At 39.6% G+C, this 144,179-nt stretch overlaps 6 protein-coding genes across 21 annotated transcripts in view; 3 read left to right on the top strand and 3 right to left on the bottom strand.

Moving 5' to 3' along the window:
- Positions 1–6,843, bottom strand: part of tmem174 (transmembrane protein 174) — a 16,852-nt gene extending 10,009 nt beyond the window's left edge. The window contains exons 1-2 of one of the 2 annotated variants that reach the window (XM_067574858.1): positions 4,631–6,339; positions 1,902–3,238 (exon numbers count right to left, since the gene is read on the bottom strand). In XM_067574858.1, the coding sequence (XP_067430959.1) occupies positions 3,124–3,238; positions 4,631–5,274 (759 nt within the window). In that variant the 5' untranslated portion in view covers positions 5,275–6,339 and the 3' untranslated portion in view covers positions 1,902–3,123. Of the gene's footprint in view, positions 1–1,901; positions 3,239–4,630 lie in introns of those variants that run through there. The other variant, XM_067574857.1, reaches the window with a different exon arrangement.
- Positions 6,844–13,926: 7,083 nt separating this feature from the next.
- On the bottom strand, positions 13,927–60,716 carry fcho2 (FCH and mu domain containing endocytic adaptor 2). Of its 9 annotated transcripts, none has more exons than XM_067575389.1 (31): positions 60,495–60,716; positions 49,950–50,041; positions 43,871–43,945; positions 43,614–43,755; positions 41,075–41,227; positions 39,810–39,914; positions 38,582–38,680; positions 34,885–34,981; positions 31,392–31,436; positions 31,130–31,199; positions 31,005–31,029; positions 30,687–30,743; positions 29,706–29,763; positions 29,310–29,485; positions 26,598–26,622; positions 25,945–25,989; positions 25,112–25,151; positions 24,803–24,888; positions 23,655–23,738; positions 22,495–23,004; positions 21,944–22,059; positions 21,722–21,851; positions 21,463–21,546; positions 21,083–21,142; positions 20,429–20,540; positions 19,286–19,441; positions 18,366–18,498; positions 17,276–17,475; positions 17,105–17,169; positions 16,842–17,006; positions 13,927–16,749 (listed from the first exon to the last, which is right to left on the bottom strand). In XM_067575389.1, exons 1-31 carry the CDS (start codon positions 60,525–60,527, stop codon positions 16,727–16,729), a joined length of 3,261 nt encoding a protein of 1,086 aa, XP_067431490.1. In that variant the 5' UTR covers positions 60,528–60,716; the 3' UTR covers positions 13,927–16,726. The 9 variants fall into 9 exon arrangements, with proteins under 9 accessions (XP_067431490.1, XP_067431488.1, XP_067431492.1 ...); XM_067575387.1 differs by lacking the exon at positions 60,495–60,716 and adding an exon at positions 50,136–50,247; XM_067575391.1 differs by lacking the exons at positions 21,463–21,546; positions 60,495–60,716 and adding an exon at positions 50,136–50,247.
- Positions 60,717–64,201: 3,485 nt separating this feature from the next.
- tnpo1 (transportin 1) lies at positions 64,202–86,223 on the bottom strand. Of its 5 annotated transcripts, none has more exons than XM_067574716.1 (25): positions 86,068–86,222; positions 85,830–85,949; positions 84,163–84,238; positions 83,352–83,501; positions 82,318–82,424; positions 77,623–77,756; positions 76,863–76,944; positions 76,224–76,346; positions 75,894–76,012; positions 75,506–75,566; positions 74,455–74,623; positions 74,061–74,213; positions 73,717–73,942; positions 73,399–73,570; positions 73,022–73,108; positions 72,791–72,898; positions 71,873–72,031; positions 71,697–71,784; positions 71,511–71,609; positions 71,288–71,383; positions 69,286–69,361; positions 68,212–68,311; positions 68,045–68,119; positions 67,610–67,749; positions 64,202–67,474 (listed from the first exon to the last, which is right to left on the bottom strand). In XM_067574716.1, exons 2-24 carry the CDS (start codon positions 85,932–85,934, stop codon positions 67,642–67,644), a joined length of 2,673 nt encoding a protein of 890 aa, XP_067430817.1. In that variant the 5' UTR covers positions 85,935–85,949; positions 86,068–86,222; the 3' UTR covers positions 64,202–67,474; positions 67,610–67,641. The 5 variants fall into 5 exon arrangements, 4 of the variants coding, with proteins under 4 accessions (XP_067430817.1, XP_067430815.1, XP_067430816.1 ...); XM_067574714.1 differs by having other exon boundaries at positions 85,830–85,956; positions 86,069–86,222; XM_067574715.1 differs by having other exon boundaries at positions 85,830–85,952; positions 86,068–86,221.
- On the top strand, positions 84,180–98,465 carry LOC137171007 (MOB kinase activator 1B). 2 transcript variants are annotated; one of them, XM_067574720.1, is made up of 6 exons: positions 84,180–84,296; positions 91,024–91,190; positions 92,994–93,087; positions 93,596–93,729; positions 96,045–96,208; positions 96,305–98,465. In XM_067574720.1, the coding sequence occupies exons 1-6, from the start codon at positions 84,286–84,288 to the stop codon at positions 96,380–96,382; spliced, it is 648 nt and encodes a 215-aa protein (XP_067430821.1). In that variant the 5' UTR covers positions 84,180–84,285; the 3' UTR covers positions 96,383–98,465. The 2 variants fall into 2 exon arrangements, with proteins under 2 accessions (XP_067430821.1, XP_067430820.1); XM_067574719.1 differs by lacking the exon at positions 84,180–84,296 and adding an exon at positions 88,683–88,984.
- Positions 98,466–99,002: 537 nt separating this feature from the next.
- On the top strand, positions 99,003–106,271 carry dck (deoxycytidine kinase). The gene is made up of 7 exons (XM_067574718.1): positions 99,003–99,274; positions 99,606–99,721; positions 103,101–103,294; positions 103,455–103,602; positions 103,787–103,902; positions 104,293–104,392; positions 106,007–106,271. The coding sequence occupies exons 1-7, from the start codon at positions 99,178–99,180 to the stop codon at positions 106,031–106,033; spliced, it is 798 nt and encodes a 265-aa protein (XP_067430819.1). The 5' UTR covers positions 99,003–99,177; the 3' UTR covers positions 106,034–106,271.
- A 666-nt stretch (positions 106,272–106,937) lies between these two features.
- Positions 106,938–139,571, top strand: LOC137170584 (electrogenic sodium bicarbonate cotransporter 1-like). 2 transcript variants are annotated; one of them, XM_067574054.1, is made up of 26 exons: positions 106,938–107,394; positions 111,991–112,064; positions 113,122–113,298; positions 118,937–119,069; positions 120,550–120,710; positions 120,807–120,986; positions 121,221–121,316; positions 121,896–121,972; positions 122,854–123,011; positions 123,119–123,206; positions 124,891–125,045; positions 125,965–126,081; positions 126,510–126,684; positions 128,504–128,637; positions 129,691–129,953; positions 130,452–130,504; positions 130,664–130,849; positions 131,688–131,801; positions 132,512–132,673; positions 133,354–133,532; positions 134,127–134,199; positions 134,916–134,984; positions 135,875–136,048; positions 136,136–136,300; positions 136,908–136,981; positions 137,125–139,571. In XM_067574054.1, the coding sequence occupies exons 1-26, from the start codon at positions 107,375–107,377 to the stop codon at positions 137,216–137,218; spliced, it is 3,351 nt and encodes a 1,116-aa protein (XP_067430155.1). In that variant the 5' UTR covers positions 106,938–107,374; the 3' UTR covers positions 137,219–139,571. The 2 variants fall into 2 exon arrangements, with proteins under 2 accessions (XP_067430155.1, XP_067430154.1); XM_067574053.1 differs by lacking the exon at positions 121,221–121,316 and adding an exon at positions 136,461–136,554 and having other exon boundaries at positions 106,948–107,394; positions 137,116–139,571.
- The last annotated feature ends 4,608 nt before the right edge of the window (positions 139,572–144,179 follow it).

Here is a 144,179-nt window from a genome sequence, read left to right as displayed (position 1 = left end):
AAACTCATATCAGGACTCACGTCCTCGTGGGATTTTATGGGCGATTATTTCCACTTTTCCTCTCCCCCCCTCTCTTTCATTTCGGAGTTGTTATCGTTCAGCATGTTCCGTAATACTTTCATAAATCGTCTCCAATGCTCCGAAATGGTGAAATAATGGGCCTTGTCGGCCACCCGCATTTAGCTGAGCTGTAAAAATAATGAAAGTCATATTGCGCTGCGGTTTGAAATCTGCACATGCAAACGGCGCAAAGATTGGAGGAGGTCTAGAGATGTTTGCTGAATAATTATGAATTTTTCAGTTTTCGTTTTTGGAAAGTTTCTTATAGTGTGTGTGCGCGCGCGTGCGTGTGTGAGCGTGCTTTTGTGTGTGTGTGTGTGTGTGTGTGTGTGTGTGTGTTTCTTTTTGGAGCAAAGCCGACAGTAAATTTAAGGGGATTTGAGCGAGTGTTGGAAAAACAAAAAGATATTTTTAGTTATCGAGTCAATATTTCTACTGAGCTGAATGCAGCGACATGTAACCTCAATTCAACATAGAAAGTAAATCAGTTCAGTAAAAAAAAAAAAAAAAAAAATCTGCAGTTTTTAATCTGCGTTTATCAATTTGGGAGAAGATTTTTTTTTTTAAGAGGACGATTTCACGAGACAAAGTTTAAAATAGGATAAATAAGTAAACAAAGTTCAAATAAGTCTTTCTCCAACAAATTCTATTCCAAATATATTAGACTAATAAAATAATGCCATTCAATAAAAATGTTTATTTTTTTTCCAATAAAAGTGCTATAAATAATGAATGTGTTGACTTTGGCGACATGATCCAGCATACAGATGCAACACATCCTATTCGTCTATAACGAAACATTATTATTTTTTTCTTCTTGTTTTTATTTGCGTGTCCAATTAAGATCGCCACCCACAGAGTGAAAAATATAACGAAGACCGTAATTATTGTTTAATTAGTGTATAACAGCTTATAACAAGTACATTCAAAATGCTGCACATAACACATAAAAAAAGACATTTAAAAAAAGACACAATTAATAAATATATATATATACATATGATCTCAAGAGAATAAACTAAAATAGAAGATTCAAATAAGCTAAAGTTGAAAATGACAGGAGAATAAAGGTTACGGTTATAGTGCGGCAGCTATGATGGATTAATAATCCTAAATGTACTTTTATTTAATAAAAGGAAGTAGCAGAAAGTTTCAATCCTCGATTTTAACAGAATAAAGATTGTTTTACTGCCAGCAACAAATCTTTTGTCTTTTGTCCTTGCAAAAAAAAATGCAGCCTAATTAAATCTATTAATGTATTTTAATAATTATTTAATTTAATTATTATTTATTACTTTATGATTATGATTATTGTTATTTATATCATTATTATTATACTGTGAAAGAGCCTAATTGCCAGTGTAATCGCGGTGAAACCACCTGACCTGACCCTGTGACTGAAGGTGTATTGATTTCCTCAGTGTTTCTGCCCCCGTGTGGTGCAGTGACACTTGTGTTTATCCTGCAAACACAACTGACAATAAACTACCTCAGTAAAACTATTACATTTAGTTGACTGATCAAACAGGAAAGAAGGAAATAAATGTGACACTTGAGCTTCATCTGAGTGGATTCTACTGGTCTAAGGTGTGATATTATTATTATTACAGTAGTAGTGGTAGTAGTAGTAGCAGTAGTAGGAGTAGTAGTAGTAGTACTAGCAGTAGTTGTAGTAGTCGTATGTTGAGTGCCTTTTCCAAACTGACATTTTGACACAGATCTGTTCATACTGAAGTGATCATTGTTTAACTTTCATTGTCTCACCGCACGTGATTATGAATAACGCTGGCAATATGTGAACAATTATGACCATTATGACTTTTTTCCTCTTTTGATGTTCATTTTATCCCAGCATAGAACATTTAAACACTTCTTTTTTTTTTTTTTTTTTTTTTTAAGTATCTTTGGTAAATTGTCTCCATGTTTGTTTCAGGCTGTAGTGACCGCCTGCATTTCCCCTGCCAACATTTAATGGGCATGTACAGTGGTTTGTGCAGCTATTGAGAGACAACAAGCGCTGGATAAATGTGTGTTTATTGAAGCTGAATATAAATACCTCTAAGTTTTCCGAAACCTTAGAGCCCTCAGATAGAGCGGTGTTCGTCCATAAATCTCCTCATCTTAGTGGATTTTATGACTTCATACATAATTATTATGGTTGCTGTACATGATAACAGCTGTGAGAGGAAAGTGAAAGCTCAGTTAAAGGACGGGTTCACAGTTTTTCCAAGTCTGTCTTAAAACAATAGTCAGGTGTCCTAAATGAACACTGATACAGGTTTTACTTGCTGTAATCGTTCCTCTTGATCATACTGACCATTACAAGATCCCTTTAAATGTACTTTCAATGTGAGTGATAGGAGACAAAATCCACAGCAAAACTTTATTTAAAAGTTAGTTACTTAGTGACAACAAAAAGAGGGAATCTGGCACTAAATAGACAGAAACTTTGAAAGAAATTGACTTTATTGGACTAACTTTAGCTAACGGCTAAAGCCATTTTTTGCATTGAAGGAGGACTGGATTTTGTCCCCCATCACTTACACTGGAAGTGCATTTTGAAGGGATCTTATTGGTCAGTATGAGCAGGAGGAATGATTACACCAATAAAAACATATGTTGTTTGGACACCTGACTATTGCTTTAGGACAGACTTGAAAAATTTCTGAACTCGTCCTTTAACTTGAGCTTATAGGTTTCAGTTTCCTCTCACAGCTGTTATCATGTACAGTAACCATAATAACTATGTATGAAGTCATAAAATCCACTCAGATGAGGCCCCCTGGAAGAAAACCTCATTAAAATGGAGATTTATGGATGAACACCGCTGTATCTGCAGGCTGTAACGCTTTGGAAACTCACTGACATATTTGAAAACTTGGATGTATTCAAAAAAAATTGTGAACCCATCTTTTAATCTTGTGTTGTTCTGGAGTGAAATATCAGGGGCATTTAAGTTTAGCAATGCAGTGAATCTTGTAAAAATCCCTTTTGACATCCAGTATCATCCATTGGAAGACTGTAAAGCCACACATGAAACTCCTAACAACTCTCAGGATGCGTTTATGTCACATCAGGCTGGTTAAAGGACGGGAATATGTCTTCGTACGCAGGTGGACGTGCACAGGGGGATCCGCTCTCATCACCGCGTCCTCTTTCATCGTCTGTCCTCTCAATCCTATACAGGAAATTAAACAAAATATCTCAAGGAGGCTGGATACAAGAGATAAGAGCTGGCTAATATCCAAATGTTTACAGGCCCAATTGGTTATGCTTAAAGCGCGCGTTAGGAAGCCAACTGATCTTTAAAGGAAAACACTGACGTTGAGCAATTTCTCCCTTGATCATTCCTCTATTTGGCATTAACCGCTGGAAACACAGCGAAACAGGTCAGAAGTTGTGACAGCATAAGTGAGAGCTGGTGAGCTGAGCATGTGTTCATATGATCAGGGCAGCAGTTTACAGTTATCCTAGGTTAACTGTATTATTCCTGCTGTCTGCTTTTATTAAAGTGAATTACTTTCCTGGAAACCTGCTGGGAGTAATCGTCTAAAAACAATAAGTGAAAACTTGTAACTTTCCGCTAATGGAATGCAGCTTTGTGTTCACCACCACGTCTGTCCAAGGTTATTTGATTGGATTTTAAATAAATGGGATCCTGCAATTAGTGGAAAGGAAAAGGAAAGCAGCTTTTTTTTTTTTTTTTTTTTGGTAAAAATGACAGCATGTAACGTTATGTTTCCTGCTGCAATGATCCACTTAGTTTAGGAGCTAGTTACTGTTTTCTTTATCTTGTGAGTTCTATGTTATTAATACTGTAGCACTTTGAGTTTCACTATGAATTAATAGTGCAGTATAAATTAAGGAAAAGGTGATTATATGAGAGTATGGGGATCTATTTTGGTATTAATCGTCCCCATTTCATTGACACAAGACTCATTTGGACTATGAAGCAAAAATTAATTATTAATTTTCCCGTTTGCTAAAATAAATCATTTTCCTCCTTTTTAGAGCGACAGTAACTAGAGCTCACGTGACTCATATTGCTCACAGCACACTAGTGATTTACGTGAATCCTTCCAAGTGTGTTGACTATTACGGAGAGATTCATTGCACCATAATTGGCTGAGAGAGTATTGACGGCCAAAAACGCTTTGGGCCTAAGTGTGATCTTGTGGCTAATAAGAAACGAACTCTGGCACACTTTGACTGTTTTAATGAGCACTGTGAGAAGCTGAGAGTCTTTAACGCACTCAAATCTGATTTAAGATTAAGTCTCTGCCTCTGCTGGTTTTATCTGCTCTAGTGTCAACATGTTGCATGCTGGGTAAGGACCAAACTCAGCCTCGCGGGGATCCGTTGCCTGTGGATGACAGCTGGTTTTTTTATCTTTCAAAAAAAAAAAAAAAAAATGATGCATGTACCTGTCCTCTGTTCTCTAAAACCACACGCTCATCATAACAGCATGTTTAAGTAATGGGGGACCCCAGCAGGACTAAAACACTGCTTCTCATATTTATGTGTTCTCAAAAGTTGGAGCAATGTCAGTCATGTAAGCACTGTTCCCTACCTGCTTCCTCTAACGTCTGAGCTGTCTGCTTCTTCTGCTGTGAAAGCTGCATTATCCGCACAGCACGCAGCGTCAAGTGGAGGAAGGGCTGCACTCACAGAGCTGCCAGGCTGGAACTCATTGGCCTGGCTTACTTCCTGGGTTATAAAGTTATACGGAGGTGGAATACACAGCATTGTTGTGCCACCACGTAACATGATTGGTTGATTTGTGCCTCTTAAGGTAAAAGAAGTTTGCTCCATGACAGGCATCACCAGCACTTCTTCATCCCACTGTCTGCAGCGACAGCAGGAGACGATCCCAAACTTGCAGACGCTGGTAAACACGAAAGTGCCTCCGACTGATATCAGGATGGGGCCCAGCAGTTGGGGCCACTCAAAGCTTAGGTTGACTTGGTATTGTTGCCATCCCATGGTGGTGAAGATGACACCCATCAGGGCCAGGAAAACTCCAGAGAACAGCAGGGTGGCTCCGGTCTTCTCGCCATCCAGCAAACTGTCTGACTGACGAGGGTGTGGAGCAGGTGGCAGGTAATCGGGTGGCCCACTGAGGACTACTGTAGGATTTCTAGCACAGTTAGTGTCCACTACAGGCCATTGTCCCAACATGTGAGTCCAGACACCTTGTGGTCCTTGTTGGTCCATGAGTTCATATGTGTGTAGACACTGAAACTGAGCCTCTCACAGTGAAATCAAACTGACTGAACACTGAGTAACTCTGAAGATACTTATCAGCTAAAAGGGGCCAGTTATAAGTTAACCTGCACTTGCTGGGCACTGTGTTCAAATGGCAACTCCTCTATTTCAGCATGTGTGAATCAACTCATGTGGACAACAAGATTACTATTATAGTCTAGAGTAGTGCTGGGTGCAGATTATAGCAGAAAAGTCTGTTTGGGCAAATTACAGAACAATTTTGATGTGATAAACATGCTGTTACATAAGAAAATTTAACAATGCAGTCAAATGATGAAATTATATTTACAATGAATCCTTAATAGTTAATGTTTTGGATATCAGGCTTGTCACCAACCCTGTGTGATGTATTATAATCAAGAGAGAAGATTTGGTGTGTTTCGGGTCAGTCTAAAGAGACAAAGAAATGAGAGGAAAGTGAGATTCCTGCACGCACAGAGCATGATGCGAAATCCACCTCGTCACATGTCATTTCACACGGACACCTCTCCCAACTACGCTGTTATGCATAACTTATCAGCGACAGCTCATGCTGCAATAGTTGAACAATCAGTCTAGCATGTTAAGTGGAAGAGCTTAAAAACACATCACGCTATACGTGTTGCAGTCAAAGGCTAAATGAGCTGCACACAGAGTGAAGCCCACATGTAACACGCAGGCGTCCCGTTGAAAGAGCCTCAACACTCGAACCAGGGTGTGAGTGAAGTCTGCTGAAGCCAACTGTTCCCTCAATGAAATCCTGTAAGGTGTGGGTTTTTATGCATGGATAGGTTCCAAAATTTTTCATGTCTGTCATAAAACAACAGTCAGGTGTCCATATGAACACTGAAACAGGTTTTGCTTGCTGTAATCGTTCCATCCTGTTCATACCGACCATTAGGAGATCCGCTTCAAATGTGCTTACAATGTAAGTGATGGGGGACAAAATCCAAACAAAAATATTTAAAAGTTTATCAGAAGATAATGTCCAGCTTCAGCCATCTGAGTTAGTCAATTGATGTGGATATCCTCCACTGTTACAGTCATTTTAGTAAAAAAAACCTCCCTCTCTAACCCTCTTTGTGTCTCCACAGACAGTGTTTTCCTGTTCAGCCATAGTGGAAGGATCGTAACAAAAAGAGGGAATCTGGCCCTAAAAAGACTGTAACTTTGAAATATATAACTTGATTTGACTAATTTGGATGGCTGAAGCCTCATATTATCTTCAAGTAAACTTTTTAATACCTTTTGCACAAAGAGAAGCTTGTTGACTTTGTGCCCCATCACTTACATTGGAAGCACATTAGGAATGGATATTTTAATGGTCAGTATAAACAGGAGGAATGGTTACAGCAAGAAAAACATGCGTCAAGGTTCATTTGGGCACCTGATTATTGTTTTAGGACAGACTTGAAAAATTGTGAACCATTCCTTTAAGGTTGACTTCTCACCTGTCAAAGTGTATTTAATTGAATTCTTTTCATATGAGAAACTACCAAGGTAAATTGTGTTAGTATCTACAGTGTGTATGGCATACCTTACGCTCTAAATGTCTGTATTTTTAGTTTAATTCCCTCCTCATTGTTGTGAGACAAAGAAAAATTTCTTTTGTCAGTGTGTGTCCTCCACAGGCTGCAGCAGAGCAGCCTGCAAAAACAGCTAGACATGTTGTACGTGTGTGTGTATGCTACAGTGAAAAACACCTATGTTCATGAATTTTTCATCCTGAATGCAAACACAGTGACATGCAAACATGTTTTTCAGTAGAATTTTATAGCAGCCTGCTCTTCTCCTGACAGACAGCTTGCATTTGCCTACATAAGAAACGCATCCGCACTGCATTGCGTGTGACAAGCTCGCCAATCGGAAAGAAAGATCATGCGCCACTTATGGCAAAGCAAAACAAAAGGTCTTCAGAGGGGAAACAACTAACTATCAAACACACACACTGCTGCCCCGGTTGCCAGTGGCTGATCAAACCTATAACTTGTGTGTATGTGTGTGTGTCAGTGGTCTGTCATAGGCTACTTTTGGGGACAAATTTCAGACTTGGACCACTTCATTGGGGACGGCTTATCCAATTGGGGACAACAAGTCGTGTCCCCGATTGGGAAGAAGACGATTTTTGGGTGAGTGGTTAAGGTTAGATTATGTTAAAGGTTAGGGTTAGGTGGTAAGTAGTAGCTATGGTTAGGGTTAGGGTAAGTCTCCAGGAAATGAATGTAAGTCTATGTAATGTCCCCAAAAGTGACTATGAGCTGATATGTGTGTCCTTGCATGTGTGCATCTGTCTGTCTTTATGTTTACCATAGCCTCAGCCTCATTTCACTTGGCACTAATGAACAAAGGGACAGATAACTATACAAAGAATCCATATGAGTGCAGTGTTTAAAGAACCCCCCAGAATTGAAGCTGCACATATTCTTTCAATTAGAAAACTCCAAATATTTATGGACTGAACATTTCCTCTCTGGAAGGAAGGAGAGCTCTGTGTGTGTGTGTGTGTGTGTGTGTGTGTGTGTGTGTGTGTGTGTGTGTGTGTGTGTGTCTCCGGTTGACTCACACTGGGGTGTATTGATCCCCTGGGCTTATGCTTCATTTCACTTCAGCTCTGCCACTATACTGTAAAAGTACATCTGTCCAACATCTATACAGTATACTGTCTTTTTTAACATCAGCAACCTGCAGGAGAAGAAGTTATAAAATTACTCCTTTAAACAATGATGCCTCTTCACAGATGACGCCATTTAATATCTTTTAAATGCTAACAGATTTGGAGAAGTAAAACTCCTGTGTCATCACCTTGGCTTTTAGGAAACCGTGACAGACATTTTTCACTGTTTTCTGGCATTTCATAGACCAAACAATTAATTGATTAATCGAGAAAGCAACCTGCAGATTAATTGATAATAAAAATAATCATTACTTGCACACCAAAGCATCAAAGCTGCACACTGTGCTCCCAGATTTATCCCTCTTTTTACCTGGTGGAGACTGGAGCATGCAGAGGATGATTTTTTGTTTCTCCAATTATCTTTACAGTCTGTTTGTTCAAATTCATAAGAAATGCACCAGTATCATATTCCCCAAGAGGAGTAATTTTAAAGGCAGATTCTGACAGGGCAATAAAGAAGGACCAAAAGGACCATCATAAGAATTAAGATGTGACTATTTCTCAGTCATCCCCTCCCCCAAACACACACTCACACACACTCACACACACATACACACACATGCTTACCATGACAAATAGCCTGTGACGTGCCTCTGTGAACATGGCACGGAAGGGTCCACTCCCTCTCCCCAGGGCAGATAAGGCGGTGGAGTCTGAGTATGTCTTCACTGGATCTTTTTTCCGGTGAATCATTTCTAGCAGCGGTCAGGAAAAAATCTACTGTGCAGTCACAACAGTAGTTTTTCTGTGTCTGTCTGTTTGCAGATTCAAGGTACCAGCAATAAAATTCTTGCCGTTCGTCATCTCTCCCTGACCCCAGGCTTAACATATCACCTGACTTAGTGTCTTGAATGTCCAAAAGGAGCGGAGGGGTGCAGGGTGGGACCGATGTAAATCAGGATGCATGATTTAATTACTCCAAGCTACAATTTAAGTCCAAGAAATGATTTAAAAAATCGGGTTGTGTTAGAAGACAGGAAGAAGACAGAAAGACCCTCTATTTAAATGACAGCCTCCCTATGGAGAGCAGGCTTGGTGTGTGAACATTTCATTGCAAAGGTCAGGTTGTTTCTCTCTCCAGGGGACATTAGAAGATTAAATACTTCCTTTTTTTAACAAACAGGCTACATTACTGCAATGTTTCAATTCTGTTGTATCAAGAAGACTTGACATTTTGGGAAATACACTTATTTTTGTTGAGAGTTACATGAAAAGATCAACACCATTCACACGCTTTTACTCTGAATATGTAGCTGTGTCAGCAGCCGATTAGCTTAGTTTAGCATGAAGACTGAAAAGATGGCAAAACAGCTAGCCTGGCTCTGTCAAAAGGTAAGAAAATCTACTAGCACCTCCATGGCTTACCTGGAGTCTGCTGGTTGGGTTAGCGCAACCTTACAGTGACGATAAGAGTCGAGGAAGTCACTGCTCCTGGCCAAGAGGTAGCCTTGCACATAAAACCACAACTTCTTGTTTTTAGCCTTTGGTTTTTGTACAGATTAAACACATATAGGCCTATAACATGTTGGTAAACTTTTTTCCAGTCTTTATGGCAAGGTAAGCTAACGAAGGTTACGCCATTGTAACCCTAGTTCTGTTAGCACAGGCAGAGCCTTCCACTGGACTCCATGGGTAATACTCTCCTCCAATCACACGCATGTATTTGCCCACTGAAATTTGCATAAACGTAGCTGGCCAATCAGAACATGCCTACCTGAATACGTGTGGAGCCTACACAGTATATAAGGCAGAGTCACCGCTGTCATCCTTTCTTCTTCAGTGATTGGTGAGTTTGCCCGCTGAACAGCTTTCTCCAGGGATGGAGACGCTGCTTCAAGAAGCTCGCTTCTGCCTGTCATGTCCCAGCCTTAATGCTGGCACTGACCTCTAAGAGTTATGCTTTTAGTGCCTCGGCTGAGACCACATGGAGAGAGGTGTCCAGCAGCCTGCACAGACTGGTGAAAAGGGTGTGTGTGTGTCAGCTGTGTTTCACCTGACTGGACATGATACACCTGTGTTTTTCCCGTGAATGAGGTGTACAGATGGTCTGTTGCTTGGGGACCCCTGCAAAGTTAGACCATGGTCTTACCCAGTTCGGTTATATGCTGTCTGGGTTGGCTGGGGCCTCCTACTTCGCCGCCGAGGGGGCCTAGGCTATAAGAAGTAGGTGGCCTGTGGTGACTAACCTTTAGCTGGTCAGGATTAAATGAATAACAATTCATTTAAAATGCTGCCGAGAGTTTTACCAGGGACCAGATAGAAATAATCAGCCCCATTTTACTATCTCTCAATTGTCTTTTTTTTTAGCATTAATATCAAGATCTAGATTTGTTTCTACATTTATTCAAAGAATGGCACCTGAGATATGTTTAGGAAACATTTCAAATACAAGGATGGGTACAAGGCAGACAACTCAAGGCCTCTTATGTCTTACTTACTATATACTCCAAAAGCCAAAAACAAAAACCTACAGTGAGGCAACCAATAGCTCCTCTAGTCTCTGGCTCTTTAATCAAGCTCCAAGAGGACCTCAGGTAAGGTGTTTGGATGTTTTAACAGTACAGTTTCAGTTTGAAACTATTGTGTTTGCTGTCCCAAAGTGCTTGCAAAATACTCACATGTTCTACATTACAAAACATGTACCACTTTGTTCATTAAACAGTTATGACGTGAGCTGTGGGCAACTTAGGAAGTCGGATTGCTTTTAGAATACCAGTAGGTATGAAATATGTCCTCTATCATCATTTCTTATCAATAAAAAGCAGTAAACAGCAGAGTTGCCACATTTTGGCGGTTAGAAATCTGCTTTGTTTTTGAGAAAAGAAACCAAGCTATTACTGTGTTTGCATGATCATGTCCAATTAAAATGACCAATTTTTTACCATGGGGCTTGTGGATTGCCGAAAACTTTAAAAACATTTTAAATATATCTAGCCTGACTTTAATAGATATTCCCAAAATTCTATCCTCTCTTGTCGTTGTTTACTCTTATATTTATTCTCATAAATTCTCTGTTTCAACAATGTTTGTTTTATAATTTTGTTGTTCTTGTCTGCATTAATGTAATTTATTAGATTTTTCTAATAATTCTAATAGTTATTGTAAACCACATTGGATTGCTTTGATTAAATTGATTTATTGATTAATGGATGGATGGATGGATGGATTGATGGATTGATGGATTAATTGAAGCTGGTGATCTGCCGATGTCAGGCAGATAAAGCCATACAGTCTCAGTCCTTATATAGTGATAAAATCCCTGTCAGTTTTGTTAACAGTGAATTGTGTTCATATTTTATTGCCGGGGGGAAAAGTTGACAGAGTTCTGCTTGCTGAGTGGAAAATGTGACAGATGCCGCTGGATGTGAGTCTGACATGTTCAGGGTTTGAGTTATTCTAAAGAGGTCTTCTGGGTTTTGGAGCGAGCAAGAGAAGCAGAGGAGAGGAATCCATATTAATGCAATAAACTTACACCATCCTTGTTTATTCAGATGGTTTTCCTCGTGGTGAAGAGCGAGATCAAATGGGCACATCAATTATAAATTGTCCATAAATGTTACTGATGTGGGGTTCGCTCTCTGGATTGTAGAATAACTCAACTCTATGGCTCCAGTGGGCCTTTGAACAAACATGACTATGATGGTGGACAACACAGACTAAATGCTCCCTCTGCTCTGACTGTTTCACGGAGCTGATTCTTGACGTCCAGGATCTCTCAATCGATACCAGGCACAGATGGCTCAACCATCCTAGAACCCAGAATTTCCTCAATATGCAAGAAATAATTTGACATTTTGGGAAATACACTTAATCTTACTGTCTCGCTCATTAATTAACACAACAGTTAAAACTCTTTTGTTGAATTGACAAAAAAAAACTACGACTACACTGGATTATGTGCAGGACTGAGTACAGTGAATCTCAGCTGGTTGCCTGTCACAGTGACAACAAAACTCCAGGAATTCACTGCTCCCGGCCAAGAAACATACCTGCACATAACTCTCAGTAAAATCACGACTTGCAGTTTTTACACTTATGTTTTTGTACGGATTAAACAAACAAGATTGAACATGTTAATTAATGAGCTTTAAAGCTGCTGGTAGGCAGGTTTTGTTACCTTTGGACCAGATCACGCTAGCTGTTTCCCTGTTTCCAGTCTTTAAGCTAAGCTAAGCTAACCAGCAGCTGACTGTAGCTTCATACTAAGCATTCAAAACATGAGAGTGGTATCAATCTTCTCACTTCATTTCTGAGAGTGAAAAAGTGTATTTCCCAAAATGTTGAACTCTCTAAAACTCAGGAAATGCTGGGCTCTGAGTTTTACAGGGTGTTATGTGAAGGACCGCCGGGAGCAGAGACTTCTTGGAGTTTTGTCATTACTGCGAGAAGTCCAGCCAATGAGAAGAGTTTCATTGAGCCAAGAAATATACATAAGAAAGATACAGAAAAATCACAACTTTGCACTTTGTTTTTTGTACGGATTAAACAAGCGAGATAAAACGTGTAAATAAGTTGTTGGTAGGTCTTTATGCTAAGCTACGCTAATTTGCTGCTGGCTAGTGCTTCATATTTACTTTACAGACAGTATATCTTCTCATCTGGGCAAAAAGCTTACCAAAATATCTATTCCTTCAGGCTCTCTCAATCATATCTCATACTTGTACAGCTCTCACACTCAAACTCCCAAATCCTCTCAAGTTGTGTAAAGTGCTTGGCCGTACACAAGAGTCTTCATATGAATCAACACAGTTTCTGGATATGACTTCAGCTCACATATCTTACTTTGGTTTTGCAGAGAATAACATCACACACAAGAGACCCTAAGATCTCCTCCTCTTCATCTGAGTGAGGCGGACAGGGAAAAGTAGAGTCAACACTGATGGCTCACACATGTGGCTGTGAACAGGCAGCTCAGACGGTGTATTTCAAACAGCGTGGAGGAGGTCTTCAGGCAGAGGGACACAAGGCATGACTGAGTGTGTAAATATGCACAAGGTGTTGATGTAGTGCTGAACGCGTACGCACAGTCATGCATACATCCTCCTAGGCAAAGCACTGCATGAGCTTCGCGCAGTGCAAACAGTACATTAGTAACACATGTGTGATGGTGTCTTCAAGCTGTTTTCATGCTCTATCATTCTGCATGTCAGTAGAAAGTTTAATGCAAACCTTTTGATGTGGATCATAGTCTTTTTTTTTAAAATGTAAAACTGACAATAGATAGATAGTACAGTGAAAAATGTTATTTTCATCTTGCAGTGTTGCAAGTTTTGACCTCTCAGCCTACATTTTGTCCATGAAGAATATTGGGGGGAATTCAAGGCTTTAAAACCCCTAATAACTTGGTTTAAAATCTAAAAAAGTATGTCTCTATATCCATAAAGAATCATGACTAAATAAGCAACAATCAAAATTAAAATTTTAATTGACAGTGACCTGGAAACATAAGCAAACAGCCCACTAACTGTCATCAGATTTTGATTAAAAAAAAATCCTGATTAATGCACAAAAGTAACCATAACTGCTCTAACTTTGGAGGAAATTCTTGTTGTATCTTGTCTGCCTAGTATGAAGCTGGGAGAGAAAATGTTTTCAGGGCCTTTAAATGGCCAGTTCACCCTGAAACTTGCCTTTTGCTACCCCTAAATCTATCTAACAATCCACATAATTCCAGGTTGATTCAAAATGCTTGAACCATAACACTAATTTCTACAAAAACACACACAACTGTCCGTCTCTACACAAAAGGGATAAAAATGTTCCCATAAAGATTGCTGAACACAGGGCCGCGGCTGCAAATAATGATTGTTTTCTGTCTCAGTTAATCTGCCGATTAGCTATTATCCGCTTTGTCTCTGGAAATGCCAGATAACAGAAAAAAACGTCTGTCACAGTTTCCTAAAAGTGAATGTGATGCTCTAGACACAAAGAAATCACACAGAACACACTTAAAGTAGTCACTTTCATATATTTGTATATATTCATATATTACACATTTAATACAGGCACAATGAGAAATCATAAAGTAGAGACAAAAAGTGGCTGATACTGGTAAAAATGTACAATTTATGAGAATCATTTACACAATTTTGCTCTTTTTAAACTCTGTTTAATACAACAAATAAGAAAAGAAAGAATGTGAAAGTGACCAAACAAGGAGCCTTGTAAATTCATTTTGAAAGGTTTCTTTTTTTTTTTTTTAAGGGAAAGCAAGAACCAGCTTGCTAATACTGAATACAATTACAGAATCTGCTTGTATTTTTATTTTTTTTAATGCTTTCGGCTCATCTTACCATAACCACTGGTATAATTAATGAAGAGAAAACACTAAGCAATGTGTTGATTTCTCACTGTACAAATGTCTGGTGCTACAATTTTAGGATTTTATGTAAACTCAACATTTGGCTGATTAAAGTTCAGTGTGATATACAAAATTTAAGTCCATTTAAGACACAACTCAAATGAACTTTTCCATCATTCATTTAAGGTAAGTGTCTCTAAATTATTATTAAAGGCGTTAGTCTTAAACCAGCTACAGATGTCCACTTAAAGAGTCATATAAAACATTTAAGGTATTTTAAAAACTGATGATTACATATAATTACCCTGGCTGGACTTGATGGCTGAAATCAAATAAATCATCAGTTTCCAACAGTTTCCAAGTGAGACATCAAATGAATCAAGTCGTCACCTGTTCACCACCTGTTATCCAATCATTTAAAACCTCCAATGAGTTGTTTTTTTTGTAGTAAAAAATTAGCCTGATGCGAAAATTACTTCCTAAAATCTTATCAGAGAGGTCAGTTGGCCGAGTGATGCACAGTGTATGAAACTCCAGTCGTAAAAAAAAAAGTTTCATCAGTTTTCAATCACAGCTTCCAAGCAATTAATCACATCATTGAATGATCATTGCAAGGACGTGGTCAATGGAAAAAAAAAAAAAAAAAAAAGGTCCTACACAACATAACATACTCCATCAAGAAGTACAACAGCCTCTACAGCAGCAGCCCTCCATTAGTAAAGAGACAAAAATGGAAACACCAAGAGTCAAACGTGGCAATTTTCCAACCATCCATCCATTTTCCATTCACCCACTTGTGCTGTCAATAGTTTCGAGGGGCTAAGGCCTTTCCCAGCATGCAATGGGTGTGAGAGGCAGGACAGTTTCACCAGTCTATCACAGGGCAATGGCAGTACTCTGTCACAATATCTAACCACAGTCAACAACACTGGATTACTCAGTGTCGAGTAGTTGCGATAAGGCATTTCAATCATTAATTTGGCCTTATTGTGCTACTTCTCACTAACATCGTCTACTGCGCGGCGAGCGAACGAGAGGTTAAGATCGACTGACGAGTATCGAATAGAAAAAAAAAGTTATAAAAGAGTTCAATGATCAAACCCAAATCACAGAAGGAAAAACAAAGAGTTTATCATTTCTGGAAGACAGTTGGGTTGTAAAAAGAGGAAGTCTTTTCCCTTCAATATCCAAATAAAGGAGTAAAAAAACACAACTGGCACAATGTTGGTGCTATTTTCATTAATTGTGCTGTAGTATACAAAAAAAAAAAAAAAAAAAAGAGTAGAGAAAAGTTAGATTCAGGCACATTTCTCCATTAATAGGGCACAAAAGTTTGATTAAAAAATACTTTTAAGTTTTAAAAAAAGGTTGCAAGTTAGGTTTGGGGTAATGTCCCTTGATTTTTTTTTTTTTTTAAAGCATTTGACACAATGTTTTACAGTCAAGATCACTGTTTTTTTTTTTAATAAAGATTTTAAAAAATGAAGGGCTTAAAAATGTAAAAAATACAAGCCTTGACTGAAAGGGGGATTTACAAGGAAAAATAGTTGAATTTTAAAAAAGATCACACTGATCACAGACCCCATTAAAGGGTGATTGTTTAAAAAAAAAACTCCATATAGAGAAAAGATTAAATCTGGAGACCCAAATCAGGGTAAAACATTGACGCACTTTTGTTGCTTATTGATCCACAGTATAAGAGGAGGCACTGAGGTCAGATTTTTTTTTCTTTTTTTTTTTGCATTTGCATTTGTTTGAAAGCACTTCAATGTTGTTGTAAAGATCAAACTTGTGCTACGAGTGTGTGAGACAGATTCTACCTTCATTGCTTCATTGCACACGATCAAAAAAAAAGACAATTCGCAAAGGAGGAAAAAAAAAAAAAAGAAAAAGAGTAAGACAGAACTGATTTGAGAGTAAAGTCAGAGCTGGTCGAGTGTTAATATTTACAGTGCGGAGGGACAGAGGGAGATACCACATGGTTATTCTTCTCTTCCACGCATGGTTTTGTTTTAGATTCCTTATAGGCTCTTGAAAAATGAATATAAAAGGGAAGAAGAGCGTCTGAGAGATTTTTAGTGCACTTTTTTTTTTCTCTTTTTATGATTTCAAATACAATATAGATTTATATCTAATCAATAAATCGTTTCTGACTATACAAAAGTGAATTGATCAGAAAGCATTATTAGACTTCATATCTACACATTTCCTGAAAGCTCGTCTTAGTTTTCTTTTATTTGTCTTTGTTTTTTTTTTCTTTTTTTTTTTTTTAAACAGTGTTCAATACTCAGTGCTGTTTTTATTGTAGTGAGATTCTCGCTTCCCAGGTAAAAGCACAACCGTGCTCAGATAGATCCGGAGGTTCAGGAGACCTCGCAAAGTTGACGACTTCTGTTTCAAGCGAGATTTTTTTCTTTCTTTCTTGAGAAGCAGAGTGGTGGGTCACCTCAGAAATCTGCCATATAGCGACCTGCAGAAAAGAACAAAAGTGACGCAAGTTGAGTTGTTGGTGCGCTAACGAACATCTGATAAGTCTGATGGCTGATGAAGGGTACTACATACCTGTGGCAAATCTCTTTTTGTTGAGAGAAAGTCTGTATCCACTCCCCTGCAGCTCCATGTCCACTCCTGACAGGGTGCTCCCCTCGTTCATAAACTGCACCGCCATGGTGGAGGGGTTTGACGGGCCATTTGACAGCTCGAACTTGGCCCTCAGAGACCCGGCGCCTGGGGTCAAACGCAAATACACTCACTTGCCACTGAGTCTACAAGTACAATTTTAAACAAGCTGTCTCTTGTGGCAAACAAATTTGTATAAACCTTACCTTCATTTTCAGACTTTTCTGAGATGTCGCTCAGTTTCCAAAGACACTTATTCTGCTCTGAATTCCTAAAAGGAGAGAATGAAATAACACATTAAGCTAAAGCTAAGAGTTACTGTTCAATGCTTCATACCTTCTATGCTACTGCTGATAACAACAAGCTCCACATCTCACCAGATGGAGTTGGGTAGGGATTGCATGTTGGTGACTCCTCCGTCGACAGGCACTAAGATCTGTATGTTGGTGAGCGGCCCGGGGGAGGCCATGGACTCCGGGTTGTAGCGGTAGTCCACCCGCAGGTCCGTTGTACTCGGTGCACACTTCCAGTAAACGGCCAGGTTGAGAGGAGTGGAATGAATCCCGTCAGACAGCACCTGAACGCAGCAGTGCAGAGTTAAACTTTAAATATAGACAAAGCTGCTTCGAATTTGAGTAATTAGAGTGATTTTCTTCATATCCTCTGTTGGAATTACACTGTGAAACTCAACTTTCAAGGTTCATTTTGGTATTATACTTTTGACACAACATATTTAGCTGATTTGCTGTGATTAAAACGCGAATGCACGCTAAAAAACAAAACTCATAATCCTCCAAGGTTTCCTGGAAAGCTCGAAAGTTGTTAGTGAACATCAACTGTTCATCAGTTGTTCCATAAACAAAGCAGTCTGTTGAGCTCAGTTAGTTGATTATTGGATTGTTTGTTTTACAACTCTATGATTTTATACATTTCATTATATTCCTATATTTCTTGATCAACCGTACGTAAACTAAGTCTTTTTTTGTGTCAAGATGACTCTAAAAAAAAAAAGGGGGGCCTGATTATGGGGTGGCAGGACAGCTTTAGTGGTTTGTGAGGTCATCCATCAACTGGAGGGCCAAGGCTTGATGCTTGATGACAGTGTGGCCGAACCAGCTGAAGAATCCCTTGACAAGATATTTAACTCCTACCTACAGCTGATGCTGCAACATTTGCTGGCTGATAAGTGGAATTTCCCATTATGGATTTATTTCCATATCAAAATCAGACATAAATACATTCATTGACCAGTTTTAATATAGCAAAACTTAAAGATTACGAGAGTACGATCACTGGAATAACATATCCAGACCTGCTCACTCCTGTAACCTCATCTTCATTTGCTTTATTGCGTCTTTCTCAGAACTTGTCTGGATTGTGAAGCAATGTTGTTTTTTTAGAAAGCATTCTTTAAAACACAGTTATTTTATCTGGATCATGTTCTCGGTTCGGTGTCAGCTGACTGACCTGGTATTTTAAGATGTCCACGTTGTAGTAGGAAGCTGAAGGATTCTGATCTAAGGCTTTTCTGAGGTAGGACGTCAGTGCTTGCATGTTGAACCAGAAGTCCTTGGAATTGGAGTCACTTTGGGAAGGATCGCTGAATAAAAGACACGCAGATAAAAGACAAAACAGTCAGAAGGATACGCACACGAACACACGCGCTCGTACACACAAGGAATAATCAGAGGCTCAATTATTCATTGCTCTTCTTGGCTTTGTGTGCAAAGCTCCAATAGCTTGGAAAAAATGACCCTGTTATATCCAACCAGCTACTAAATCATGAATTCCATTTGATTCAATTAGTCCAGCCATGTGGTCTTGGGGGATAACTGAGATGAACCAGAGCAAGAAACAAATAAACAGAAAAATATTCATTTTTCTTTAGCTTTGGGAGAGATTTTTTTAAACTGGTCACAAAAAGTCGACCTTACAAAGTTAGTGCCATTTTTTGAAACTTGCACATGTGAGCTACAAGATACTTTCAACAGCTCTCACTGAGACAAAAGAGGTGAGAGGTAAAATAACGTAGGTTAAATGAAGCAGCTGTTATAAGAAGTTTGCTGTTCTTTTTTGCTGTTTTAGGGCGTGAAGTGTTTCAGAAGAGACATGGGCTGTTGAGAACCTGGCTGTTAAAGTCTGGTGGAAAATACTTCCCTGACAGCTTAATGATAGGTTTATGTCAGATTACTAATTGAATTTCCTCTCACTGACGCACTCTGTATTTCCTCAATTCTCACTCATATCATCAAGTCCAAATCCCTCTTTTACCTAACCACAACTCGGACAAGTCATCAACTCATCAGGTCTCCAAACTTCTTCACTTGCAAACCTTTATATTTTAGCTGTTTTTTTTGTGAACTTTCCCCCCCCTTGGACACCCTCACCTGTATAGTAGCTGCTGGTTGGGAAGGATCTGCTCCAACTTGCTGGTGTTCTTCAGTTTGAAGGTGAGCACGGCCGGGGAGGGGTTGGTGGTGAACACCTTGATGATGCCCACGGGGAACGACAGAGTCATGTCTCCTGTGATCTTCACGATACACCTTGCGAAGTGCAGACATATGTTGATCATTTTTTCCCATCAATTAATACGTAGTATTAGCAGTACTTAGTATAGCTTGTAAAAAGGGCAGAAAACTATGAATCACAAGTCACAAATTGGTCACAATTTGACCAAGTTGACATCTTCAAATCACACGTTTTGTCTGACCAAGAGTCCAAAACCCAAAGATATGAAGCAATAATCACATTTGAGAAGCTTGGCCAGGAGAATATCTGGCATTTTTGATTGAGACATAACTTAAATAATTAGTCAATTATGAAAATTATTAATTTCAAGGTACATTTGACATATTTGGTCTTGTTCTGGATGGTACTTTAGCCCACTAATCCACCCTTTATACAAAGATCTAGTCAAGCCTTAGACTAGATATTCAACCTGTTGTAGTGTTGTGTCTAACACTGGCTTTAGTTTCTATGTTTAACACATCCCCATCTCTAAATATACAGTATATCTACATTCTTCTGTACTCTAATATACATCTGGGGCAGGAAGAGTCTTGCTTGTTGGGGTCCTGCCTTGGCTGCAGTGGTAACAGCCCACAGTGGGTCTCAACCTTGCACCGTGTGTCTGCTGCATTGCTTATGAAATGTTCCATTTGCTAATCCCTGCAAAAATAAGCCTTTTGCACAGCAGCAATTTAACAGCAGTTAACCAATAAAAGGCTGTATGTTTTCACTGCCCCAGACTATAATCTGCCCCATGTAGGTTATCCAGTCTGAAAGAATGGTGTCAGACTTAACACAAAACATTCCACACATACGCACCGACATGGAGACACACTCTGCGAAAACGCACAACCAAAACGTGTGGGTGCAGCGCGCACTGCACTAGGAGCCGTGCTGTACACCAGCGTGCACTGTATAACTCATAACGTCATACTTGTTATAGTTCAAATATGGACAAAAATGTGTATGCGTGCAGGTCCATGTCGGGGCCTTTGAGCTGCAGGAGGTCATGTGAGACTCACTTAGTGGGATCAGCCCCTTTGAAGTAAGCATTAACCGACTCTGTGAAGGCCACGGCAATGGGCAAAGCATCTTGGGATGCCAGGGTCACAGGGCTGGGACCGCGAGACGTTCCTGAGAATGAAAAAAAAAAAAGGCAGAGAGTTGTGGGTCTGTTGATTCAGCTGCAGATCAGACTTTCATAACAGCGAGGTCCTCACTCAGCATTAGGTAGGTTTGATCATGCAAAGATGCGTTACATAATTAAGAATATTTCTATTATTGCATTTCATGAAGTCAGTCATTCATACATCGCAAATCAGTACATTCTGTTATTTCTCAGATGAACAGAAATAGCATATGTTTTTATAGCAGTTTGCGCTGCAGCTGCTTTACCTAAAATTAAGTACTATTAGAAAGTCAGAATGACCTCAGACAGCATATTAAAACAAGAGAATGAGTCAATTCATTCATTACTTCATCGTGTTAGGAGTCGATGCCGTTGAAAGTAAGAGAATGTGAGAAACAAGTTGAGAAGGTGAATATGGAGACAAGACAGAGGAATGCAATCACTGCAAAGCATAAAATGCAGGTGTCTGTCCGGCCCGGCCGACAGACTGAGAGTTAGTTTTAGTTAAATATAGAGGAGAGTCCTCTTGTATGAATTACAACCATACCTGCTGGTGTTTCACACCGCTTCTCAAAGGTAGGCAGCTTTGCTATGAACACATCGTCCTCTTTACGCCGAATTAAAAAAGGCGTAAAGAAGAAAGGAGGAGATAAACAGACCCAGAGAGCACAAATGTGAGGAGAGAATGACGCTGATCACAGTTGTAAGCCAGTTTCTAAATGATGTGTGATGGTGGCAGGTGAGCCCTAAGCTGACAAGGCTGATATGACTGCACAGAGATGAACAAAGAGCTAACAGGCCCTAATGATGAAATTCTTAGCATTAGCGAAATGTATTTATGCAGAGTAGAGATGATAACTGTAAGCACCACACAAGGAGAGGAGTGTCTCTTAAGGGGGAAACAAGAGTTTGGAAGGGCAGACTCACTTTGGCTTAGCAGAAAGAAAGGAGAGGGGGAGAGCAGCTCTGGCTCTGGAGAGGAGAGGAGGAGAGCAAAGGTGTGCTCAGCTCCTGTAAGGAGAGGAGTGAAGGAAGGGAGGAGAGTGAGGGAAGTGGGAAGCAAGGTGGGACATTGTGGTGTAGATACAAAAGGCATGTTTTGGTGAAGAGCTGAAGAAAAGGAGAAGAAATAGTCAGAGAAAAGAGATATTCTTTTAACGTTGGTACGACAAGGAAGCGTTCTTACCGACAGTCGGGGTGTTACCAGCGCTGAGTGAGGCGTTCGAGGACAAGGAGGAGGAGCTCTCTGCCCGGGCGAGCGGCGCGGTGGGAGGCGGGCTGGCGTTGGATGTCTTGGGTGGGCTGAACGGCCGTACCTGCATGGATAGAGTCAATCAAATAGAGATGATGTCACAATGTTTTTTTTTAAACAGCAATCAATAGTGTGTTACTGCACATATGTACTCACAATCTCATTGATTCCTGTGAGTTTCCCGGTGGGGAGTTTGGGCCTGGAGGAGGGTCGTGGTGGGGGCACCAGGGCTCCGGCTGTCAGAGGGGTGGTAGGTCTGTTCGGTACTGGCACTACGAGGAAGAACACGAGAGAATGTGACTGGTTGGTGACAGTTAAATAGCAGAGAAATTGGGAACAGAAACGGGAAGTTCACTCAAGTAGATGCAAAACCATCATGCATCAAGACCTCTAATATGAAAACCACAGTAGCAAAATTATATAGTGAAAATCATAACAGGAAACAAGGAAAACACATTCCAAACAAAATATCACAAAACAGAAAAACAAGGAGAAAAAAAAACGTCGCAAACCAGGCAGTCAGTTAAACAACCATATGTCAGTTGAATAAAATAATGAAAAAAAACAATAGAAAATATAAAAAAAAATGTGTCAAGTATGAAACAAATGCACAAAAATAAGAAAATACAGTTAAAATGAAACAAAACAAAACTAAAACTCCAAATCTCAGGCATGAGACATGTCTCTAGCATCGATTATAATGTTACCATTGAACACTTTACTTGACGGAGCGGCTGCCATCGCCCTATCTGTAATCCCAGAAAAGACGTCAGAGAAACAAGAGCCGCTGTCCTCCCTGCCGCCCGCCGCTTTGCAGTCGGCGTCGGCGGAGTCATCAGAGAGGAAGCGACTGGACCTGCCGGAGCCGGACTGGGCCCTCTGGAGCTCCTTCACGGACGACCCCGAGCCCTGACGACGAGGTGGAGCGAAATTATCATTGAAGGCGATCCACTGACTCTGGGACCAGGACACGGAGGAGAAGGCGTCGACGCTCTTTGGAGGGCTTGCAGCGACCGGGCTCTTGACGGGGTCAACTGGCTCGGCCGGCAGGGTGATGGGGGCGCTCTGGGCCCGCGCCGGTACGGGCTTGAGTGCTTGGAAAGGGTTTTCTGGTGAGTCCCAGGGGGAGGATGTGGACGAAGAGAAAGAGGAGACATCTTTGGATTGTTGGCTCTCTGCCAAGGGAGGAGAGCGCTCCCGTTGTACCACCGTCTCAGCTGAAGGGGACGATGCGTATGACGGTTGGGGGGGGGTGGGTGGGGAGGGGGAACATGACAGATGCAAAACAGAGTATAGAAGGTAGACATTAAGACACACATCTGCTGCTGATGTCAGAGAGAGCAGCACCGTATCAAAACTGTCACAAAATACATAAACAATGAAGATTTTATTGGTAAAGACAGCCAAGTCACTCAGTATCAGTATGAATTTATAGGATATACATGTTATATTACAGTTGGTGGAGCTTAAACCTATATCCACATCAATAAAACTTGAATTAGAACCTACAGTTATGACATATTTTTCTTCTTTTAACATGAAAAATAGACTAATAGACACTGAAACTCTGTGTAACCACAGTTCTGGTGTCAAATCCGGGAAAATATCATGCATATTTACAAAATAAAATGCATTCTGTTATCAGCAACAAACACACAAAGCATCACATCCTGATAATCTAAGTATAATTTAACCTGGCTACACAATTTCTGGTTAAGTGCAATCACACGTCGTCACATGCATCAGCTATACTGTAACAATAAAGATTTACAAATATAAATACCATGCAAAACAGTAGCCGATGAAGTTCTTCAAAGGTTTGAATCTAAACTGCCGTCTGATAAACGGGGTCACACACACGTTTTACCTGGTGTCTCTGGTAGAAACACGTCTGAGTCATTCATCAGAAAAGATGGAGATGGAGGGATTGAGAGGATAATAGAGGCGAGGTCTAACGAGAGCAGGTGAAAATCAAAAAATTAAAAATCAAACCAATAATACATCAAGTTATTTCAACTCAGGGGATGTAATGAAACAAAAAGTAAAATAAAACAGATGAACACAAAATAAATAAATGAAAAACATCCATACATGTTTGAATCTTTTTAATACTTCACAGACTAGACTTGTTGAACGTGTCATGTGTGCATTAGGAGCCGGTACTACAGCTACACTGTACACAGAGATTTAACAGTGTGTAAGCAGGGACTTAATTCCCATCACGATATCTTAAATCGGGGCACTTTACGCTGCTCTTTTGACTTTTAAGCCGAGACCTTTGACAGTAACGAGACACTGTTTCACAACATACGTGCCAGCGGGCTTTACGGCCGACCCTCTGACCTCAACTAGGTGCCAATTAACTGTGGATTATGCTTAGCCTAGGCAATGGGTCAGCGCTAATGTCACTCTGTTTAAACACTGGTGTCATGCAAGTAAAAGCCATGAGAATCCCACTGTCGAGGCTGTGTGCGCGCTTCGGAAAACCCCTCGAAAGTTAAGTAAAACAAACTCTGAAAAGTGTGAAACTAGGAAGATCTATATGAAAGACGGAAACTAAGACAGGTATAGCTCGAATAACAAAATATAAAAGCTGCTGCTATTTAAGCGTGAAAGAAAAAGGCTAAACAGTGAAAATTTGTAGTCCGCCGTTTTATTTCCCTAAAGTCAAGTATTGAGTTTGACTTCAGGGGTCAGTTCCTCCATCTGGGACTGCCCTGCGAGGAACGGCTTCCAACTGAGTAGCTTGGAAAAAGAAAAAAAAAAAAAAAAAGAAGAGAGGGAGAGGGGATACTACGCAGCGCACACAGAGATGATGAGATCAAGGAACAGACAGAGCAAAAACGACTGGATCATTGGCTCAACTGAGTAGATGAATAAAAAAAAAAAAAACTGTAGGGTGGTTGCTCTTTAAAAGGAATTACAGTCTCCTCTTGTTGTTGAGGGATACTGTACGATATTTAAAGGAAAGATAAGTTGTGGGGAAAGATATGTGCACAGTGGCGTTTTCATTACCTGTTGATGAGGACATAGAGGAGGAGGAGCCTGCTGCTACAGTCGGGCTGAACGGGTCCAGAGACAGAAGGTCGTTGTTAGTCAGTCTGCAACACGACAGAGAGAGAGAGAGAGAGAGAGAGAGAGAGAGAGAGCAGAAAAGCATCAGAGTAAAGTAAAAACATGCACATATGCATACAAAACAGACTGTTTTAAGTGCATAGATGCTGTAAACATGAAGAGTACTTTTATTTTTTTGCACCGAGCAGATGTTAAACGATGCAGAAAAAAGTTTTTTTTTTTTAAAGTTTCTCTTTCTCTTCTACTTACTCGTACGACGCTGGCACTCTGGGCTTTGCCAGTTCATCACCTGCAGTGGGAGAAAAACAAACAGAAAATTGAAGACCCACAGACCTGCGGAGAGCGATGACAGCAAATACATGTTCACAGCAAGTAAAAAATAAAATGATACAAAAAAAAAAACAAAAAAAACCCAACAACACAAGAGGTTTTTCACCAGCCGATATTCCGACACATTTGCCAAAAGTAATGTTTAAAGTACATCACACCTTAAACCAGAAATATAAACTGAGGTTATGATTGAAAAAAAAGTGAGAACCACCATCTGCCATGAGTCATACAAGTCAGAGAAATATATTTGCAGGGAGAGTTTTTAAGACATTTTTCTTATTTCTGCCTCGCAAAGTTCAAACTCTTACTGCAAACCTTCTAGTGCGTTTTTAATATAGTGGTGGTGGTAACACTTTAAAAAACAAGGGGGATGGAGTGATTTTTGCAACTCAAAATGAAAGTCAGGTATTGCTTTGTTAATTTTTGTGCCCTTGTGTCTAAAGTTGCAAAGATCCATAACAAGCAACCTGAAGCAGCACCAGATGTAAGAAGACAGAGAACTGAGAGGAACCCCGATATATAAAAACCCCACACATGTAAGTAAACTCTTTTAAAAAAAAAAAAAATAAAAAAAAAAATGAGATAGTGAAAGTTTGCGGTGAGAGAACACGGTGTCAGTGATGTTAGCTGGCTGCAGCAGCTGTGTGAAGGGCTCCTATGAAGGAGGGGGGGGGGGTGTAGATAGAGATGAGGGCTGTGGCGGAGGGGAAGGAAGGGTTGTAGGCTTACTACTGTAGTGAAAACATACTCACCAGGACCCTGAGCCTTAGAGCTTAATGTAGATACTCCTGTGATCCCTGAGCGTATGTAGAGTATACATCTATCAATGCAATTACCTTATGTAAATTGATTGAAACTCTATTAATGTTTTAAAGCTGCAGAATGTGGATATTATTACTATTTAGCTGCATTTAAACGATGTATGTGAAAGAAGAAACAATAACTCAGGAAAAAAATTGCCCAATTGATAAAAAACACTTTTTTTTTTAAAACCTCATGGAGCATGACACATGACCTGTGGGGTATTGCTATGCTAAAAGCATTTCTCAAGCACAGCAAAACACACAAAAACTCTGCCAGTTTTGCAGAAAGGGGAAAAAAAAAAAGATAACTTCTGACATGTCAAAATATAAACAGCTAATTAAGCAATTAATCTTATTTGTACCATAGGGGGGGGAAATATCCCACAAGCTCACATTTTACAGAGAAGAACAGTTATTTACTTTTGCTCTGGATATGTTGGTTTTGGCTGGGTTTCTGAATTTTCCTTTCTTAAAGACAACTTCTTTTAAAAACAACGCCGGCCAAGAAAAACGTAGTTGAGAGGTTGTACAGTCAACCTCCCCTTCGCAGCCGTCCAGCAACACACAGATTGAGAGGTCAGGAAGACAGAGAAAATACTCACTGGACTGGTTCCTCCGCATCTGTCCCTGAAAACAAAAACAGACATTAATTAATCAAAGATGCATACGGCCCACCAAGAATTTTTTGAACTATTACTCAGCGGGACTTTGTCAACTTGTGCAAAAAAAAAAGTTCCAAATAAAACTGCATGACTGACAAGACATAAATGATCATTCTTCATACTACATGACCCATAAATAAGACTTTTTAGTGAGTTTTTATGGGTTATTATGTTCCTCTCTGCTTCGGTGCAACTTGCACAACTTGCACAACTCTCTCCTTTACTTTTTACCAACAGGTTGAAACCTTAAGCCTTCAATTATTTATGTGAAAATATATATATATAAAATTTCAGATATGACATCACAATGTAAAAAAAAAATACTTTTAAGGGTTGAAAACTATATTATTAATTATTCCCAGTGGCAAAGGGAATTTTCCACTTCAGAGTTTAAGACAGTAAATCACAGGACTACTCTCCACTCACACATACCAGACGTTAAACCTAGGGTGAAAAATTCAGCAGCTCCAAACCATGCATCTAAGCCCGTACAACGATCAGTCAGGGACAACAGAGAGCGTGCCCCCAACACTTCACCAGCTTCCTTCACACAGCCCCCTTTTTTTTTTTTTTTTTTTTTTTTTTCTCTTCGGGCCATAAATCTGCTGTGTCATGCTGCGTAACACAAGATATGTAAGATATGCTCTTGAGGGCCACCAGCCCGATGGAAACTTAGAACATCAATTTCAATAAAGAATGTATTCGCACATGGAGAAAGGTTTGGGGGGTGGTGGTGGTGGTGGTGGTGGGGAAGTGGAGGTGAGGGGGGGAGGAGGAGTGGGGGGGTTGTCAAGGGAGGAGGGGGAGAAAGAGAAACAAAATGGGTTTAAGGAACATAGCAAAAGCGTTTAACCACGGTAGAGCTGTGAGGCCAGGGTTTAGTCCCACAGGCGCTAAGCGGCAAATGGGTTCAATTACGGCTCTTGCTGGCCACACACACACGACTTCCATTGCTATTTCAATAAAGGAACACCGCGGAGGGAGAACCAAACAGGAGGAGAAATGAAAAAGACAGAAAAATGAGCGCTGCGGAAAAAAAAAAAAGAAAAAGAAAAAAAAAAAAAGAGAAAATCTCTCAATAATTCACCCCAGATGATGCAACGTTCCTCATCACCTTGGATGTATGTTTTAACTTTAATCCAGAACATTTCTATAAATATAAATAGGAAAAGGGTGTGAAAAATTAATATGAACAGACAGCGAGGAAGGCAGGAATACTGGTATTTAGATGCTAATCAGGGATGAACACACAAACTGTGGTCTGTGTTGTTTTTTTTTTTTTTTTTTTTGGACTTTTAGTACGAGACGGTAATTGTGGGTTTGAGTCTCAACAACGACCGAAAACCAAAACTGCAATGAACAAAGTCAAAGGTTTAAAAGAGAACATCTTTCCTCCTCCGATCTTGTTATAAAAAAAAATAGAACAAGAAACATCCTCTATAAACTTGTAACTTATCTTTACCGTTAATTCCTAGAGTGGGAAAAAAGAAAACATTTGTAAAAAAAAAAAATAAAAAAAACTAGGCAACTAAGCCCGTTAAAGTATTCATAAATAACCACAACAGAGTCCTGTCTAGAACAAGTGGGCTCCAATAAAACCGAAAGAGTGAAAGCAAACAAAGAAAAGAGGAAAAAAAAAAAAAAAAAAAAAAAAAGACTGGAGGTACAAGACAAACAGTGAGGAGGAACAGTGGTGAAAGCAGAGGAAGAGAGAAGCTGAAGAGAGAGAGAGAGAGAGAGAAGATGCCGTGACATTCGTTTCATGTGTAACCGTGGGGAGAGAGAGTGTGTGGCGGGTGAAACCCACTAGACCCCCCCCCCCCCCCCCCCCCATCGCCACACCGAGCGTGCCCTCTCAGCCGCTCCACAACAACAACATTAACAACAACAACAGCTCTCGGTGCTCACACACAAACACACACACACACGACGCATGTTTGCACACAAGCGGTAGTGGTTTTAAATTTTAATGGCGGCGGCTATTTTCATAGAACGGCGGAGAGTGATTCAGAGATTGAGTGATGGCGAGGGACAAGGAGCTGAATGAAAGGCTCCATGACTGACTGAGGCCACGGATCAGACCGGCCAGTGTGTGTGAGAGTGTGTGTGTGTGTGTGTGTGTGTGTGTGTGTGAGTGTCTGCCGCAAAGTGTTCCCTTAAGTGCCTGTGAGCAGAGCAGCGTGCATGTGTGTGTGTGTGAGTCTAAAGTAAACGGCCAACAACATCAAAAACTCTGAAATTATTGTTCCTGAGTTCTTGATATTTCTTATTTAAAACAAAACCAAAAAAAAAAAAAAAAAAAAGAAAAAACAGACATGAAACTGGAATTTTAAGTAAAAACAAAACATGACATGTGTGCAAACAGGACCTTTACTGTATCAGAAGCCAATCTGGCATATGAAGTAAATTAAACATAACACATGTGACTTTCCAAGGTAAATAAAATAAGCTTGAAGAAAGAGTGACTAATGGCGTTCATCCACAGGACGGATACTACGGTTAAATGGCATTCCCGTCTACTCTAACTAGAGGTTAGACATACTCCTGTTGCCCTCTGGTGTTGTAGAAGTAGAGTAGACGTCTGCTTGCAGCAGAGCAGGACAGCAACAGGTTTGTGTTTGGCACGTTGGTGTGTGTTAAATCCATACGTACGGAGGTCGAAGGCGACAGGATGATGTTCCCGATGGAGGCTTTGAGCTCGTCGATGGTGGCTCGGTTCTGGTGCGTGCCGTTGTTCGGCTGAACGGGTTTGATCTCTACGTGGAACTTCCTGGGTTCGTCCTCATCTTCGGAATCGCTGGATGAGTAGAAGGAATTCTCTTTGGCATGTGAGGACAAAAAAAAAAGTTAAGGCGATAACGACAAGAGAGATCATCAAGAATGACGGGTTGTTTTTTTTTTTTTTTTAAGCCTGGCCATAAGGGGCGACAGAGAAGTACAGACGCAGGTGGGTGTGAAGATAGATCACAATAAATCCTGGATGTCTGAGAAGCCGGACTGAGCAGCGATTAACTGCTGAGTGTGAGTCAAGATAAATGGAAAGGATATCGTTTTCATTTGCTTCTGGTCTGATGCAGAAGCCCTCTGCATCGACCTGGGGAACATTCTGCAAAACACAAGCAGAACAAAAAAAACAAGTTTAAAATCAAACTTTTTTGCACAATTAAATCAACACAATGTTAAATGTTTTATATGTGTATCCTTTATAAATTAATATAGAAGCAGCTAAATGACAACCAAATTGTATTTATACATTATTATATATCATATTTTCACATTATTTTGCTCAGTTTGCTCAGTTTTTAATGTCATTGTTGCTTTAAAACTCAACATTTTTTTAAAGTGCTCAATATATGTAATTAAAAAGTTATTTTAATCATGTTAAACTAGTACATGTGTGATGGTTCAAATCATTTCCCTCTTTGCATATTAATCAGACTTCCTCCTCATGCTGTATTTTAACATAAGCAAAACTTTCAAACTTGTATATTTTCTTAAAATCATCAGAGCCGATTAGCTCATCACATCTGGATCATAAAGTCTGTTAATAGATGGAAAGTTCATTTTTATGTATGGTATTCTGTTTCTAACATTTTACATAGATAAAACCAATATATAACTCTCTCAGTATGTTCAGATGCACACTGGAAACATTTTTAACAACTTCAAACCCACTGAGTCTGGTTAATCCCAGTATCCCAGCTGCTGTGGAAACCGTCCCTCCATACATCCACACATCATATTTGACCGACACACATCTGAACAAACGTCATCAAAGTTCACCGAGAGCTTAGTGCTGCTAGCTGACATTTTTACAACTTGTCATATTTCAGATTTGCTACTTTAAAGGACACATGAATACAAAATAGTGAAATGTTTTGCTGAAATGTATTGTTGATTAGTAAATTCTTGCAAGGAAGCAATAAAGAAGCCTTCTTTTTTTTTTATTTCTGAATATTTATGAAACATATATTCTCACTTACAGAAAAAAAAAACATGAATATTTAGTTTATGTATTAGCTTGCTTACAGCGTTCTGGATGTCTATGGCCCCATAGTATCCAGGGGGAGCACCATTGGCAGTGTTCTACAAGCATAAACAGAGAGGAATGAATGAATGAATGAATGAATGAGCAAATCTACAAAACAAACAAGAGGGAACAGAGAGAGAGAGTGAGAGAGAGAGAGAGTCACATGTTCAATAGCAGAATAAAAACCAAGGAGGATCTTTTCCACCTCCTGCTGTTTGAAATGAAAATAACATACGAAGCAGAAATAAAATAAACAGTTAAGTATCAACTCAAAAGAATAAAAATCCCTGGATGTTTCCGTTGAAAACGATACTCACAGCAGCTTCAACTTCTGTAGACTCCCTGGAAGACAAAATGTTCACATGATGATGATGAGAAATGCTTTAATAAGTAAAGTTGCATAAATTGTTTTTGGTGCACTGAAGATGCAATCTTCACTCACGTGGAGTCTGTGTCCTTGTCTTTCCTACGACCTGGGATGCCAAATGGTTTTCTCTTCCTGGGTTTGGCACCTTAATACAAAAACAGAACATTTTTTAACCACAGATTTAAAAAAAAACAACAAAACACACATTATATCTGTTCTAAATCATGTCTGAAATGTGTTGGTTTAACAACTTGCAGTGCACATTTAAGATTTTTTATACTTCTTGCACTTTATTTGTTACTTTTTTTAGTTGTGAATCTTATATATTGCACCTTACCTTCAGTAGCAATAGCTGTATTGCACTCCTCAAACTCAATGGGTCCTAATGAGACAAAAAAAAATCATTTAGGTTCATTTGGCACGGAAAGGGTCAATGACCAACTGCTGTGAATGCTGTGAACGTACATCACGCAATAATCACACACACACACACACACACACACGCAGACACACACACATACATTTTGGCAAACACACAACATGCAGTCTGGCGTGCCATACTGAGTGTGTATACAAACAGGGATAGGCTGGTCCCAGAGGGCAGATAGGGTCAATAGCGGAGTCAACTGTGTGTCTGGTGGCCCTAACAGAGATATGACACTCCCTCCAACGGACACATAAAAAAAAACAACACTCTACAACACTTCTTAACAGACACACACACACATACACACACATAAAACCCCACCTGGGACGCATAAATTGCGACTCATAAACCAATTAATCAACGCAGGAGGAGCCTTGGCGCTCACAGCACACAGCAGGTATGAAGACTTAACTGAGCTGAAACTAACCCTGCCCGCACGGTACACGCAAAGTCGCTAACCCTATTACAATAAGACAAACAAGTCTGAGATTACATGCGATGAAGTGTTTAAATCCACATGGACAAATCTGCTCTCAGGCTTAAGAGATGCCCTTTTCTTCTGCTTCTCTCTGGCATGTGCAAACTGTCCAGAAGAAGGCAAAAAAAAAAAAAAAAGAAGAAGAAGAAGAGAGCATAAAATAAACATGATCATGCACAACACAACCCTGGTCAATAGATGGAAGTAACAAATTGTCATATCTGTTCCAGCCGATGACCGTGATATCACTTGGAGCACGACCAGCAATGAATTTAGTTTAAACAACCAAAGAAAAAAAAACAAAAAAAAACATAGCTTTTGGTTATTCAGATGCATCATTTATATGATGAGAAAACAGTGAAAAACAACAAAGTTTACACTTAATTTAATGTTCATCAATTAAACACATTTACCTCCGAGGCCCCCGCGCTTCTCTCACGCTTCGATCGTTCCTCCAGAAACATTTATGGAGGCTTTTTCGAAAGGGGTCGCCGCTTTATCGTGCACGTGCACACGCGCAAACACACACACACACACACTAAAAGCTGCAGGGAAACCAGAGGCAAGACATGCGATGTGTGTAGTCCAGGGAGGTTGTGAGGCTGTGATTTTATCATCTATTACAAAGAGTGACACCTCAGATATATAGTGGAACAAACTGAAACTTACATTAGTGTAATATCTACATTTGTGGATGTGATTTGTTCAGTTAAACATGTGGACAGATGTGCTTTATTCCTTCAGTCTGTGAGTTGGTGCAGCTAGAACTGGCTGCACAACAGAAAACACTGCATCAATGCTTAAGTGTTTCTAACTATTTTGTTTTATTACATGACCTTAAAGACACGCAGTCTGTGTTTGCTATCAGACCAAATAGAGTGCATTTAACTAGAAACCTAATAGCTTTGTAAGATGAGCAGAAGAAAGAGAGAGAGATGGGGAAAGGACCCTCTGGCAATATTTCCGATACACTAACATGCCTTGACCTGAAAACAACAAAGCTAATGATATTTTAAACTCAAAAACCTATACGGTAGCAGCGGCCCGATACAGCCTCCCCAGAGGATGCCGGTCGCGAGCAGCATTGACGCATTGTTTGGCGTGTGCAATGCTGAGTGAAGCGCAGGGAAGCGGCGAGTCACGAGAGGCATGCATCACGCCAAGTGAAGTGGATAAAGTACACCAATGACCGATCTACTCTACTGTGCAATATCAGGCCTCTTCACCGCCGGCGAATACACAACGGCGGCACGAACGACTTGGCATGCTCATTCAAGAACTTTCTCTCGTGGGAGGAAGTGAGAGAGGCGCACGCAGACGACGGTAATTCCGTTCGTCCTCATTCGGTCGCCGTGCTGACATTAAACAGGTATTTGAAGTCAGGAGGTGTATCTTTTTTTTTTTTCCTGGAGAGGAAACTCATCATCATTATCTCATCATCAGCCATCATATTTCATTAACTGCATCGGTTGTAGGAATTGTCAAACAAAAGTAATAAAAAAAGGACCCAGAACGGGGGTGAAATTAATGGAAAATTACACATTGGATTCTTTACTCAAAATCTGGGATGTTTAACAAAAGCTGCTGTGAACCTACGTCAGGCCCAGGCAGAGCAGGAACCCTTTGCCGCTAGCATCCTGCTATTGCATCTGACAATATTTATGCACACCAACTGCAAAAAAAGTCTAAACACCAGACACATGAATATTACCTAAATCTGGGCAGACATTAGGAACTGTTTAAACATCTCCTAAACAGACAGACGACTTTGTTTATACAGGGGAAGATGTTTCTTTTCTTTCTACTCTCTGTGAGGGAAGCATGCAGTCACGCATGAGCGGAGAATGGTTTTTTAAATTGCATATGCTTCACATGGCACTGGGAGTGGGAGAAGGGGAGGGAGGAGGAGGGGGGGGGGGTTTGCGTGTCTGGCCCGCCGCCAGTTGACAGCTCAGCTGGATATCGTTGAACACTCCGAACCCCCCTGCCTCGCAGCGTGTCACTTTGGGATTGTTTCCGCAATAGAAAGTTTATTCAACCTCTCTCTCTCTAAAGGCACTGGACCGGCCATCCGTTCAGCTATTTAATCAGGGGACAGACAGGTTATTTTTCTGACAGGGCCGGGGCTGCTGTGCAATCCCTAATGAACAGCTTGATACAAGAGGAATTTTCTGACCGTTTTTTTAGCCTCAATTAATTCTGCTGTCCAAACAAATGAAGGCCACCACTCCTTGGACGCAGCGTCTGGACACAGGGGTCACCGTTTGTGTACACACAAACACAGCAGAGGTGAACCCTTTGTGCCTGTGACCTGACGTAATGTAGTACAAGTACAGAGACTAGTGAAGTAATTGGATATTTATGACGAGGCCTTTTAAACTATTCACGGGCTTCGCCGACTAATCAATATTTATTAAGGTATAAAAAATAAAAAAAAATCAGGCTTTACAAAGACCGCGAGGAGCCTAATATCAATGAATGAGCTGTGTGTGTGTGTGTGTGTGTGTGTCAAACAAAAAAAGAGAGGGAGGTGAGGGGGGTAGAGCCAAAGGAGTCTGAGGAGTATTCCCTTGATTATTGTGGCATGGCAAAGTTTACACAAGAGTCATTGTTGAGCTCTGACCTCCTGAAAAGGTTGGTTCTGCCTGCTTAGCCTGCGAGCACAGCAAAGCCCCCTCTGTGTCACATGCTTACTGGAATGCCAAAGCCTGCCTACCTTTACAGCAGATTACTATGATTGACTCTGATAGTCCTCTCCTACTTCTAATTGCCCCTCTCTATATACCCCTCCCCTCCCCACACAAGGCATGAAACAGATGGAGGGCCCCCGATCTCTGGACCGCAGGTTTGTTTACGCGCAACTCAAGACGCTGACAAACACGTGCTCTCGTGGAATGGAACAAACAAGAGCGAGGCTGAGCTCACCTGGTCTCTCCTTGCCCGTTCCTTTGCTCTCGGCCAGTTTCTGTATTAAACTCTCCACCGAGGTGTTTTCGATGTTCCTCACGAATTCGTTGTGGACCTACGGGATGCAAAACAATGAATCATGTTTACTGACAGTTAAAGTACATGTGAAAACTGCAACAAAATCTCTTCTAAAACCCACATTTACTTCAATCGAATTAATAAAAAAGTTGGTTTTAGGTCAGTTAATGGGGTCAAATTCTCTTATATAAAAAGTATTTGCCATAAATGCCTGTACTCTCACTTGACAAAGGTGTGTAACCAAGTGCAATTAACTAGATACCCAAGTACAAGCAGCACAAGCATGTTCACACTCACCAGCAAAGATACCAGCTGTTGGTGTTGGTTTTTTGGTAACCTCAACTTATTAGAAAGGATTTGTAAATGCTATATAATAATGTTACTGTAGTTATATACAACATATACTGTGTTTGTGGACGATTTAAAGCCCCGTTAAGTGAAACTGTTTGACCTGGAGGAATTACTATGCCACGTTTTCAAGCTTATCAGCCATCTACTGTAGTGAGGACGTGTATTTCCACTGTATGCTAGAATGGAACTGACATTATCAACCATCATCATAACCAGTAATTGATTAAACTGACTATGTAAAATGTTCATCTCATGTTGGGGAGGGATGGGTGCAGTTACATAAGTCAGTGTTAAGTAACATTAAACTTATTGTTCAGAGATTTCTGTATGTTTTGTCGTAATATTTGTGTGTTTCAAAGAAAAACAGAGGATTAGTGTGACAGGTCGACGGAGCGGTGAGATGTCTGGGTGTTTGTTTTTGTGATATACAGGACGGTGGACAAACACAATCTGCTGCTGCTAGTTCTCCCTCTAACTCACACTGCTTAGCCTTTAGTTGATATTTATTTAACGTTTACTTTGTGTTTGGCCTGTGGAGAGATACTATACTTTACTGTCATTCTATTGCGTCAGGTTGAATCATTGTTGTTGGCACTGCGATGCGCTGATGCCCTTTGGGCGGTATCAGAGGAGGCGTAGTGTTTGTTTGCTTGTTTGTTTTCAATGTGCATGTGTGCTTGTGTGTTTACCGAGGGGGGGAAGTGAAAGTGATGTGTGTACGTATAGGGGATGGGGATGAAGAACAGCGGCTGACTCTGTGCCATCTCGCCAAAACCATTTAGATGTGCGTGATACTGTAAACGCATACACACACACAAATGTGTCTCCCCCCCACCACCACCACCACCACCACCCCACCCCCGCCCTCGAGCCCCTGTGGCGAGGTGGAGTGCATTAGCCTTCTATGTCCTAGCAGGAGAGGATGTTGGGAAGGGGGGGGTGGGGGGGTGATGAGGGTGAGGTGGTGGTGGGGGGAGGGGGGGGGCACAGGGAGGTTGCCGCGGTGAGGAAGTATGCTCACTGCAGCACACGCGATCTGTCAGGTGCTGCTGCCATGACGGCGGGCACTAACACTGGACTCAACCTGCATGCCCCGCTGGCCTCTCTCTCTCTCTCTCTCTCTCACACACACACACTCACACACAAACCTCATCCTGTGGAGAATTTTCGCCCACATCCTCGAAACATGCATCTGCTTTCAAGGGATCCTCGCTCACACACAAACGCTCACGCATTACAAAAACAAACACAGCATGCTCACCGACAGATACACCTGCCCTTATGTGACTTTAAAGCTCTCGACGCAGGGAACAGCACTCTGCACTCCTCTCAACTTCAAACGTGAACTTAATATACCTATATAAGGTGTTTTCTTCTTTACACTACTTACTTTTTCCCCCTCCCATCCTTTCATTCTAACCCTCTTATACTTCATGCCCAGCTGAGCTGAGCCTTGTCTGAAAATACCTGTCAGGTTGACATGATTACTCCTCGATTTTAGTGACACCTTTAGTTACAGGTACCCTTTGCTTTAGTTTCATACACTGCAAGTCTCTGCACTGACAGCATCTCCGACGCTGGACTCTACTCTTGGATGAGATACATGTAAGGAAACAATTTTGTTGTTTTGTTGTATATTCCCCCCAAATTTCCTTTGTACACAGGTAAAAGTCATCGCCAAGTCCATTGTTGGCCTTGTGTGCGCGTAAACAGTCGTGTCTCCTCCGATACACCGATACACGTTCCTGTTCACCTGGCAGCGAGGAGCTTCCCTGAGAGGGTCTGACACGTGCAGGGATTCATACTCATCCCACCACAGATGTGCAAGACTCTTTGCAGGTGCTCCGACCCATCCAGTATCCAGTCACTGGTGCGGCAACAAGGACATGGTCGCTCACCAGTTTCCCACTGATAGACGCTTCTAGTTTTGCTCACAACTGTGGTGCAGCCAGCTAAGTTGGAAGCATCACAGCTGCTGACTTTACTCGGGCCTTCCTCTGAGTGATAGATATATTATATATACATTATATGAATATATTATTTATCAGTCCTAGATTCACTATGATGAACTTTAAGAGCATACTAAGACATCTTTGAGATCAAGCTTAAATTGTTCTTAAAGTCTAACAACTTCATACACTATAAAAAAGGAATTTAGGCTCTTTACTAGAGTCAGTAAATACACTTTTGAGCTTATGCACATTATGATGTTAGAGTGAAAATTAATGATATTAGTTCTGTGACCTCCTCCTTGTTTACTTTCAGCTTCTCTGCACTCCCTTAACACACATAACACATTCAACCATTGAAAAGCTTGGGAAGGGCAGGTTTTGTTTACTTTTGGTTTTCTATTGTGTGGAAGAACTGATGTTGTAATTCGTCACTTGTTCTTATATGCAGTAGACAGATAGTATAGATAGTTCAAACCAATAAAAGTTCCTCGTGTGGGTTTTCTCTTATTGCTTAGTATTTATACAAACTTCTAAGCTAATGCTAAACACAACACTGCAGAGTTAAAACTAGTCCTGCTCTCTCTCTCCTCTCTCTCCTTCTTACCTCACCTGTACAGTCCCTCACACCCTGGTTTGAAGAGCATTTATCACCAAATCATAATCTCTCAAACTGCTTGATTGTCTGGTTTGGTGAGACTGGCCACCACACTCGAGCTGTATTTTAATTTTAGCTCAGCAACAGGCAGCAGCACTGCCCATCTCCTGCTCAGAAGCACAGGAACCGCGGGGCTGAATAACCTGTGGTAGCCTGTCGCTCCACATTCTTTCCAACTTGCCGCACGAGCCGCAGGCAGGACCGAGACATTCTCACGGTGGAGCTGCGTCGCCCTCTACGGACGATACGGGGACTACAGCGGCAGCAGATGAAAAAGGAATCTCTGGTTAATGTTGAATACTGATTAATATATTTGTGAACGGTGTTTGAAAGCCTTCGCAATTGGACTTGACGCCGTTTTCTAAAATCTAAACACGCTCTTCCAGAAACAAACAGGGGCCTGTTCAACGCTTTTAACTCGTCACACACGGTATTTGGCCCAGTGTTTGGACTTATGGAGGTGTTTTAGATAGGCTGAGAGGGAGTTTTGATCAGTTTTTAATTGCTTGGCATAAAGGGCTGAATGGACCATTTCCTGGTTCTCAGTTAAATGATTAGTGAGATCAAAGATGACACTAATTGATATGACACACAGTGAACCCAATGAGCACAGCCTCAGGTCAACAAGACACCTACTCCACCCACAGGAATGTTTGAGAGTATGTATGTGAGCACTTACCTCTCCTATTTGAACGTGTGTTTCGTCGACAGACTGCGAGTATGACTGAATGATCTCCTTCATGTGGAGAATGTGGTTTTCTTCAATGTCTTGGAATTTCTGCAACACAGGGCGGGGGTAGTTATGGCACTAGCGATGCTACAAATCATCCACTGGCTTAAATCAAATTAACTGCATGGCAACAAATCTGCATCATGGTGTCGGACTCATTAAACAGGCATGATAACAAAATGCAGCCAAGGAAACAGCACTTCCTTATTCTGTCATTGCCACTTCCCATGCATCTGGGTGGTCTACGGCGCTCTCTCACACACACACGCACATGGATGGTTACGGGTCCTCCCACAAGATGTCAATTATTTTGTTCATGAGATGCGTTGATGGGGTTTCATTTCTGGCTTTGAGCAGCAGTATGGCGTAGATGAATGAGGGAAAACACAACCTTAAATGCTAGTATATACTTCCATTTAAGTCTGACTCTGGGTTTTTGGGGTAAACCATGGAGAATGAGTGTAAATAATCATAAACTGGAAAATCACAGTGGGGATGGAGAGGAAGATGAGCCTTTCTCACCGCAAACACACAGAGATAAAGAGCCGCTCACTCCTGCGTCTCTGAGACGTGCACACTAAAATATAATACGCTTTTTTGTCATTCACCGCAATAACAGCTAGCATACGCTCACACGCAGACACACCCACTCACCCGCAGACACACTCAGACAAAGAGAACACACATGTAGGAGCCCCGGTAATGTCAGAGAGCACATGTGTTCAGTGTTTATAACTCATATCCACATGTGCGGCGTTTGAGATGAGCCGTAGACTGTGTGATCCCGGGGAAGGAAATCTGCAACGCCGCTTTCTCTGGGGGAAAACAAAAAAAAAAAAACGCCGGGCTAACTGGAACCTTTTATGGTGGCGGAGCTTCTGCGGTGCAGGAGGATATGGAGGCCAAATTCTGTTGATCTGATTTTAATTTGGAGTTTATCTAATCAGTCCTTCAGATGGATCCAATCAGGGTCTTTCCACAATGATTCCGTTACAGAGGAAAAAACACAATCTGGAGATAATACAGGGCACGAAATGTGGAACACACACACAGGACTGACAGATTACACAATGAAAGTGTTGCATACCACGCAGACAGACAATAGACAGAGTTTTTGAGCACATTTTAAAAAAAAAAAAAAAAAAAAAGAAAGCACAGAGAGAAAATCACACATTACCTGTGCAGTTTCTGCCATCTTCTGTTCAAACTCTGACTTAGCTGTGGCATATTTGTCCACATACGACTTGTAGGTCTCTGTGGCTTTTTTGGCTTTAACTCCAGCCTGCGAAGCAGAAACAGAAAGATAAATGGCTATAATCTGTTTATACACTGTAATAATAACACTAATAATAACTGTATTTATATAGCACTTTTCAAAAACATGTTACAAAGCGCTTTACCAAGACGTAAAAACGAGAGAAATCACCAGATAAATAATAAATAAAAGTAATAATGACAAACGAGGTATAATTACCAGTAAAAACAAGTAAAGTAAAAACGGAAGAATAACTGATTCAAGAGAAAGCAATTCTGAAAAAGTGTATTTTTAAGAGAGACTGACTCTAAAGGTTTGGTCTCGTCTGGTTTTTAGCCTTGACCTTCGCTAACAGACCTGTGCTGGAGGATCTCAGGCTGCCTTCAGGCTCGTTAGGGGTTAGTAAGTCAGTGATGTAATCAGGGGCCAACCAAAAAAATGCTTTAAAAGTAACCATTTAAATTTTAAAATCAATAAAATGTACAGGTAACCAGTGTAGAGATGTTAAAACAGGCGTTACGTGGACTCTTCTGTTGGATTTTGTGAGTCGTCTTGCTGCAGTGTTTTGAACTAGTTGAGGGCTGGAGAGGCTGTATTGAGTGAGACAGAAATACAGCCAGTTATAGCAGTTTAAGTGGGATGTAATGAAAGTGTGGATGACAGTTTCCAGATTCTTAGCGGATAAAAAAAGAAAGATCTAACTTTCAAGATATCATGAAGTTGCAGAAAACACCATCGAACGACTGACTTCACCGGTTGGTTAAAGTTCAGTTTGTTATCAAAGGTAACGCCCGGGTTTCTGCAGCGGCTTTTGATTCAACAGGATAGAGAAGTGAGAGGAGAAGTGCTCGCTGGAAGGGGGGGTCTGGGTTTATGATAATGGCTTCTGATTTATCTGAGTTTGACTGAAGAAAGTTTCGAGAGAGCCAGTTTTTAAACATCTGTAAGACAGGATTGTATTTTGAGCAGTTGTGTTGTGTTGTTGGAGCTGTAGACAATGGCTCTCTGTTTTCCGGGATCAGCTGACAAATCAGCTAGAGGGAAACCGAACTCCACTTAACATCTGACGGCAAGAGGCTTTTGGGGTTAAAGTTTCTGTATAAACTGGGGTGTTAAGGCACTTCATCATGCCCTATTACCATACCATGATTATGTGGGTGTGCGTACGTGTGAGTGTGACCTCCCACCTTGTCCACATCTCTCTGGGTGGCCCCCTCTTTGCGGAGGCGCTCCTGCTCCACAGTTTTGGCATTGTAGATCTCCTTGGACTTCTGCAGCGCCTGAGAGGTGGTCTGGATGTTCTGGACAGCCTCCAGGGTGGACGCCACCTCTTCTTTTGTCTAACAAGACACACATGTCCGGTACAGTAACTCTGCTAACAATGGGCTGAACAATATGTGCGAGTGTCACCCATTACTCTGCTATCTATGCAGCTGTTTCTCGTATAGTTTCACGTTAACATAATACACATTCAACACTTGTCCTCGGATACCCTTGTTTATTATGTGTATGGCTGAACCCGACTCCGATTTGGCTGTTCAATACAAAGATTCGACTATTCGTTCCTGTTTTGTTTTTTTTCATATAGACTATCTGGCAACCAGAAAATCCATTGGCATGAGTTTCAGTGATGATTTCAGTCACATTAACATGGTCAAATGAAACAGAGTCATGGGAACATATTTTTAAGCATTTAAAAAAAAAAATCAATAAAAGACAGCTGCATATGATGCAAGATTTGAATTACACCCTTTTTGAATTACCGACATATAATGTCAGGCCACCATATGGATTTATTGGAATAACGAGACAGGCGGCACATATGTATGTGTTTAAATCCAGCTCTTATGCTCTATTTTTAATTTCACTTTAAACATTAAAAACAACGTGTAGATGAATAAACAAACGGTTTAAAATAAATTCACTGTGAAAATAAATTTGCTGTGAAATAACTGACATCTCTTCTTCAACAGGATAGGCCTACTTCTTTATTGCTCTTTAGGCATAAAAACTAATACATCTAAACAAGAATACATTAACAAATGAAATGATTTGAGATTGGAATCATTTTTAGATGAAAATAAAAACAGTAGGCCTGACTATTTTAAATAAATTCACAGCATTACCCGCTTTTGAAATAATAACTTCTCCTCTTCAAACATATTCATGATTCCCCTTTATTTATAATTCCTCATTGAAATGTTATCCCTGTGCATTTTTCTAAGCTTCTATCTGTTTTATCCTGTTATTGTAATACACACTGACTGACAAAAACAAAACAAAACCAAAAAAAAGACTCGACTCGATTTGAATCACAGTCGTCTGAGGTGTCTCCGACAGATGATTCGCTCATCGACTACTAAGCCTTAATTATGTGATTTAAAAACAAAACGTAACGCACAATTTCAGTCTCTTATTGCTCCGGTTCAACACTACTCGCCAGCATGTGACACACACAGGAACAATGAAAGCTACTAATATAGTGGTGTTTGTTCTATTTCTATAGCTCCTGGCATCAACTTACTTTAAGCCATAAAAAGAGAAATATGATCAAGTTGTAATGACTTAAAATGAAAGTGGCCATACAGTAAACTTGGTTGTTCATTTGTTTTACTCCTTATCATCACTTTCTTATCCATTTTGACGTGGTTATTGTGTAATATAAACTATAAGCAACACTAAATTATGCACACATTTCCGGCGCCTACTTCAGGGCGGGTGTTATTCACACCGCTTAAGTTCAGTATGCGCTATATCTGACCGTTAACACCGCAGCAGAGAGCGAGAGCAGGGGAGTGCAGGGAGGTGACTGAGAGAAACTCTGACAGCCTTTTTGTCAAGCTGAAAGCACAAACACAACTCCTCTAATTCAGAGGTCCTCTTTTTTCTGTGTGTTCTGTGGCTTCATGCATGAGATATGAGCTAATGGTGTGTCTTAGCAGGGGGGGGTGAGATAGAGGAGTGAGGTGTTAAAAAAAAATTGCTTCATAAAATAATACTGCAGGCTATGTTTTCTCAAGATGGAATCATCTATTAAAAGAAGTCAAACTGTCAACTTCTTTCAATCTAAGGGGGAATAACTAGAGTGAGAAACATCTGATAAAAAAAAAAAAAAAACAAGACGTGAGAATGGGTCTATATTTAACTCTTTTCAATGAAACTAAATTGCGGCAACACTGGAGCTGCAAACTACTTGTGACAAGAAGAAGAAAAACTGTTCAAAGAAAGGAGTGTCAGACACATGTTTGCACTTTGATTCGGGCTGGGTATCAAACTAGGGCTGCAACCGACGATTATTTTCATTATCGATTCAATCGGTATTTTTTTTTGGTCTATAAAATGTCAGAAAATGGTGAAAAACGTCAACCGCTGTTTCCAAAAGCACGAGGAGACGTCCTCAAATGTCTTGTTTTGTCCAAAATCCAAAGAGAATATTCAGATTACTATCTATGGAGACTACAAGAAATAAGAAAATATTCATTCATCTTGAATTATATTCATTTCAGAAGCTGGAACCAGAGATTTTTTTTCTTGAAAGATGACTCAAAACAATGAATTGATTATCAAAATAGTTGGCTGAAAGCTGTACTCAAGTACTGAAAGCTGGAATCAAATAGTTGCTCAAATCTGTTCTTTGATCAAACGGCGCTAGTATCAAACATTTTCAAACAATATCCTGCTCCAATTTCTACATTTGTGCAACAGTTTTGTTCTTCATCTTCTTACCTTTTTATGTGCTTTGGCCTGCTCTTCCACATACTTCTGAACTTCTTTTATAAGCTCCTGCAGCTTCCTCACTAGCTCCATGTGACAGCTGGCCAGCTTCTCTGTCGAGGTCTTGAACACATCCCACACCGGAGCGAATGTCCTGGGACAAAAAGATGACAAGACACTTCAGAGGCTAGGACGGGACATGGACTTTGAAGCCATTCATTCGCACTGTTGTTTTTTTTTTTTACACTCAGAAAGCTGTTTATACTCACCCAAGCTGAGAAAAGTTGCCAGCTGACTTGGCAAGTTTGGTCATCGACCTGGCATAAGCCTCTTCGATAGTACTCCTAGGACAGAGCGAAGAAAAACAGAGAGATTATTTATTAAATCAATAAAAAATGAGTTAAAAATAACTATTCAAGTTCTCAGGTTTATAAGTATGATGTGCCAATAGTGTCAAGATAACAACTCTGCCTTTAAAAATCCTTCTATTATACAGTATGACAAAGTTTTTCCTAAGTATTTGCAACTAGGTTATGGCTCAAATAGGGCATGCCGCTGAACAAATGAAGATCCCTGCCAAGAATACCCACACAGAACTTGCAACATAAATGTTTGACCACATGCGCTGTGTGTGGGCAAATAAGTGTGGTTTGGCTTGTGATTAGTTCTTAAACCCCATGTTGAAGCTGACAGAGTGTGAAAGCTAGTGTTTGAATCCCCTGCTTCTCTCAGTTTACCCCTTTTTTTTTTTTTTAATTCCTTCGTTCTGCAGCAAAGTGACAGGAGTGAAAAAACAAAACTAACAAAAAAGAACCAAAAAAAAACTGCAGGCGTGTTATAATGAAAGCCTGAATTATGCATGTCTCATTTAACCAGCCTCTCTGTGTAGTCACGTCACAGGAACAAGGTCAGCCAGGGGGAAACGGGACAAACGTGCACGCACACACACATAAAAAGGTACACACAGACACAAACACACACCTCCAGTGGAGGAACAAGCAAACAAACTCACCCGTAACACAACAATAACAACAACAACAACAACAACAGCACGGAGGATGAGACAAGCTAAAAAAGACAAGCATTATGGGTTACGTTCACACTTTCACATGTTTGTGTGAGTTCACATCTTCACAATGGCAGTTTATTTTGTTACTATTATCATGTTGTACATTCTGCCACAGTGCCAGCAGTAACTTCTGCCTTTTAACAACAGTGTAAAAAGTAAATGTTTCTATTTCAAAACCAGGACTCATAAAGGCTGATGTTTGACTTCTGTGTGCGTTTCACAGACAAGAGGATTATCATTCACAGAGTGGGCACACGCCCAATGTGCAAAACACACTTGGCAGCCACAACTAACGCTTATTTTCATTAGCGATTAATCTGTTGATTCATTTCTCAATTAATCGATTAGTTGTTTGGTCTAAAAAAGTTCAGAAAAATGGTGAAAAATGTTTTATCACTGTTTCCCAAAACCCAAGATGCAACTTAAAATGTCTTGTTTTGTCCCGACCAACAGCCCACAATCCAAAGATATTCAGTTTACTGTCACAGAAGGCTAGAGAAACTAGAAAATATTCACATTTAAGAGGATTTTAGCCTAGTTGACAATTCATTTTCTGTTGTTTTACTACAGTTCTACAGCCACAACGCTTCTCCTAAATTTTACTGTCAGTCAGATTTTTTCTTTCCTTTCTCTTTCATATTCATATATGCACACAACTTTTTACTTGTTTTTAAAAACTAAAAATATTTAATGCATGTTGGAGGTTGTGTTTACAATAGTTGCTATAGAGGACTATAGTCTGAATGTTTATCTGTGGACTGAAATTATTTTAGTTCTCTTTTTATTCTATGTGAACAAGACAACTTCAAGTAACATCTGACCATCTGTGGTCATGCCCACTTAGAGTAAAATAAGAATAAAACAGCTGTAAGCAAATATTTTTCTGTCTTTTAAATTAAATATTTACATTTATGGATGTGTGTGTGTGTCTCTTGGAGATTATTATTAAGCTGTATTTATTCAGGAAATATCATTGAGATTGAGATCTTACACAAGTTACATCTACACAGGATCACAATAGGACGTCATCACAATCACAACACAATCATCATGTACTCTCAGACACACAACAAACAATCACAAACATTATGAAGAACAGCAGCTAGTAAAACTTTAAAGTCCCTCAGAGGAACAAGCTGTGTAGCACTTCATTCCAGTAATGAGATGCATAGTGCTGGAAACCAGTCTGTTCCAGTTCAGAGTTCGTATGAGGAATTATTAAAGCCAACCTGCTCTGTGATCTGGTGTCATGGTTATTAGCTCTGAGCTCAACTAAAGATGTTAAATAACTCTGCAACTTAAATAGCAAGGCCTTATAAAAGAAGACACAGGTATGCTGGTGTCTTCTAGACGCCAGTGACGACCATCCAACCTTTTCATATAACTCACAGTTATAGCTGTCAGCTGTAATGAATCAAATGGCACTGTGGTAGATGGCATCCAGGGGTTTAAGGGTGGAGGCCGCAGCATGAGCACACAGGATGTCTCCATAATCTAATGTGGACAGTGTGGTAGATTGCATGATCTGCTCTCTGCTTTGAAATGAGAAAAAAAACTCTGTTCTGGTGCAAGAATTCAGTTTGAATTTTTAGTTTTTGAGTGAGATGTTTGACAATTTTGTTGAACAATCTCATGCCTAAGTATTTATAATGCTTGCTAATATAATTTTAGCCTCAAAATGCCTGGAGATCTGATAGAGTGGCTGGGAAAGATGCTGGGGATAGATTACCACCGTGCACAGAGCTCTTTCCTCCACCAGAGGGAGCTATTGTGTTGTTTTTCAGAAAGGTAAACCCATGAAACATCATCACTAGTCCCACCATATGAACTTAAAACCTGGAGTCTGGCACAGTGCGATAAGAATTACGATACTCCTAAACAATATAAACACAATAAATTAAAACCTGACCTTCTGTGCCCCCCCCAAAAAATGACTTTCCTTATGAATAATACATGATAGCAGTATAAACAATTACATGCTTGCAGGCTGTGAAGAGAGCTAATGTTTAAGCAAAGTGAAAAGCTAAACGATGATTTATTACAACATGAATGTGTTTGAACAGTTAAGCGGCGGTAATCTTTACAAGTGGTGCGCTAGCAATAACAAGCATCATCATCATTAGCAATAGAGAGTCACATTTCATTTTTGTGTGTTTTTCCTTTGTTGCAGCCTGTCACCAAAGGAATAAATGCGGATGTGATTAACCCTTACGTATCAGTTCAGGTTAAATTTGACCCATTTTTACATTTTTAGAGCAGTAAAAACACTCTGAATGCTTTTTTTTTAGCCTGAAATTTTATGACTTTTCATAAAGTAACACAGAATATACAAAAATGGAAATATTTCAACTTTGTTTCCATTTGTGTGCAGCTGATACACATTTTTATAGAAAGAAATTGACCCGTTAAATGTAAAAATCCCCATTCAAATATGTTCACATTCAAATAACATTCATTGCAATCATGATGGCTGTTTTAGGGCCATAATATAATGTGATTGTGAATGTTTTTTTCCCTCAATCTCTGCTCTCTGAAAGCCTCATTAAGGATGAATCAACCATTTATGATGACTGATAAAGTATTTATGAATGAAAAATAGATTTGTAGTTCAGAAGTTTGGTACAGAGACTAATTATGAAGGGATACTGTGGGGGTCAGAATATGGATAGTACGTAAGGGTTAAGTATGTGAAAATTTGCCTTTTAAAACCACTATCAAAAGGAAAAAGAAGCTGATTTTACTTGGCTTTCATAAGACTTAATAAGACACAGGTGATCAAGCATGTCAAATATTAAACCCAATGTAACATCGAGCTATCCGAGTGACTGAGTGCATTCCTCAGAGTTAGGTAGACAATGGAATCCAGTGCTGAATTCCAGTGGTAGACCATCTATCATGGGGTAGGTAATAAACATACCCCTCTCACACAGTGAAGCTAATCTTTACAGAGGTGGGAAGAATTTGAAATTTGAAAAGGAGCTATTATTATGGTATTATCAAGCTGCAGAGGCAGGAGGTGTGTAAGATAATGCCAGGTTACGGGTTGGGCGCAGGTTTAAGCTCCTTCCACAGCGAGGTTAAGTTTATGTAACATTCACACTTTGCTCTAATTTTACTGGTTAATTTTCATGATAAATATGGAGACTCTCTATTGGATTTTGATAGAATAAAACCATTTGGTCAGAGATGTACATGGCAGGTGACAAATTAAAGCAAAAAAGCTGAATAAATGAGTGGAGAAACATAACAAATGCAGACGCTTCCACAGGTGCAGTGCGTGGTACAATCAAGCAATTAACATCCAATCATGCTCTGTGGCATGTGTAAAAATGCTGAGCTAAGTGACTTTGAAAGAGCTTCATTGTTGGGGCACGGATGGCATGAGCTTTAGTAACAAAGACTGCTCAACTGGCTGGTGTTTCAATAGGAACAGTGGCCAAAGTCACATCTGCATTTAAATCTATGGGATCATCATCAGTAAATAGGGTCAGAAATTGTGGTCGACAGTGCACATTTGGTGACCGTGATGCTCGTGCTTTAGTGCGATATGTAAGGGGAAAAACAGAAGAGCAACTCTTCCTCAGGTGATTGAGAATGTCAATGCAGGACGTGATCAGACTGTGTCGGCAAGAACAGTCAGTCGACAATTACATAGAGAGGGATGTTATAGTAGGGTTGCAGTGCATGAATCTCTCATTACAAAGATGAATGAAAACTGTAGGTACTGGTCTACAGAGATGTGGAAAAAAGTGATATGGTCAACATGAGTCATCCTTCACCATATTCTCGACGAATGCATGTGTGGCATACACCAAGAGAACGGTACAGGCCTGAATGCTTGACCCCTACAGTGAGGGGGTCTGGTGGCTCTGTTATGCTTTGGGGGGCATTTTGCTGGCATGGTTTGGGTCCACTTGTCCCCTTAGAGGGAAGGGTCACTGCAAATCAATACAAAGTTGTTCTGAGTGATCACCTTTATCCTATGATGAAACATTTCCAACCTGATGGGAGTGGTCTCTTCCAGGATGACAATGCACCAATTCATAGGGCACAAAAGGTCACTGAATGGTTTGATGAGTATAAAAATGATGTGAATCATATGCTATGACCTTCACAGTCACCAGATCTCAACCCAATTGAACACCTACGGCAGATTTTGGACTGACGTGTTAGACGACGCTCTCCATCACCATCATCAAAACACCACATAAGGGAATATCTTTTGGAAGAATGGTGTTCATCCCTCCAGAAGAGTTCAGAGACTTGTACAATCAATGCCAAGGCATATTGAAGCTGTTCTGCTGGCACATGGAGGCCCAACACCTTACTGAGACACTTTATATTGAGAGCTCATCATACAAAACAGTTAAGATTTAATGCAGCCAATAAATAAAATAATAAAATTTAAATACCTTGGTATATATATATCGACAGTAGTCTTAGCTTCAAGGAAAATACTGACCGCATTTTTAAAAAATGTTCACAACGCCTCCACTTGCTATGTCAACAATTTTGGAGTGAGTCAAAATATTCTGGAAACTGTGAATAAGAGTCTAGTGGAAAGCATCCTATCTTTTCACATGATCATGTGATACAGTGTTCTGAACATTGAGAGGAGGAACAAGCTGCAGAAAACAGTGAACATGGCCTCCAAAATCTTAGTGAAGCCTCAAAAGCAGCTGAATAGTTATGTATGATGAACTGAATTATTAATGACCCTTCTCACCCACTCTACGGTGAATTTGAACCTTTACCCTCAAGGAGACGTTATAGATTACCGATAGCGAATATAAATATCTACAAGAAATCCTTTGTCCCAAGTGGTTTCATGGTAATAAATAAAACTAGGATTGCAGTAAATCAAGTCCCATCATCCTTCCTTGGAACTATACTGAAAGGATGTCTTGTTATATGTATGTTTTTATGTTTTTATGGCATGTCTTATGGTGAAACTGTGGGCAAATTAAGTTTCCGTATTCATATTTTCCTTTAATTTGTCACCGGTCTGTACATCTATAGCAGTCAGGCAAATTGAGAGTGGATTAGCTGCAGTCTCAGCACAGTCTTTGGGTGTTATTACAAGCACAATACAAGGAACCAGACCTGCAGGTGCTGATTGATTTAAATACCCAGAGAACAAAGACAGGTAAGACATTTATTGAAGCACTTTATAATAGGTTAATGAGTAATTTGTAATATGTGATAGATTAACCACACTGTTTGGAAAAGGGCCACCTCTTAATAATAAGACCAGATGTGTTGCTGTTGATGTGACTTACCGTTCTCTGATGAAGTCTGTCAACTCCTTGGAGGAAATTTGGCCATGCTTCATGTTGTGGTACAACACATCGAAGCCATTGTTTTTTTCACCCTGTATTTCAGATACAAAAAAAAAGAATGAAGACAGATCAGTAAACAAGCACCAACAAACGACAACGCTACCTCAGTTATTGATCGTACATTACCGTGAAGGCTTTCTCTACAAGCAGCAATCTCATTGTCTGCATGGCTTCCAGCTGCGTTTGAAGTAGACTCTGGTCAACCATACTCATCTTGGCCATGTTTGAGGGTAACGGATGTTAAAAAATATCTGAAATTGTTGTAGATCGGTCTAAGATTCAAGCAAATAAGAAACCAGAAATAGCCAGGGAGGTGTCTGTCTGTGTTGCCGTAACCATGCCACTAGGTGTCTAGTTACACAGATGCTTTAAAAATGCAAACATACCTCTGAATAATTAATAATAAAGGAAAACGTTGGGTTTAGGTTTGATAAAATGTTTGATAAGCTAATGATGATACCTTTATAGTAAATTAAATACTCGACAATGGTTTACATGTTAAATAAAAGGTAAAATAAAGGAGAAAGTGAATAAAACCTACAATGAATTAGTTATAGAAAGCAAAACAATCACAGTATCATACCAACACGTTTGCATAGAAGAACTTCCAGTAAGAAGCACTTTGTTACTAAGCTACATCCTGCATGATAACAGATTGATATCAAACGCTGGGACTGATAAGGAAGTTGGCTCAGCATAATCAATCACATAGTTAGACAGCTGGCTGAATCAGATAATGAACCTCATTTATGAGCTGTAATACTAGATAGATGTCAAATGTCCTTTGCTAGAATGACTTCCATGGTTGGAAGCAATTAGTTCAAACAGAAAATTATTCTTCAATCGTTTCGATAACCGATTAATCAGTCATTTTTAAGCAAAAACTCCACAAATTCACTAGTTTTTGATGTTTCTCAAATGTAGATATTTGCTGTTTATTTTAGTCTTCTATGAATGTCAATTGAAGATTTTTGTTTTTGGATAGTTGGTCGTACAAAATTAGCAACATTAAAAAGTACTTTTGGGCTTTGTGAAAGGGGTAGCTAGAATTGCAACTATTATTTTCATTCTTGATTGATTAAATCTCTTGATTAATAGAGTTGGTATGTAACATCAAGAAAATCCATAGTGATGTTTTCCAGTGCCCTGTTTTGTCTGACCAACAGTCCCAAAGATCTTTAGGTTTACTATCACATAAGCATCCAAAACAAAGAAAAGCATCAAATCCTCCTATTCAAGAGGCAATATTTTGTATTTATACTTAAAAAATGACTTAATCGATTATCAGAATAGTTGCTGATTCATTTTATGCTACTTGATTAATCAAATAATCTTTGCAGCTCTAGTTGCAGCCCTAATGCGTTTGTAAGAGCTCCATCCGTTTGGAAAATAACCGCAGAATGACATGGCTTAAATTCAAATCTTTCTTGTCACTTCTGAAAAGAGAAGAACAAGAATCCCTTTACTTCCTCATCTCCCTCCATTAGGCTGGTTCAGTGAAAGGAGGAAACATACAAATCATGGCTTGAACCGAGGAAATGCCCTTTTGTTGAAACATAAATTGTCTCAGAGAACAGATCCGCTTAGATCAGGCGTGTGGCCTAATAGATTACAATAATAATCACAATAATTGATTGGGATAATCTGAGACATCTTGTTAGGCAAATGCTTTAAATGTTATAAAGTCTTTTAATCGATATCTGGAGGACTTAAGCATTAGCTCTTCCTAATGGTGTCAAATGGAGACTTTAAAGGGGACATACTGTATCATGCACATTTCCAGGTCTATATTTATATTCTGGGGCTTTACTGGAATATATCTGCATAATTTACATTTTAAAAAAAACGTAGGCCTATATATCTTATACCTTTATGCAGCCTCTCAGTTCAGCCTCTGTCTGAAACAGGCCGTTTTAGCGCATTGGTTAGCTTCTGGGAGCTGCGAATTGGCAGACTTTTAACGGCTTGGAAGGCTACTTAATCAAACAACAGTAGCAGGATTTCACTTTTTTTTCTCGTTCTTTACTCTAAATGAGAACTTCACAAATACATCCGTACATGTTTGAGCCTGAATCCGATCTGAAATATGCGAGTGGACAATGCAAACAACCCGTGGAGCAACCTTAGCATCACAGGCTACGTAACATTCTGATGTCATCACGAGGAGGAAGTAGAGGTAGCTTTGTAAACAAATCGGCTGAAACCTTGGCTTTTGACTTGCAGGGAGCTTTTTTTACACACACTCACCTCAAGTTTTAGTACTTTGACCATGTTTAACATAGACATCTGACATCATATCAGTATAAAAATAACAGAAAATCACAAAACGCTTGATATGTCCCCTTTAAGAAAATGTCATACTTTCGCGAAAATGAAGACGGAAGTGAACATGATAAGCAACACCACAGTCCACACCGCAGTTCATCCACATTCTTGTCTGATTCTGCCTGTCAACTTTTTTTTTTTTTCCACCTCAACCCCAGACTGTCAAACAGATATTTCCTGGTTCCTGGAGTGATCCACACTCAGCAGTATACAAGCTACAACTTCAGTGCAGCTGTGCAGTGTGCAGCTTTAACACATAGGGTCTAGCCTTGTTTTTCCCTCCATTGACAAAGATGAAAGGTCAGAAGGTTTGTGTGAAATTGAAGCTCAGAGGTAGTTTCAATAGGACCATATTTACAGAACAAACAGACACTGAAATGAAAGTATCCCTCTCAACGCTACAGCTCACCGCCCTACATTTTACCTCAACGAGCAGACCACTGATATGTGTTTCCTGTCGTAACAAGATAAATATAAAAAAGTACATGTGTAGTCGTTACCCTGCCTACAGCAAACAGCATGATACGCAAGCTACAGAACTACTGCATTAGATATCAAGACGGAAAGGTAAGACAGAAAGCATTACACTAACCTTACGTAATACTTACACTAAACTGGCAACACAATAAGAAACACAAACTGAAAGACGCACTGACAATTGGCCAATCAGTCCACAAAACAGGGAAGTGACAAAAGTGAGTGAAAACACACACACACACACACCCACACAGGCTCAAACAGAGCAGAACGGCAACAGGAAGAAAGTCCATTCTGTGTAAAAGTGTGCTCATGTGGAATCTGATATCAGTGAATACACAAGAAAAATAATAACAAACACAGGAAACAGTTCTGGGCGTTTTTGACGTTTTACTGAGTTACAATACAGGAATCCATTCTAAAAAAAAATCTTACAAAGCGGTCGCCGAGAATATAAAAGCATCACCTTAAAAACAAAACAAAACATGAAACGTCTGAGATTTAAAAGATAGGTTCACCGGTTTTCAAACCTGTCTTGAAACCTGTCTTAGTAATAATAGTGTCTTGCTCCTATTGTTCATACTGACCATTAAAAAAACCCTTCATAATACACTTACAATGCAATCGATGGGGGACAAAATCCACAGTCCTTCCTTCTGCTGTGCAAAAATGTATTTAAAAGTTTATCTGAAGCTAACATGGAGGCATCAGTTGTCCAAATTAGTCAAATCGAGTGAATATGTTTCAAAGTTTCAAAGTCTTTTTATTACAAAATTCCCTCTTTTTGTTACTCTTCTTTCTGTGCGCAACATAACTGTGTCTGGGGAGACACAAACAGGGAATTTTTTAACACTTACATTGTAATCACACTTGTAAAAGATCTTTAACGGCCAGTATTAACAGGAGGAACCATTACAAAACCTCTTTCAGTGTTCATATGGGCACCAGACTATTGTTATAAGACAGACTTCAAAAACCGTGAACCTATCCTTTAAAATTAACTACGAATCTCTAATCATTCTACAAGCTAGTTTACATGTACTTGTGCGGCAGCGGGGGGGGGGGGGACCAGAGTCCCGCACAGTTTCTCAATGTCCTCGTCTGGAGACTCATTGATGAAAGCCGTCGTGAGGGCTGTTTAATATTCCAACCACACATTGTGAAATTCAGAAGGACTTATTATGCTTGGATTTAGATGGAGAGGTTTTTTAGCTCTCTGCCCCACCCCAAAGGAGAATAACACGCTGTGGGGTTAGCGCATGTGTCAATCACGGGTTTGTTTGCAGCACAGTTTGCAGCTTAGATCGCTTTACTACAGACTGATAGGAGTTCATAAAAAAGGAGGAGAGGGAGAAGGGTGTAAGCTGTCCAATATTCAGTTTGTGCAAATATTTATCACAGATTCCGACATGAACCTTCAATACTGGCTGTGAAATACTGCACTATATCACTAACACTCACAGACTACAGGAGACTCAGCTTCTTTGTATGCTTTAGGCTGCAAAAAAAAAGTAGGTAAGGGCAACTAGACGGCTTACGTCATGGCTGAACGTGCCCTAAAGCTTTTGCTGAGGAGAGACTGTTTTCACTCAAAACGCAGGGAGAAGGTGAGCTTGGATGGAAAGAGCGGCAACTTCACTCGCTATTAAATGCAGGATTTAATATACAGCAGCAATTAAGTATAGCCTCAGGTTATATATAGTGGTATTTAGACTAAAAGTGGTGTGTTTTTTCCTTGGAAAATAACAGCTACTAAGACTCAGGTCCTTGAACACTGACTGTTGAGGGTTCAAGGAACTCTCAACTGGAGTTATAATTATTATGCAAACAAAAGCTTAACATCTGTGATTACATCTATTTCCTGAAGACAATTTAACCCTTTAATTTCTAATAAAATTTGTGCACGACTGGATGGTTCAAGTGATATTTACTCAAAACTAGGAGCGGGTTAAACGGTTCCTGATGAAATGAGACGAAAGGACAGATCAGACGATGTCTCACCTGCATGTTTATCAGGCTTTTAGACCAGAAGAACACACAGTGCTACAAACACACACAACACCATGCATTGCTTGAAGTCTGGCATTAGAGCTGCAACGAGTAGTCCATCCTCTTGTTCTAGCTTCTCAGATGTGAGAATGTGCAACCTGAATGTCTCTGGGTTGTAAACTGTTGGTCAGACAAAACGAAAAAAGCAACCTGAAGACATCTTTTTGGTCTACAGAGAGTTGTATGGGTATTTGTCACTATTTTCTGACATTTTAAGGATCAAACCATTAACAGACAAAAATATCTGGCATATTACGGTAATGAAAATATGGCTGCAGCTTTTTATTATTTATTAATCAGCCAATTATTTTCTTTATTAACCATTTTTTTGTATAAAATGTCAGAAAATTGTTTCCAAATCAACCTTCACAATTCACAATAATCACATTTTCACCAGAGTCCTTGGTGATGCCTTCAAATGTCTTGCTTTGAACAACCAACAGTCAAAAACCCAAAGATTTTTAGTTTGTGATGATGTAAAACAGAAGAAGAAGAATGTTTGGCATTTTTGCTTAAAAATCTACTCAAATGATTAATCAGTTATCAAAATAGTTGCACATTAATTTTCTGGCGACCGTGTGATTGATTAATCATTGCAGCGCTAAATGAAAATAATTGTCAGTTACAAGCCTATTTGGCATGTTTTGTCTTTCAATAACAAAGACCAGGAAAAAGAAAAAACATTTAAGATGTATCACATGACCAAAACCCCAGAGGACAACGTCTGCTCTTATATGAAGATATTACTGTATTCTTTAGCGTTCTCATCAGCACACAGACTCTTAAATCAATAAGAGATATCCATCTATGGCCAGAAAACACACAGCAAACCTCTATTAAAATAATTACTGTACTGTTTTCACACAGAACAACATCAGTGTAACGTCAGCGTTATTACACAGTAAAATCAACACAAAAAAAAAAGAGAAACAGTTAGAAAGCCGACATCCCTAATCTGAAATGCCACCTTAAAGGACAGATAAGCCAGACCACAATGCCACAGTTTATCATGTAACATCTGCTGGGCAGAAGAGGACAGGAATTTTTACTCTTTTCTGTTTTAGAGAGTAATACCACTTTCAATATCCTGAGTGTAGGGAATCAAACGTTTATTGCCTGACAGACAGTAATGCAACCCATGACACGGAAAGAGCCCTGGTTATCTCTCCGTATTATACCGTCCTCTTCAAACAACAAACGATAACCACAATGAAATCAGCTTGATAGACTGTTTCGATTATTTGTTTTTCCTTGATTGCCAAGTAACCTATGATTTCCCTCAATAACACAGCGTATGTATAGAAATTACACTAAATATGGCTGCTAAGTGGGACTACCTCCAAAACAAACCTATTCCTCTTAATTTGTAAGGAGAACTAACAAAAATGACATTGTAATGGCTGTTAAAGTCACTGCTGTGGTGTATATAGTGTATGTATTCATCACATAATGGTGCAAAATGTATCATAGGAAGGCTAAGTGTGCTTTAGGAAGTCTTGGTCATATAATTTCCACTTGCAAACGAAAAAAAAACTGGGGGGGGGGGGGTCAGGTAGGATCAAGAGTGTTCATGTTCTGAATGAATGTTCAGGTGAAAGCGGTGAAAATTATGTATGACCGCACACTTTTAACCGAGGCGTTTCAACACAGATAAACAAGACTCCCCTCTCTCTCTCTCTCTCTCTCACTCTCTATCCAGACAGGCTGTAAAAAAAACACAGTGTAGCCTGTAGACCCCAGAGCCTTGAGCACAGAGAGAGAGAGAGAGAGCAAGCGGGCAGACAGCAGAATGACATCAGAGTGTCTGCCCTCGGTCATGTGACCAGGGAGGTCTGGGAGCGGTGCACTGAGCTGTCGCAACTCATCAGACCAACAGCAACACACACACACACACACAGCGGGCCTTGTTTGTGGTATAAACACAAAGAAGTTGACCACTACTTATGGTTAGGGATGTGAGATCGAGTATACGGCTTACTGGATGAATCCCAGAGGAGCTTAAGTCTGTCACAGCTTTATGCCCCATATAACCACCTCTAAACCCAGCTCACATGTAGGAGTTTATGAGAGCTGGAAACACAAGCAGTAAAAAGCAAAACAACCACCGTGAGGCAGGATTTTTGTTTCAAGCACAACTGAGAGTCTGTGTTAACAACGCACACAAAAAAAAAAAACCCTCGCAACTCAGTCCGGTCGCAAAAAACTCAGCAAGACCTTCCTCTAAAAGACAAAGACGTGAAGCAACGATATAGCTCGTGTTTGTGTGTTTAAGGTTCAGATGGAGGAAATGCGTCACTACTGTCCGTCTCTTCTTCTTATTGCGACACTTCTTATGTCAGGATGTCACTTCTGGCATTGCGACCGTGACTTGTGTGTGAGAACCTATTAGACCACACACACAATACACACAGCGGGGAGAAGAGGCATGCCCTGGGGCTCTTGGCTGTATCAACACTGTTTGCTTATTACACTGGCATCTTATTATTTTCCCATGACACTGCTGGAGCGCTGAGGAAGACTCTGCGTTAAGCTCATCAGACATGTAGGGCATTAGGTCTATTACCTGCAACCTACTAACTGAAACATTTCAGCACACGTGGGAGCAATCACATACACCACACTTGTGTCATGAAAACTTTCATCAACAGACCAACAGGGAACAAACCTACTCATGCACATTTCACCCGGAGAAAAGAAAAGAAGGAAAAAAAAAAAAAAAAAAAGGGGAAATGGCTATTTGAGATGTGCAAATAAATCTAGCGAGCGGAAATGTTGCAGCCAGAGATGACCAATCAAGTGCTGCAACTCTAACAGAAAAAACAACATGGCAGTAGCATGTCTGTCCTGATTCTTAAAGAACTTGTTTATTCAGCTGAAGGGGAGATACTGTCTGAATGAGAGACTCAAGCTTAAGGTTACATACAAGGAAAAGATCTCTAAAAAAGACTAGAGTTGAAAAGAAAGAACGGTATGGAGAAAATCTACGTGCGCGTGCTCTCATGCGTGCTGTGCAAAAGTGAAAGAGATCCGTTTCGAATCTTGACATGCTAACGTGTGTGTGTGTGTGTATGCGTCTCTGCTTGTGTCGATGATTTGTAGTCAAGTCAAAGGGAAATGGATGCATCCCCTAATGCCAAGTGTGTGTGTGTCCTGCATGTTAAACACACAGCTGATCTTTGCCATCACTGGATGCTCTTGTGGCTCGCAGCGGGGGCACAAAGGGCAGATTGAAGAATCAGGAGTGTGTTGGCTCCCTTCTTTTCCATTTAGTTAATGATGAAGTCTCCTTTATATATATAAGAAAAAAAAAAAAAAAAAAAGAGGCTTTGGAGGTTGACAGCACTGTAATCTCCAAATTGCTTCAGACGCTTAATGTAGTTTTCGCTAACAAAGTTCATTTTATCAGCTTTCGTCAGCGGCAGACTCCCAACAGCCTTCACCAGCTGGAACTGAGGTCAACTGAGGCTAAAACTTAGGGTTGAATTTTCCCACCTTATGGAAGACTGAGATTAGATACTATTGAATCAATTGCCAACTATTTTGATAATGGATTGATCGTTTTGAGTCAAAATTCTCTTATTCTGCCTTCTCAAATGTGAATATTTTCTGGTTTCTATAGTCCTCTATGACAGTAAACTGAATATCTTTGAGTTGTAGACAGTTGAAGATGTCACATTGGGCTTTGGGAAAGAGTGGTCGACCTTTTTTCACAATTTTCTGACATTTTATGCACCAAACAACTAATCGACAGAGTAATCCATAATGAAAATATTGGTTAGTTGCAGCCATAATGGAGGTTATTTCCAGTTAAGCGACTGGTTGACAAATGCACAAGCTAAACATATCAGCACTGCAGTCATAAGGTAAGTAAAATATATATATTTTGGCAACATGCAATTTAAATGCCACATTTTCTGTAGCTGTAAGTACACCTAATCATTGAAAAACAGCAGAGCAAATCAATAACACATTAATTAGCATTTTGCCTATCCGCCACTTTCTGTCATCACACTTGTCTATAGCTTTTGTCTGAAACATTTTGTGCTCAATGGGGGAAAAAAATGTGGTCAACCAGAGAGATTTCAGCATGTCTAACAGTTCAGATATGACTCAATATATGACTAGAAATAACACGACCTCTTGCTGCAGTGGCAACAGTGCAACACATGGCCTTAGCTTGCAGCTGTAGCTCTAATGACGTTGTAGCCTGGGTTGTTTTCACTTTTAATAATGATGTTTTTAAAGGATAGGTTCACAATTGTTACAAGTCTGTCTTAAAACAACATTCAGATGCCCATATGAACACTGAAAGAGTTTTTTCCTCGCTGTAATGTTTCCTCCTGTTCATACCGGCTATTAAAAGATCCCCTTCTAATGCGCTTTCAATGTAAGTGATGGGGGCCAAAATACACAGTGTGTCCACACTGTCATTTGGTACAAAAGTGTGTTTAAAAGCTTATCTGAAGCTTATATGAGGCTTCAGCAGTCTGAGTTAGTCCAATCAAGTGGATATTTGCAACATTTATGTCTTTTTAGCATAAAATTCCCTCTTTGTGTTTCCTCCACATGTAACCCTGTTGAACTGCGGTGAAAGTATAGGAACAAAAAGAGGAACTTTGGCATTAAACAGACTGTAACGTTGAAAGAAATCTACTTGATTTGACTAATTTGGACAGGTGAACTTCAGATGAACTTTTAAATACGTTTTTGCTCAGAAGAAGGACTTTGGCCCCCATCACATACATTGTAAACGTATTATGAAAGGATCTTCTAATGGCCTGTATGAACAGGAGGAATGATTACAGGAAGAAAAGCCTACTTCAGTGTTCATTTGGGCACCTGACTGTTTTAAGACAGACTTGAAAAATTGTGAATCCTTCCTTCAAGGATTTAGTGTATTGCAAAGACCAATAAACGCTGAAAAAAACAGGTCAGTGAAAGCAGAACTGCAGACGAAATTCCAATCAGTAATGTATGTACTTTTTTTTTTTAACTTGCTATAACATAGCCACGTCAAATAATTATCGAGAGAGAAGTGACCTTTGGGCAGGGAAAAGACAACACTGTGTACTGTGAAATAGCAGCACACACGCTGCAACACCGGCTGTACGTGAGCTAAATGTCCAACACAGCATCAGGCTGAATTAGTGTTTTTAAAAAACCTGTTCGCTAACTTACTAAACATCTGGCATCTCACTGAAACTTTGTTACGGAAGAAAAATGACGCGTACGTCCAACGGCTGTGACTGACAGCCGAAGCGACCAATAGCTTTCATGGAACTGACCATAAACATTCCAAGCGAGCCTGCGCCGGCCAATTAGCGGAGGCGGAGGGTGTATTCTTTGAGGTTTCAAGTTAGATGGGTTTACAGCACAGAGGCCCAAACCCCGGGGGTGGCAAAATAATAATCGCCGAAGAAAATGAACGATGGCCGGCTGCTGACCAGTCAGTCTGGCGGCACCGGACACCGCCGCTTTAACCGGAGTGAGCCTGTAAAGCGGACAACTACCTCAGCAAAGTCAATAATACGTGATTCCTAGCTGACATGAACATGGTAGGGAGGGAACACAAGCAGGAGAATAATAAGGAATAGCACCGGTGTAAACACCGTGAATAAAAAAAGCACCACCTACCCAGAAATTCTCTAGGAAGTAGGGCGTTATCATCTTGTTTTATTCCTCTTCGCCGCAACTGTCAAATTTGTTGTAATGCAACTTTTAAAGCGTAATTCATCCGCCGTCCTCCCCCCGTTTCTGTTGTATCTGCCTTTCCCCGTTTTCCTCCTCTCCCCTTTCTTCTCCCTCCCCACCTTTCAGACTCCACCTCCACTCCGTTGTACTCTACTGCGTCTCTCCTCTATGCTTTCTTCCAGTAGAAATGGAGTTTTTTTTTTAGGGGACGAAACAGCGCTGCAGATGGCGGATTGAAAAAATACACAGCTCACTAGCTCAACCAACCGACGAGCCGTCGCTGGGTAAAAGTGTATGGAGGACCAAAAGTGTCATGAAATAAATCATTTTAAAAAAAATTAATAACTAATTGTACAATAAAACAGGGATTAATAAATTGGTTTACAAATTAATCATTTAATCCATAATTAAATTTACTTAATTACAAGTAATTCATTATTTAATATTTTAAAGTCACTAGAAGGAACTTTTCATTTTGTGTTCATTTCGGCAGCCCCTGTAGACAAAACGGTAGTGTTTCCCAGAATGAGCACCACCACCTTGATCTGATTAGCGTGCATTTGTTTTGGAAGCAAGGAAAAGAAAGATGCAACTTATTTTTAATAGGCTAGTGTTTTTCTCTTTTAAACAGCTGCTTGCAGGATGCATAGTGATGAGGTAATGTATCTGTTTGTGGCTATGTAAAATTAATAATTGTGACATATCCCGATGGTGAAACAAAGTAAACTTTATTTTAGTACCGCTCATACACCTAGGTTACATGTAAGGCTGCATTCACACTAAACCCAGCGATGCAGCACCTTCCTGCTGAGTTGTGTGGAGGTGTGGGTGTGTTTATTTGTTCTCTAGAATGTAACCACTGTGAAACAATAGGAAAATAATATTTTGCTTCTCTGATTCACTGCTTTGTTCTCTCTACCGTCACTCCCTCTCTTCAGTCACTCTCTAGCTTGCTCAACCACCAATGCTCTCTCTCGCTCATGTTCTCAGCCACTCGCGCTCTCTCTCTTTTTCTCTCGTCTTTTTTAAAATGAGTCAGGAAACTGACAACAAGTCTAACTTTACTTTTAACGTTATCAAACAAAGAGAAATTTCCTCCCCTCGTCCTAGTAATGTATTCGTACTCCCTCATGTTACAATGCTAAATGTAATGTAAACATAGACTCTTCTGGTCTGCATGACGTAAATCACTTTGTCTGATTTTGAAGGGAATCCGACCTGGTGGCAGGCATTTAGAATAACTATATGGAAATAGCCAGTCTTCTTGCTAATGGTCTCATTTGCTTATGTAGCTCATATAGAGGCATCAGTATTAAATTGGGACTGTTTAATAACCAGTTAAAAACTCTTTGTAGTTGTTTAAATGGGCAATAAAAAGTGGAATTAGAAAAGGAATTTCCAAATGAAATAATAATCCATCAATAAATAGGCTCAAAAGTAAATAAAATAAATAGCTAAAAAGGGATTTACAAAAACAACATAAAATAGTCAATAAGTATGTACTTTAAAAATACATTAATGAATTTATAAATGAATAATGGAACTTCAAAATCAATTTGAAAATGCAGTTTAAAAAGAGAAATAAATAACTACATTTGTAAATTGAATTAAGAAGCTTTTCATTTAAAAGGGCAATTCCATTTCCGTTTACCATTAGCATTTGCATTTCCTGTTCCTATTAGCTAACATGTTAGCTCATTGATTTGCTGAACCATTTAGCCTTTCAATTTAGCCTCCCCATTTAGCCTCTCCATTAAGCCTCTCCATTTAGCTTCTCCTTTTAGCCTCTCCATTTAGCCTCTCTGAGGCACTTGTGGTCCTCCATAAAAGTACTGCGTTGCTGGGAAAACTCATGTAGACTGGAAATGTTGCAGCAGCAGATTGGGAAGGATAAAAAAAGTAAAGCTATGTTGCAGTTTTCTGGTGTTTTGACCAAGACTGTATGCTTTTATTTATTAATTTAATTACCTTGAAATGATCTCAATACATAAATGATTTATGATACAATGGGTATATTTTTAGTTATGTATTGAAATGTAATCAAAACTTGATGCATTGACTGCTGTTATGTAAATATGTTTTGCCTTATAGTTCCCCTCCACTCAAAATGTGTTTTTCTTCTTGTTCCCTTCAGTTGGATGTTTGAGCTTCACCTTTCACATTCATCTACTGAAAGTGGAAAGTTTCTCTGTGCTCATTGAGAATCTAAGTTCCCTACAAGCATGATTTGTGACATCACAACTATTTTGGAAGCTGATCCTGGTCCGGTATGTATCTCACGAGTGTGATGTGGAAACTTGAAGCCTCTAGTGTACAGACACTGAGACTTCTCAGTGAAGTAGGAGACATCATGTTAACAGTTAAACTTTTAAAATGAAAAATAATTACATATTCATAGATTTTTAATGGAGTAGATGTAATTTTAAGGATTTCTAACTAGGTAATTGAACTTTTTCGTGAAAAAACCTTATCAGACACAAATTGTTATTCAAAGTAGAGTATTTTATATACATTTTAAAACATGTCTGGAGGGGATCTTTAAGTACATTTATTTTAATCATGTACAAGTATTTATTTTATTTTTTATTTTTATTTATGTGTTTGTCTGTTTTTGTATATTGTCAATGTAGCCTTGCTGTTGTTTTATCTGATTCTATTTTTTTTAAGAATGTATAATCAATATTCTTATAAGAAATTGTACATGTATTGTTCTAAATAATGTTAAAAATATTAAGTAGGATAAACTGTGATTTAGGTGAAACATTTATGTTAAAATTTATTATAAAACATTATAAACGAAAATAAACATACACCAAATCACAGCAGTATATGCAATACCCATGATAAATGAAATCATAAATTATTATTATTATGATTATCATTATTATTATTATTACAGACATAGCTTAGACAAACCCTGATGCCCAATCATCTAAAATTTCAGGTTTCTTTTATGCAGGTGTGTATTATATTAATTAGTCTGTTTACAATTTTTAACTGTTGAAATGTTAATATTTCTGACAGTGATCTGGTACTTTAAGGTAGCACAGATTCCACAAATAAGTGCTATGATAAACAACTCGAACACTTTCAAGTGTAAATATTTTGGCAAACAACTAGAAAATGGAGAGATTTGGATTCATGCATGGTGCAGCATTGTGATATTTGCATAGCCTCAATTAAATTAGTGTCTTTACCCCTTTAATGGACAAATTAGTGTTTGTGTTATGGATTTCTTCTTTTTTTCTACCTAGATGTACTAAAAAAATGGTATTTAGCTTCATGCATGTATAAATATTTCATATCTGTCCAACTATTATGATGATACAGTTAAAGCCTATCGCAGAACATTTGATTATAATCATACAGTGGACCCAAAGTGTGAAATGTGACATGTATGCAAAGTCAAATGCAACTCTAAAATCTAGGGCTGGAATCTGTGATTAACCCTTGTCAGGTGACGTGGGCCTCAGCCATTGTCTGAACTGATAAAAGATAGGACAGGTCTGACACAGCAGTTAGAAGAAATACTTAAGAGAGGTGCTGCTGAACATCAACATCTTCCATGTTTCTTTGCATGTTAACATTGTGCAGTTGCAGTGCGAAAATGATCTGCAAAATTTGAGAAAAAACGAGACAAAAGCCCGTAATAATGTAAACAATTTATTGGAACAATGTACAGATTCAAGCAATGGTAACCAGTCACACCCACTATATCATCTTACAAATATTACAAAATTACTACAGTACAATATAGATTCTTTGCATGATCCAAAATATTTGGTGGCCCCAAAAGTATTACTTTTTTAAAATTCAGCAGCTTATTTAAAAAAAAAAAAAAATCAAAATGTGTCTATCAAAATTATGTTTTTGCTTTTATTAGCAAAAAAGATGAAGGCAGATAGTCTAATCAAGTCTGAAGGCTAAGTGAGGATGAGAATACAGGAGTTCTTTGACTAGACATTCCTTAATATTGGTGGGTGCTTTATAAAATACAAATTTTCAATAAAGCTTCATAGAAAGTCAAACTTATATTTGCAAACATTATGTTTATACCAAGTTGTTGAACTATTTCTTTGCTTTTAAATTAGGCGTTACCTGTCTCTTCAGATACAGTATACTGTATAACTATTGCAAAACACCAACAAAACCTCAAAGTATTTGCTCTCAAGGCGTTGTGTACACATTACACTATATATTATATGTAGTCTGATAACAATCATTTTTGACAAAAGGTACATAAAGTATGTACAAGTTAACACAATTCCTTCTTCCCCTCTGCTTTTCAGCTGTAATTTTAAGTGTTTGATCATACCGTCACATTTTAGAGCTAGCAGTGTTGCACACATATAACATTAATGTCAATTAACACCCATGGGTATCCATTTCTAATACATAGGGCGAAAGTTTTACTAATCTCAGTTTTTTTTTTCTTAAAGGAGATGCATAAAGGCGTACACATTGGGCAAATGATAAAAACAAATAAGAACAACACTGAACACGGACAACCTGAGGTTAACACATAGAAAACACATATTCAAGTAGTGAAACACACCTACAATGTATAGCAGCAGTCAAGTCAGAAATACAGCACAGTAATGGTGGGGATTGTTTCATGTGTGTTCTATAGACCTACACTCTTTCGGTGAAAGAATAACAGGACTGTGTACACGCACACACCCCATCAAGCCGTGATTACTCCATTTTTTTGCATGCCAAACAGCTGGAATGTGACAGACAAAATCACCTCAAAAACACAAAATGATGTGGCACATACAAGTATTTGCCTCTGTATTCCATGATGCATTAAATCCTGTATTCAACATTGTTTACCTCATTAAATCTCAGAGACCAGTTATACATTTCATATTGTGAAATATATAAAATTTTATCTAAGACACTGAACTACTTGTACAATCTAGTGACCCAATTGCATCACATTTTTTTATTGCATTCATTAAATACATTTTAGCAGCAATTACTTAATTAATGATTTGTGTTAACACTAAGGTCATATTCTGAAGGGTTTTGGCTACATTGTTAAATTCAAGCACTTGCAATTTAAATTCTAAGTGCCTGTCATGTGCATCGCAAAGGGTTAAAATACTGCAATTATTACTCTGGCCAGCAGAGGAGAAATGACTGGCTGGGCATTAAAAAACCAAACAATATTTAAAAAAAAAAAAATCTTGTGATCTCTCCAACCCATCATGGAATACATTCAGGCTACATGTAACTTATACACTTTAAAAAATATAACAGCGCAAAACAACCAGAGACAATAACATTGTTGTGGTTTCACAGTATTTAAAAACTATACATCCAGCTAAGGGGTAAAAGTTAAGGGAGAACACTCCAGCAAGATTTATGTGAAGTTATAAAAGTCCCAGTGCTGCAATACATAAACGGTCACTATGTACTTTTTAAACCTTTAATTGAAGCTCCCCTCCCTCCCTTAATCCCCTTCCCACTATATGTTGGGGTGTGAGGGGCCACCAACATGCAAGAGATGAAAGCATCCAAGTACCCCACGAAACACAACCACCCAAAACATTACAGTCATCCTCAAGATCATGCTTATAGCACAAGAAGCCAAACAACCGATAACAAAACTTCAGTACATTGTAAAAGAAACATATCTAACATTGATTCGGTGGTTTGCATGGTTCGGACAGCCAAAGTCACAAAAATCACCAAGACAGGATTTGCGTCATAGCGGTTTAAGTCCAAGAAACAAGACTGATGATGACCAGCTAATAGGATGTTAACCTGCGTGCTTCTCCTTCATTTTTCCTTCATGAGGCTCAGACAGTGTTAAGGATTGTAAGCATCTAAAGCTCTGATATGCTTGCTGATGAATGTCCATGTCACATTCACACCACAAGACCAAACTGAGAGATTCACTCCGACGTTACATCACAGTCAAGATTTGACACATTTCCTAAATTTTGGTGTGTAAACCCAGTCATGCTACGTTACAGCTGATTGCTGTAATTCTCTGGTAGAGGAAATAAAACAAAACAAAAAAGTACTGTAAATAGATAAATTACAAGGTCAAAGAAGAACCTTATCACAGGGCAATGACAGCTGTCAAACGCAACATACATCACTAATGTTCTACAGCTTTCCACAATGATACAAGCATGCTACCTATTCCCAGAAAAGCTGCTCTTAAAAAGAAAAATCTTGTGCCTCCAGTGACATAATTAACAGCCTTTGCCCTGCTAAGGAATAGGAACACTGAAATCATCTGGTAACTATAAAGATGATAACTTATTCTTGGTGATATGCAGCATTATAAAACTATATTCTCCAGGGTTGGATCCAATAGGATGCATTCTTAGCGTCAGCTGCTCTCCCTTAGCTTTAAGCTATCAAATATCTTCTGATGAACCTTCAAACTTCACGTTTCAAGAACAGTCTTCTATTCCACTGGTAGAATTCAGTTTCATTGTACTGCCACATGCCATTTACGTGGCTTAAATGATTACTCTGAAGACCATTTTAAACACTAAACCTTTCAATATGTGCAAACTCCTTATCTAACCAAAATTAAAGAGCAAATGCTATAGAGTTTTGCAAAGTTTTCTCCATTCTTTTCAGTAGTTCAAGTGACAGAAAATGATGTTTGAGGAATAAATGTAGAGAAAAAAGGTGATAAATTTCATTATTTCTGATTGAGATGTGATTACATGAATTTTCCTCCCATGATAAGGTTGTTCTGCCAGTCCCGTTCCCCCCTTTGCCTGTGCATAGGGGCACTGGGCACTGCAGGTACCACCTCCCTCCCACCCCGTCCACCAGGTCGGGGAGGGGTTTGCACCCCTTCCCTCCCCTTATCAGGCAGACCCTTCCCCCCAGTAAAGGGTAACATGTTCCCTGGGTAAAAGAGGTTCCCTATATTGTCTCCCATCATGAATGACCTGTGCAGAAAAAGAGAGACCGGAGTCAGACTGGAACACACTCCTACAGCAACGTTTCTTCTACACCACTGTAAATAAGTAGTATTTAGTAGTACAAGTAGTACAATAGCATATTATATCAGATAAGAAACTGACCCCAGTGATGAGGCACACTGCTGTGGAAACAGTTACACCCCGTAAAAGGTTGCCAGCCGCTCTTTCAGTGGCATGGGGAACTGATCCGAGAAGCGCCTCCAGTTCTCCTCGCCCACCTGGTTCTTAAACCCGTGAAGGATCTGAAATTAAACACCGGGGGGAAGTTCATACCAAGTTAAAACCAAGCCTGTCAAAATAGATCTAGTGCATGACAGGTTTATTGCAGACACTGCCCTTCTTCCAGTTGGCCACTGGGGGGCAGGAGGGGTGACTAAGTCAGTAAATATACAAATTAATGAATGCTTGAGTGAATTGTATTGAAAGCCTAAATGAGTTTTCCTAATTTCAGTTTTAGTTTGAACAGAATAAGAAATCCATTCCAAGTCATCTGAATTTGAGTCATTTGTGTTTAAAACGCAGCTTTTCAGCTTTTACCTTGTAGAACATGTCTCGCAGATCATCCTTTGGATTTACCCAGGAGGCCACTGCGTCACAGAAGAATATAAAATCCTGTTCCAGAAAAGAGAGGTGAGGCAACTTTTCAACTTCCGGAGCGATTAACAACACATTGACCACGCTACCATCTTATTGCTTGACCTCACCTGCACTACACCTCCCGGGTTTACACTGATCATAGTGCAAATTCCTCTGAACGCAGAGTCTTTCTCCTCATTGTCTCTTATATTTCGTAGAGAGGTGCACCTGACAACAGGGACGGCCAAATTTAACATCAGACATATCAAATGAATGCTCAAGTAACAATTTTAGAAACTTGTATGAATCTATCAGCTGACACTATGAATGACTAAAGCAAACATTAATATCTCTATAAAAAATATCAACACATTTGTAAGAAATGTAAAAGATATGTAACAAATATAGCTTATTGCTACCCTTAATACAAATGTAACATTTAGGTGTTTTCTTATCATCAGTACTTGTCTTCCTTACAAATACATGTTACACTCTATGTGAGGAGAAAATTGTGTCTATCACGACCCGAGATAACCACAAAAAGTCAAGCATGCACACAAAACAGATCAAAATAAAAACAAATCAAACATTTTACTTTTAAAACACAACTACTCTGAGCTCTAAGAACTTTCAAATTTTGTCTATGAGCAGTGTGTTCAGCAAAACCTCATCTATAGCACCTTGAAAATATTACTTTTTGACAGATTGACTAGAGAAGGTTTGGGGTACTTTTGGGACAGGCACATGCAGCTGGGTGACTACTAAATGAGAAAGGGCTTTAGGAATGCTCTTTTGCAGCAAAGACTGCATCCTTTCTCTGTTGTTGAACCAGCAGGCATGTGACAAATCTGATCCCATGCATCTTTTAGGTTGTTAGCGACAGTTAACAATGACAAAAAACTAGAAATTAAACAAATTAATGTATAATACATGAAGGTGCTACTGAGGCAAAAAACAAATCACAAGTAGGACCTAAAAGAGGACAGGGTTAGTCACATGGTTGGCAATGATTACAAACTGATAAGAAAAAAACAAAAACTAAAAAAAAAAAAACTAAAAAAACTGAAAAGACTTCTTTTGAGAAGGAAAGTGAGGAGAGGAGAGCAACAGGGAAGAAAAAAGGGGAGCAAAAGGAGACAGACGAGAAGAGAGGAAGAAAGCAGAGAGAAGATGAATTAAATAAAAGATTGAATAATACACACCAGGGTCTTATAAACTGCTGTAGCATGGGTGCCACCTCTTGAGGACAAACGTAACCAAGACGACCAATTGTTATTGCTAAGGTAACGCAATCACGGTTACACACCACCAAACGCCAACCAAGACATGAGCAATGAGGAGGGGAGGAGAAAAATAAAGAAAAAACAAACAACTCAGAGACATAAATCAACAGAATCTGTGTATGATAATAAACAGAAGATTTCACTAGTGTTGATTATTACTGCCCCTTCAGTCATGGGGGAGAATGTAAAATATGACACTCTAAAAAAACATACAACACGTTTAAGGGAGAACACATTGACAACTTTGACAAGACATTCATAGAAAAAGGCAAACAATGGCATCTGCTTTCAGAAATCATATGGATCAAACAGCTATTCAAATCTTTGATGATTGAAATTCATTAGCTTGAATTAAAATATAGGTTTTTTTAAAATGTAAAGACACAGGCTAGCTAAGCTGTAGCATGTGTATGTGACTGGCCTAAACAAGAGCAGTTCACTTGGGTTTTCAGAGATTTCTCCCTTAAACTCACAAATGTTAATTTTACATAAGAAACAGAAATGTTTTTTTGTGTTTTTTTTTTGTTCTTTTGAAAAGAAATGACAGATTACTCCAAGCCAACTACATGGAGGGAGACTAGTATCCAGCACAGCAGGTTCTTATGAGGCAGAGAGGAGGGAGGACCTAAGTTTAAAAGACACAAAACTATGCAACATTCTCATTAACAAACAGGCATTTATGAACAGTCCAATGACACATGCAGAAAGCAGATGGTATGCTCATTAGAATAAAGTTCAGTGCAGGATCAGCTGATCAGAGAGAAGCTGAAAAGTGCCGCCATGCACTCCAAAAATGCGTCGCCACACCCACCTTTAGCTGTGGTTTTACATGGCTGTCTGTTCAAAATTAGTTCCAGCAATAAACTGGAAGTCTCTAAAGCAAATATTAAAATTTATAAAAAAGGCCAAACCGTACAATTTAGTTGATTCATTTTGTATCCTTTGTATCCACTGTCGTGTTTTCAATTAATACATTGAAAACATGCGACAAATGGTGAAAAGGTTCACTGGTCAGATGCAGACTTTAATGAAGTCTTATGAAAATTCGACTGGCGTGACACAGTTATGAATATCATGTATCCTGCATCAAACATTGGCCATTCTTAACAACATTTAACATCTATTGGCAGATATGCATCCACATTTAAAGAACAGTAAATAAAAGCAACAAATAAACTGACAGCAAACAAACAGGAACACATCTACTGAGTCCCTAGTTTTTCTTTTATTTAGGCAGGTTACACTTAACCCTTGCATGAATCTTTTTAAATGGGATGGTCTCTTTGACTCATCAAATCACAATTTCCAGTTTAATCTGTGATACAAGAGCAGAGTGTAACCTTTCTTTTAAGAATGCTCTAGACTAGTTGCCCTACATTTAGTCACGTTAGGTGTTCTCTAAATCATTGATGAGTAGTTATTGTTTCAGTGTAAATATGTCTGTCTTAAGTCTTGTCTTGGTAAAATTTAACTATGTGAGGCTGTGGACTTACCTATCTATCTCACACACTGCTTATGCCTTGCATTTTGTTCTGTTTCAATATTCTACTTCACCTGACGGTGCACAGTCAATCCACATTGGTTAATTCCAAGTCTGGGCACTTACATGGCTCGCTCGATTCAAGAGTGTCAAGAATTTCACACCAGGGTATGCCCGGGGTTTAATTTTCTTTCATCTCTGTTTATAAAGGCCACGCTGCTAGGTAACAAATCAGTAGCTGAAATATTTTGCATAGTTTGGAGAAACCAGCGAAACCTGTAAGGCTCACGGCTTGGGAAGGGTTTTTGACAAAGATTAAAGGGCAGGGCAGGCACTCCAGTGGGTGTGGTGAGTCCTGGCTGAATGGACCTAAGTGTGTGAGCACCTCCCTGCATGTGTGGCAACCTGGCTGGCTGGCTCAGCACTGCCACAGAGTGGTACCTGTGTTTTCCAGTAGAGTCTTTGGGGTATTGGGCCTGTTAATGATCTCCACCAGCTGGTGCAGGACCATGGCAACATACGGCTGCATTTCAGCCCCTAAGAAAGTAGGAACAATAAAAATTGATGGAAAGAAATCTGTTGACGGTTCACTCTGGTGACTGTATTTTGCAAGCACAATATATAGAAATATATAGTGAACATGTGTTACAAGTGAAGCACTCACCCATTTGTATAGATATCTCTCCGATTGCCCATGTAGCATTGTTGCACACTGATATTAGCTCTGGGTTTAAATTAGTACCCAGTATGGGCATAAAATCAGCTGGAAGAAGGAAAGTGAGTCAATTTAGCAATTGACTAACAATTTATTGCCACATCAGTGCTTCATAGTCAACTTAAAAGAACATACCAATGCATGGTTTGACGTGCTGGAAACAAGCCTTGGTCAGATCCCCCAGCAGAGCAAAAGAACTCTGACGTACTTCTGGCATTTTGTCCTGAATGGTTGGGGAGAACAACAAAAGGTGAACTATGCAATCAGTTTATCAGATAAGTGGCATGTTGCACATTTTCACAGGTCTTCACCTGCATGCACTGGTACATGAGGGTCAGGATGTTGCTACGAGCAACCAACTGCTCAATGGTGCCTCCCAAACCCTCCGCCAGTCCACTGAGGAGATCCAAAGCCACGATCATGAAGTCTTTGTCGGGGGCCTCATACTGGTCTGGCTGGGACTGATGAAGCTAGAAGAGTAAAGGATGGTAGATGAGTTGAATTTAATTAACTACTGGATAATCATATTATACTTATTTAAGAAGCGTGAGTTACTAAGTCAGTTCTCTATCCTGAAGATGTAGTTCCCATCATCTGTGGTGGTGATTGAAGGTATAATTTATCTGTACACTTGTATATTAAACCTGCAGTAATGTAAATTTTTGGCCACTTGGGGGCAGCTCAACCAACAGTAAATGCAACACTGACACATTTTTCGATTTATAAAGTTCATATAAAATGTGTAAACAACATTTAGAAATGTTCCCAAGGAAAATATCTGGCTCTTTAGCTGCTAAATGTTCCACTATGTTCACCAGCTAGTTGCCAACTTTAACTGTCATCTGTGTAGTGTTGAGCAGGTAGTGTACGGTGGGTATATCAAAGCCTTTTCACCAAAAACAGCTGCCTCTTAAAACAAGGTTGATGAGAGCAGAGAGCAGTGAGACTGGACCAAAAAAAGTTACAGGCCTTAAAACCAAAACAATGAGCTGAAAGAGACTCAAAAGCTCTGCAGAGCTGAGGGGAACTAGTTTCAGGTTATAATTATTGGTGTTTTTTTTCACTACAAGCATCTCCTTTCACATTATACATAGCTATTTGATCCATTGTTCATATAAAAATTACAGATTAGGGCAGCTTTAAGTTTTACCTGGCTTTGCAGGAAGTAGGGTCAATAACTTGTATTTAAAAATAATAGTAAAGTGTGTTTGAGGGTCCTAAACACCCACCATGGCTTGAGCAAGGGTCTTCTGGACCAGGTTAACACAGCGTTGGTACACAGGCTCACAGTAGGGCAGGAAGCCACTCTGCAGGGCGGTGGCTACAGATGACAGACACTGAAGAAGGCAGACAGGGAGTACATACAGTCAGACGACTTGACGCCTGAAACAACTGATGCTATGCCCCGTTAATGTTAGCAAAGATTTTTGCACTTTCTAATTATGCATTAAGAAACTCACTTCTAATAAAGGGAAGAGATCTTTATCTTCATCTTTCAGTTGGTTCCATTTCTGGATCAGTGGAGGCATCAACATCTGGATGTACTCCTAATAATTAAATTGAATTAGTCTTTACAAAAAACACAGTATGCAAGTGATGAGTGAGTATGATAATTACACAGTAATTCATTCAAAGAAATGAATCTTAGAAGCATGAATTTGTTGACGCTGGTTTACCTTCTGGATATCCTGTCTAGAACTATAACTTCTGAAAGTACACTTACCACGACTAGCACTTCAAAAGTAAAATGAGGAAGAAGGCGTAAATCGTATGGGCTAATGTTAGATTCACATGGAAATGTGAAGTGAAACTGACTACTCATTTCTGTTCTGCATACCGGTTTATTCAGATGATGCCCCACTGAGTCTGCAAGTGTTCCTATGGCGTCGTAAAGAATCAGCAGATTTTTGTGCTGGTACTTGTTGAAAGCAAACACCAGTGTGTCCAGGATGAATGCCAGGTAGGGCACCAGCTCTGTACAAGCCTCCTCCTCCAAAGTGGCAAAGGCACTGAGGGAAGAACACACTGTTACCAAGAAATCTGGATGCATTTCAACACCTGAAGGAAAACCGAGTGGGTGGCACCGGTCCAAATGCAGAGCAGAGTTCCTAATTTGCTGTAAAATTGCACGGCCTTATCGGGACTTGTTGCTCACCTGCAAGCAGCCTCCTGCACACGTTTGTTGCTGTCTAGAATACGTTTGAGTAACTCCGTCATTAGAGGCTTCAGGTAAATATCTGGCGGCTGGCTAACGACCCAGTGGGCGTAGCGGCTCAGTGTCCAGCAGGTGATCGAACGCACCAGGGCCTTCTTGTCAGACAGACACAGGATGAGATGGGGAATAAGCTCGGGCAGGTATGGGATCATGCCCTGCATGCAGCCTGGAGATAGAAGGATAGGAACAGTCGTCTTTTGAAGCAGGCATTTCTTATTCCATATCCCGTGGAGGAACTTAATCCCTATATTTAGTCCCTTACTTCATTTTCTTTCCCTTCTTACCTTCAGCTATAGCGCCCAGCACTAGGATACCAGACTCTTTAACTACCCACTCTGGATGGAAGAGCAGCTCTTTGAGTAGGGGCAGAATGTGCAGCAACAGATCATCCCTGAACACATTGGCCAACACGTCCAAAGCTGCTGCCGAACACTTACCTAACATTTAGAGAAAAAGTAGAGAGACATACATACAAACAAAGATGTTTGCAGACAAACATCATACAGACATCACAGGTACAGTAAACACAAACACAAGACAGGTAATCAGTACACATCCCGACACTGATTCAGTAAATGAGGGGAAGGGAGACTGTGAAAGTGGAAGATTTATATCAATAAGGAGCCCGACGCTGGAGAGAGATCTAGACAGCTCCATTTACGCAGGCACTGAACTCACGCAGGTTCCAATCAGAGATTGTATCATCATCGTCCAGTTCGTCATCATCATCTTCCTCTTCCTCTATCCCGTCGCCCTCGTGCTGCTGGGCAACTGTGCGGGAGCGGTGGAAGCGGGGTCTGATGTCTTGCTCGCTGTCGGGAATGGCCTCGTCTTCCTCGATGTCCCCCTGACGATGAACGTACAGGAACACAGAGGTTAACTCATATGTTGCATGAGCATTACTTTTAAAGGATAGGTTCACAGTTTTTAAAGTATGTTTTAAAACAATAGTCAGGTGCCCAAATGAACACTGACATGTTTTTCTTGCTGTAATCATTCCTCCTGTTCATAGTGGCCATTAGAAGATCCCTTCATAATGCACTTTAAATGCAAGTGATGGGGGACAAAAACTTCCTTCCATACAAAAATGTATTTAAAAGTTTACTTGACGCTAATGTGAGGCTTGCAGCCACCCAAATGAAATCAAGTCTTTCAAATTTACAGTCATTTTAGTGCCAGATTCCCTCTTTTTATTACTATCCTTCCACTGCAGCTGAACAGGAAAACGATGTCCGTCGAGACAGAGAGAGGTTTTTTTTTGTTTTTTTTTTACTAAAAAGGCTAAAACATCCACTTTATTCGTCTAACTCAGATGGCTGAAGTCTCATACTAAACTTTTAAATACATTTTTTTGCTCAAAGACTGTGGATTTAGTTCCCCATCATTTAAATTGTAAGCGCACTTGGAGGGGATTTTCTAATGGTCATTATGAACAGAATGAAGTATTACAGCCAGCAAAAGCTGTTTCAATATTAATTTGGGCGCCTGACTGTTGTTTTAAGACAGACTTGAGAAATTGTGAACTTATCCTCTGACACGGCTGAATGATCTACAAACATCAGAACGTACCAACGTCTACAAATGATTGCGGTAAAAATATATTTAACTCAAATGTACTTGAACCACACAGTCACTACGAACCGCTTAATTGAACTGTATGTCATCCTGAGTCATGGGGCAATTTCATCGCCTTACCTACAGGTACAAATATTAAGCTATATAAACTGACCTTGAGTAGAATAATGTCAATCTCAGAGTACTTCATCCCGTTGACAAGCACCGGAGTGAGCCTGGAGAGGAGGCCAGAGGAAAAATTATGAGAACAAAGGGCAAGGGTAGGTTAAAGCCCATGAGCGATCACTCACATCTGATTCCTGCTGTGGGCACAGTTTAATGTGACAGCAGGGTGACAGATGTTACGGCTGAGGTCAACAGCCAAGGTTCTTAATCAGCCGTCTTGAGGTGAGGAGGAAGAATATCATCCTGGGACAAGGTCTTCACTGACTTATTGCCAAGGTTGCTATGATTCAACAGCTTTCAATATTTGGACTGGAGTGTCAGTCTATGAATTGTATGCTGATGTGCGTGTGTGTGCGTGTGTGTGTGTGTATTCTTACTGGGAGAGGTGTCCACACAGCACTTCCTTACACACCGGCTGCTCTGCCAGAGTAAGCCAGAACTCACAGGCCTCCAGCGCCACGTTTTCATCTTGGTCCTGAGTCCTCTGCAGCATGTACTGAGATGAAATGAAGAGAAAATGAATTTTATATCCTAAACACTATAATCTTAAAGTACCAAACTCAAATCACTGCTGCATCCTAACTGAGACAACATCTTCCATATGGTGCCATCAAGGGCGTATACACTCTTAATCTTTATAGCACATTATATAAGTATTTAGCAGAGCCTCACCTCAGCCTGTAGCCCCCCCTCCCAGCTTCACTCACCTCTATGATGTTATGCATGTGTGGCAGGAGACGGTCCAGACGAACCTCCAGCAGCATGACTAGAGCCCTGCACACATTCTTCCTCACTTCTGGTTCCTCATCTGTCGCCAACGCAAACAGGTTCTACAGAGGACAGAAAGACACCAGGATATGAATAACTGGTTAATTAAACCGTACATGTTGCTATTAAAAAGCACTAAAACTCTAGGTATTTTACCCGTCAAAAGTTTGGACACACTTTCTAATTCAAGCGAATGGGAAGGTGTGTCCAAACTTCTGACTGGTACTGTGGGTTCATACAATGAATAAATAAAATCTGTATGTAATTTCCTGTATTGTGATACATGTTACTGTGGGTAAAATATCAGGCTAGCATTTTATTGCGAGTTGTTTCTACTGTGAAACCTCTAAATATGAATGACACATTCAGAAATAAAAACAAGAAGTAAAAATTGTGAAACTAAGTAAAAAGGCCAAGAAAAGTTGGGGACTACAAAGAAAGGGTTTGATGGAAACTACAAAACAAAACCACAAGCAAACTGTGAGGTAGCTTTGTATTATTTGCCAAAGTGACAGTGACCTGAAAGAGGAAGCTACACATATGCTAAGATGTTATTGTGATATTACAACCAGACTTGCCTCAATAAAAGGGTCGATGTGCAGCATAAGAGCCTGAGTCCTGCTGATGATGAACTGATTGACGCAGGCGATGGCGTGAGACCTGCAACACAATAACCACAACTTAACAGTCGCGAAAACATGTTTTCCTCACATGTTGCACGCTATGAATGCAGCCTCTGTCTTCTTCTTTTTACACCATCTCCTCTAATTTAATCCTCTAATATGAGAAACTCTTTTCTTCTGTCAACTGAAGAACAGACTAGAGTCTTCAACTGTATAGTCATATAGACCTTTAGTCCTGCACAATTAGACGTTTAGCCGGTCTTGCACATATACTGTACGATATGCAAATCTAAATAAATGTATTTGCAGCATAAAACATACTCACAAGTTGATGATTAAACCGTAAGTTAAAAAGTGGGACTAAAAATAAATAAATAACTTGTAATTTTCCCTTAATAGCTCATAATTCTATGCAACAAATACAATAAATGTTGGACCTGTGATTCATACAGTTAGAGAGCAGAAGTCAGGAAAATATCTGCAAAATAAACTAATAAACTCTTTACTAACTAAACATACAGTATGTTAACAATAAGTAACTGGAATTCATAAACATTTTACCTGTAATGCAATAGATCCTTTAAAAGAATACTGCAGCAGTAACAGATTTAACAAATGTGCCTCCTTTGGAAAGCAACGTGTTTGATGTAGGCACGATTTAAAGTTTGCTTTATAGTCGCCAAAAATTGGCAAGTATCAGAAGAAAATTTGATACCTAATTTTGGGGCTGCTGTGCTTGAAAAACTGCAAGAACTTGGGGATCATGATGTTAAGAGGACGATCCAGCATGTCACTGTCCAGGATCTCAGCAGAGTCTTCACATATTTTCTGCAAGGCTCCAAACGCTCCCTGAGGGACGAGGAGAAAAGGAAAAAAGAAAGTGATGAGAATTCCATAACAAATTTCATAACTATGTTATTCTAGTAGGCAGGTTATTCTCCCAACTACTGAGATACCACTGGCAATAATAATAACAGCAATAATACTCAGCTCAGCCCCCACCCAACCTCAAGGCAGGTTCAACTGCAGGCTCAGCTATACACAGAAGGGCTTGTGGAGGTGGAAGACTCTGTTTAGCCTTTTTGGTTTTGTGTTTCCATCCTATTTTCCGGTACATTCTCAACACACTGTTGACAGATGTTCATATTTTATCGACCCTGTAAACATACAGATAGGTCAAAGGACCTTGCTATAATTTTTTGCACGGTGTTCAACCTGCTCATCTTCAATAGGATTCATCCACTTCTGCTCTAATAATCTTCAAACAGTTGGCAAGCAGTCACACACACACACACACACACACACACACACACACACACACATACAGCATCTCTCTTGCAACACTTTCTTAATACTAGCTGCTTGACTGATGGTTAGTATGCACGCTCACGATATGCTGCAGACGTCAGTCTCTCTCCCACAAAAATGCAGTCGGAGTAACAGATACAAGAAACAGCACGGCGCTGACACCGACGCTGTCTGAAATGTGTTTCCATGGAAACTGTTCCTGTGTCGGCATTCCTTTCAGATGACAGATACAGAATGGTTTTAAAAAAAAAAAAAGAAAAAATATGTGGGGGAGCTGAAGGGATGAAACGAGATGAGGAGGGTAAGGCTGAGAATGTGTCAAGGTCGCTGACGGGAGGAGACAAGGTGAAAGCGTATTTAGAAAAACACCTTAGTCATTGATCCTTACAGCAACTATGCATATAAAATCCCCAAAAAGTATTAAGTGACCTGAAGCGTGTGTGACTTGCTTGCTGGTGTCGAGTCTTTGAAATACAATATAATAATATAAGTATGTGATGTAGACCTGATGTAGCTGAAAGAGTAAGTTTGATACTTGTGAAGCTAAAAAGCAGCCTTAAATTTCCCCCAATCAATAAAAAAAAAGGAGCAGAATTCTATAATTTTGCTTAGTTTTATAAATGTCAGCATCATATTTGGGCTCTGGGAACAATAATATGCTGAAATGTAACTGCTTGTGAAAATGTATGAAGCAGGACCGCTCACGTTGACTTAAAAATGTAATATAGTGTGTTTGTATGTGGACAGAGAAGGGCAGAGAAACGGGAGTGGCCTTCAAGCATTCCAGTGACGCTGAGTGTTTAAAGTGTAATCCTCCCTTCGAGTCCTGCTATGGAAGGTCATTAAACGCGAGAATGTAAGTCATGCAGATGACAGCGAGCCAGGGCGAAGAGAGGCATGCATTTAGTCAACTCAACAGCTCCTTCCTTCAGACTCCTCCTGCTCTGGAAATTTGAATGTGCCGCTGTTGAAACGAGCACCGAGGTGAAAAAACATTAACATGCGTGATCGTTCGCCCTCTAGAGCGGAATCAAACTCGACCCTCGCGACACCATGGCAAACACTTTCAAACTGCCGTTAATCAAAATAGTAAAACAGCTCCCGGGTAAAACCTATATAAAGCGAACCACCAATATTCACACTTGGCATCCGACACACCTGCTGGTGTCTTTTTATAGAGCGTGTAGACGGGGGCACGGCAGCGCGGTGGCACAGGGAGCTCTTCCAACAACTGCTGCTGCTGCTGTTAAACCACAAACATGACAGTACCTGCGGTGCAGCTGCAAATCCTGATGTTATTGGTTTTGTATTGCCTTTTTTATGCCGTGTATATTTACAGTTGGGGCAGTGCATGTGTGCACGTACAGTACCGTGTATCCACCCAACCCCTCCTTTTTCCACTGACATCAGCAAGAATTATGGCTCAGTGCAAGACTTTTGCACACTCATAGTAAGGACGGTCATCTTGCATAGATACAAATGGATAACAGATATATTGCACAATGCTGAACATGTAGACTGATCAAAAAAGGCCTGAAGTCAACATACGATATTTGTATTCACATGTGCTGGCATACATCTCCCAGAGTTCAAAAATATTCCCAAAATAGATGTGGATTATTTATGGTTTGCTACAACAATTAGCAAGCTGGAACATTTACATGGTGTGCAGAAGAGTCTACTGTATTCTTCCTGGTTTAGATAAACCCTGACATCCACTTAAGCTTTACTGAAAAAAATATATATTCAAGCAAGAAAAACAAGCAGTCACTAATTCCTTCACAAAGCCAAACAAAGCAGATTAGGCTATTGTCCACAACAAAGGGAAAAAAAGCGTAGTGAAAACAGATATGAAAGAGCTTTCCATATTAAACCCCCCCCCCCCCAGGTAATATATCCAACAGATAACAGTATGGCAGTAGCTCCATCAATTTAAGGTCTACCATTGTCTATTTTCATTCACTTCATTATGTGAGAGCAAAAAGGAGAGATGGTTTCCAAATGAAGACTCTAGCTAGCTAGCGTGTGCTAAAGAGCATTGAAAATATTCTTCATTGCGCCTTTAAAATAATTAAAGTATCATTATTGCTATTATCGTTATTGGGAAAATTCACCACATCCATTTAAACTATGACCATAAAAGTATTAAAAAACTTAATATAAATGAAACCTACTGCACTGCAAAAATATCTTTGCTTCCCTAACTCAATGACACCAGGCATAAAACATTTTGATACTTTTTATAAAAGTGTTTTCACTATATAATTAGAAGACGCTTTTTTTTTTTTCATTCCGGCGCCAATTGAACTATCTTCAACATCAGATGCTAAGAAGCTTTCCAGCCTCGCAAGCTGCTTTTCAAAAAAAACATACTGAGTCTTATGAGGAGCCGCTACATTCGGTCGCTGTTCGGTTTTAAGCCTCGCACACACATACACTTAAAGATCCTCTGCAGTAAATAGCTGACCTAAATCTCTGCTTCTGAATGAGCTTTATAAGAGAGAGAAGAGAGAGAGAGAGAGAGAGAGAGAGAGAGGCGGGCTGTGGTGCTCCACCGAGAGCCATTTTTGTGTCACTCCTCAAATTTAAATTTCAGATAAGCTGTGGTGAACAACTCTGTCCGGGATACTTTTTTTTCGACAGAGCCGAATATAGCACGACTGGTTTGACGTGCTGTTTAATGTGTGTGTGTGTGTTCTCCGACGTAATGTATCCACCTTCCCTATAGAGGCTGATGTCACAGGCACATGCAGCTGACAGCCTATTAACTACCGCGGAGTTTATGCGAGTCTAAGTATGGGTGCGGTATCATTACACGGATCAGATGATCCACTACGAGCTGCTGTACTGGCACAGAGATTTTAGCGTTTGCCACAATGGGGGCATTTATGCACCATCCCCATCTTGTAACCAGAGAAGTGTTTGATATCATCGGCGACGGATGACATCAAGCACTTCTACTGAGGAGAAAAGGCTCTACTTGATACGATGGATGATAAATATTATACTACAGAGCAATAAAGGATAATGAAGGAATACGGCAACACCTGTTCTGAGATTCTGTTTCTTGACTGTGTGTTTGTCCGTCTGTTGCTTTGTGTGTTTCTCCTCTTCGGCAAGTGTGTGGTTTTAATTTAGCGGTGGATGGGTGGGTGGGTAGGCGGGCTGGCTGGGTGGATACTTGGGATTAGTTTGGATACTGTTTTCTATTTTGCATATGGTGAAAAATAAATAAAAATAAAAACGACCTTGATCAAAAAGGATAAATCACTGTTGTTTTTGCTGATGTGCGCATTATAAAAAAAAAAAAAAAAGCTATTCTGGGTAATGGTGTGAGCCAAAGTCAGAAAATGAGGTCATATGGTTTTCTGGTAAAAAAAGGATAAAAAAAAAAAAAAGAGAATAAAATGATTCCGTGTTGAATAATCTGTAGCTGTGGCTGCTTGCTCCAGCTGTGAGACTGCCTTTAGCTCATCTGGCCAACGGGATGCTATCCAGATGCCGCTTTTGTAGCTGACCCAGCTCTTTCCTTTCCACAATAAATAAATAAACAAATGAACAGGCATGCAGCGGTCTGTGCCCAGACATAGAAACATGCTTACTTATAGCATAAGTGAGCGATGACTGGTGATCGCAAATATCTGTCCCCATCTCTCTCCCTCCCCCACACTCAAACACACACACACCTTATGGCAAAAAGCTGTTGCAAAAACATATTTTAACCAACTTCTGATGAGAATTTATATTTAAAAAACCTCAGTACTGCCAGCTCCCACTACAAAACTACAATAAAGCATCGACAAATGTAGCAGCGTTCAATTTTTCATCCATTTTTAATGCTCCCCAGTTTTGTCAGAGGATATATTTCATTCTGATATCAACTATCATCTAATATGATTTCTGCAAAAGATTTTAGCTGCTGTTGCATTTATCAAATCTTGCATATCCTGCATATAACGGTGTTACAGGGTGAAAGGATTTTTAAGGTCTCGACAGACAGACAGGCACTAATGTCTGTACAGGGGGGAGGGGGTGGGGGCATGTTTTCTGTCATCATTAGTCCAGTGAACTCATAATCCCAGACTCCTGTGTGTATCCTCACCTCACATGTGTTGTAGTCCTCAGAATCCAGCAGCTGGCAGAGTTTAGGCAGAAGCTCCGGCCAGTTTTGTAGCTCTCCCTTGGAAGCGATGGTGGTGATGAGGATACCTGTTTTTGGGGAACAATAATTGACGTCGGTTGTGACAAAACTACAAAGAAGGCACAGACGTTGCTATTTAAAGTGAAACAAATCCAGGAAACACGCTGAGACGCTTTCTGCTATCCCTTTGTATGGATGTGCTTCGAATAAATATGCATTAGATGAGCATTCGCAAAAACAAAATGTTTGATGTAGTAATTAAATAGCTTTAACTTTGGTCGACTGACTGCGTGGCCACTGCTTGTGCATGCATAAATAAACAGTATCAGCGTGTTGCAACAGTCACAAGTAAAGTTGAATGCAGCAATAATCATAATAACAGGAAGAGACTGAGAGACTGACTTCTCTGTAAATGTATTTGACTGAGAGGTGAAGCATTAAAAGCTGGCCTTAATCATGGGGATATTTTTTTTTGCAGTGCTAATACATCTTAGAAGTGCTGTGCTGTGTTTAATACCAGACCCAAATAAAGAATGATACATACAAAGCAGAAAGTCCTATTCTAACCAAAAAACCTAATCTTCCATCTCCAGACACATTTACACCACGATATACAGTATAATCAATATTTAACATTCAGTATTGACCAGAGGTTTGGCATTTAAGAGCGGTGATTCATTTCCGTGGTAGACTCACTTTCCTTTAACCTGCTTTGTTTACTGCAGATGCTGACATAATTGATGTGAAGCTGTTGAATTAAGCCGTAGGTTCGATGTGACAGCATGATGTGTCAGCAAATCTGCATCACCAGACAACTAAACAAGACAAATAACGCAAGGTACATCACAAAAACAAAAGGTTTTAGCAGCCCTATACTTCAGTATTGAGATGGATATTTTTCTTTTATAGACATGAATGATCGAGTAATGGTTGCTACCGGTCTAAATGTGTATGGAAATCAGAAACAGTCAGCGGACCCAGAGGATGTGACTTACCAACTGTGGCCCGGATTAGTGGAGAAGAGTCTCCGATGTTTTGGAGGCACTCGCTCTTGATGAAATCAGACACGCCATTAGGGAAGTTCTGATAGTGGGCTTTCACATTGTTCTTCAGTATCAGCCCACTCAGGGACCGCGTTGGTTCATCTTAGAAGGGGAGGGGGGTGGGAGAAAGGACCAATGAATGAACGGCTGAGTAATGTTTTTGCTGAGCACAAATATACTGGTAGAGTGGAGACAAAGGTTACAGTGCAGTGCAGGTTGGTGACTCAGTCATTAATTGCTTACAGGATCTTATTACCTCCTCTTTCTCTTTTCCTGCTCTACAACATGCTGCACGCAAGCATAACCACATAATAAAAAATGCTTAACTAGACACTGAAAAATATTGCCACTTGTTAATATATTTGTATAAATAAACGGCAATATATTTCCATTATAAATAGTTGTTTTGGACTGAATATTTCCAGCTCGTTGTGACTCGTTTAAAAGCAATAGTGCGACGGCATTCTAAAATGTCTTAACACCACTTAACATTTGGGTCATCTACTGTGCAGACAGTGAAGCCAAAAGTTGAGTGGTGCCAGGAATTAGGTTTAAAATTAGAGTGACCCATATTCTGAGTGCCACATCATCTGTGGCAAAGATGCCATCGGGTCACCCGAGTCACGGCCAAACAGACCTGTCACTGAACAGTTACATAAAAATGACATGTGTGACGCCCACGCTGTCCAGTACCATCAGATGATCTAAGGACACAACACGGACACACAACAAAACAACATACTGAAACAGATGGACGGCTCACCTTCTGATTTTAACTTTGTCAACACAAATATTAAATAGTTGTTGAAGTCTGGATACTGGTTCAGCTGCTCGAGTCTCTGGGAGAAGTGGTTGAGGAAGACAAGATGCTAACGGCGCATATGGCATGTTAAAAAGGTTGTAAGAACATTACCACTGTAACACGGTTAGAACGGCAATAACTTGGTTTTTTTCCCCATCTGAAGAAACATAGAAATAGCAAGTGTTTATGTGGTCAAGTGGTAATGTAATGTAACACTGTAAAGGCATGTGTGTGTGTGAGGGGAGTGAGTGTATGTTTGTAGGTGGTCATAAATATGTCATTTGGTGTGACTGAACCCAGCCAGATGGTGTATTTATTACAGCAGGTCATTTATGAGTTAATGATGCAATGCATATGAGGCGTTACATAAGCAAATCATTTAGTTTCAGTATGCAAAACAGACAAAAAAACATAAGGGCCGGCAGCGCGAAGCAGACAATAGTAATTGTTCCCTGATGCAAAAGAATGAGTTGACTTATGCAAATAAACTGTAGTGCATTTGCGTCAACAATAACAATAACAGAACATGAGCTACACAACAGATTTATAATGCACTTAACATGTTTGCATAGCATTCTTGTTTGGGTATAATGCTTGCAGATGAAGCGGGTTGGGGGCCGTTGTAGTGTGTCAAACATGTTTGATTTTTTAGGATTTGAACATGGACAAATCCTGACAGTGCTCTATAAAGTGAGACGGAGCAAAAGTCATTGAAAGCTTTAATAAACAGCATTCAGGTTTTAACGTTTCATTCATGTTTAATGCTAACCAAGTTGTTCTTGCCAGAGGATATAAAAGATTTACATCCAAATCCTTTCTCTAGTTTTAATTTTCCAGTGACGAGAGAATTGTGAATGTTTTGGATGCTGATGAATGTATCAAATCAAGGGATTTCACGTTAATATAGACTGCTCTTTCTCTCCTGCTTTTCAGGGTTACACCATATCATTTCTTTGAAGATTGCTGTTGTGTTTACAGTGTAAGATGATTTATGGGGGCAGGCGCCCGCTGGCTGCATAAGAACACCTTACCTGTCATCATTAATCATTACATCATTATTACAGTACACTAGACTTTAACTGCACAAATGTCTGCTAGCTTGGAAACATATAATCTGTGACATTGCACATGCAAAGCTCTATATAATGCTGTGTAAAATTAATATTATGTGCAACTGATACCTCATTAGTTCAGACTGTAATCCAAAGTGAACAGCACAACACCCAGTGCAGGGAAACATGTTGTTTGAAGATTATGTGCAGAGGTTTTACAGGAGGGTTGCATGCATTAGCTGTTAATGAAATTAGCTGCTGAAGCACAATGAAAAGCCTCATTTAGCGCTGCTTGCATGTAAAGTAAAACCTGACATATGACTTATGTTAAATATGACCAGATACAGTTAATTCAGGAGGACAAGGCCTGTTTTTTTCTATTAGCATGGGTGAGTTGTTGAGCTTTAGAGACAAAAAGCACCAAACGGTCAGCACCTGCGTACCTGCTCATAACGGTAACCACCCCGGCTAGTGTTGGCTATAGCTAGCCTGTTGAGTCTATCTACCGTTATTAAGCGCTAACTAACTCGTAACAAAACATGTCTTAACATCCAAATGTGGCTCAGTAAAGGATACTTGCTGGACGGATCTCTGTGTGGACGTGTCTGGCGACTGAGACTCTTTCAGCAGCTGTAAAATTTGTTGAAGTCCTTGCTCGTCTGGCTTCCACGCACACTCCATCTTGCTCTGCTGCTGCTGCTGCGGATAAAGACATTAACATTAGCTAACACATAGGATTTGTCATCAAACGATGCTCTGGTTACTACATTGGCTAGACTCGTAAACTAATTGAAGATACAGAGAGGCTTTTTACCTGTTTTGACTTAGCCGACGTATTCGAGTGTAGCTGACTTTCTGATGAAATGTGACCGTCTGTCTGGGTTTTCAGACATGGGCCTGTTACGGCAGGCACATCCGTTTTCGCAACAAGCTGGAAAAGCTGCGGGCCATACAGACTCCCATCGCATTTAATGGGCTGCGTCATCAGCTGACACGGGGCTGGGTGGTCCTAGTGCCTACCTTTTTCAGTCAAACATGTTCACAAATCAACCGACATTTTTATTATCATGATTTAATACCTATACATTCACAGGGTTTTTGGCATGGGATTACTCTCAAACCCCATACAGTCAGATAAGGAGTGGCTATGGGAGAGGGTAGAAGGGTTTGGAATGCAGCCTTTAAAAAAAGCATATTTCTGACAGCACTTGAACGCAGCACGGCTCACCTGAAGGCCCCATGATGTCGCTATTGTGCTCAACATCGTTGATTTATAAATTGCGTACATAAAACAGCGACATCTAGCGGCTGTTCACACAAATACACAAATAATAGGAAACCAAATATTTTTTTGTTTACTGGTAAATTAAGAGAATAAAGTACTAGCAAAATATACATATATAAACAATGTAGTGAGTAAAATATCCAACAGACCCAATTCTCTAATTCAATTCTTCATGAGCACAACTTTTAATTTTCTCCTAGTAGTAGGACATTAGCTCAATGTTGAAAACTGGGAAAAGAGATAATCTAAAAACAGCTATAGTTGTGAACAAAATAGACACATAACTACAACAAACCTATTTTATTATATTGTTACAACGTTGACACAGAAATATATATATTCTGTATTATATCTATGTATCATAAAAAAACAATGTAATAACGTATTATTCATATTCCCCATCTCAACCTCTATTTTATTACACAAATTCAACAAACTAAATATAATTTATTAGTGTTATCAAAATGTTGGAGAGAATGCAGTGAACATCATGCTTAATTTGGCCATATTTGTTGGTTTTGCCCAAATTTTCAGACATTTTGGGAGAAAATAGAGATTAAAAGGAATATAACAGAGAGTTTCTTGTTTTGGATGAAGAATTTGTATTGCTTGGTAGAATGTAGGGCTGCAACTAACAATTATTTTTTTATTATCGATTAATCGGTTGATTATTTTCTCAATTAATCCATCAGTCATTTGGTCTTTAAAATGTCAGAAAAAGTTGAAAAATGTCACTCACCACTTCCCATAAGCACAAGGTGAAACCTAAAATGTGTTGTTTTGTCTAAATCAACACTGACAACAGAAAATATTCACATTTAAAAAGTTGGAATGAGAATTTTTCTTACAAAAAAAAAGATAAATCAAAATAGTTGGTGATTAATTTTCTGGCAATAGACTAATTTTTGCAGTTCCAGCAGAATGCCAACAGAAACTCAGTGTTGAATGATATATAATACTGTGCAAAAGTTTTCGGCAGTTTAGATGTTTGGATTCTTATTCATTCTTGCAGTACCATCGGGGAGGCATCTGATTGGTCCCAAATTTATTCTGCAGCATGACATCGACCCCAAACATACAGCCAGAGTCATAAAGAACTATTTTTAGCAACAAGAGGAACAAGGAGTCCTGCAACTGATTATATGGTCCCCGCGACAAAGCCCTGATCTCAACATCATCGAGTCAATCTGGGATTACATGGACTGGAAAGAACAACTAATTGAAAATTTGGTCTGATTACCAGCCTAATAAATATATTTAGGGTGTATATTGTGTTCACATATGTCAACAAAGTCAGTGAACATAGCTGGTATAATTTTTAATTCTTCATTCTAGAGCCTACATGTATATTACAGTGTTATCTCCAACTCAAATTAAAAGATAAGTTCACAGTTTTTCAAGTCTGTCTTAAAAACAACAGTCAGGTGTCCATATGAACACTGAAAGATGTTTTCCTCGCTGTAATCATTCCTCCTGTTTATACTGACTATTAAAAGATCTCTTTCAAATGCACTTTCAATGTAAGTGATGGGAGCCAAAATCCACAGTGAGTCCACACAGTCATTTTGTGGGGGGAAAAATGCATTTAAAACTTTATCTGAAGCTTATATGAGGCTTCAGCAGTCTGAGTTATTCACATCAAGTGGATATCTGCCACATTTACAACCTTCATTCCTCAGACAGTGTTTCCCTGCTGAGCTGCAGTGGAAGTATACTAATAATAATTATAATAATAATAGTAATAATAAACTTTATTTCCATAGCTTCTTTCAAAACCAGAGTTACAAGGTACTGTAACGTTGAAAGATATCTATTTGATATGACTAATTTGGACGACTGAAGCTTCATCTTAGCTTCAGAGAAACTTTTAAACACATTTTTGCACACAAGGAAGACTGTGGATCTTGTCCACCATCTCTTACATTGTCAGTGCATTATGAAGGGATCTTATAATGACAAGTATGAACAGGAGAAATGATTACGGAAAGAAAAAAACCTGTTTCAATGTTTGGACTATTTTTTTAAGACAGACGTGAAAAATAGTGAACTCATCCTTTAAAGATCGGCTGTGCTTACATTGTTTTCCGCTAGGTGGCAGCACACAACAGAAATGCGTCTAGTTTGCCTCGAAGCGTCACATGAAGAAGTCAGTATTGCCTTCAGTACGCTGCTGCCTCTCAGCGTACAGAGCAGCAGCCGGTGGACCAGCTTGTATTTAAAATTAACCTATTTTCGTTCACACTAACGTGCAGTCATTTCTGTTACTGTAATATTTATTTTGGATTTTTTTTAAAAACAAGAACAGCAAGGACGCCCGAGAAGTACCGAGGACGTGTGAGAGTTTTGTCAAACAACCCCTCTGGTCCTGGTCCGCCTCCACTCTGCTCGCTAGCTATTTGCCAAGAGAGTCATTTTCTGCGGTCCGAGGAAACATGAGCTTTCTTTTGTGAGTTACAGCTGATTGTGTGATGATTGCTTATTTTTAACTTGCCATGCAGCTGTGTTTGGAAAATGTCAGTGCCTCGAAGCTAAGTAGCTGTGCTAGCTGTTATAGCCTAGTACGGGCTAAGACTATTTCCTGAACTAACCCCGAATGACTGATGTAATTCGCGTTGCTTTCCGTAGATCTTTAAAAAATTAAAAGTAGCATCATTGGCAGTAATGTGTTAATAGTAATTAAAGAATAGCTGATGTTATGTCCTGCCACAAAACCATAACCTCTATAGTGGCGACCCCAGAGTAAAATTTAACTGAGAGATGTTTGGCCTGGGTAGTTGCTGGTGTGAACACTTTGTTGTCATGGGCTAATCCTGCCTTTATGTTGCAGGACGCACCGATCTTTGACCCAATATTTTGTCAAAGTAACACGATTATCTGCGTGATAATTGATATTTAGGTAGTTACATAAAAAGCCTGTGTATGGATGAAATGAAAGGGCGGAGGATAAATTCTGAATGCGCCCTCTGGTGAGGATGTGAGTATTTTTAGGTAATTTTTTTAAAAAAAAGAGAAGCTGAGTTTAAAAACCCAACACGCAACCCCAGAAAAGCTCTTACTGAATAGGTCACCACTTTGTACTTTCATTTAATCCAAGCTGCTGAATTTATGAGACATTCAGTTTTCATTTGAGTCGTTTGAAATGGATTCAAACCTCTGTCATTTCTGTTGTACAGCAGGGACACATTTGATGAGCTACAGCTGGTTCATCTAATGCTAAATTGATTAAAAGTACATTTAATTTGATGCAGAGGTCATAGGTAACATTTTACTCCAACCACTGTTATGTATCAATAGAACAATCTTCTCTTGCCCTACCAAATTCAATAGAATTTCTTATTTTCATAAAATAACATCTTACATTAAGCTTTCAAGTGAAATGTTGATATAAGTTGGCTTTAAAGGATAGGTTCACAGTTTTTCAAGTATGTCTTAAAACAACAGACAGGAGCCCAAATGAACAGTGAAACCGGTTTTTCTTGCTGTAATCATTCCTTTTGTTTTGATGGGACACAAAATCCACAAAAGCTTCCTTCTGTGCAATAGTGTATTTAAAAGTTTATCTGAAGCTAATATGACGCTTCAGCTGTCCACTTGAGTGAAATCAAGTAGATATATTTCAAAGTTACAGTCCTTTTAGTGCCAAAGTCCCTCTTTTTGTTACTATACGTGCACCGCAGCTCAACAGGGAAACACTGTCTGGGGAAGCACTGGGAATTTTATGCTAAAAAGTCTGGCAATGTGGCAGATACCCACTTGATTTGACTAACTCAGACTGCTGAAGCCTCATATAAGCTTCAGATAAACTTTTAAATGCATTTTGCACAAAATGACTGTGGATTTCGGCCTCCATCACTTACATTGAAAGAACATTTGAGGGGGATCTTTTAATGGCCAGCATGAACAGGAGGAATGATTACAGCGAGGAAAACCTCCTTCGGTGATCATATGGACACCTAACTGTTGTTTTAAGACAGACTTGAAAAATTGTATACCTATCCTTTAATTTGAGTTAGAGATAACACTGTAATATACAGCCTATATATCGCAATTTCGATATCAGTCCAAATAATCGCAATTGGATTTTTTTTTTTTTTTCAAATTTGTTCAGCCCTAATTAAAAGAAAAACTATCTTAGTGTGTAACCTACCATGTTGTGATGACTCGCATGAATTCTTGTTTAATGGGGCAGTGAGAGAGATTGAATACAGCACCTCTCCAAATGGCCTCATTACACAATATACACAGAGAGACGCTCTGTTCTGGTTAACCGTTCTGTTTCTGCCAAACACATGAAGTCAACAAGAGCTCTTTTGCCAGCATTTAAAAAAAAAAAAAAAAAAAAAAAAAAAAAAAGATCTTGACTTCTTGTTAATGAAAGCGCCTCACCTAAGGGCCCCATGAACTCATGATTTGTCATCATATCTGACTACCTCTGTGTTTTGTCACACTATTAATCTTTCTCTTTAAAAAATGTGACTCACACAGTGGAAATCGTTCATCCAAGACATTCAAGCCCAAGAAGAATATCCCGGAGGGTTCTCACCAGTACGAGCTGTTGAAACATGCAGAAGCTACACTGGGAAGTGGAAACCTGCGCATGGCAGTCATGTTGCCCGAGGGTGAAGACTTAAACGAGTGGGTCGCAGTCAACAGTAAGCGCCAAGTTTACCTTTCCCCCCCTTTTTCCTTTGATACACCCCCTTTTCTTGGTTGAGCTTCCTGGAAAAATGACCTCACAAGCCTTTTATTTATTTATATCTGTCAGTCTTTCTTTTTATTTGCATCAGTTGTCCTGTTCCCGAAATCTCAATGAATCCACATCAAGAATCAGTTGAAAGTGAACTATCACGGTGTGAGATCTTGGCGTCCCCTCTAAAGACCATGTGCATTCATGCTGGAAAAAGCACTGTGAATGTTAAATAGACTTTATTGTCTGAGCTGTGAGAGACTTGTTTACTTTCCTCTAAATTGAGACTAATGGTTGGTCAGTAGGACACAGCGCCTTTAGGGATTGAACTGTCGAGCGGCTCAGCATGTCAATTGAATAAAGCTTTTATTTGAAGTAGAATAAAACTTTGTCGCCCCAGAAATGTGCAAACTAAAACGAGGGACTGTTTTGACATAATGTTAACAGAAATTCTCATGTTTCCGCACACAAGTCCACAAACTTTCTAGCTTTTTTTTTTTTTTTTTTTTTAAACTGTGCTGCAAAACCAGCTTAGTTTTGTGACATTGCATCGCAATAGAGAACAAGGTTAGTTAGAATGGATGGATGTTGGTCAGTATCACACAGGCTATTTTCATTTGCACAATAAAGGGAAGTTGTGAGTATAACTTCTGTCACCACTGATGACGCTCCACATGATCTCTATTCACGAGAAGCACGTCAGTCATTTTTTTTCTGTTTTTTTTTTTTTTTTTTTGGCATTTCGCCTACAATCAATAGCGACAGTAGAGGGAGAGAGGGTTATGACATGCAACGAATGTCCCCAACTAGAATCGAACTGTGGGGAGGTTATATGGTAAAAACCACCGGCGCTTTTCATGTTATTTTAACTAAACAATACCAGCAACTTTTTCCGTATCACCTGACGTCTCTGTGGCTCTGACGTCTCGTGGCAAACAGCTCTCAGTCTAGGCTCTAGGAAAAATCTGTCATGGTGATGAGGACGTTGGCACCTGTCATGGCAAAGTCAACATGTTTACCAGTCGAGGGCATGACGGAGACAACAGACTTGTTTTTGTTTATAGTTTTCCCCATTCTGCCACCCAGTGTTTTTTTTTAATTTTTTTTATGAAGAATCTGAAGATCACTCAGTGACTTGGCAGAGCAATAAAAAGCTTTAAGATCACACATCAGTACTGCCTTGAAGTGTGCATTTTTCTGTATTATTGGAGGTATCTCTCATTCTGCTTCCCTCACTGAGAAAGCAACCTTATTGGCTTTTTACCAGCAGCATTTGGAAGACACTAAAATCTACAGTGTCCTATATGTTTTTATTATTGTCAGGTTGTCACCTGGCTATGAATAAGAATGTTTTGGACAAAAACAACCGCAAGGGAGTCAAGGGAGAATATAATCACACATAAAAGAGAGCAGATGTCTCCTTAAACTGGACTTCACACAAAACACATCAGCTGTTCAATATGTTTTTGTTTTTTTTCTCCCCCCCCTGTGAGATTAGCAAATGGAGCACCAACATTAAACACTGCCAACTCTTTAAATGGATCTGACCGACTGATGGAAAGCCAAAGTTGGCTGTACGCCCCTGGGAATGAGTGATAACACCATTTGTGCCAGATAACTGGAGTGCGCACTGGTCTTCGGGTTTGGACTGGGCAGTGAAGTGGGGCGGGTTGAAAGCTGTGGGGGAAACATGATGCCAGCTAGTTGTGCTGCTATTTGGTCTCATGTGCACTTGATTTGAATATGTTTTTTTTTGTTTTTTTTCCAGCTGTGGATTTCTTCAACCAGATCAACATGCTGTACGGCACCATCACAGACTTTTGCACAGAGGAAAGCTGTCCGGTCATGTCTGCTGGTCCTAAGTAAGTTTATCATTACAGGTATGAAAAGGTTCCTAGTCCTATAAAACCAGCCCACCAGTTTTGCATAGTCATCATCATGGTCTGACATGACTCAACAGGGCGATGGAGTTAGTGGGAATACAGCAAAATAACTTGGATCAATTAGACTTTGAAACAGACAAAACAATAAAAATAAAATTTATATTCAAAAATCTAGCGCACTTGTTGTCATGATTGTCTAAAACACTCACCACAGACCGCCATAGTCAGTAGTGCAGCCTCCAGCTGCCAGACTCTGGATGATTTACAAGCTGATATCTCGTAGGGAAAACTGAGCTCGTGAGATTTAGATTGGCTTGTGCAGTGTTGCAAGAGTCCACGTGAGAATGATGGTGACTTGCATCAGTCTTTTGTAAACGAGGCATCTTATCTGCTCCATCAGACATTTTTTTGTCGGACACGGAATGACGTCGGTTGCGAATGACTGCTCTAAATACTTTTAAAACATACTGGTCTGTATTTTCTCTAGGTATGAGTACCATTGGGCCGATGGAACCAACATCAAGAAGCCAATCAAATGCTCCGCTCCCAAGTATATCGATTACCTCATGACCTGGGTGCAAGACCAGCTCGACGATGAGACACTATTCCCTTCAAAGATCGGTATGTTTTGTGTCTTGTCTGTTCTCTTCCTGGTTTTTATTAGTGCTCAACTATTAAGGAGAGCATCTTTCATACACCTGCAGAATATCCAGTGATTAGGTGTGTGCCAAGTAACTGTTTCACTCAGAGAAAGGAAAAAAAAAAGCAAAAAGTTGTTCTAGTTCTTGTGAAATTCAACCACAATGCAAAATGAATGGATGTTAAACTAATATAATATAGATTATGCAAGTATATCTTGGCAGCAAGACAGTGTCAGTGTTTTTTGGTTTGTCATTTGCATGTAATCAAGTAGACTAATTCAAATATGGAGGTTTCATTTTTACCATGTAGGTTTGCTTGAAGTTAATGCAGAATAAATAGCGGAGTATATTAAAGTTGTGTTGTGGAATTGTTGAGGGAATAAGTGTTATATAAATAAACAAAGTTTTGGCTGTTGATCTGACAAAACAAGACTTATGAATATGTCACCATGAGCTCTGAGGAAAAAAGACGTTTTTCTCTAGAAGGCTGTGAAGAACATAAACAGTGTACAGGGCCACTGAAAAGCGTTTACATACATACCAACTCTCAACCCTGAAGCTAGCTGAGGCTTGTGCTGTCTAGGGTGGAGCTTTAATAGAGCTGGATGGCGGCCAGCACAAATACATGTCTGATCTATCCCTCAGTACATCTCTGCGGAACGAGCCAAGGACTAAAGTTGCTCCCCCGGAGTGACAGAATTTACTTCATTGTCCACGATCAATAGATCTGTTATTCATTTTGTGCCAGCAGCACCTCAAAACCTCTTAACCGTCTTCAAGCTGGGAGTATCCTGTGAGGTAAACAGCACGGGAAAGAACATTTTCCCACCGTGTTATGATGGAATATGCACAGAAACCTGTTGCACATGTTAAAATTTTAAACCTTATCAGGACTAATGTCATTCTCTAACCTGTAAATGTTTGATGTTCCTGGAATAGTCCAGTTTGGTACCAAAATGGAAAAGTTAAGTATTTCAAAGAGTGGGCCATGTGCATGTCCAGCCCTAGGTGATAGCATTCATTTAAAAACTCCTCCGCCTGTCTGTCACCAGCTTCTTTTGAATAATTGATGTTGAGTTATACTGTAGGTAGCTGTGAGAAGAAGGCTTCTGCACGGTTACTTTGCACCCCTACAGTAGAGGGATAGTAGCACAACCGCACAACACATCAGCAGGGTACAGCGGGGGTGGTGTTGCTGTTGCAACAACATCAAAATTTCCTAACTACAGAGCAACACTTAACACATTGTTTCCATGAGAAGGTTCCCTGTTAAGTCATGATTGTTTGCACTTCATGTTGCGGCCTGCCTGTGCAGACATGTGCGGTCCAGGAGAACACGGTGTATCTGCATCTGCCTTCATCGCTTTGAGCCTCTCGAGCTTATTGAGATGGGCAGCGACAACAGAGAGATAAAAAGGAAAAACAGTCACGCACGGCTCGAGTGAGTGATTGAGTGAACTTTTTCAATCCTTCACTCCTCCTAGTGTTTGCTTTGTATTTAAGCTATTCCTGAAGAAAGCACATACAATAAGTGACATATCCGCTAGGGATGTGCCGGTATCAAATGTTCATACTGTGATTATTGTAGGCAAAAATATCATAGTAAATGGTATTATGACAGTCATCACACTTTTCTGAAATAATATGTTGTAAAATTACTTTACAACATGATCGTCAGATGAACAGAGAACTGTATATTGCGTTACCCTGCAAACGAACATCAAGAATACTAAAAAAACAAACACAAACAAAAGCAGGTTGTTGTTTTTAAAGTTTAAGACAGTTGACTGGAAATGACTTATAATGCAGCTCAGTGTCTCTTTCTGTTAGATTCTGTGCATGTTCTGATATGTTTTGGGTATTAATAGTTTTAAAAAAAAAACACTGTCAATCACTTGTACTCACTTAACTATAAGCTAGACGCACTTCAGTAGTGTTAGCAGGAGCTAGACAGACAAAGAGCCTGGTTCTCTGGTCCTGCTGTGTCTCTGTTTGAATGGCAAAAAGGTGTTTTCTTGTGGTTTATCAAACTAAAAATGGTAATGGTGGTAACAGAAATGGTTGGCGGTATTTCTACTATGAGAATCCTCACCATAGTATATAGTAAAAACGGTATACCTGCACATCGCTAATATCAACAGTGTTGAAAAATCCTAAGTATTCCTCAAAGAGATCCTCTTTCCATCAAGTACTTTGCTCAATCTGACTAGTGACAGTATTATACATATCTTTGGTTGAATGTGTGATGAGGGTCTGACTAACAGCTCTTCTTTCTTGTCCTCCTCTGTTCCCAAGGCGTCCCCTTTAAGCGAAACTTTATGTCCGTGGCGAAGACCATTCTGAAGCGCCTGTTCAGGGTCTACGCCCACATCTACCACCAGCACTTTGACTCCGTCATGCAGCTGCAAGAGGAGGCCCACCTCAACACGTCATTCAAACACTTCATCTTTTTTGTTCAGGTAAAGAACACGTATTGATGTGATGTTATTTTTCCCACCAGTATAAAATACAGCATGCCGCGGGTAAACTCACTCCCGTTCCTTTGTCTCGTCCAGGAGTTCAACCTCATCGACAGGAAAGAGCTGGTCCCACTACAGGAGCTGATTGAAAAACTGACAACCAAGGATAGATAAACAGCAATGTAATTGTTATTTTATTGGTCTTGTAGTTTTTGCACAGATACCCACCCCACCCTGGCTATATGTATGCAGTATATACTATATTTCCATTTGGGGAAATGTTTTTAATAAGGCCAGGAAGAAGGAAGGGTCTTGATAGGTTTAAGGCACCAGGACTAATGCTATCAGGGATTACACACTTGATTGAACAAACCACAGATCAACATAAGAGAAAATGGTTTTATCTGTACGGAAAAATCCCCAGTATTCAGTCATGGCTTACATTTAGGTTAGTATAGATTTATGTTGATTAGTTTTATATTAAACTGCACAGAATTTTTTTTTTCCTCACTTGGATTTATGGCAACAAGAGGCATTTTCATGCTCTCAAGATTCCCATTTCCAGCTTGCCTGCAGGGAAGAATAGTGTGTAAGCAAAGTTGCTGTATCATAATAGGAAGGTTTTTTGTTGGTGTTATGACCATGAATTTAAGCCAGCCTTTTAAGCCAATTCAAGAGCTAGTTATATTATCTATTAATCTGCACAGAATGAGCTGGGTTTGCAGTTTGCTATTCATCAGTAATTACCCACATCTGTCAATACAAGAGAATCCTAAGTGCCTAGCATGGCTCGTAATTGCCCTATATCAACAGTGAGAACTGTAAGAAGATAAAGGCCATACACTACTGACATGATTGACACAACATCAAATTTTACACCCCACCTCCCTTTAAGTTTATACTCCTGTTCTACTTGTATTTTAACTTGTTTTGGGTTTTTTTTCCTTCTCTTTAAAACCACACTACTCCTCAACATCATCCTTACTATGTCACCCAGTGTTCTGTGCAGGTTATGATAAATGAATGTGTTGAAGGACATAGAAGTGAGGCTAGATTATGTCGTAGCAGGGACTGAAAATTAACTTTTAGCGCGTTCTAGTGACATGTTTCTGCGTACTAGTCCCCCCCCCCTACAACTTAAAGTAGAAATTTTTTAGAAAAAAAGTCTCCAAGGCATCGAAAACTTTAAATTGTACATAAAGGGTTATAAATAGAAGTATAGACCCATGTTCAAAGTCACAACCTCTGCTGTTAAATATACAAATCAAGCATTTTTTAAAATTGGATTATGCTGCATACCTTGTTATCTCACTAGCCATAAAGCACTTTGAACAATTTTCCTGACCTCTCTCGCCTGAATGTGTATTCTGCATAGACCGTGCTTTGTGAGAAGCTGTATCATGTGACTGATCATAGTTTCTTTCCTCCCCCATATTTCCCCAAAATGAATGTCGAATCGCTTAAGCTCCTCTGAAATCGGCTATAAGGCACAAGTGAGGGTTTCTTACGCTTTTTTATGGTCCGAGTTGTTTGTCGCCATGCTTCAAACAACAAACGCATGTACCTTTCCCAATCTCAAAGTGTAGTTTACTATGCAATAATTGACACAACACTAAAAAGGGTTACCAGTTGGCTCATTCATACTTTATCTAATATTCATTTTCCTTTTCTTTTTTTTTTTTATAGTGCTTAAATTCTGGTTTATGATAGAAATAGATTTGCTTCTCTTTCAGGTTTGGTTTCAAAATCAGTGACATGAACATTTTATATATCTTACTATTGAAATTTGTCAGAGAGGTGTAATACTTCAATGCACACATGTAAATACTGAGGGTTAGACCTGTCTTTAAAAATAATTTTCAGCGAGCATGGAGTGGTAGCGTTTGGTTAAAAGAATGCATCGAGTCTTTTTAGAGGCTGCTTTCCCTTCCTCCGATTTTGAATATTAAAATCTTGTTTGTTTGTTTTAATTGTTGAGTATCTCTCTCCCCCCCGCCCCCGCCCCTTCGCCCCCCCCCACTTCCTTAGCTAACTATTATGAATGTTACTGCTCACCAGATGTCTGAAAATGTCATCCTGAAAGCATCTCATCCTTATGAAATGCCCACAGCATAGCCTATTGCCTACAGTTTTTCTCCTTTTGACTGTAATAATTGATGAAATGTTTGTAAATAATGGCTTGGTAGGGGGTTTTCAATGCTACTGAATTGATTTATGCTGTTTACAAGGCAAATAAAGATGGTCTTGACTCTTTGAATGATTTCTACGTTTACTGTTTACAAGTTTACAACAGATTTTTTTTTCCTTTCATTTTCTGTATTAATACAAGAGAATAATACTTTTTGCCACACACACACACTCCATGCACTGACTGAGTGTTGTGTTGTATGAAGCAGAGATCATATCATCAGGTTAAAAGCAATGGAGGGCTGGGGGTCTACAGTTCTGAGGGACTGTAGCTGCCCTGTGTTTTCTCTTTGATTTACTTATTTCATTTAGCATTTTTAACACTGCCCTGACACTGTTTTTGATAGTTCAATATAAATAAAATGCTCAATACACGTGTATAATAGTGTTTGATGTTTTTACATTAAGGTTTTAATACCTAACATAATGTAAATTATATGGTTTAGTATAATTACATTGAACAATTTAAGTGATATATGTACACACATACCAATCGTAGGTCAAAACATTGGACATGAAGAGCCGTTTGGGAGCCGAAAGAGTCGTTATTGCTGAACTGAGACAAATGATCCGGTTCACTAAGCAGAACCGGAATTCCCACCACTGCCGGACTGTGGACACACGTGAGGACCAGCTGCTGCTTCCTGGGCGGAGACGCATCTGTGCAAACGGCCGCTTCCTGACGTTTGTTGCCGCCAAAACTTTAAAACAACAAGGGAGCCTGCACCAGCTGCACAGTCCGTTTTAATCAGCAAAAAAAGGTTTTCATTAATTTGCTGGAAATGTCTTTTCATCCGAAGAGACCCTGCCCCGACCCCGACCCCATGAACGACTCCATGGAGAAGGTGATAAAGCGGATATCGATCGAGGGGAACATCGGTGAGTTAATGCGCTTGTTTTGGAACAATTTATATTACAAACTGGCTTAAATCCTAAACTGCAAGCTGACATAACTAACTTGCAAGTAAACACTAAACTTGTCAGTCTGTGTGTAATAGTGGGTGGCTTCAGAAAGGCATTAACCCTTTATCGATACATTTTCTTTTTAAAGGTAACTTACAATTTTAGCGCCAACTGCAAGACTCTTGTCACTGTATATGTATATATAAGTAATAATAGTTAATATACTTGCAGTGCAGTGTGTAACGTTAGCATAGATGTCAAATGCAAATATGACTGAACTTTTAATTTATGCATCCTTTGTGTTCAGCGGCGGGCAAATCCACCTTTGTCCGCCTTTTGGAGCAGGAGAGCGCGGACTGGGAGGTGGTGCCAGAGCCCATCGCCAGGTGGTGCAATGTACAAACAAAAGGCAGCGACTTTGAGGTATGATGCAGTATATTACAGCATTAAGAGGTTAGGGTCTTAAATGACGGGTATTAAAACAAAAGCCAGGCGCCCAAATGATCATTGAAATAGGGTTTTTCTCGCTATAATCATTCCTCCTGTTCATACTGGCCATTAGAAGATCCCTATAATGAATTTGCAATGTAAGTGATGGGGGGGGGGGGCAAAAATCCACAAGCCTCCTCCTGTGCAAAAATGTATCTAAAAGTTTATCTAAAGCTAATATGAAGCATCAACCGTCCAAATCAGTCAAATCAGGTAGATATCTTTCAACATTAGTGATTTTAGTTCCTCTTTTTGTTACTTTACTTCCATCACAGCTTGACAGGGAAATACTGTCAGAGGAAACACAATTGATGCTAAAGAGACTGTAAATGTGGCAGATACCCACTTGATTTGACTAACTCAGACTGCTGAAGCCTCATAAGTTTCAGATCAACTTTTAAATGCATTTTTGCCGAAAATGACTGTGTGAACACACTGTGGATTTTGGCCTCCGTCACTTACACTGAAAGCACATTTGAAGGGGATCTTTTAATAGCCAGTATGAACGGGAGGATTTTCCTCATTACAGTGAGGAAAACCCTCTTTTTAAATGTTCATATGGGTGCCTGACACTGCCCCTAATATCTGGTTTCTTGCCAGTTTGAGGTGAATCTTGGATCTTAGCAGACAATATAAATTAGAGATCAGGTTTCAATGTCCGAAATCTATTTGCCCAAAGTCGACTTTTACTTGCTTCTATACAAATTGTTTTATTTATTAGTGGTTATCAAATAACAACAAAGACTAAAGTTAATTGTCATGTTTAATGAAGTAAATGAAACAGAATAAGGGTGCAGAGTGTCATAGACATTCTTGCATATCGAAAATGGTTTGAACCATCCCCTATATTTCACTGAACACTAAATTTCTTTTGATCAGCCCAGTTTCTTTTAAAATAATGGGATTAGACTCTCTAACCTGATGGCAAATACATTTTTTTTAGACTAATTTCGTCCATTCCAGTCTTCCTGATTTCCCTCTTTTTAATGTTTCTCGTTCTTAAGAGTATTTAAGGCAGAGAAAAACGACACGCTCCACTGATTCCTCTGTTTGACAGTGTTCACATAATCCTGAAGGATGTTTGCTTCAAACGTCACATTACTAGCCTACTCGATTCTTGACTGGCCGACTGCGCCTGCCAATACCCTCCGATCCGTGCAAGGGGAGGGGGGCTATGCTGTGTGCCAGAGAACGAGAACATAATTCGTGATACGACGATGATTGAAAAAAAAATTATTGAAATATATTTTTTTTTTTTTTTTTTTTTTTTTTTTTTTTTTTTTTAACACTGGCCCAAACAGGCAAATGAGTTGCTAGATTTACTAGCCCAACATGGCATTTTACTTGCCCCGGGCAATTGGTCAAGCCTTATTCATTATTGCCCTTGCAGAGGAACATGATCCTCCAATCCTCTCACTGCCACTGATTCAACATGCAGTGTGCTCCTGTTAAGATAACTGTCTGAAAGAGTCTTCATCTGTATTTAGAGTGCAGCTGCCATCTGTCCCTATATATGCACTGGTTACTGCTAGAGCAGCAGCAGCACATACTCAGAGGAACAGATGGTCCCACTCTGGACAGATGAACATGCCATCATAAGGACAAACATCTCTACTTCCCACACAACTGCAGGCCGAGCCTCACCCTCAGCCTCATTTTCAGGGGTTAAATGCTCCCATAAACAGTTTACAGCTGCTGCTGTAGATCTGACATAAAGCAGCACGTTCGTTAAATTAGAGTATGTATTTTGAAGTAGGGCTGCAACGGATGATTCTGCCAATTATTTACTCGATAAATCATTTATTTGATGAAAAAAATAGTGAAAAATTTGCATTCACAAATTCTTGGAGGTCACAACGACGTTTTGTTTTGCCTGATTTAACAGTCTAAAACATATTAATATTATATGTATAATTATATATTAAATTCACTGTCATATGACAACAAAAAAAGCAAATTATGAGAAGCTGGAACCTGAAAATGTTTTGTATTTTTTCATTCAATAATAACTGAAACAATTATTCGATTATCAAAATAGCTGCAGCTCTATTTTAAAGCTCATCATACAATCTTAATTTGAGTAGTTAATCAAGACTGAAAACACATTTCTATTAGAAATGTAAAACAACATTCAGATATCAGTTGAAAATAGATTTTTATCATGTTGAACATGCATTGGCTCTGTATTAAGGATATGTAACTGCATTTATGTAGGCTGGCTGAAACTACCCATTATTTTCATTGTTGATTAATGTTATCCATTAATCTTTTTGGTCTATAAAATGTCAGAAAATAATGAAAAATGCCTGTGATAATCTCCCACAGTCCAAGGTGATGTCTTTAGATGTCGTCTTTTGTCTGACTAACAGTCCAAAAGATATTCGCTGCTTATTAAGATATTCAGTTTACTACCATGAGTGACAAAGAATCATCAAATCCTCACATTGAGAAGCTGAAACCAGCAAATGTTTGGTATTTTTGTGTAAGAAGAAGAAGGAAAAAAAGCAGATTATCAGAATAGTTGTAGTTTTATTTAATTTTTTTCAATCAACCAATTGTTGCAGCTCTGCATTTATGGTATTTTTAACATTATTTTTGCTTTCTAAATCAGTTAACGTGACCAATTTTATGACAAAAAATGGGAAGTTGTCTTTCAGAACTCAATTAGTCGAGTGTGACCAGTTTGAAGAAAAACACTTTTATATTTAAACTGAGTTTTTCTTTCATTAAATCTATAAGTCTTAAATGATCTTTTCTTAAATCCATGATCATAATAATGTAAAGGCAAAACTATTTTCATCTCAAAGATTATTTTCTGCTCTACACTTGTATACTGTAACACACACTGCACTTTATGCTACATTACACACTGTGTAGTAAAGTGTAAAGTGATAGCACAGGGTTATTATCAGAATATACAACTGTTATGAAGTCCTCTAACAAGGCTCCTCGCTCATCTGCCACCACAACTATGAACCATACAGCTACAGTAGTTTGATCCTGCGCCCTCTGCTGATCATTGGACAGAGTTCAGAGAAGCAAGTCTTCACAGATTTTGACCAAATGTCAACTAAGAGTTTTGAAATGTTTGTTTGCAAATGTACAGTAAGCAGGAAGTTGTACCTGCACTAATATAATACAAAGAGTCAGCAAGAATTAATGACAATTTATTACATGAAATGTCGGCTAAGAGTTTTGTATACACAAATCTTCAAGCAGCCACTTCAAATGATGAAATACCAAATTTAACCAATGTCAAACATCTCAATTGCAACAAATGTATTAAACTCAAATTTTAAATCTCATTTACCAGGAGCTGACCACATCTCAGAGGAGTGGAGGGAATGTATTGCAGATGATGTATGAGAAACCGGAGAGGTGGGCCTACACCTTCCAGAGCTACGCCTGCATCAGCCGGGTGCGAGCCCAGATCAGGTCAGCCAACGGGAAGCTCCGAGAGGCTGAGAACCCCGTGCAGTTCTTCGAGCGGTCCATCTACAGTGACAGGTATCAGTGAAATCAGTGAGTTTTGTTTTATGAGAAGGACCATGCTGTTAACTTCCTGACCTCATAGCTCATGACTTTAATTTGAAAATATCTTTTGAAAGATAAGAAAGTAAGTTTATAGTTCATGTTCATTCCTTTCCCTGTGTTCCTCATGTCACAGGTACATCTTTGCAGCCAATCTCTATGAGGGCGAGTGTCTGAATGAGACAGAGTGGTCCGTCTACCAGGACTGGCACGGCTGGCTGCACAGCCAGTTTGGCAAGCATATCGAGCTGGATGGTATCATCTACCTCAGAGCTCCACCGGAGGTAGCCCCCCCCCACCTCTCCAGCTTCTTTTACTGCATTGTTATTCAATCACATCTAGATAAAAAAAAAGGCTTTTGCTTTAGAAATTCACTTTTTATTTTTTACTCTTGACCCCCAAAAAAAGAAGAATTGAAATGTCACTACACAAAGATGTCAATAATTTCCTTCCTCTTGTCGTGTGCAGAGATGTTTAGAGAGGTTGCACCTGAGAGGCAGAGAAGAAGAGCAGGACATCCCCTTGGAGTATTTGGAGAAACTCCACTTCAAGCACGAGAGCTGGCTGCAGCACAAGACCATGACGTGAGCACACGCACGCACACACATGCTAACTTTTATGGCACCAGAAACTGTACTCGTGTTTGTGAGGACAACAGATGTATTTGTGTTACAGTATAGAAGAGTGTGTGGGCATTAGAAAAAGACCCAATTCATGAAGTAACCTGGGGGCAACTTAGTCATCGAAACCGTCTCTCATACATGTGATCTGCATCTCCCCCCATTAATAGAGTTTAGAAATGCATGAGGCCGGAAATGAGTTGTTTCTTTAGTCCATTCATGTGTGTAAGCTTTTCCTTACATAGACAAATGTTTCCTGAAGGATATAACCTAAACATGATGGAAAAAAAAGATGCTGATTCATGGAAATAAATAGTTAAACATCGCTAACAGCATGTCACCTTTGACCCACAGCATGGAGTTTGACTACCTCAGTGACGTGCCAGTCCTGACAATAGATGTGAATGAAGACTTTAAGGGGAATAAAATGAAGTGTGCTGACATGATTGAGAAGGTGAGTAACGAGTTCGATAGTGCTTTAGGATTTGTCTCCATCCAAATATTCCAAAAGGACGTTGATCTCAAATTGAATCAAAAACCCTGTAGATGTTTCCTATAACACTATACTGTTCACTATAAACACTACATCCACCAGCTGGATTACTGGTACTTTGAGTATTTCTATTTTATCTTACTTTATACTTCCACTTTATTACATTTCAGAGGGAAATATTTTACTTTTTTACTTGATTTTCATTTCATTTCTTTGACAGTGAGAATGCTCATTGAGCAACAGAAAGAAACAATGTCACAACACAATACAGAGTAGTTAACAATTCATATTAAGTAAGCTGGGAAAAAAAACAACTTGCAGAGACAGGAAAAGCGAAGTATCGATAACGACAGACAACAGGAAGGCAGCAGAGAACGGCAACCAGTATTCTCATGATCTAATTGTACTTCACATGTATTTTGACACCTGCAGTTTGCAGATTTAATAATTTATCTAAAAATATAATCTGGCATCATTAATAAGGTATTGTTTTACGTAAAACTACCCTACTGCAAGCCCCACCTTGACCAGCTACAACATTTAAATGCTGCTTATATGTTAAGGCATCAATAATGATAATCCTAACTATATGTATAAAATATACCAATGGCAGCACTTCAAAAAGTCTCCAATCTATTAAGTATCTTTTGTCAATTATTGAGCCATAAAAGTCGTGTTTTGTTAAACCAAGTGAAAGAATCTGACAGCTGTAGAAACGTGTTTCAAATACAAATCAACTTGTTTCAAGAACTACAAATGTCAGTATTTTTGAAAGAAGACAGAATAAGAAAAATGACACAAATGATTTTACAAATTTGGTTTGTGTTGGAAACATGTAGAAATGATCTCACCACACTGGCAAACTTTTTCACTTTCACTTTAGGAGAACGAGACTTTTGGGACTTGATAATGGACAAATGTACTTGATAAGATGTTGTTTTTAGCAGTGAGGCGCCTTTCTGCCTCTGATAATACTTAATACTACAATAATATTTTGACTGTAGTAGTATTTTACATTGTGTGAAGAATTTGAATACTTGAGCTTTGATTCCAGCTTATCTTTGTACACTTCTGATGAAGTTGGTCACTACTTAAAATAATAAAAACTCTCACATGTTGCATCAGATGTTTTTTTTTGCACAAACTGACTGGAGCCTTTAAAACATTTGTAAACTGCACTATCATCAGGATCAAACTGGCTGAAATGAGGAATTTAAAATTTGTTAGGTTATATGCACTGAACTGAGTATGATCTGATACTGAGACACACTCTCACACTCTCTCACACACACACAGGTTTCACAAGGAAATGGAAATGAGGCCTGAAGAGTTGCTTAGGTAGTAGTTTCGTGTTGATGGTAAACACAGACGCTTTTCGAGATTCCCCTCCCATTCAAAAGAAACTGGCAAAAAATTAAACCCAGTTGCACACACAATGCTGAACATAAATGACATAACACGGCTTGTTTTTCAGTTAGTGTTGGAACTAAATAAAGGAAATCAAAGTTATGATTGTCACCAGTGTTAGCGTTCACTGCTAATGCTAATCGTTTACCTGTTGTGCTTCTTTTTCAGGTGAAAGAGTTCTTGAGCACCTTGTGAAGACGTAAAGATCACCTGGTGGTGGACAATATAAATGGTGCTCAAAAGAAGGAAAAGTGAAGTATTACTTGTGAAACAATGAAATGCCTCAACATCACAATTCCTCTATAAGATCATTAAAAATGATCAGCAGTTTTTTTTTTATCATCTGTAATATATTTATAAATGCTTTTGTGTGCAAATGATGTGTGTGTTTTTTTTTGGTATTAAAAAATGACAATAAACTTGAAATACTTGAGATCATTTTGAGTTTTGGTTTTTTAATATGTGACCTTCGCTGCTGTTAAAAAAAGTGTCTTGAGAAGAAAGAGCATCTTAGTTAAAAGTTAAAACCAGACACATAAAGTATTGCTCACATAACTTTATGTTTCAGTCATACTGGTCTTCCAGAAGATGTCGCCAGTCCCCATAACAACATTCCAGTCAGCTATTCTTGACTGCTGAGCTTGCCTTTACCTGGTAGCTCCAATAGGATTTGAGTAAAGCTACCTGGAATAGGTGCTTCAACTTTCTCTTATAATGACTTATAATTAGAGATCAGATCAGGATGCATACCGAAGTCAAGCTCCAGGACTTTTTTGGTGCACAATTAAGTAAAAATCATAGTATTTAAAAATCTGCAGTAGTGTAGTTATACGTCCAGTTAATGTTTAAGACTGTATGGCAAAAGCCTAAAATTAATATACCGGCACATGGTGCAATTATCCGTAATTAATGGTCGAATTTGAAGCGCCGGAAAAAAAAAGTAGTGAAACTGTCGGGATTGCGTGCAATTAACTTCACTCAGTAAAGCGCTGCAAATTCCAATGCTCTAGTATGTTTCAAATACTTTAGCAGATCCACTGAAACTATAATCTGCTTCTTTTAAAATGCAAAGTGAACAATGGAGAAACCATTTGTGAATTTAAGGGTTTGGTGCGCCACCCGAGAGCAACTTTATGACCTCCACCCCCCCTCCCGGTGGCGTCACGCAGGAGGAGGGATGGCACTTTAAATATGGAAAAAGACACGCTGCGCTCACACTGAGAGTCTCCACACGCTTCCAGCGGGACACATAACACGAGTCTCTTCTCCCAAGATGTTACCTGGGCACAACCTGAAGGAGTCTAGCACGATATGAGGATTGTGTGTCTTTTTTTTTTTTAAGTTTGTTTTGTAGAGCCGAAGAAATCATTCCAGCGAGATAGCTCCAGCTCATCGACTACTTACTTCTTACTTTTTTATCCACTTGAAAAGCGCGACATCCAGAGTAGGAGAAGATTTTTCCCCAACACAGACTAACAGAGACACTGAGTCTACTGAACATCAGACTGATCAACTTTAAAAGCGAAGCTTGCCACCATGAGTTCCGAAAAGACCAAGTAAGTTTATAATCTCTCTCTTCTTTCCTTGTGAAACTTTACCTTATGGCTTGCAGCTCATACGTCAGAGCGATTTCCTGGCTAGGTAAATAACGCAACAGGTGAAACCCACCAACTAATTTCAAATCGGACGCATTCAGTGTGTTATCCGGTGTCTTTAGAGGATTTTCTCTGCGTAAATCTGGGTTCATCTGGGGTTAATTTGCCATTAGTGACATACCTTTAGTCAAATGCATGTAGACTATTTATTAGGCTACTATCACGTTAGGAAATATTTCATTCATTTGATTAGAGTAATACTCTTGGCCGCCACTGTTGCCGCACCGCTGTGACTACGAACTGCCGGTAATCTATTTTCCAAGAACCTGTCACTATCAATTAAAGAGACGCAGGGAGCGCAGGCCAAGTGGTTGGGATCTTTGTCTTCAATACAACTTTTATGAATAAAGTTGCGAGTATGACTCACAGACCATGTGGTCCGTGAGTTGAAACCCCAAAAAAACAACATTTCAGCGTGTGCGTCCACATTGCGCAATGACGCGCATGCCAGAGCCGCAACAAATCAGGCTTCGGGGGTTACTGTCAGACACGGAAACACACACACGCACGAGTCTACATGCGACAGAAATTCAACTTCATTTGCAGCCAGTGTGAGGTAGTTATAGGTATTAAGGTTTAAAGTATGAGGATATTTACTATGTGGGGCTCAGTCCCTCAGTGTTACTAACTACCCCCTCCCCCCCCTCCTCCAAGCAGCAAGTGAAACCAGTAGATAGCATTGACTCATTTAAATGGCTACAGAAACTGTCAAAACACAAAGCAATTCTTCATTCCTCCGCATCTTTTGTAGAGATTGCGAAACGGGGAAATGTTTTTCTCTTTTAATGTTTGTGACTCTTCCTTCTCGGTGGTAACTGGAATCTTGTGGCGCATGAATGCTCTTTTGTGTTTTGCTGAATGATCTGTGAGCAATCAGACATCCATCCATTTCCTCGTTCATTTAAGTTGAAAATTCCAAAAGTCAAGACGGACCTGAGCAGCAGGCAGCTTAATTGTAATACAATTGGTGCTTAAAAGACACATAATCACCTGATGGCGTGCCACCTTTTGTCATCTCTCTGCTCTACTGTCAGTTTGACGTGCAAACACACAGACTGCTACATCCTGTATTCCATTAATGAGGAAATAAATAACTGAAACAAGTTGTTGAATGATTAATTAGTCGTTCCAAAAAATGAATCTGCATTGATTTAATCTTTGAAATCATTTTACAAGAAGAAAACTCCAAATGTGGTGATTTGCTGCTTTTCTCTTTTTTAAAATCACTGTAAATTGAATATTTTGGGGTTTTTGACTGTTGTTCAGATATCATTTTGGACTGTGGGAAGCTGTAATGCAAATGTTTTATAACCCAACCGATTGATTTAAGATTTATTGAAATAATTGGCAGATTAATTAATAGTGAAAAAAGCCCTAAAAAATATTGCATCACTCACCTCCTGCAGACTTGCAGGTGGCTGTGAAAAGTTCTTACTTGCTTTAAAAGTTGATTATATTTCAACACTGAATTTCATTTATCTGGCTGAATTCATGTTTGACTGCTGGCTCTGTTCCGTATGTAGCGAAATGTTTTACAGCCACCTTTTCCGAGTCTAGCGTCACTTTAAGGCTCATAAATCATCACCGTACTGCGTGTTGCGTTGGCCGTGGCTGGGGGCACCTGTGCTCTCGTTGAACCCTGCTGGTGGGATTGGGTGCGTCATTCTGTTAAAGAGAAGAGATGGGGATGATCCCTGATCCTGAGCAGCTGATCCTGGCTCCTCACGCACCGACAGGTTTATCCAGCCTCATCAGGTCACCATGCAAACAGAAGCAAAATGAGAAGTTCACCCCAGCATGAGATGAATGATGAATGCAGATGGTTTCTCTGACCCTCACTCATCTCTGATTTTTTTTTTTTATTAATCAGGCAGAGGAAGTCATAGCAGGAAATGAAAAAGAAGATCAAGAAGATTTCCTGCATTTACAGTGACGTGAATGAGGATCTTATCTGCCTTATGTTTTTATACACAGACACAAGATATGCATTCAGCCTCTGCTTTGCTTCCTGTTATCTGATTTTAACTTAGGGAATAAGTCATTTAGACTTTGCAGACTATTGCTGAAGAGTAGATTTAAGTTTCTTATCCTCTCCATCTACCTGCTTTAAATATTCAGCCCAAAATTACAATATCCTTTCTGCCTAATCCCACTTTTACATATCAGTCCAATTAATTTTGATTTAGCACTAATTCAAAACAGGAATGCTGAGCTCATCTCACTCCTCCTGCATCCTAGCTGTCTGTGTGCCACCTGTGGGTCTCCCCCCCCCATCCCCCCCCCCCCTCTGAGGCCTCAGTGTGGAGTGATTAACATGGCTCCGTGGACTTGCTATAACCAGCAGTAAACCTGCAACATGAGCTTTCCTCGCTCTCCTGTGTGGCCGACGGTTTTCTGAAGGCGCTCTTTCTGTGTCACATGGCCTGCCTCCATGTACACACACACACACTCACACCATCACTAACAGCTTGGTACCTGTTGCAGAGGTAAATGCTGTAAGACTGAGCTGTGTTCCTGGAAAGCTTTAGGACAATATAAGACCCTGAAGCATACTTTCTGTTGCACATGTTTGTTTTGAAGAATTAATTAAAGAAGAATATGATTCACTGATCATATTCTCAGTTGTATTACTTGAACTGGTGCAAGTATTTCACGAAAGAAAAGAGTGTGACAAAGGTAACTCCCTGAAGCTGGTGGTATTTTCTGTACGCGCTGTCCTGGAGGGAAAGAAGATAGAGTACAAGCAGAGAAGAGAACACGCAAAGAAATCTGGAGCTAAACGATAAGGTGCCTTGTGGGAACTCGACCTTTCTCTTTTTTTTGTGAGCAACAATGGGCAACAAAAGGAGGGTACAGGGGCTAATCGCTGTATTAGCATTGCTTGTAAACTTGGCACCAACCTTGGCCACTCCTCATCACTTGTTTGATCTTGGAGCCGGTAGCTCAACATTACATCTGCTATCAGCGTTATACCTCTATCTCTCTCAAGGCCAGATATGATATCCACTAGGGAAATTCAGATGAGCTCGCAGTGCAATCAGAGGAACATGTTGTATCCTTCCTGACTTTGTTTATTTAGCAGTTTGTGTACACTGCTGGCATCCCCTCATTTTTCGTACTGTGTCATCCTCAGACGGGGATTGTTCAGTGGCAAATGTTAACTGTCCTTATGTTTATTGACATTCTTGATACGCATCCTAAATCAAATATTTATTTTTTTGGTGTTTAGCAAAACACTTTCCATACAGCGGTTGGCCAGATAATCCACGGCAGATGAACCGCTAATTTTATGCTGACACGCGTACACCGTCTCCTCATTACAGAGTGAAAAGAATTGACTTATATATATTTATGCACAGACTATCCAAACTGTCTGTATTTATGTTGAAGCCTCATTGGAAATTAGATAAAACTAGTTATGAATTCCTTATGTAATGAAATTGCAGCCTCTGTTTTTCTTTTCTTTTTGTAGTTAGAAGTGGGTGTGTTGTTTGCTCCATATCTGTTTTTGGCATAAATATATTCCTAAATTGAGAATTGCAATATGTTGTGGCCTAAACCACTTTTCATGGCCTGGATTAGTCCACACTTTGCTGGACTGGAGGAGCCACATTCCTAAAACCTTCCCGGAAGGTTCAGGCTTGATGATCAAAGGAAAGTCCAAGTCATGTAGCCAAGGAAGATGTCTCTGGCCTCGTTGGGACCTGGAAGTAAACATGTGGCCGTCTGAGTGCATTTGAAACCCCAGTATGACTGTCAGTCTTATAACGCAGGTCCATCTTACTGTGTAAACAGTGTTGTGCAATTTATATGTGCAATCACAGAGAAAAAAGGAGCCGGTTTTAAAAATATATTCATGTTGTGTGCAGCAGAGTAGGTGGATTGTTGTATGTGGGTGATAGCTTTAGAAATGCTGATGCACTTAAGGCAAGACAACTCATTTCGCAATATTGCCATGCAGTTTTACATAATGTTTTTAAATAACTCCTGCTTCTATTTTCATACAAAAATATCACATTCCAACCCAAAAACAAAAGAATGTGGCGATTGTCTTGGTATTGCTCTCATTGTAACATGTGGTTTGTCTGTACTCTTTTGTTGTTGTGCCACAACTGGAGGCTGACGCGTCCAAAATAAGAGAGAAATGGTTTGTCGGGCTGTTATTCAGAGATTATGTTGCTGAATAGCAGTCATTATCAGGATTGTGTTTCATGGTAACCCAAATTTGACTCTATTGGGCATAAAATTGGGCTTTGAATGAAAACATTTCATTGGTTATTCGCCTCAGGGCTGAAAATGACACCGCTTAATCCAATCCAAATGAATTCATATCCAAATTAATTAGACTACAAATTGAGGATGTTTTTTTGATGGGAAAGGTTGTGGATAATATGGCTCAACATTATGAGCTGTACTTGGATCCATGTGTGTAGTAGCAAACATTTTGCAATCTGCCTAATGTGGTGATTTTTATTATTTTTCTCTTTTGCATTGTAGGATGGAAGATGAAGCAGTCTTGGACAGAGGAGCGTCCTTTGTCAAGCATGTCTGTGATGAAGAGGAAGTAGAAGGTAAGAGCAGTGATGAATACCTGTATGTTATCTAGCTGATGGACACGTTCAACCATTCTTTTCATAAATGTCCCCGTCTGTCAACACACACGCACACATATACCCACCGCATTGTATTTCATCCCATGATGTTCTCCGACCAGGTTAAAATGGGAGTTTCCCTCTAGTATCAGCACAGAATTAGACTTACAAGATGAGTAATATCCACTGAAGCTAACGTTTCTGTACAGGAAGATGTTTCTTCAAGTGTTCTAATCCTGTCCAGTGCTGGCTGTCAGCTAAAGCCACAAAAGAATTTATCTGGAGACGCCCACATGGATTTACCGAGACATTCACTTGTTTCACAAACCAACACTTAAGGGTGCACACAAAGAGAACCACGTCAGAGTTTTTGGCATTATGTCAGGCTGTTTTTTTGTGTATTCAGTAGTAGCTGCAAGACCCTTTGCTTGCCTGAATGGGAATATGGTGGAAGTGAGTTGTTTATTGTGCACCTCAGGTGTACTTGGCTTCTACTAGGAAGCAGGACTGACCACAGTGAAGTATGAAAGATATCATTAAAACCCACAATACATGTTAATGGAATTCATGGTTAAATGGAAAAATACATGGTTGCCTCAAAGCTAACTTTGTCAGTCAATCCCAGTAAGAGTTTTTTCTCTCCCTCTCTTTCTCTATAATTACTTCCTGGAGACATTAAGTCATCATTTCCTGCATGAGCTGCTGTGTAGGAAGTAGTTGGCATTAATTTAATTTTGCAGCGTGACTGACTGACAACATACTATATCTCTTCCTGATTGGGAAATAAGCAACCACCAATTATCTCTGAACAGTTTCAACTTTGGCGCAAGCTAAACATGATGCGTCAAAGAAGCCTCATGATAAGCAAACATTTCATATCTCACCTCATCACTGTAGATCAACCAGTCCCTCCAGAGATGTTGATTACCAGCATGGAGGATTAATGTGATTTTTTTTTTTTTTTTTTTTTTTTTTTTTCTCCTTTTTAACTGCAGAGTATAATCTGACTTGCATTCCTTGTATTGTGTTGTGGCAGGTCACCACACTGTATACATTGGTGTGCATGTTCCCAAGAGCTACCACCGGAGGAGACGCCACAGACGCAAGTCGAGCCACAAGGAGAAGCGGGAACGACCCGAACAGAGTACAGAAGGATACAAGTCGGATGGGGAGAACGCGGATGAATCCACTGCAAATGTCCTCAAACCTCTCAGTGAGTTCTGATGAAACTAACTAATCCTCACACTCAGTAAAAGCAGCCGTGTATAGAATATAAGTTTTGGGTCCCACATTAATAATGGATAAATTACTATTAATGTTAGTTAAGTCAGTTGGGTGAAGTCCAGCAGCACACTGCAAATCACAGCCTACAGGATATCAGTGCTTAAGGAGGTAGTCATTCAAATAGAACAGGGAGGGCTGGATGGGGAAGCAGCCAAGAAAGCAAAAAAAACAAAACAAAACAAAAACCAACTCAACAGAATTAATGGAACAAGGGAATGGGAACACGTTTAATACTAAGCTGGAAACGATGGATTGTCTTAAAGTGTGTAAAGTAAATACAAGAGGGGTATTATCTGTCACCTTGATGATTAAGACTGTACTTTGAGGGATTTGTGGGAGAGGATTCTCAGAAGCTAAAAACTAGGTAGATGGTGGGGGGGTGAGTAGTAAAGCAGAAAGGGCAGCACACACACACACACACACGGCAAAATATCAAGATGTTACACAAGCTATTGCTGTGTAATAGCTTGTGTAACGTCTTATTGCTGAATTACATGTCGACCTAATAAAATTTCAGTACTGACAAGTGCAAAGAAAGAACACATAAAGGTCAAATTTGTGAAATTATCTGTCAAAGTGGTAATCTGAAGTGACAAAAGCAGGATCTACCAACAGCACTAAATAAATGTTAGTCTGCAATGTGGATGGTGATGCAAAATGCACATTAAGAATGTCATAAAGATTGTTGTCAATCTCTAGAGTCTTCTTCCGGCTGTAAAGCACACCAGATGTCCTTCTTTATATAGAAGCTTAGAAAAGTGGCATGGTAGAACCATTAATCCCAAGATCATTTTCTAGAGCAGGAGGAATTCTAAATCCAAAAGTCTTTATAGGTCAGTCTTAGCCCGTATATCTCCTGAATGTATGAGAACAGACATTTTTTCTATGTAGTAATACAGGTGGGAAAGAATTAAACCAAGAGCCTTTATGATTTATCATCAGTGTACAGTAGGTGAGCCATTTAATTGTATGGGAATCTTCATGTTGTATCTCTAAGCCCTGATGAAGGGTCTGTACTACCAGACAAACCTCTTAGGTAGGTAATTTTTTTAAGAGCACCCAACATTACAGTCTGGTTAAAAGCTGTTTGTAAGACACACAATTATCATTCACAGTACTGGAATTCACCTAAAAATGGCACAGCCTGGAAACTGGCATAATGGGAGGGTGTTTACGCTTTACTACTGCTGGTGGAGGTAACCATTAAGGTATCAAAATAGGTTTGAGATGAGAAAAGGAAGGGATTTGCCTCCCAACTCATCACGGCATGTGTAGACAATAAGATTCCAAACTGAAGCAATTGTTGCAATCACTTGCAGCCCCTACCAGCCAATTGTCAGCAGTCAACGGTGCTGTAAAATAGGTTTTTCAACAATTGTGGTCCTTGAGCATACAGTCATAAATGTGCACAAAATGTATTAGGCTGATGGGTCCAATAGTATGTGAGATTAGCTGTGGACAGTTAAACACACACACACACACACCAATACACAACCCCTCCGGGCTTACACCTGGCGGAGATAATGATAGACTAATGGCAAAACCACCACTGCAAATGCTTCACACAAGAGTTCAAAGACACAAAGTGTGTATTAAGCAATAGGCATTTTTTTGGTGGAGATACAGTAGATAAATCTTAAGGTGAATGCTGTGGGAACATAGTTTTCAGCAACACCCATAGATGAAGTAACTGCTAGTGTAGCAGATACATCATGAAACCATGAGGCATGCCAAAATAGTTTCTCAGGCTAAGAGGGGGATGCTGGATCCACTTGGGTGACCTCAGAGACAGAAGCACGTAGTTTGAAAAAATAAATGAAATATGGGCGTATGATTCAAAAATGAATATTTGCAAAAATCAAATCATCAAGGAGAACTTCAAATAGATTGGGAGTTTAGAAATAGGAGGACACTGTGTGGTACAGATCAGGGTGGGGTTGCAGTATCGAGAATCAGGAGTATCAGGAGGAATTTATCAACTTTTTTTTTTTTTTTTTCCTTAATATTTGCAGCAACTGTTACAACCTGGTATCACGACATATAACTGTTCACTCAACATTGATTCAGGGTGGGGCTGCAGTATTGAGCATCAGGAGTATCAGGAGGAATTTATCAACTTTTTTTTTTTTTCTTAATATTTGCAGCAACTGTTACAACCTGGTATCATGACATATAACTGTTCACTCAACATTTATTCAGGACTTCAATCACACAAAGGTCTGTTTTCACAAATCGGATCCAGATCAGTACAGATGAGGGGGGCCTTGTAGACGCCTCCACATCATTTGTGTGGTAACAGTTGGTTAAAAGCTCTGTAATGGGCAGAATTAGTCAGGATTTTAATAAAACAGCATGAAAAGGTGATAATAATGTAAGAAATGAAGCATTATCATATCAAACAGGAATAAAATGTAATCCTTCACACCTTAGATTCATTTACCCGCCTACTATACGATCATACCTTTTGTTGATCATGCCAGCGCCACATTAAGCTGTCAGTTCGCAACCTCTACACTGCAGACAACCACTTGAGTAATCCCCTCATGCTGCTAGCTCCTCTGACGTTGTAATCCTCCTTTGTTGCACCTCATGCTCAGATGTAAACCAGCCTGTGTGCTTAGTCATCCAAAGGTGCCATGATATGATAAGAGTTTTGCTCACATTAATCTCTGTCTGAATGTTGTAGGCCCTATCTGATTACTGTACCAGTCATGCAAAGTTTGAGTGTTTAGCTACACACTGTAGTCCTGTAACCATAGTAAAAGTAAAATTTCATTGTCATAGTACTTTTCTATCAATTACTGCCTTTTCCAATAGTTACACATCCCTTATGCGGTAATGGAAGAACCATCAAAAAAAAAGATTATTTGCTGATTTGATAACAGCTTTACAACTATCTACTGCTCTATTAACCAGAACAGTAGCGGTGAATATCGCGTAGCTCGTCATAAATTGTGACTTCAAGGTCAGTGGCACTCCGAAGCTATCGGCATTAAAGATATGGCCTGTTCCATAATGACCTCTCCAAATCTTTGGGGTCTTAAATTAGTGCCCTTCATTAACCCTGTAGCATTTTATGTGTTTAGTACAAACATGGCAACATGTGTGTAAATGCAAATAATGATGATGTTCATCCATCAGACTGTAAGTCAGGCGGCGGCGGTGGCAGGACAGAAGTTGAACCAAACTAAACACAGGAGTTGGTTTTTAACTGAACTGTGGTAACTTTAAATGCTACCCCCCTATCTCTCTCTCACACACACACACACATGGCCACAGACTCCAACTTCTTTCTCATCCTGTTGTATCTCTGTAGAAGATCTGAACAGTAAACAGTCCTGTAAGGTTGAACGAGAGGGCAGACTCAACTGTATGATGAGGCTAGAGCCACTGTTGGGATAAACATTTTTCTCCTGTTGAGCAGTAAACCACTTCAGTGACCCCCTGCAAAGATTTTCATATTAGCTTTTTGCCCTTTATTTAATAAGAGGGCATGTTGCCTCTTGCTGTTGCCCTACAACTTGCCTTTACCCTTCTCCTGTCCCTGCTTCCAACCCCAGCTCATTACGAATAACTGCGGAGCATAATGGATTTGTATTGGCATGTGTATTTAAGGTTTGAAGTGATAAGAGTTCCCTAATGGCAGCATGTGTGCAAAGGACATGTTGAGGAATTGTGTAAATATACACATCATGCAAGATGACTGTCAAAATTTAATGCGTGGGTAGCGTTCAGGCTGACATGTGCCAACAACAAAGCCCCAACTCAAAACACACACACACACACTCCTTGACAGTGCATACAGAGCTCTCCACTTGTTGGATTTTCCGCTGTTTTGCCCTCCATCCAAATCCCCGTAATCCTATTGATTCTGGCAAACCCTGTGGAGCTGTCCACTTAAAAGTTGTGTGTAACCACAACAAAGGCCTGGTTTTCATTGATAACACCAGTTGTGAGACTTAAGAGGTGAATGGTGTTGTGTACACCATGTGGCGTCAGGAAGTGTCACGTTAAAAGTCAAGTTCTGCAAGTAAGACAGCCAGCAAAAGGACAAACCTATTGGAGGAAAACTGAACAATCTGTTGTGTTTCTGTTTTGGGTCATTGTCGGATGACATTGATGTCTGTACTGCGCAATAATGCTGATATACGAGATGAGGAGACGCAAGGAGTTCTGTATCCTAAAGCTGTTTTCTAAGACATAGACCTTGACCTTCATGTAGCTTAACTGTTGTTATATTTTCTGCCTACAGTCGAAGAGTTCCCACTGTACTATTTTTAAAAACAAGCATCCTAAATTAAGCTCAGTGCGCAATGTCTTAGGATTAAAAGGTGAGAAGAACTGTTACGTTGTTGAGGAATTCACCTGTAGAACTGCAACTGGTACAAGTGAAATCTGCAAAAATAGCCTCCTGTGACTTACCGCCTGACTTTCACTGTCGCATCACTTCAGAGTTGCACAACTTTCCTAGAAGTAACTACAAGAATAAAAAGTCTGACAATGGATAATCCATTATATACAGCATAATAAAACATTGAGGCTCTCCCTATTGTTATATAAGTGGGACTTTTATCAGGGTTCCAGACATGGAGATGAGGTTGTCACTATATCTTTGTATGTCTATAATCTCTGAAAAGTGGAGAGCATCAGGAAGATAAACATTTAAGTGATGCATACCAGTATTCACAGATCAGTTAAACAATCTTGACACACCCTCCATCACAACATCTGATCACAAATACTTAGAAGGAAGTAAAAGTTATATGCCAAGGCAAAGTTCTTCCTCCTTTGAGGGCGTGTTGCCAAAGTCTTTTCTTCTGGTTCGAACACAAGTGATCTATTCATGGGTTCAAGCTGGTCAACAGACTTCGGTCTTACTGCTTAGAGAGGCTGTTTTTATCTTCCCTGCAGATCAAGATGGTCAAAAAGTAACTCTCATGTAAAGATGCCTGCATTGTCTTTATGTATCTACCTCATTGTTTGTTCAAAACACAGCTTTTGATCTGCCGACTATGACTCAGATTATTCAACTTGCTTGAGGTTATTTTAAAGGCTAATAGAGAATGTTGCTCATTGTTCTCTTTCAGTATAACATGACCTTTATGGCCATGTTTTCCTGAATAGTTAATCACTGTTGAATCATTGTTAAATTATTCTTGAGACAATAAAATCCATTGTTGTGACTGTCGGTAGTGCTAGTGAGATACTGTCTAAATATTTGACTTTTTCATGTACTTACTTGCAGAGGTGATGAGTGTTGTATGTAACACTACTCAAGAAACCCTATAAATATATAGCAGTGTGAAGCTGAACTATATCTCAAGGGTTCAATTTTGACAGCCAGATTCAAGTCTGGGGAAACACCCTCTGTGTTTGAGCCTGATAGATGTGTCAGGGCAATCACTGAATCAGAGTGTTTACATGATGACATGACTTCATGAACAACTATTCAGACTGTGTTATACATAAGAAATCAATCAAGATTCTGAAACCGGATGGCTTATTTCCTGCCTCAGGTTTATTCATGCACATGCATTGGTCCATAACTTGCTTCTTTCTCTCCTCAGTTTCTCCAGCAGAAAGGATCAGGTTTATCCTGGGAGAGGAGGACGATGGCCCCCCACCTCCTCAGCTTTTCACCGAGCTGGACGAGCTGCTGGCTGTGGACGGGCAGGAGATGGAGTGGAAGGAGACTGCCAGGTGAGCCACAAAGCCAAATGTCTTTTTTTAAAGTCAATCAAGCGTGCAATCTGTCACCCCACCTCCAACTTTATCTCTTGTGTTCACAATGAGTAACGATGCCCGAGGTCGTTCACAGTCAGGTGTCACTCTAAGGATGACCAAATTTGAGGAACTTTTACATTAAAAGCAGTAGGCAGTGTTTATGCACGGGTCAAATATTTCCTGCTACACAATGGTGCAGTCAGCGAAACACAATCCCTCAGGAATAATCGTGTTTTGTGTGCGTAGGGAAATAGGCCGTACTTCAGTGAACTCCCAGTCTGCACTTATCAGATTGAGATCTCTAGTACCTGCTCTGTGAGACCAGGAAAAGGCAGAAACTCCCACATGGTCAGAACAAGAATGAGTGTTACAAGTAGGTCTGGAGCACATGAAATAAGGGCATCAAAATGTGGATATCCATTAAACTGTTTAATGGTTCCTTATGTTAATGTGCAAAGTGGCCTTTTATGTAGTTCTGTAAGAATATATTGCAGATAAAAAAGTTAAATGTTGGTCATTCAGGTTATATGAGATGCATGAAAAATAGGAAATATTTAAAAAGCAACAAAAAAGGCATCAAAATGCCTAAAATTGTTTGTCAATCACATTTCTGGTGATTAAGTTGTATCTTCATAGCATTCTTTTTGCCTTTCTTGGACTTTACAGACTAGTGATAAGTGTTTCTTTTTTATTGCAAGTACTTATAACTTTTGTTCTGTTTTTGGAAGTGAAACTGGGGGGTTTACATGAAGGGGAAGTTAAATGAACTCCTTGAGGTCGATGGTGTCTCTTTGGCCACGCTGCCCCTCCCAATAAGACGGCTGGTCACAGACGTGTGGACCATAGCCAGAGGGATACTCTATCCCCAGAGGAAACCCCATCCTCAGGCCTCAGGAGAATGGCTCTTTTGTAGTGGTGACATGTGAGGCATGATTATTAAAAAGAATCCTTGTCCCCAGTCTTTCCTTCAAGGCTAAGCTTATCCGTAGTAACCAAGTCTCGTTTTGCAAGATTTAGACATGTGTGGTCTGACTGTCGCCCTTCCAGCATGTCATATATTTCCTCAACTCTAGTGACTTATTTTTTATTTCTACACCGTCCTGCATCCCCTATTCTGGCCTTGCAAACTGTGACCAATTGACAACACAGTGGGGTTGTTTTGTAAAGAAAAGAGAACCCATCTCGGCGCCTTTTGTTTGCTGCCCGTATTTGTTAAGAAACTTATAAAGCTACTGTTATATACTTTTTATTTATACTCTGCAGTGAGCTTTTACTTTCAGGAAGATGTCTGAAAGAGAGAGGGGGGGAAAAAATGATTATACACACTCTGGCATCTGGGCTTTTTCAAGAACACCAAGTTTACTGGCAAGGTCCAACACAGCAGTACCAGTCCAGAACTATAAAAACCAACTAAACTCTCTCTCTCCGTCCGTGTCTTTTGTCATGCTCGGCTCAGATGGATCAAGTTTGAGGAAAAAGTGGAGAAAGGCGGCGAGCGCTGGAGTAAGCCTCACGTGGCCACGCTGTCCTTACATAGCTTGATGGAGCTCAAAACGTGCATCGAGAAGGGCACAATCATGCTGGACCTGGAGGCCTCCACATTGCCACAGGTTGTCGGTAAGTGTGTTTGACTATACCCCGAATTCCAACACACTCTTGAAGGTAACCAAAAAACTTGAGGATGACTCGATTTTTTTGTTGTCCTTCTAACAGAGATGATCACCGACAGCCAGATTGAGACTGGTCAGTTGAAGGCAGAGCTGAAGGAGAAGGTCATGTACACGCTGCTACGGAAGCATCGCCACCAGACCAAGAAGTCCAACTTGCGCTCCCTTGCAGACATTGGCAAGAGTGTTTCCAGTGCAAGTAGGCTGTTTTCCAACCAGGAAAATGGTAAAAAAAAGCCTTCATTTTTTTATCACTCCAAACCCATACACTCACTTTCATTCTTTGCCTTCCGATTTCTTATTTCTTAAATCCATTCTGACGCTATCTACTGTTGCTATTTTTCCCTTTCCTAATACAAACTCTCACTTATTTTCCTTCTTGTCCTTTTCTCCTCTTTTCCTCTTCAACCTTCTTTTCCTTCTCTTTGGGTTTGACTTCCTGCACCCGGGGGCGTTATAGCACGCAACCCCGTTGAGCCCCCTGTGCCTTGTGTAACCCCACAAGACTCAGAGGAACCATGCGAGGTCATGAGGAGCTCCAGCATGGGATACCTCTGTAAGTGAGGTCACAGCTTGCATGGAGATCCACAAATATGAGTTGAGCCAAAAATCAGAAAACTGTTGAATTCCCCTTTCCTTCCACTGATATAACAAGTGTGTTTATTTGTGCTACAAACGGAAGTAAATCAGTGTAGGAACAAAAATAGAATAGCTTCATTTAATAACTCTTAATGGACTTAACCAAATATTTTTTTGGTCACAAAAAGTTAAACTATTGTAGACTCTGTCCTCTTAACATAGTCAGCAGCAGTGACTGAGTAAATGGGCCGTATCGAAGTTCCAAAGTTTACATTCTCACTTATTTGCCCCTAGTTGCTGAAGCATGTTTCTGCAGACGTGTAAGAAGCAAACCTAAGACGGCCTCTCTCTCTGGAGTGCCTGAATGAATGACCATCTGGCATTAGTCCTAAAGCTTAAGCCTTGCCACATTTAGCTAGGTCCTGATGTTTCTGGCTCTCTTCATCTACTTTCTTTTCTGGGATTTGTCTTCCCTCACAGCCAAAAATGTCTAATTGGAAGCTCTGCGGTCTTGCCAGCCTTCTTAAGACCCTAACAGTGTCTTACCTTTCTGCAGGTAGCCCAACTACTGCCCATCGAAACCTCACCTCCAACAGCCTGAGCGACTTCTCTGACAAACCAGAGAAGGATCAGGTAAATATATTTGTCTCTCCCCGTGTTATTGCATTGGAAACAAGAATTGCTTTGAGCTTTGCAAGAGATTCTGCAGCCTAACAGACAACTCTTAAGGTCAACATTCACAAAGCAGCACTATGCAGGGTCATGTGTTGGGCCGTATGTATGCATGAGCTTGTGAGCCTCACACACTGATAGATAAGATCCCTGGCTCTCTCTGCTCTGTACAACAAAAGCTCACTGTCTCCCATTTTTTTGTTGTGTGGGTTTCTATCATCTACACATGCAGTTTCTCTCTCTGTCATGACTCATGATTGAGTGGCTAACTTGTAAATTTGCGGTGTGGTTTACAGAAACACTGCACAGAGATAAAAGATCACAGGAGCAGTTAAACTGTAACAAATGGAATTACGCTCCAGCAACAGTTAATGAAACTGGATTTGTCACAATGGCCTGGCCTTTGACATAACAGCAAGGTCTTAGTTAATCATCTCCCTGCAAGTTTTTTTTTTTCTGTCATCCACAGCATGGTTGTATATTCCTTTGCTAAATGCAAAATAAGTGTAAAAATGTGTGTGACTTTACAAGTTAGTTGTTAAGTGTAAGACACTCTAGTAAAGCGCGTTTATTAGGTGGCATAAAGTCAAGCTGTTGTACAGCACATAATTGTAGGAAAGGGCGTGTACTACCTGTTCTTACGTGCATATAGAGACAGTAAAAACACCATGTCAGTCTCCCAGTCTTGTTATAGCTACATTTTAATCAGCATATTTATTTAAAATGTCACATTTATCATTGATCATAACGCCTGTGACTGAGAAAAGGAGCAAGAGTTTATTGTTACAATGCTGCCTGATGTTTTCATACAGACTCTGACCTCATTTCTTCTTTCATACTAGCTGAAGAATAAGTTCATGAAAAAATTGCCCCGAGATGCCGAGGCATCAAACGTGCTGGTTGGAGAGGTAGATTTCCTGGAAACTCCCTTTGTGGCGTTTGTTCGTCTGCAGCACGCCGTCATGCTTGGGGCTCTCACCGAGGTCCCCGTGCCCACAAGGTAGACACAAATGCTGCATCATTAACTGTAAAAAGATTACAGGCGCTCATGCTGGAGACACAGATTTCATTGATAACTTTTCCTCTCATTTTCTCGTTGTTACCTAGATTTCTCTTTGTGCTGCTGGGCCCCAAAGGTAAAGCAAAGTCCTACCATGAGATTGGAAGAGCCATTGCCACACTGATGTCAGATGAGGTACGTTATGATCACGTTATGTCATATTTGTCCAACATTTACTTTCGAGCTGGGACAGAGAAAATGCCCTTGTTTGGATGTGAGGCAGACGTATTTGCTCAACCTCAAGTAACAGGTGCTGCATTCAAAAAAATCATGTTTAATGGTTCAAGTTTTACAATAATGATAAATGAGTTGGGTTGTTAAAACTCTAACAGATCAGCATGCTAACATGCTCTCATTGACGATGCTAACATGCTGATGTTTAGCAGGTTTAATGTTTACCATGTAAACCATCTTTTAACTTCCTAACATGTGTTAATTAGTGCTAAACACAAAATATAGCTAAAGTTAATGGGAATATCAATAGTTTTCCAGGTATTTGTTGATAAACCGAAGTTCTAGACAAGCTGAAATTTTGTCCTGTTGATGGCGCTAGATGAATTGTGAAGGTATTACACTTGTGGGAAACATGATTGTCCGTACCAAATTTCATGACAAATGTGATTTCACTGCTGAGATATTTCATTCAAAGCCACAAATGGAAATCTTGTGATGGCACAAGAGGAAAAGTCAGGAGATCGCTGACGTCAGTGGGATTCATCCTCTGGGGATCGTCAATGTCTGTACAAAATTTCACATTCAGCACTCAGTAGCTGTTGAAATATTTCAGACTAGACCAAAGTGATGGACCAACCAATTGGCTTGACATTGCCATCCCTGGAGCAACGCTACAAGCATGACTAAAAATGACCAGATGACGCATTATCAATAATAATTTTTCCTCGTTATCTTGGTATTTATATGATCCAGTTGTACCAGTGTAGTACGGGCTGTCCACCACTGCTTGTTCTCTGCAGTTGCAGCCAAATCTCTCAGCTCTCTGGATATTGCTGTATTAATCATCACAGCAGTTGGCCTGGCCAGTCTTGTTGGCAGTGACCAAATTAGAGCTTAATTGTTAAGCTGTGTGTTGTGGGAGACAGGTTTTGGTGCCTATGATGCAATAAAGCATACAATACATCTTGCATCATATGCTGTTAATATATACATTTTATATCATTTATTATCTTGTTTCTTGTAGTAAATGTATCTCCTCATATTTTCATCTGTCTTCCTTGTGTCTCTGGTGTGTATCTTCACATCTCCTGAATAACCTCTCTGTGTTGTCAGGAATGTTAACACATGGCTCAGATACCCTGAGAGCATCTGGCCCGCAAATTCCCACAGGCCTCAGCTCTTCCCAGTATAACCCTCGTATGTCAACATGACAGGAAGTGTTTTTCCAGGATTTCCTCAAGTTAAACTTTACCCTCCCAGCTCTCTCGTGACAGTTGTACCACAGGTTTATCAGATGTTTGTGTTTTTGAGTCATCAGCCGCCTCTTTGCCCCGTAGCGCTCTACCTGCTTGTGCCTGCGGTCCTGGCATGAACACGGATAATGAATCATTATTTTTGTGTACATTGTGAAACAGTTTAGAAAATTCTTGGTTGTTGTCAGTAATGTAGTGTTGAGGTTGGTTGCCATGATTTACATTCTCAATGACGTGCAGCACTCTGTGTCCCAGTACTCAGTGTTTTCCACTGAGCCGTTGAATTGCACATTTTGTGGTTTTTCCCTCAAGCCTAAGATAAATAACTTAAGGACATGTTGCATTTTGATTGGTTGATTACTAATATGTTTGTTATGTTTGTTTGCTGGCAGGTATTCCATGATATCGCCTATAAAGCGAAGGACAGGCAGGACCTGCTGGCTGGTATCGAGGAGTTTCTGGATGAGGTCATCGTCTTGCCTCCTGGCGAGTGGGACCCTGACATCAGGATAGAGCCACCCAAGTCTCTGCCCTCCTCGGACAAGAGGTCCGCTCTAATTCATACGACCTAATCCAAATTAAGAGATAGTGATGTCACTGCTCATTAATCTATTTTAATCTATCAAGTGTGTCACATGAACATTCGTTTATCGTCTCATTCTCTCTTTCTTAAAGCAAGACCATGTAACTTTTGTAGGAAATGTCAATTATTGGATGCTGCTAAGTGCAAAACCGCTTAGCATTTAGCTAAACTGCTAAAAAGCTTTTTATAACAGTGGCACAAGTGGAGTTATAAAGGCAGCAAAGTGACCTAATATTTACCTAAAGTTTGCCAACATTAGTCATCATAACCTGCTGGTTACCAAGTAAAGCTGTAGCAGCAAAACCTCGGAGTGTATTGAACTGGGCTGTGGTGTGTTTTATCACTTATGAATTCAGCCTTTCATTCATAAGAGGAAGAAAGTGTTATCTCCTCTCTCAAAAGTTAAAGTTTCACTTTTAGTCAAGTGTAAATAATGACTCCACCGCATTAAACATGTAGACTGTTGCATAGTTACAATATTATGTGCTGTACATGTGTCACCAGCACAGAACACTACTCTCCTTATTACATTTGATTGATATGTTTTGCCTGTATAGCATAATTGGAAATGGCTGATCTTTCTTACATAGACAAATGGTTTGTTGTTTTCAGTTTCATCTATATATACTGTAGACTTAATGGCTTGTATGTGACATACAGTACATACAGTGTTAAATGTTTTTCAAAGAAAGATTTATGTAATGTTTTACAAGATGTATTTGTAAAAATGATTTGATGTGTGTGACCCCACAGATCTGATGCTGGGGTGTACAGTTAGACAGAATTTCTCATTGACAAAGCTTCAGATTTCATGCTATTTTCTGCTTGAATTTATTGATGGCTCGTGGTTTGTGACCGTGTTTGTCTGACCTCCTATCCAAAGGAAGAACATGTACGCTGGATTAGACCCACCTCAGATGAATGGCGACACTCCTCATGATGCAGGACATGGAGGGGGAGGAGGACACCAGGTTGGAGAGGAGCTTCAGTGCACCAGAAAGTAATTAGGATTTCACTTTCTTACATCAAATTGTCGTAAATCCTGCACTCTAACACTGCAGTGATTTTCATACTATTAGGTGAATACATGTGCCTTTATTATCTTCCTATTGGAAATGTGATTGTTGGTTATGAAAATATGTATCATGGAGTGAAAAAAAACTTAGAAAAATATTGTTTTAGTCTCCCTATGAGGAAATGTTCCACACATGACTAAAGAACAATGAAAGCACTTCACTATTGCGTAACCTTTTGTTTCCTTTATTCAAAAGATGTTTTCCTTTCTTTGGAAACATTGACAAAAACATTTCCAAATTAATCTTTTATTCCCACCTCATGCACATCATGAGTCATTTATATAGCTGAAGACAAAAAGTTATGACATGGATTAGTATTGTACCAACTAACTTGAATGGTTCGGCTTTTAAGGTTTTGTGGAGGTCTTATCCTGGATATCAAGCGGAAGCTGCCATTTTTTGCCAGTGACTTCTATGACGCACTAAATATCCAGTCTCTGTCAACCATCTTGTTCATCTACCTGGGCACAGTCACCAACGCAATCACATTTGGAGGCTTACTTGGAGATGCAACAGACAACATGCAGGTAACCCCCCCATCTCTTTCTTTAATTATGGTATTTGGTTTTACTATATCTATAATGAGCAAGGTTTGTTTCTGTAGAGAGATTGTGTTGCACATTAAAAGGTAAAGCTCCACACTGCTGTTTTTTCTACAGCTGACTTGAAGACAAAACAAGCCTCCTGTTAACCTTGAACCAGTTTAACATGATGCCTAAAAGATGAGCCTTGACCTAAATATGACCACTCACAAAAGCTGGGCCCTGAACTAGGCTGATCCAGTTTGGGTTCAGGTGGCCTTGACACCTACAGAGTTTGCACTGAACTAAATCAAACAATAGTTTATACTGCATATTGATATTTTATTAACTTGTAAATGTCAAAACAAATATATGGCATAACTTGTAACGCATTAACAGCTATGAATGACATTTACCACAGCACTTCCCTTATGAGATTTAAAAGGTTAAATTAAACAGCCTATAACATGTTGTTGCATAATTTCTAAACGGATTCTAATGCTGAAGTAGGCTGTGTTTTGCGGAAGTGTGATTCTTTTTCTTCATTGTGATCACACGTGATGTGAAAGTATCTAGAATAAAGAGCTGATGACCTTGTATAGCTGTAATGTCTCAGTACTAAACAAATTTTTAGCATATCTCTCTTCCTTTGCTCTTATTTTTAATCACATAGCACATTTAGCTTTTTTCCTAATGTGACCAAAATGGAATATAGTGACCAAGAGCTGGCCACACACTGTATGTGCACTATATAGCCTTAATGGTATAGGTTTGAATGTGCCTTTTTAAATATTTTGTTGTATCCACTACCTATTTAGTCACAAACTAATGAACAAAATGAGTTCACTTCAGCTGATAAGCCATGCTAATTTGGAGCTCAGAGGCTCATACTGCATCCATCTGTTGTACCGGCTGTTGGCAGGATTGCATATGGAAGAATTGTACAATTACAATATAATGGCATACACTTCTGCATCCATACTGATGCCTCTGACAGCTTAGTGTATAAGTTTGTCTACTGACTGAGTTACATGCTTCAGCCTCTATCCTGGCAAAGAGCTGCATCCTTGCAGACCTGCAGAGCACGGGCCTCAGGGATTTGCCCAAGCTGTAAATAACCACAGATCCAGATTACTCAGCCACTGCAGCCTCGTCATGGCTGCATTTCCACTAACCCCCTCCTCCCCACCCCCACCAACAGTGCTCCTCAATCCTCCATCATTCCCTTTTCCACTCTGAGCACCGCAGAGGGAATCCCTGCCCTCACCTGACCTTTCTTGGTGCAAGTCTCAGAAGTGCAGCCTACTTGTCAACCACTCATTTATTTACTTTATCTACTGTATGTAGCATTAGGCTTGTAAAATACACTTAGTATGAACTACCGACACGGCTGGAAATAAAACAGGCCTGTCCTGATGGGCCAGCCCTGCAGCTTTGTGGTGTGTGTGTGTGTGTGTGTGTGTGTGTGTGTGTGTGTGTGTGTGTGTGTGTGTGTGTGTGTGTGTGTGTGTGTGTGTGTGTGTGTGTGTGTGTGTGTGTGTGTGTGTGTGTGTGTGTGTGTGTGTGGGGAAAACAAAGTTTCCAGCTGAGTAAGCAGAATTATGTCATTGATGTTTAGTAGCTCAGAAAGCAAAAAAAGTGAAAATATGTTTAGTGCTGCTTAAAGAATTGTTAACAATTTCTGTTCAGGATAGTTAATAGGGATGCTCATTATATGAATGCAGAGTCTCATGTCTTCTGCGTATCTTCTAGGCCTAACATGCTTCATGAGCTCTGTTTAAAGTGTGTGTGTGTGTGTGTGTTTTCCATGTGTGCTGTGTTGCAGGGAGTGTTGGAAAGTTTCCTGGGTACGGCACTGACAGGAGCTGTGTTCTGTTTGCTGGCTGGTCAGCCTCTGACTATTCTCAGCAGCACAGGTCCAGTACTTGTCTTTGAAAGACTCCTCTTCAACTTCAGCCGGTGAGTGATAATTGATCAAACTACTTCAGTCACTTTAAAGTCAATGAATATTTTTGCAAGGGTGAAATAAAGCTAAAAAAAACTGCAGCAGTATCCTGGTAGATATTTATAGACTTCCCCCAAAAGGTCAGATGTTTGTGCATTTACAGAAATGGTATCCCCCCTCCGCCCTCCAACTATAAATACAATCAAAATACAAACATAATGAGTACATATAAATAAGCAGGCTGGCAACTTCACTTATCTGAACAATATCTCGCTGGAACTTCTTGTGCTTACTGTAAATCTCTGGGCAGTAACAGATTGTCCCGGGTACTGACTGTTAATTTTCCATGTGTTTTTTGCCGTCAACTTCCTGTCCCAAATGGACTTGGGGACAAGACCTGCACCACACACACATACTTGTGTAGAACCAGATGCAGGAGAAAGTAAAATTAAGCACATTCAACAAAAGACGTTACATCCTGTAATAGTGCTATCTATGAACAAAGGGAAATGTAGTCTTAATAAGTCATAAGGACATGTATAATAGGGTGTATATTATAAAAAAGGACATAAGGGTATATATATACAACACTGAATGTATAATAATTTAGCCATCGAAATGTTGACTTCTCTCTCCTCCCTCACTGTACTCCCTTCCTCTCCCAGCGAGTCTTCTAGCATTACCAAACACCATGCTGATTATGTTCCATTATTAATAATTCACTCTCATTTAATTTCACACTGTGAGTGAAGAATGTTGTGGCTTCTGTGTCCTCCAAATGTTTCCATGCCTCCTCGAGTAAATGGTTGCTGAGTCAGTTGCAGCTGCCCGTCCATCCACAGCTGCTGGGATACATACTGTACTGTGTATATGTATACGACAGATGCATCTTATCCATATAACAGCCTGCTGACAACTCCGGTTGCAATCATTTCACAGCTTCCAAATTCACAGAATTCGAGCTAGACAGGCATAACAGGAAGTACAGTGAATTCCTGGAGGAATTATAATAAAATACATAAAGGTGTATGAATACACGATTAACCATTCCCTCTGTATCTCGTCAGAGACAACGGCTTCAACTACCTTGAGTTCCGGCTGTGGATCGGCCTGTGGTCGGGTCTATTCTGTCTGGTGCTGGTCGCCACAGATGCCAGCTTCCTGGTGCAGTACTTCACACGCTTCACTGAGGAAGGCTTCTCTGCGCTTATCAGCTTCATCTTCATTTATGACGCTTTCAAAAAGATGATAAAGCTGGCGCACCACAACCCAATTAACTCCGAATATGATCCAGACTTCATCACTCAGTACGACTGCCACTGCATACCTGGTACGTAGCCATCGCTCTTGAAATTGTTGGAATGGTTAAATAAGATGGATTACAGGAGGTGGTTCGCTATATCCAGTAACACGGGCAGTGTGTGATAGGACCACTCCGAAATCTTGAAACATCTTTACCCTAAAAACTCTTCATTGTTGTTGTTTCAGGGCGCCATCAGAATCTCAGTATCACCAGTGATACCAGATAGTGAAAGATGACCAGTCCTATTTAGTTTTGTCCCATTTGGCACCAACTTACTATTGTCTGTTAAACAAAGCTTTCAACTTATTTTTGCCGTGTTTACAGTGGAGATAACAAATGATACTAATATGCGTCAGCCTGTAGATACCACTGTTTACTTTCTCAACAGCCCTATCAGTCTCTGTGTGGCGAATGACTTGGCAGGATTGTCAGTGAAAGAGACGTTGACACAGATCCAAAATGGCAAGTGTTATACTGCATGTAAGAGAAGTGTTTTGGTGATTACATATTGTTTCTCTTCACTAGGCAACTCATCAGAACTCAATGATTTCTCTGCCTGGACAAACAGTACTGATCTGGTACGTGATGTTCCTGTTTTTGTAACATTAATAGCTTAACATCAAAGCATAGATTTCAAATTTCAAAACTTTTGCTGCATTCATTGGTAGAGTTGGGGTTTTTTCCCCAAATATTGTTGTTTGTTGGTTAAAAGAACCTCTTTGTCCTCATCTCCGCAGCCAGTAAATGCCACCTGGGCGTCCCTGAGCATTCAGCAGTGTAAGACGTACGGAGGGCAGCTGGTCGGAGAGGCCTGTGGCTACGTGCCTGACATCACCCTGATGTCCTTCATCCTGTTCTTTGGGACCTACACCTGCTCCATGGCTCTGAAGAAGTTCAAGACAAGCCGCTTCTTTCCCACCAAAGTGAGTGATAGCAACTGTCACTTAAGTTTTTCCAATCTTAGTGAAGAGGATTGAAACAATTGGCTTGTTCACCAAACAAAAGTTAACTAGCAATTCTCAGTTTTGGTGACAAACTCAAGGGTCAAAGAGAGTCAGTGTGGGAAGGTCAGCTTTCACGTTAACAGTGTTTGAAATGAGCCGGCATGAGGCTCCAGCTCAGATTCATACATTACTGCTACTTCATTTGCATTTTATTCAAATCAGTAACAGCACTTGTCTGGTAAATAACCAAACCATTTCAATAAAACCACAACTGTCAAACTCATGGTGGCACTAGAGGAGAAGTAATAGCGTCACCAAAGTCTGTATGATTCATGGACTGGGAACCATGAATGTCTGTACAAAATTTCATGGCAATCCATCCAATAGTCTGGACCAAAATGGTGGACTCGCCAACAGACATCGTCTTCCCCAGAGCCATGCCTCTATATGTCCAATATAAACCCAGTATTGACCAGTATATTTGACTGTTTTTTACCATTTACATGATTATCCTTTTAGCAAATAATTGAATTACCTTTTTTATTAGCCTCTTGTCTGGTTAGAAAGTATTGGAGCCCAGTTACTGAGCGAATGTGTTTACTTATTATAAATGCTACTTATTATTGCACTCGCTGTACTCTTGCAGTAGTAAAAGCACGCACTCAGCATGGTAATATCTGCCAGTGTTTGTTTACCCACAAACATGTATTTTAACAGGGTGTAGTCCTTTGCCAAACATATGAAGAAAAATTACACAAGAGCCAGTAAGACTGCCGCAAGCTGAAAAACACTGTCAAACCTGCTTTTTCCCTTCCAGGTGAGGAAGCTCATCAGCGACTTTGCAATCATCTTGACCATTCTTCTCTTCTGCGGCGTGGATGCCTTTGTCGGTGTGGGCACTCCAAAGCTCATAGTGCCAAGTGAATTCAAGGTACATAACACATATGGAAGAAGTACTTCTAATAAAAAAGTGATGCACATCCACAAGAAAACTACTCGCCATCTCATTGCATTGAATTGTTTTTTAGTTGAACTGCCAGGTGCAGTTTCCTTCTCATTACTCTGATAATGATCCATGTTTCTGCTAGAAAGGGACTGTAATTCTTTAAAATCCCAGTAGAATGCTTTCTTTGTAGTTTGCCCAGTAAGCGATACACATTACCTGAAACTAAGACAGAGTCATTCTTTGAGATTTCTAAGCTCAAATGTTCCTCAGCCAGCCTTAAGATTCCCCCCTGACATAAAAGAAGGGAATGATGGGGTTAGAGGAGCAGGAACCTTCATCAAATAACACCTTGATTATAGGTGATGTGAGAACACAGACGGTCTTATAGTTGCAAGTACAGAGCCAGCTTTGTTTGACCACAGAGACTGAATTCACAATTCTGTCATGTAATGATGCACCAGGTAATTTTAGCCTCAGCTCAGTGTTAAGACTCACTGAAAGGGTAATCAAGTAACACTTCAAATTAGGTGTTTTTTTCTGTTCTAGTTGAGATGTTATTTAATGTCTAGGAGATGTGGACTGTGCATATGCAGACATGAGGTGGTACAACACCAGTCAGGCGTCTCCATGTTTTGAGCTCTATAGCTGTAATGGCTCACTTTAACAATCTTTTTCTTATTGTTTTTGTTTTCTAGCCCACACATCCACAGAGGGGCTGGTTTATTCCTCCTTTTGGAGGGAACCCTTGGTGGGTGTACCTTGCAGCCGCACTTCCCGCTCTGCTGGTCACCATTCTCATATTTATGGATCAGCAGATCACTGCTGTGATTGTCAACAGGAAAGAGCACAAACTCAAGGTCAGTACTCTACCTCAAAGATTTACCCATTCCAAAAGGGCTGTACTGAAGATTTTTAGATATTCGTAATGATGTCAAAAGTCCAAAGTTCATCCAGTGTAACTCTGCCCTGACTTAAGAAATGTTGACTAGCTGCCCAAAAAAGTTTTTAAATATGTCTTTCTATATTAATTAAACTGTAAAATAAAAATAAATTTATATCTTCTGAAAATGTTGCCCTCCTGTTGGATAGTCTGTATGTTTCAAAGCCTTCCCCACAATGCCAGGAACACATGGTGGCAAATTCCTGGTGGAAAAATACAAAATCCCTTCATCTGAATTTGTTTTTGGCTTAATTTTGGTCAAATGTAATAATTTATACTGTATTATATTTGTGTGTAATTGTAGAACGTAAACACTTTCTCATTAAGGTTGGTAAAACTCATAAATTCCCTGAAAGAATACTCGAGATATGCTAGTAGCTATGTCACTACGTCACTATTACTGCACTATTACTTACATTTTTAGGGCACCACAATCACGATGATCACAAGGTCATTTTGATGTCTGGAGAAATCGTCATTAAACAACTGCATCTTGATGCACACTAAATCTTTGTACTTTGGGTCACTGTGAGAATCTCTCCTCCTGTGGTTTAATCCCTTATGAGCTCATTCTTCTGCTCTGCTGTCTCTCCTCAGAAAGGGGCAGGGTATCACTTGGACCTGTTCTGGGTGGCCATCCTGATGATTATCTGCTCTTTCATGGGCCTGCCTTGGTATGTGGCTGCCACTGTCATCTCGATTGCCCACATTGATTCTCTGAAAATGGAGACCGAGACATCGGCCCCCGGGGAACAGCCCAAATTTCTGGGTGTCAGGTAAGTTAACACAGCTGCAGGACACAGTGACGTCATCTGGATGATGAAATTAAATTGTTTCTTACAGTTTCGGTCCAGAGCAGAAGTTTCTACTCCTTTCTCTATTTTCCCAGAGTGTTGTTGGCTTTTGACTGGGCCAAGTAGTTAATTGCATTCATTTTGGATTCCCAGGTGTAAATAAATCCCTCAGACTAACACACGGGGGCCAGGTCTTTAAGGCCTAATTTATAAAGTTGTGTGTAGAATCCACACCAAAAGTTTACATGTAGACAAAACTGCATACGCCAAAAAAATCTGTCTCAATCAATTTGCAAATGTTCATAAGTGGACGAGCCTCATTTCCATGCTACCATCTTCAAAAGTCTGCTTTTGTCCTGACCAACAGTCCATAACCCAAAGATATTTGGTGATGAATTTTCTGTTGATTGATTAACCGACTCATTACGTTACAGCTCTACAAGTTTTACATGTGGTGTAAATTTGAAGCAGCAGATTGACACATAATATTAACCTTTTCTTCAGCATTGACTCAAATCTTTTGATTAATTTTGTGTTTTTGCTGGGTTTTTTTTTTTTTTTCTCCCCCCAATCTAGGGAGCAAAGAGTCACCGGTATCTTTGTGTTCATCCTGACGGGACTCTCTGTGTTCATGGCCCCTATCCTCAAGGTAGTGCTCAAATTTCTTAATTCTTCCATGGAAATATGGATTACTGTCCGCCTCTTTTAGGACAAACTCCTGTCACCCCTCTTAAATTTAAAATAATTTCAAATCTTTAATTCATCCGATTAGGAACTCCCATAGTTGAAGTAATGTGATGTGAAATAAGCATGTTCATCAGGGCTTAAGATCGGATTGCAGCTGAGTGCCTTCTCTAGTTTCCATTCCCTCATTAAGCCGCCCACCATGGCTGTGAAATCACTGAGGGGGGATTGTTGGGGCTGGTACTCCCCCTTGTGGACATTTTGAATATTGCGCTTCTGGTTCTGTGGAGACTTGAAGAGATTTTTCATTTCTAGACTGGCTTGTCATCTTATACTGTTGTTATGGCTGTAACAATAGTATAAGATGACAAAGGTACACAGTGATAAGTGTAAAGTAAGACTGATTCTCCCTGTCGTCATATTTTATGTTTAATCTACTTCTGGCTTAAATGTTGCCTGTTTATTTAGATGGCACATTTTTGCATTTGCTTGCCAGTTTGTAGTGAATTTCTCCACTCTGTTAGTGTCGATGGCAGCCAAGTGTTGCAAGTGTCTATTACAAGAACATTCTTAGAAAAGCTACTTGTGAACTATTTTTAAACCAAGAATATATACTACCAATGTTGACAAAATTACCCGTCACACATCACGTTAAAACCTGTTTTGCTTTGTGTCCTTCAGTTCATCCCCATGCCTGTGCTATACGGTGTGTTCCTCTACATGGGTGTGGCGTCACTCAATGGTGTCCAGGTGAGTGAGTCTTACCTGTCCAGTGCTTGCTAACCAGTGTTGGGAAAAGTACTTGAAAGAAATATAATTTATTACTCATTACATTGTATTCATCGAAGAAGTAATTACAATACACAGCAAAAATAATTGTTACATTATTTGTTGGGCAAAGTAAGTTTATTTATATTGAACAATTCATACACAAGGATATTGATTTATTACATTACTTTATTTTATTACTTTACTTAGTCCAGCTCCATTAAAGGTGCCTTTTTAAAAAAAACAACAACAAAAAAAAAACATCCACGTCACATCTTTTGTGTTTAAAAGGACAGGTTCACAATTGAGAAATTGAAATAAGACACATTGAAATAAGTTTTTCTCTGTTTATACTGGCAATTAGAAGATCCCTTCATAATGTACTTATAATGTAAGTAATGGGGGTCAAAATCCACAAGCCGCCTCCTGTGCAAAAATGTATTTCTCTGGTGCGCATGCTCTGCCCATAGAGCATGCACAGTATGCATTCATCTGGCCAGCGCGGGAATGTAGCCACAGACACCAGATTTAAAAATTCTGTATACTGTGAAATATAGAGAGATTTATCTGGTGGTAATGGGCTTGATCAGCATTGTGTGAACTCATTTGGCAATAGCTTGAATGTAACAGACATTCATTTATATGTAAAAGTTCTGCACTATAGCTTTAAAACCTACTGTACAACTTTTCACTTACTTACAGTAACAACCATAACCTAAAGAGATAATGAGCTCATATGAATTGAAGATGTCTGCAGCATCTTGCATATAAATAACACAGTTCTACATTATATCCAAATATTGTTAAAGCTTTGACAGCAGCATCTCCAGTTTCCGGTCTTATCTGACCCCTGTGTGTCTTGCTCTTGTCAGTTCATGGATCGCCTGCAGCTGCTCCTGATGCCAGCAAAGCACCAGCCGGACCTCATCTACCTGCGGCACGTCCCCCAGAGACGCATCCACCTTTTCACCTTCATCCAGGGCCTGTGTTTGGCCCTCCTCTGGATCCTCAAATCCACAGTGGCTGCCATCATCTTCCCTGTCATGGTGAGAAACGGCTGCAGTCACTCACGTAACTGAACACAAAAGCATAGAGATCGATAAAAGCTCATAAAACAATTTCCCGGTCTACAGATATTGGCGTTGGTTGCGGTCCGAAAGGCCATGGACTACTTGTTCTCCCAACATGACCTCAGCTACCTGGACGACGTCATCCCAGAGAAGGACAAAAAGAAGAAAGAGGATGAGAAGAAAAAGAAAAACAAGAAGAAGGGAAGCATCGACAGTGAAATAGAGTTTGTAAGTAAAAAAATTCTTTAAAACTAAATCTTTCCAAATGTCTCTATATGTAGATGTATGTATGTCCAGTAATGTCTTGTGATTGTCTACAGCCTCCTGTAGATCCTCACCTTTTTTAAAAGAAAGTCCCAACGTATTAATGTTCTCCCTCCTCCCACAGTCTGACTATCCCTACCATGAAAAGATCCCCAGTATAAAAATCTCTATGGATATGATGGAGCAGGAGCCCATGTTGGGGGATAAATCTTTGGATAGTGAGTACCAGCCAGGGTTTGCTTTGCGGTAGCTACACAAGCTTCATGCTGGCTGATCAAAACTTTGCTTCTAAAGGCTTCGTGTTCACAATTTTCTTCTGTCACACTAGTCCTTCTTGCATGCGCTTTATCAAATTTAACATCTAAAAGGATCACTGTGCTTTTCTGACTGTTCTTTTAATGCTGCTTTAACCTCCCACTTTGAACTGTTAAAGATGTTCTAACTCCTAAAATCAGCTTTGCTGCGTTTGCTTTCTTTTCTTAACTTTTCTTTTCTCTTAGTCCATTTGAAAATTCAGAGTGACAGTGAAGTATTTTTAAAAAAAAGTGTTTTTCTGTTTCTTCTCCCTCAGGAGATCAATCCCAGACTCTCCTTAACACGCATTCGCCGTGCTGAGCGCTACTTTGACTCTCCCACAGTGGCTGAGTAAGTGAATATCAGCTGGCATTCGCATCACACATTTTCCGTGGAAGGAAATGCACAAGGACTTCATGCTGTATGATTTTGAGTTCACACGACACCACGTTTATATCGCACTATATCTCTTCTTGCTCTTTCAGTCTTGACAGAGGTTCATATAAAGGCATGCCTCAGATTCGAATAGACCGAGACTTTGAGGACAATGGTTTCTTCTGGAAGAAGGGCTCTGAAACTGATCTGTGAATGAATTATCCAAAGATACAGCAGAACCAGCACAACATAAACATAATTTTCTACTGTAGTACCACTTCATAACGGTATTTTTAATATTCCTCATGTGAGGATTTCAATCAAAATGGCTGGAAATATTTGTCTTAAAATTTAAAACGCTTTGGTGGTACTGAATTTTAATGAGGGGGTGACAAGATCTGTTTGATCATTCTTCATCTGCATGACTGCTTGTATAAAAAAAGGGCTACAAAAGGTCATCTGTATGCAGTTTTTACGAGACATTAATGTCTTATTAATGCGTATGCTAATAATTTACCAAGCGTCCAAGTAAAGACGTCCAGGATGGGTTTGTACAGTAGATTGCAGATAATTTTCATACCAACCAGACCAATTTTTATTTCACTCTGTACATATTAGGAGGAGTTCCTCGCAGTTTTTATATATTATTCCAAAGAACACCAAACATAACCAGCCCTCTCATCTGATAGTACTGTTTTTATAGTCTTAAGTTTAAAACATAGTGGAGGTACTGCATGTTCAGGGGACACACATGAAAAATCCTCCTTTTTCTTGTAGTGAACAAAAGGTCATCTATGCACAGTCATGAGCGGACATTCATTTTGTATTCATGGGCATATTCATTATTTATCAAGCATCCATCTAAGGCTGCATATTCATAAAATACATCCAGAAGATAATGTAAGAATACCATGTTTGTTTCAGTTTTGTAAGAAGTAAATGGTTCAGCACCATACAAACTGGAACAATCTTATTTTTATGTTTTCTTATCCTCCTTTTCTTCCATTTTTTCCCTATATTTATTATATTTAAAGTCTTGGCAAAATAATTTGCCATTTGAATCTTGAGTATGGCTTTTACCACTTAACTTCCCAATTTGTGCAAATTTGAAGATATTCTTTCTCAGTGGTCTGTATCCACTCAGCTGTCTTTTCCCTGTTTTAGGGAGATATAGATGTATTATATCTGTATGTAGCTCTACCTCTTATTTCTCTGTAGGTGCCAGGCATTATATATATTAAAAACATCTGTTGTGCAATTATTTGTGTTCAAACACTGATTTTTTTCTTCAACTGGCACTGCATAGGATCTCTGAATCTCCACTTTGAGTTCCTTTTTGTTCAGTGACACTTAAGATATTGTATTTTTGTTTTTTTTTGTTTGTCAATATGAAATATGTATGATTTTTTTTTTTTTTTTTTTTTTTGCAGTGTTTTTAAAGGGTAATTCCATCAAAATTACTTGTTAGGGTTTTCCTTCAAAACCAAAAATGCTATGTATTTTAACGATCTCTACAGATACAGGGAAAAACAAACATGAAAATTGAATTATCTGATTTTTTTTTTTTTTTCCCTTGACGTTTCCTGTACTGTAGGTAGGGCGGGGGAGTGATGGCCTATTCTTTTTAACCCATCTCAAACAATGAATGCAGTTTGATGATCTCACACGCTTCACCATGAACTCAGCCTAAGAGTTTATTTAAATTTTCCTTTTACAATGTGATCATATTCAAAAGCTGTTAATGTGAGAAATTTTCATTCTTTTAGTAATTTTTTTAAAACTATGTAATATATGTGTTATTGTTTTTTTGTTTTTTTTTTTTTTAATGAAAATCAAACAATCACTGTGAGGCAATGCAAGGTTGTAACTTCCAGTCCTGGAAGAAGAACTGCTTTTATAGTGTACAGGGTAAAAAGTGCTTTTGCAACAGCTTCTCTTCAAAATTGACGTTTTGCTGAGACCGTATCTTTAATAGAACATTATCTAAAATCCATTTTAGTGGCAGTTTAATAAGCAATGAAATGCACCTGTTGTTAATTTTCGTGTATTTCTCTAATGACTTGATCATGCTGGGTTTTTTTTTTTGTTTTTTGTTTTTTTTTGCAGAATGAAGTATTTACTGTAACTGATTCAGTAAACTTAGGATATTAATGCATATCTGAATGTAATACATCTCAGTCATCTGAAATCCATCACACATGATTGAAGAGAAGGTGCACAATCAGTGCTGCTTGATGTGTAATGCAAATAAGGGCTTTAATTAACGCTTTCACAATCACATCGTTATGCTGTCGAAATGTGAAGCACAAGACTGTTTAAACCAAAAATCTGAAACCACTTTGTCTTCCGTCTTTGTTGTGTAATCTGTATATGTTGACTTTTTGACTTCTGATTCCTCAATTAATGTCATATTTTTGATGTTCTAACTCTGAAACCAATTTTATACAAGCATCTTATGTGCTCAATAACCATAGGTTACTCAGAAGAAAGCAGAACTCAGTGTTTTTTTTATGGAGTAGTGTTTTGACTGAGAGCAATAAAACAGTCCAAATGATTCTTAAATGCATGATTGTGTGTGGTGTGTTTTTCTAGCCCATGCAGCTGCTAATGGGTGGGGTTTCAAATCACAAAGGGAGCTTGAAACAATGCTGTGCAAAATAAGTGTGAATAAAGAGTTTATCTTGTGAATATGCATTTTACAGAAGGCCAGTTAAGAAGTCACAAAGAGTTTTAGACTTCTTACAGTGCCTATTATTATTTTTAAGTACAACAATAGGATTGTTGCAGCAAATTGAATCTGAAATTCATAAAGATAAGATGTGATTAGGGTATTAATTATCTGGTTAGGGAGATGCAAACGTGGACTGCACATGTGGATTGCACATGTGTTTTTAAGGGAATCATCTGGGTTAAATGCTGTACACACAATCACCACATCCTGCTGTAAGTGCTCAGTCTCACAGCAAAGATGAGAAATTAGGGCTGCATAGTTTCCACGATCACTGGACATGCGTTTGGCTGTAATGAAACTAATTGGCTCATCACTGTGAGTAACCGGGTTCTTGTCATTGCTGGGAGGAAAGATATGTGTAATAATGAAATCCTGTGTGGGAGAGCACGTCAGACATCCGCTCAGGTTAGCGCTATTAGATATTACAGGTTTTGCCCGAGTGACTGGATATGAATGACAGTATGACTGCCAAAGCTCAGGAAGGGATTACCTGTCTGAGTTAGACAAACGAGTAACATCCTGAAACCCCTGCATGTGTCGATTACATAACCGCAGACAGTTCCGACAAGTGTGATAAATCCAGTAACATCCCAGCCAATATCATGTTCACACTTTAAACATTTCACTATGTAAACAAAAATGAGCAAATATATTATTTAAATGTATGTATGTATGTATTGGTTTATCTTTGCTCAGATAATGTCCGCATGGTGTACAATATATTTCCAAACTGCATTGTATTCTGGCTCAAGGGGGCAGTAGTGACTCTTTCCAAAAAGGCACATGTACTGTACGAGTGCAATGCAGGTGACAAACATGAGCCCTGAGAAACAGAGAAACCTGAACTATTCAAATCAGCTGCTGGATCATCAGTTGTTAAGGCATCCAACAACATCTGAAAGTGAGAAAAATGGGAAAACCTGTGCAGTGTGATGAAATCCAATCCAATATCACTGTAATATACCTTTGTCAAACATGCATTTTCTTTGACACTATGTTGGGGGCTTGTTGATTCAACTTAAAGGTGTTTCTAATATTTTTCTCCACACTTTTAGAAACTCATTGAAAATCAAACAACCACTGTGAGGCAGTGCAAGGTTGTAACTTCCAGTCCTGGAAGAAGAACTGCTTTTATAGTGTACAGGGTAAAAAGTGCTTTTGCAACAGCTTCTCTTCAAAATTGACATTTTGCTGGGACAGTATCTTTAATAGACCATCATCTAAAATCCATTTTAGTGGCATGATAACACCATAGTCTTACAATATCTACTACCTTTTTAGAAGATGAGAACACCTTGTATTTTAAAGGAGTCTGCTACAACAACAAGTCACTCGATGCCGGCCTTAATATAAAGAGACTAGAGCTCTGTATTTGTGATTCAGTTAAACATGTTGTAGGTACCAGTTTGCAGTCTCAAAAAGATTGATTTGTTCGCCTAAATGCATTGCCACTTGGAAATGTTCTGCAAGAAATCACAGAGGCAGCGTAGGCAATGTCTGCATAACTGTGCTAATTTGAAACCAAGAAAAGATGAGTGCTTATAAGCATATCTGGACAGAAATAAGGTCTTGTACAGCTCTCTATACAAGAGACATTTACAGCACATCTGAATGCAGGGGTAATGACAGCATAACTCTTATGACACAAGTGTCATATTCAAGTCTTGTCAGCCTGGTCAGACTAGAAATACTACATAGAAATAATGTAAAAAAAAAGGATGCTATCAATTGATTTGGAGATGTGGAAACTAAATGTTTGGGGGAAAAAAACAATCAGCATATGCAGGGATAGAAATTGACATTCTGCTCTGAAGCTTCTTCCTCCGCCTTTGCTTTAACACTCTTAATAAACTGACGGTGCACCCGCTGGCTCTCAACACGTACTGTACAACCCTCCCATGACATGGTCTCCAAGGATCGTAACAATGTCCTGTGATTGTCTGTCCAGACTCTGCTCACTGTGTCATTTCTCAGTCGAGAGGAGCCATTAGCGTGTTTTCCCTCTGGGCGTTACAAGCAGTTCATCAAGGCCATGCTGTCAGTTTTTTCCTAATAAAATGTCTTTCACTTAGACTGGCGAAGGCAATCATGGATTTATAATTAGTCTCTTAATTAATATTCCTATGTTCTAACTCAGGCAAGGAACATGATGTTGGAAAAGTGTTGAATCTCAGGCATCAGGGTGATGGGTCCACAGCACAAACTGCGCAGCTCATGCAGTTTCAATGGCCCTGTCTTTGCCCTGTCACACTGTGAGAGCTGAAGACAAAAAGAATGCTAAATTATGCTAATTATACTATCATTACAATGCGTAAAAGAAAACAAAAGCAAATGTATATACGTACAATCCAAATAAAGCAATGGATACTGAGAGAAAACGTATTACAGTTAGCTCTCAGAGGGAGCTAATAAGAGGAGGGGTGGGACTTTTGGTAGACAATTTAATAATGAGGTTAATGACACTGCAACATATTTTCTTTTTGACTCATGAGGCCTGTAATTATTGTTCTATTTAATGTCATGTTGTTAACCCAGATTTTTAGTTGTAGTTAATGTGCAGTGTCCCGCCTTCTTTTGTTGAGCCTTGAAAACAAAAAATGAGGTCACTATTTTGTACTGTGACTGTAAAACTTTCTTGTCTTTTTTAGTATTTTGATCTATAACAGTAACAACTACTAACTCAAAATTGTTTGATAAATGACTTTTATGCTGTTGTGGGAAGTAACTAAGTACATTTTCTCAATTTCTGTACAGTTTTGAGGGACTTGAGTGTTTCCATTTTATGCTCCTTTTACTTCTACTGCACTACATTTCAGAGAGAAATATTATATTTTTTGCTCTTCCACATTTATTTGACAACTAAAGGCCTGGTTACTAGTTACTTTACAATTAGAGTTTTCAAACAAGTATATGATCATCTAATAAATTGTGATGCATTCATATAGATTACATTACTAAACAGGAAATAAAGCAGCCAAAATTAGCTCAAACTTGATTAGCTTACATATTAGTGATAATAATTCGATAGTGGGCTATAATATATACAGCAATATACAACTCTAGATTGGACCATTCTACATAATGAGTTCCTTTGATACTTTAAGTGTATTTTCTGCTCTTTTACTTACTTACTACTTACTTTCAACCACATTGTAAATTTCTCAAAGAACTTAAGTAAAAAGTCAAGGGGTTGTGATATGTAGCACAACAAGCTAACGTAGCACTGTAAACGTAACCATGTTCCCCAGTGGTGCAGTGGTGTCTGCCTTACACTGAACTACTCTCTGGAGACTGAAGACTTGACGGCTGTTTTAAGTCTTTGGAGCTGTTTCTAAACCAATTAACATGCCTGTAATCTTTGTAGTGAAGGAACAGGTCACTCAGTGCAACTATGTGGCTCATTGACGTGTTTTTAATAGTTTTTGTACAACAACGGAGGTCTACGGCACAGAGGAATACAATATATCAGGATTTGGATACACACGCAATACTTGGCTCTGCACATGAGATTTGTTAACAATAAGAAGGATATAGAAAAACGCCAGCCTTATCCTTTAAGTAAAATTTTAAATGCATGACTTTCTTAATAGAGAATTCCATTGTAAGCCAACCTTACACATTTACCAGCACAAACTGCTGAACTCAACAGTAAAAATATGATTTCTGAACTGCTTATGCTTAAAAATGATGAAAACAAAAATGCTTACAGTAAGTCAAATTTGTGAGATAAGAGGTCAAGATTTTGACTTTATCATGAGTATTTTTATTTTTTACCCTGTATTTTCATCTCTTTTTTTCTTTTCATGGCACAAATGGGTTTCCATAGACAGGAAGGGAGATTGTGCCTCACACTCATGATGGTAATTAATTAAAACTTTAACAGAAAAATAAGTTTTATAGTCCATTACTGTTGCGAGAACAGCAAACACTCTTCTTCCTTTATATCATTACTTTTCCAGCACTGACACTGCTCCCCCTTGCACACTCGATACCATATATCGTACAAACACGTGATTATTTCCGTAAATGTATTCAGTGTCAAACAGCTACATAGACAAACACATTCACACTTACAGCATGGGAAATATAGTTTCCTGTTTACTAGAGCTGCATGTTTTTGGACTGTGGAAGGAAACCAGCACAGACATGGAGAGAGCACGTAAAGTCCAAAGAGAAAGAACCCAACTAGATGGCAGATTCAAACTAATGGCCTTCCTGCTGTGAGAAAGGGTCACTCAATTAATCAGGCCATATGTCTAAATGCATCCATTTGAAAAATGTATTTTTGTACATTTTTGAATTGGTGTTCAATGTATTAAAGTTACTACATGTATTATGCGTTTTAACCAAGTTCCAACTGGCACACACATTTATGTCAGACTGCAGTTTTTTTTAAAAACTAAAATACAAAGCCATGCATTTTAAAACACAAATAGCTCATTT

The sequence above is a fragment of the Thunnus thynnus genome, chromosome 19, assembly GCF_963924715.1.
Source record: "Thunnus thynnus chromosome 19, fThuThy2.1, whole genome shotgun sequence".
NCBI classification, from domain to species: Eukaryota; Metazoa; Chordata; class Actinopteri; order Scombriformes; family Scombridae; genus Thunnus; species Thunnus thynnus.
This window is presented reverse-complemented; position numbering and strand designations above follow the sequence as displayed.

Bases quoted from the DNA above. Each gene is read 5' to 3' on its own strand.
- dck (XM_067574718.1), top strand. From the start codon at position 99,178: ATGTCTTTTCATCCGAAGAGACCCTGCCCCGACCCCGACCCCATGAAC. The intron at 99,722-103,100 runs GTATGATGCAGT...CTCATTTACCAG, and splicing joins CAAAAGGCAGCGACTTTGAG to GAGCTGACCACATCTCAGAG. The intron at 103,295-103,454 runs GTATCAGTGAAA...CTCATGTCACAG, and splicing joins CGGTCCATCTACAGTGACAG to GTACATCTTTGCAGCCAATC.
- LOC137171007 (XM_067574719.1), top strand. The intron at 91,191-92,993 runs GTAAGCGCCAAG...TTTTTTTTCCAG, and splicing joins CGAGTGGGTCGCAGTCAACA to CTGTGGATTTCTTCAACCAG. The intron at 93,088-93,595 runs GTAAGTTTATCA...TATTTTCTCTAG, and splicing joins GTCATGTCTGCTGGTCCTAA to GTATGAGTACCATTGGGCCG.
- LOC137170584 (XM_067574054.1), top strand. From the start codon at position 107,375: ATGAGTTCCGAAAAGACCAA. The intron at 119,070-120,549 runs GTGAGCCACAAA...TGCTCGGCTCAG, and splicing joins GAGTGGAAGGAGACTGCCAG to ATGGATCAAGTTTGAGGAAA. The intron at 121,317-121,895 runs GTAAGTGAGGTC...ACCTTTCTGCAG, and splicing joins CTCCAGCATGGGATACCTCT to GTAGCCCAACTACTGCCCAT.
- tnpo1 (XM_067574716.1), bottom strand. From the start codon at position 85,934: ATGGAGTGTGCGTGGAAGCCAGACGAGCAAGGACTTCAACAAATTTTA. The intron at 74,214-74,454 runs GTGAGTTCAGTG...TCTAAATGTTAG, and splicing joins AATCTCTGATTGGAACCTGC to GTAAGTGTTCGGCAGCAGCT. The intron at 67,750-68,044 runs GTAAAAGCTGAA...GTTTAATTTCAG, and splicing joins TGCGAGACATGTTCTACAAG to ATCCTTCACGGGTTTAAGAA.
- fcho2 (XM_067575387.1), bottom strand. From the start codon at position 50,231: ATGGCCAAGATGAGTATGGTTGACCAGAGTCTACTTCAAACGCAGCTG. The intron at 17,476-18,365 runs GTCAGTCAGCTG...TGCTGCGTTCAG, and splicing joins TGGACATCTTAAAATACCAG to GTGCTGTCTGACGGGATTCA. The intron at 17,170-17,275 runs GTGAGATGTGGA...CTCTCCTTTTAG, and splicing joins TCCCTACCCAACTCCATCTG to GAATTCAGAGCAGAATAAGT.